The sequence below is a fragment of the Podarcis tiliguerta genome, assembly GCF_965153285.1.
Source record: "Podarcis tiliguerta genome assembly, chromosome: 12".
Classification (NCBI taxonomy): Eukaryota; Metazoa; Chordata; class Lepidosauria; order Squamata; family Lacertidae; genus Podarcis; species Podarcis tiliguerta.
The window spans coordinates 35,982,916-36,095,979 of NC_139545.1; the positions used below are offsets into that span (position 1 = coordinate 35,982,916).

At 41.8% G+C, this 113,064-nt stretch overlaps 3 protein-coding genes across 5 annotated transcripts; 2 read left to right on the forward strand and 1 right to left on the reverse strand.

Moving 5' to 3' along the window:
- Positions 1-9,277: 9,277 nt before the first annotated feature.
- On the reverse strand, positions 9,278-28,626 carry HACD1 (3-hydroxyacyl-CoA dehydratase 1). Of its 3 annotated transcripts, none has more exons than XM_083405835.1 (7): positions 28,189-28,626; positions 24,418-24,535; positions 20,384-20,402; positions 20,214-20,299; positions 15,732-15,853; positions 12,334-12,512; positions 9,278-11,540 (listed from the first exon to the last, which is right to left on the reverse strand). In XM_083405835.1, exons 1-7 carry the CDS (start codon positions 28,461-28,463, stop codon positions 11,458-11,460), a joined length of 882 nt encoding a protein of 293 aa, XP_083261961.1. In that variant the 5' UTR covers positions 28,464-28,626; the 3' UTR covers positions 9,278-11,457. The 3 variants fall into 3 exon arrangements, with proteins under 3 accessions (XP_083261961.1, XP_083261962.1, XP_083261960.1); XM_083405836.1 differs by having other exon boundaries at positions 20,214-20,296; positions 28,189-28,624; XM_083405834.1 differs by having other exon boundaries at positions 20,214-20,302; positions 28,189-28,620.
- Positions 28,627-30,715: 2,089 nt separating this feature from the next.
- On the forward strand, positions 30,716-56,085 carry STAM (signal transducing adaptor molecule). The gene is made up of 14 exons (XM_083405765.1): positions 30,716-30,992; positions 37,678-37,762; positions 40,687-40,762; positions 40,856-40,951; positions 41,958-42,104; positions 43,649-43,739; positions 44,026-44,218; positions 44,809-44,903; positions 46,932-47,020; positions 49,062-49,149; positions 49,385-49,439; positions 50,353-50,506; positions 51,041-51,216; positions 51,527-56,085. Exons 1-14 carry the CDS (start codon positions 30,953-30,955, stop codon positions 51,771-51,773), a joined length of 1,632 nt encoding a protein of 543 aa, XP_083261891.1. The 5' UTR covers positions 30,716-30,952; the 3' UTR covers positions 51,774-56,085.
- Positions 56,086-62,281: 6,196 nt separating this feature from the next.
- LOC310660732 (macrophage mannose receptor 1-like) lies at positions 62,282-110,107 on the forward strand. The gene is made up of 30 exons (XM_083405701.1): positions 62,282-62,538; positions 67,744-68,145; positions 70,375-70,548; positions 72,144-72,308; positions 74,063-74,176; positions 74,734-74,880; positions 76,403-76,585; positions 81,373-81,530; positions 81,638-81,751; positions 83,316-83,431; positions 85,131-85,279; positions 86,042-86,241; positions 87,117-87,241; positions 88,032-88,119; positions 89,713-89,857; positions 91,870-91,911; positions 92,282-92,445; positions 92,919-92,986; positions 93,911-94,011; positions 94,180-94,322; positions 96,503-96,617; positions 97,614-97,771; positions 98,436-98,538; positions 99,429-99,658; positions 101,019-101,184; positions 103,116-103,265; positions 104,407-104,523; positions 105,826-105,993; positions 107,695-107,736; positions 109,565-110,107. The coding sequence occupies exons 1-30, from the start codon at positions 62,478-62,480 to the stop codon at positions 109,813-109,815; spliced, it is 4,359 nt and encodes a 1,452-aa protein (XP_083261827.1). The 5' UTR covers positions 62,282-62,477; the 3' UTR covers positions 109,816-110,107.
- The last annotated feature ends 2,957 nt before the right edge of the window (positions 110,108-113,064 follow it).

The following is a 113,064-nucleotide window of genomic DNA, read 5'->3' on the forward strand; positions in this document are numbered from 1 at the left end:
GGGCAAACTATGCATTGCACAAAGCACAGTCTGCCTGCAAATCCAAAACTAGGTCTTTGGATTCATATTTGAATGTTTGCCCAGTTTGGCTGTAATGAAAAACTATGGTTGGCTATGAAAGGGGATGTCGAGGAGAACACGGGCCAATATGGGAAAGGCAAGGGGAAGGAACATGAGCCTGAAATGTGAGCCTGACTTTATATTACAGTCTGCACCAGCTTGATAAGGGTTATTGGATAACTTGACGTGTGTGTGTGTGTGTGTGTGTGTGTGTTTTCACCCATTTATAATGCAGCTCCATCCCTCCCCCCCACTGCCCAGTGTGCCCTTGGACTTCAGCAACACATTTCTAGCTGTGGGCTTGCATTTTGCATAACTGTATAATTTACACCTAAATCTCTCGCTTAAACCAAGACTGTCATTATCACAACTGTCTAGGATGATTTCTAAAAGTCTTTGAACCCATTAACATCCCTGGCACAGTTCCCTATTAGGTCGTGTTTAGAGGATGTTAGATTGCAAAATAAATATTATTTACCCCCCCCCCCTTGTTTATGTGATCAGACTTTGGGCATTTCATCCTACATTTTTGACTTCTTGCTACATACTTGCTCTTTGTAAACTGCTCGGGGGGGGGGGACTACGGTTCCCAGGATTCTCTGTGTGAAGCTACATGCTTGAAATGTGCTTCCCTGGCATATTTTCAGCACCAGGCAAGTACTTACCACCCAGCTTTTGTTGGACGGTATAGTATGGATGTGGGACGCGAGTGGAGCTGTGGGTTAAACCACAGAGCCTAGGGCTTGCCGATCAGAAGGTCGGCAGTTCGAATCCCCGCAACGGGGTGAGCTCCCATTGCTCGGTCCCTGCTCCTGCCCACCTAGCAGTTCGAAAGCACGTCAAAGTGCAAGTAGATAAATAGGTACCGCTCTGGAGGGAAGGTAAACGGTGTTTCCGTGCGCTGCTCTGGTTTGCCAGAAGCGGCTTAGTCATGCTAGCCACATGACCCGGAAGCTGTACGCCGGCTCCCTCGGCCAATAAAGCGAGATGAGCGCCGCAACTCCAGAGTTGGTCACGACTGGACCTAATGGTCAGGGGTACCTTTACCTTTACCTATGTTATGGATGTGGTCTCAGTAACATCATGAAGGAAGGCAATCTGCAGACATCTGCTTGAAACTTGCAGAAGACTTCCCATCCTCATTCACATGAGCAGAAAGGAATAGGCACCATTTGGACTATGGGTGCTGCCAGATGGATATTTATTATGGGATTGGTGCTCCTCATGAATGCACATTTTTGCTGTAACCACATGGCGTTGCTGGCATCAAAATGCCTCATTAAATTTGAAATTTTCCTATTCTGGGAAAAGCCCAAATGACCAATATATTAATATGTAAATTTGCCAAATGAAGTCCCTGTCTGGAAGCACCTTGCATTTAGCAAATATGCTTCTGGAACAACCCTCCTTTTCAGTGACTGTCATGTGACTCTCCACTGCTGGCCCAAGACCTTTTGCTGCCTAAAATGGAGCCCAAAATGTTCCCACCCACCACTACCAGGGTGACCACTTGGAAATGTTTTGCTGCACCATTCGGACACAAATGTTTGCCTCCAACTATTCTGCAGCGTTGTCTGAAGCAGGTTGCTCAATCCTGCTGTGACGCAGGACCAACCCATTTCATCTTCAGTCTAAGGAAGACATTTCCACCCAGTTTTAATCAAGGGCGATGGAGTGTTGGCCTGGGTATCAAATGTTTCAGAAACTCTGGTATAGTGCCTTTTAGCTGTGCTTGTTAGAAACCCCTCCGTTCACTGCTTCTGTTCAGGAGACAGTATTAAGTTTCTGTAGTACACCGTGTAACATTCTGCATGTCCTCGAAGGCATTTACAAATATCAGATGAGGAGAGAAAGAAATAAGGACAGTAAGTGTGAACTTACTACAGTTTTATCTTCCCTCACACAGGTACTGATATAATAAATCTATAAATATCTTCCCTGATTCAAAAGACAAATTTGTGTGTTTAATAGATTCATGTTCCACTTCTTCAAGAGGCTTTTTGAGGTGTGTATAAAGCATGAATCAAATGTTTAGAATAAAAGTTAAAGTAAAAGAAAAAAGCAGGAGGTAAAAATAGCTAGCAGCAGAACATTAAAACAAGTAACTCTAAAATGCAGAGATGAAAACTCTTAAAAGTAGCAAATAGAACTAAAAGGCAGTGCTTTTTTTCTGGGAGGGCGCAGGGGTACGCATACCCCTAAACATTTTGTGAATCTTTGTACTTTTGTCCATTTACTGTATTTATTTTTCCCAATTTGAAATATAAAATGGGGATTTTCTTGAGTCAAAATGAAAGTATTGCAAACATTTTTTAAGGAAAAAAGCACTGCATGTAGGGAACTGTTAGGTATATATGGGCCCAGGGAGGGCATTCCAGAGCTGAGGTGCCACCACTGAGTAGGTACGATCCCTCATCCCCACTAAGCTTACCTCGGCTGGTGGGGCAGCTCTAAAAGGGTCTCCCCAGATTCACTCAAAATTTTGGGCCAATTAAGTCAGGGGTATGCAGTCCTTCAGACAGCCTGGTTGTAAACCACGCACAGGTATTGAGCATTAGGTGAAGACAAACACCTTCTCAGGTGCATACAGCAATGTAAAAATGAGATTTGAAATGCAGAGGAGAGAAACAACCTCACTGCATTTTAAGCCAATAATGTGTGCTGTACACGGCTCTAGTCAGGTTACAGTTTATACAGAATCCATTTTCACCTGATGAAGAAACATGCTGGGATCATGTTTGTGAAATATGGTTGGCAGGATAAAACAAACCAAAATGTACTTTGGCCTTTCCCCCTTGTTTCAGATTCTAGTTTAAACCAAATGAGAAAAGGGCCTTGAAAGAAGAAGGAAAACGGAATGGAAATAGGATAATATTCCCTTTGCAACTAAATGGGTTTTATTGTTAATTATGTTGCTCTTGTGAGCAATTGTATCCATGTTTTTTTAGTAAAATTTGCACAGAAAAGCAGGCTCGTTTCCTATGGTTATGATGTTTCTCCTGTAAAAGAGCCTTTGGGGGAATTATTATAAAAGCCTGTTCAATGTTCTGAGGGCATATATCATATAGTGCCAATGGAACATTTTCAGTGGCTTCCAAAATCAAATATATTGAAGCAATATTGAGCTTGCATTTTCTTTCTCCCAATTTGACTTTCTATTCCTGTACCGTGTGGCCATTTCTAGTTCCTCACCCTTGTCTACAAAACGCTTCCCAGAACACCCCTCTTGTGCATTTGTGTTGGTAAAAACTAAAACAAATTGGGAAACATCATTTGCTGCTTTAATGTGTAACAATTTGCTTTCATTAAAAACAACTTGTTTGTAGCCTCTCTTTATGCAGAGCAAATGCATTAGAATATGTATAACTACATCATACGTTAAGAGCTCGCAATGACAAGACATTAGCAAGATCTCTCAAATTCCGCAAGAGCTCCTCTAATAGGAAGTGCCAGGCTTTCCATTATCATATCTCCAATCCGCTCTGCCAATCTACTTTATTTTTGCCCTCAGCCTTAATGTGCAGAATGAATGAATGCTAGGACAAGACAGTCGCTGAAAATATTCCAAAAGAAGACTCTGAATTGTTATTCAAGGTCATGATGAGAGCTATTGTGCAATTTATTTCTGACTTGCCTAGTCCGAGATTAGGGATGGATGATTCTGTCAATGCAGGTTTCTCTGTTTTCCAGTCTTAAGTGCAATTTGTCACATTTCTGCATCAGTCTGCAATTTTTATTTTATTTTTTTTAAAAGGTCCTAACAGAAATTGGTCAGCATTTTAGTGCACACTGCTCCCGATGTCCTCATTTTTGTATGCAAGTTTGCCTAATATGCACATTTTTGCATATAATGCATTTAAATGCTATTTTCAACAATATGTGCATTTTTATGCCCACTGTCCCCTATGATGCATGCTTTTGTACATCATTTTTGGATTGGAGAAATGCTTTGCAAAATTCAGGAAAGGGTGGGATTTCTTTCGGTTCACATATTGCTTTGGGAGGCATGCATTGGGTAGGTTTGTATTGAAGTGAGAACCAAACCTATTTCCTTATCCTTCCCGGCCTTCCATTTCCGTCTCATTAAGAGTTCCATCTCATGCAGAGTTGACCCGTACAGTGCAGGAAGTGGGCCTTTAGTGTGGTGGCCCCCGACCCTTGAAACTACCTCCTGTTACACATCAGATAAGTTGCTTTTTGGTACCTACTGATGTTCTTCCTCTTTCAACAAACCTTTTAAGTGGATGTATTTTTCTTCGTTTTATCCCAATCTGTATCAGGATTAGGTTTGAAATTGTTTTTACTGATGAAATTGATTCAGTTGGTTTTACATCTGAAATGGTTTTACATGTGTTTTATATTGTTGTGGTTTCTGTAGTTAAAGGGCTTTGAGATATTCTATAGGAAGCATATACTGAAACGAACTAACTTTGCCCCCAGCAGTCCACTTTCTCACGCACAACCTGGTACCTGGCTCATCACTGAAGCTTCTGCTCTGAGAGAGTCTAGAGAGGAAAGGAAGAAAGGTCAAGCAGCTCAGCTTACTGATGAACTGATGCAGAGATGTGGGGTGGGGGTGGACTCCCTGTGCAGCACTGTACCTCATAGCCCTGCGCTAGTCTTTCTAATGTCGTCCTGCAGAGATGCCGGCAATTAGTGGGATGGGGGAGATGAGCTTGCTCACCTCATGACACTGGGGCCTATCTTGGCAAGATAACAATGTCAACATGAAGTGCTCTTTAACCGCAGAAGCTCAGTTATGTATAAGGCCCTTGTCAGTTCTTCTGGGAAGTGCTGGCATTTTATATTAATCCCTGAAGAATTACATTAGCTGCTTTTTTGCTTCTGAGACTAATTCAATCCAGTTAGGCTCAGGTAAAAATTAGCAAATTAAAAAATTGAGAGTGTTTCTCCATTTGTATAATCTACCAGAGTCTGCCACCTCTCTGTTCTACGACTTGAGACAGGGATGGTGAACTTGTAACCATTCAGATGTTGGACTCCAGATCCCATCTTCCTCAGCCAGCATGGTCAGGGAGAATGGAAGCTGTATTCCAACAACACCTGAAACAAAACTGACGGCAACAATTAGAACGCAATCTATCCAAAATCTCAAACAGTGGAAGTGTGTAGACGAATACATGGTTAAAAGATGCTCCAACAAAAAATTATTGATATGTATAGATTGATCTCACAAAGTTAATATAAACAGAAATACAAGAATGTATGTTTAAATTATTAAGATATAAGAGTACAATCACAATGATAAAGTTATAATATAAAAATTAAGAAGTCATGCACGGGTGGAGGGAAGACACAGGGTTACAACATAGGGAAAAGATAAAATGCAAGTAAGAAATGACTAAATGTTGCTACGTAATGAAATGAAAAATGTGAATTTGCAAGTATAATATATATGTAATACTATGTAAAAATTGTGTGTGTGTGTGTATATATATATATATATATATATATATATATATATATATATAATTGATAACACCTGAAAGAACAATTACATGACCATCCATCCAGCCTTACTTCCTGCCACACTCTCCATGCCTGCGCTCTGCCACTCCAGCTTGAAAACAATAGCCAACACCTGCCAAGATCTTGGCCAATCTCCTGGAGAGACCTTGGAAAAACTTGGGCCCTCAGGAAGAACCTCTCTCGCTCTGAAGACAGAGTCCAAAGCCACCTTGAAGAGCCCCAGTTCAGAGATGCCTCCCCTGTCCTGAGACCCACCTTGATCCCTGATTCTCTACCACTGTCCCCTCAGGCCTTGGGAGCAAAAGCATGGGTAGTCTTAATACTACTTAGTTTTGTTTGCTCATGACTTGGGGAGCATTTGATGATAATGTTGTGTATTTGGTGGGCAGAAGTTTAAAGGTGAAGAACCACTGGTCAGCAGATTCTGTCTGCATTCTCCTCTGTAATCTGCCATCTGCTACATCCTGTAGCCGGGAGCACTGCCTTCAGGACAGGCAAAATGCCATTATGTTGGAATGGCATTAGGAGAGATCAGTGAGAGAAAATTAAGGAGGTTAACTAGGTACAGCATTCCAAGCTGGGAACGTCACAGCAGCTGTGGCTTGGACGGCACTGCCTATTTTTAATAGGATGTGTCCTTAGACTTGGACTCCTCATAGAGGATTGCATTTTGAGATGATTTCTGTAGGTGTGTGGGCCCAAGTGTTTCCTCCTTTGCTGAACTAATAAGCAGAAGCATATATTTGATTTCAAAGTCAAATATATATATACTGCTCACTCTGCCAGACCCACTTCCTACAAAAGATCCATGGGATGGCTGCCACTTAGCTGGATCACAGTAATGTTAGCACAGTGTCACCTAGCCGGCCATTTAACTGAAGTGGCTCCCAACTTCATTATAGAACTATCAAACAAACCATCAATCTTATAACTGAAGCAGCAATCCCCTGCTCTATAGATCAGAACCTATATGGGAAAAGAACACCCATCATGGCATCAGCACCCCTTCCAAGCTCTGCTGTGAGTTTCAGTAGAATATGGATTCCAGCCATCCTGCTTTCCTGCTGGTGTAAACACCATGTGACCTCATCTATGTTCTCAGAAATGTAGTCCCTAGGTCCCTTCTCTAAACCCATCTGGGCTTCTTGAGTGGCCTCCCAAATGCCACATTAAAGTTCACAGATGCTGGTGCTGCTGAAGGTAGGTGCTTGTGGTGGTTGCCCACCTTGCCTGTACTTTGAATCAGAAGGATCTCGAGATGCAAAGTCTTTCCTCCTCCTAGGTACAGTCTTCCACCTCTGAGGTTCAGCCACATCCTTTTGTTACCCCAAGTAGCAGTAGCCCCTAACCTGAGGACTGTATCCTAGGAGTTGCTATAAACCTATCCTTTGGGGTGGGAAAGGATTTAGCATCCTCTGTGGTATAGAACAGGTTCCTACAGCTAATTTATTAGATTTCAACTTATTCTTTGGGATTCCAACAAGCAAAGGCATCATTCCTAGATGAAACATTGGAAGAATAACTTGAAAAGTGAGTGGGATAGAAATCTTACATATGACTGTAGAGGGATGCAACCTATGTAGAATATATTATCAAGTATTACTGGATGCATTCTAAGAAATGGGGGAATAGTCACTATATAAGTGTAGACTTGCTGATCAGAAGGTCGGTGGTTCAAATCCCCGCGACGGGGTGAGCTCCCGTTGCTCGGTCCCTGCTCCTGCCAACCTAGCAGTTCGAAAGCACGTCAAAGTGCAAGTAGATATATAGGTACCGCTCCGGCGGGAAGGTAAATGGCATTTTCGTGCGCTGCTCTGGTTCGCCAGAAGCGGCTCAGTCATGCTAGCCACATGACCCAGAAGCTGTACGCTGACTCCCTTGTCCAATAAAACGAGATGAGCACTGCAACCGCAGAGTTGATCACGACTGGACCTAATGGTCAGAGGTCCCTTTACCTTTAAGTGTAGAGAAACTGAGGCTCCAATGCTCTACTCAGTTCCTGAGAGCAAGCCCACTGAACCAAGACATGTATAGGATTATGCTGAGAAAGACTATGTTTAGTTACAAAACAGGAATGGGAGAGAGACAGACATACACAGCAAAATGACTGGTTGAAGACTAATTTACAGATCAAAACACATGAGAGAGCTTTATTTGAGGAAAGGAAGATTCATGGCCATTAAGTGAAGGTTGTATCAAACATGTAAAAGTTACTATTGGAGGAAGGGATCGTTCTCAAGAGCTCCTGAAATCTGTAGCACTGGAATGTGCTTGGTATTTAACACACGCAGCAGCACATTGCAGGATCGGACTCATGTGTAAGTCCCTAGGTAGTTAGTAAACAAATAAATGGTTATCAACAAGGTTTAGCAGCAAACCAGTCTTTCCAAGTTTGTGTGTGTGTGTTTAAAGGCTACACAAATATAAGATCTATTTGCTAAATAAGGTAATATCTGAATTTAAAGAGGAAGGATATTGGAGGAAGGATATAAGATGGATACGTGCCAAAAAGTGTGCTGTAATTTATTGCAGTTAGGATCTCAAGGTGAACTTGAGTGTGCAGTAATCCTGGTTATGGAAACATAATATTTGTATCCATGCAATGACTGCTATAACCTTCTGAAAAATTTCAGCTGCATAAACCGACCGGTGCCCTTTGGTCAATGTAAAAGCAGACATATCCAAATTAACAGGAAGCACAAATTTTAACTGAATTGTTAAGTTAATTAGCCACAGTACCAGAAACAATATGTTTTTAGATTGAAGGCTAGTATGAAGTCAAATCCCAAAAATGGTGCTATGTAAACATTGTGAAATTGGCTTGCTTAAAAGTTTTTCTGCTTTTCTCAAAAAAACCACCCCATTTTGAGAACTGACAATGTACAACTGTATTTGGGGAAATACACCTTGGTGAACTTCAAGTTTATAGACTGAGTTATGTTTACAGCATGAAATACCTTTACATGAAATGATTGGATTACATCTAAGCAGAAGACCTCTGAAAACAAAAAGGGGGAAATCATTTGTTATCAAGCCACAAAATATACTCAGTACAGGAAACTTAGCATAGGAGCCAACTCCTACGGGCTGAGGTCTCTTTGCCCCCCACCCAATAAAATATCGGGGGGGGGGGCAAAGTTGATGGGCATTGCCATTCAAACAGTGTCTTGGTATGCAGGTCGGAGCTTATATGGCCCCCCCCCCATATTTTATTCAAGTTCACACCCCTGCCACTTAACTTGGGGACCTGATTCTCACAGATGGTGAACAACCACAGCCTAAAGGGATTCTATAACTAGAGTAACCCCACATACATTCAGTGCTCAGAACTGAGACAATGAGACAGTTATGAGAATAATAGTGTGTGAATGCAACCAAACACTGTTTACATTTATCATCTTTTCTTGGTGGGATCTGTTGCCAAAATTAAGCAATACATTCTATGTAAATGGAACTATTTACAGAGGTCTCCAGATTATCTAGGATGCATTGAATTCATAATTTCCTAGTCAATCTGGAGACACAAAGTGTTGTTGTTTTTCCTGTATTTTTGTTGGAAGCCGCCCAGAATGGCTGGGGCAACCCAGTCAGGTGGGTGGGGTGTTAGAAATATTATTATTATATTTGAAGCTAATAACATATTAGTGACAGTATCACATCAGTCCTGCACTGAAAAACCTTTATGTTCTATACATCTGGAAACTGCAGAACTATAAAAACATTTGGGTGTGGATTTAATAGTTTATTTGAAGTGCAATTTTGCAGAGTATTAGCAGATTAAAATCACCTTAAAATGTTTTCTTCCTTAAAATATAACCCAGGGATACTACATGGCTCCTCTGTGGAAAATCAGAAATCATGATTGCAAGAAATTGTATTATTTTAATATTGGATGTACAAAATGGTAAAAAAATACCTACAATATTTCCTTGTTTACTGTATGACAACATCCTCAGGTTTAACGACAGCATACATGAGAACCAAATATTTCTACTTAAAGAACAGCTGCGGAAATTCCAATTTAGTTCAGCAAGAATTACAGGATGAGGCACATAATATACTTAGGCATTAAGAAGTTAAAATGCTAGAAAAGGTAACCGTATTAACCATTGAAAAAATAGTAGATCTTCTCACATAGTTCTTCTCCGTACTAATTCAGAAACATGTACCAAAGAGCTGCCTGGATATTTTGTAAGAAATAGTTTGACGTTCTTAAAAGGAAAAAAAAAAATCAGGCTTAAACAGTAACTGCAAAAATATAATCGATGCAACTTGAAACCCTTTAATCTAAACACAGCTGAATGATTTTGTCTGATACTATATTTTAAAAGCTTTACATAACATGAAAAATGGTTAGAGCACCTTTGTGTGTGTTTTTTTTAAAATTGCAGAGGCCCCACCCCCAAAATAAAATTGTTATATTGCCGGAAAAGCACTTACAGTAAAAAGTGTACAGTAAAGAGCTGCACCCCCCCTCCCCTCAGCTAAAACCTTGCTAATACACAATTTGAAAGGACTAGACACATAAACTCAAGTATATTTGAAGAAAGAGTTCACCACAAGCTATAATCGCATCACGGCTTGGATCCAAAGATCCTACAGCACAGGCAGAAAGCAGAAAGGGATCACACACCCCTATATTGGCAGCTTCCCAAGGTCAGGTGCTCTGTAGTCCTTGAGTCCCTTGAGTCAGATTTCAGGATGTGTGAGACTAGACTGCAGGTGCTGGGTGGAGATATCCAGTGTTTTTCTTTCCCTGAATTTCCTTTACTTGTAATTTATTCATCATGATTTTACATTCTTTTACAATAAGGCACAAAGGCTGGGACCTAAAGATCTGCATAACGCACATGCAATCATTTGACTCCACCCCACCAGTTTTTGAGCAGAAAACCTTCAGCTTCAAAACTGGTTTTCTATATTACGTAGAGGACTGCCTTTTGAAAAATAAAAGCCTGCAGGTCCCATGGGTATATTAGTTGTGCAGTTCTTTGGATCCTGTCTACTGAGCAAACTGCTAAACAGTCATGTAAACCAAAGTAAACCAAAATTTCATTTATCACAGATTGCCAATGTGCAGAGGGCAAACAAATTTCCATACACTTTTCTCTTTTTGATTGTATTTTGGCACATAAACATTTCTCAAAATGAACAAAAATACCCCTTGTCCTTAAATTATCTGGACAGCTGAATTTTTAATCTGATCTTTTTTGTGTAGAACATATTGCAGGTATCTAGTGGTGAATTCCTTTAAATAAGACAACTGCCTTCCAGGAGCTTTAAAAAAAAAAAAAAAGAATTGCAGCATTTAAGACTGAGCTCATTCCCATCTCCATTTACAGTGAACAACCCACTTGGCATCAGTTTCAAGGAGATGCTTCTGAAAACCATTCAGGTTTTTGTGTTTGCAGGCACTGAAATGGTCTTAAGTTTCTAATTTATTATAGGTACATTTTATTAATTCTCCCTATAAGATATTAACATGCTGGAAATCTGATAGGCCTATGATGATATTTAAAGGAAGACCCAGGCCAGGATCCCAAGGGATGTGTGTGGTTTTCTACAGCTCCCCTCCCAACAGCATCCCTGCATTCCCCTGAAAAGCTCTTCTAATGGCTAGGAGGACCCTTCCACAAAAGAAAGGAGCCCCCTCCAAGTGCATGCAGTGTTTTGAACATATGAAAAGGCCCCTAAATTTGACGAGTGGGGGTGGAGACAGTACCAAAAATTAATGCAGACTTGAAATAGCGAAGTCCGAAAAATATTAGCGTTACTAAATAATATGATCTATGTTGGTTTTGTGCACTGGTTATTTTTGTTCCATGATTTCACACTTGGACTCGTGCAACACGTTCTGGATTTTGGTTTGTTACTCTGAAAAAGCACCGTGGTTAAAAGGGCTTGTTTTTAATCGTCCTTTTCTACAATCACTTCGCCATGAAGCACTTTTCTTCTTTGACGAAGCATGTGGAAGTACAGTTGTGGAAACACTGTTAGGGAAGAAAAGAAAGAGCAGAGATGTGTAACTGTAGCAAACGGAATTGGGTATTTTATGTCATCCAAACCCCCCACCATGGCTGCAGTAGGGTCACCATTGCCTTACTGTTCACATTGGTCAGGAAGCAAGGCAGGGAGAGGCCAGGCAAATCAGAGGTGGTGTGGTGATCAGTCCCAAACTGAGCCTGATAGTAGTGGGGCTGGCTCAGTCTGTCCCCACACCTGGAATGCCCAGTTTCAGGGATCCAACAGCAGCATTTCTTATAGGGACAGAACAGGGAATCACAGAGGGATTGTGGCATCGCTCCATGGGGTGGAGTTGGGCTGGGTGCAGGAACGGCTCCACCCCAGTCAAAGTTTGAATTTCAGCCATATGCCCCAGCTTCTTCTTTTTTAAGGATTCAAGACAGCTTACAAATAATCATACAATAATTTTTATATGCATACATCAGCCAAGTCCTAAAGCAGCAGTCTTAAAACCTCCACCAGAGAATGATGGAAGCAATTTCTTAAAAAAGCAATCGTAAAGAGAACAGTTGAAAATAAGCCGAAATAACATGTAGCCCAAAGGCGTGTTTCATCCTGAGCAATTCATTTAAGGCAGAAAGCACAGGGTGGTTAGCGTGATCGAATTTGGAAGAATGGGGATGGCTTGGGTTTATTACATATTACTTCGTTATGGAAAGATGCAAGGTATGGTAACTGAGTAATAAAAGAAGACAGGATAAGCTTTTGAATGGCACTTTTAAAAGACAAATGTTTCCACATGCATCTATTGATACCTACGTGGTACGTAGGATGCCATGACGATGAGGAGGAAATAGTAGTAGTCAAAAGAGACATTATACTTGTTGGGAAGTCTCACTGAAAACATCCCCGATCTCTTCACGTAAGGTAAGGCAGCATAAATGGTTAAAAGCTCACCGATGACTCCCACGGGATATAAGATGATGAAAAAATTGTACCTGGAAGAAACAATATAACTAAACAAATCACTCCAACCATTATCTTTCTGATTTTCTGCTTTGGATTACAACACTTACCTGGGAGTAAGCTCCCCTAGATGCAAGGGAACTTACCATACTTGCTGCCCATGTGTTCTGGTTGAGCAAAATGCTGTAAATTCCTCAAAAGCTGTAAACTCGGGTGAATGAGCCAGCCAACTGAATACACACCTCAGTCAACTGTGGGCAGCCATGGGTCACCCTACTGTCTTCCTCAATTGTGTTGGCTGTCAGCCACCAGGCACCAATGGAACAACTCCATTTTGGGATGAAGTTTTTAATCCCCATGAAGGATTAACCCCCCTTGGTGGGGGGTTATTAATATATTGTTATTTCTCCCTTTGCAATCAGGTTTACCTAAGCCTGTAATTGGGAAAGATGGTCTGGTTTGCCTAGTATTTCATTTCATTGGCATGAATAAACTTTTATTTATTGAATAAACTTTCATTGGCATGAAATAAACTTTTATTTATTGAACATGGAAATGTTCGATCAAGATCTGAAGTTAAACTTTGGCCCCGAAGATCAGACTTTAAACATTTACCCTGAACATACTAAAAGCACACACATCCTAAGTAGAGAAATTATCAGCCAATGCACTTGTGTATACAACTGCTGCTGCTGTGTGGACAAAGGAGCACCATTAAAGTAGCAGCAAACAGTGGTGGGATTCAACTGGTGTGCTTGTGCTCAAGAAAGAACTTTTGATCAAGTAGATGCCTCCAAAATGGAAAAGGGGGCAACGTGATTTTTGCCTATTCCCCCTGCAGTCTTTCAAGCCCCCAGCCACCTTCCACCCTGTTCTGGAGGGTCTCCTAAGTCTCTGAGACAGGTTTTTGGAGGTCATTGAGGGATGCAAGGGGAAGGGTGAATTGGCAAAAAATCCTCTTGAGAAGGCATCCATAGCTAACTAGATTCTGCCCTAGTGTACTCATCTGGCTTGCTTTATAGTTAATAGTACAACTGTGTTCAAAAATAACTGAAAAATAATGAAGTTGGGGACTCTCCTTTTGAAATATGTGAGTGTGGACATTTGGCAGAGCCCATGGTCAATTCCGAAATATAAAAAAACACTGGTCTTGAAAGGCGCAACTGCTTTATTCAGAGCATTTTGGGGGGGAAAGTATTCACTGGTAGAACCTCTTTTTTCCTGCTAGCCATGGAAGCAATTTTGAGCACTTTTACCTTTGGCACTTTTATCAATATACAGGTATCTGCACCTCATTTTTTACACACACCCAAAAAACTACTGGCTTTAATAAACATGGCATTATCTTTTTTTATATTTGTCACCTTACACGCCGGACACTTAAAGCTATAAATACTTTGACAGAGGGGTTTTTTTTGCACAAGGTAAAAGCATACAAATGCAGCCATTCATAAAGAACCAGCCTCTTGAACTCAGGCTGCAAAAGGCAAAGATGGTTTGCTCCCAGGGTCGGAAGGAAATGCACCATGTGCACTCCAGGACCAAAACTGGTGCAGCCAGGGAACCCAAAACCCTCAAAAGAACTCAACTCGAGTAGACTGTATGGGGTGCACAAGAGAACCAAACACATTAGCGGCATGCAAAAAGAAAGAAAGAGAACTCAATAATACTGCCTAGGCACATCAGAAGCCAATTAATGAAAGGAGAGTTTTCATATAGCTAAGCTGCACATATTCTCCTATGCACAAAGCGGCAAAGCTCCTCTGGCAGCAAACACAAGAGGATTAGAAAATCCCAAACTATTACAAAGAAGTACGGAATAATAGTTTGTCACATTTTTTTTAATGCGCTGAAAGGCAGGGTGCTAAATGAGTTCCTTTGAATTCTGAAATCTCATTTAAGAGATAATACACAATGGAGGGGGGCGGTGGAATCAGAATATGGTTGTCTGCTTTGCTTTGTAGCGTTTTCGCAGCAGGTGTGTGGGGGAGGGGAGATACCAAAACTCAGTGATGGAGCTCATGCTTTATATGCAGAAAATCCTGGATCAAGCCCTAGCATCTCCACTTTAAAAGTAGCAAGTGATGGGAAGGAGCTCCAGCAAGACACTGGATAGTGACTGCTAGTCAAGAGTATATGATGCTAAAAGGAGAAATATACAGTCCTAACATTAGTTTGTTATGATTTGGCATACACATTGCGTAACATTAAACATGCCATGTATAAAACTGAATGCTCAGTTTAGAAAAGACCTCTAGATCAGTGAAATCTGATCACTTATCCAGCTGTATTTTTTTTATTTAAAAAGGAATATCCTGAGAGAAAAGAGCTGCAGGGGTTGCAATTGCAGAAGCTTTTGCCATGTATGTGAGTATGACTGGGTCTCTAAACTACCACATGCTCATCACCAGAGTGCAGTTGAAAGTGTCTGCTTCAGTTGACGCAAGCTGTTAAACAAAATGGCGACAGCACCAGCCACTGAAACGGCCAATAATATGCATTTACCAGGGAGAAGCCCACTGAACACACACGAGCCTCACTTCCAAGTAAATATGTCTATGACTGACCCAAAATACTTGGCTCAATGTTTACAATACAAGCACACTGGCCAACAGCAGCAACATGGCAAAAGGCTAGTACCGCAGTTGCCAACAGATTCCAACTCTCCAGCTCGCATGACCAATGTATCAGGGAGGGAGTTGGTCCAACAATACTTGGAAGGTCACTGGTTCCTCACCCCTGGGGTAGGAAGATTTTCAGTTAAGGTTGCAGCTGCCTTCCCCCAAACTGCATCCCTTGTATTTCTTTTACCTAGTCTACTTTTGCATTGAATTCCAGCAGAATTATATCCCCAAATTGACATAACAGAAAGACTCGCACAGGTGTTGCATTTTGCAAGCTTTTGCACTTTCACTTATAAAAGGCCTTGTTTATCTATAGGCAATCCCAAAATAGCATATTATCCAAGCAAAAGCAAAGCACCTGTGAACAAACATTTTTTTCTATCTTATTCAATATGCAATTTTCAAATGACACACAAGAACCCTCTAGAAATATTAATGGCATGAACACAGGACAGGTTAATTTTTTAAAACCAGCAAACTCTGCATTAAAAGCAGACCCAAAAGTACAAACACAACTTCTCAGCTTTAAAAACAAACCACACACTGTTTATTTCCTTGCCTATTCAGCATGCATGAAAATTAGCATGCACAGAACAATGAGAGACTAAACTGCAAGGCATTCTCCACCTGGCCCATTTTATGAAGTATGGCAAGTGGTTGAGCATATTGAATGTGTAGAAGGAATATCGAGTAATCTCTGTCACAGTCCATACGACCAGAAAAAGAATAACGCTGTCCTCATTCTGGATCTGTAGAAGTATAAAGAACCAACATTTTCTGCATCCTTAAATTGTAAAGAAAGCTGGCAACAGAATGGCAAGGCAGTACACCCAAATCAATGTTTTTAAGAAGAATGCATGTTATGCTAAACATCCCGCACCAAACTGAGAGATTGCCTATGGAACAGAGCAATAACTAAATATAGCAAATTCACATATGCACATGGTTCTCTTCCCCCTTCCCCCACAACCTTTTTAGTTACCTTCCCAAATAATTCTTCTTTGCCCTGTTATTCTTCAAATGTTGCTCAACTACATTTCTGATAACTCCGAACCATGCTGGCTGGGGCAAGAGGATCACTTAGGCAGTAAGATCTCCAAATGTACAACATGGCGCAAGGAACTAGGCACTGTAGCTGACTATATGCTCATCTGCAGCTTGGTCAACAACCAAGTCATTCTACTGTCTTCGCAGGTGCTGGACATCTACCAACCACTTCAAGATATCAGAGGCTGACCAGAGCTGTTGAAACTAGCAACAACAGATTAATTTCTAACTCTGCAAAGGAGGGGCAGGGATCTCTTTTACTGCATTCTGAGAAGAGGAATTACAGATAAATAATTTTCTTTTTCGTTAAAGTGCCTGAAAACTAATAAAAGCTCAGTGGGTGTCTGTGAAATAAGATAAAGCAACACAGATTATGTTACAAGACCAGAAGGGGATCCCATGCTCAACTACTTGACAAAATTCAAAGACCGTGAAGTTTTCAGATAGGTGAGCATCTCAAGTACCACATGAGGTCAAGGCGTAGCACCAAGTGTTTACTATTGCTCTTCAAATGTTTTGTATTCATGTTCATCCAACATACTGGTGGGAATGTCAACTTGCCAATGGGTTTTGGAAACATATTATGCAACAGATTACATTGACAATAGGAGCAGATTTTAGTCTTTCTCCAATGTTGGTAAGATTGGGGCTGATGTGTCTGCAGAACAGATTCTTTAGTGAAAATCTTGTTAATCACAGCCAGAGTAGTGCAGGCCAGAAAATGGAAATATCCTTATGTTCTATCTACATGGGAATGGTTTCTGAAATGCTTAGAATTAGCAGAAATTGGCAAATTAATTTGGTTTATAAGAGAAATGGCAATGCCTCTAATGCGAACTTGATTAAGAGGTGGCTGTACTTTGTAAATCCCTAAAACAAAATAAAAGAAAAATGTATTATGCATGCTTACTCAGCAACAACTCCTACTCTGCTCAGTAAAGGGTTTACTCCCAGGTAAGTATGAACAAAATTGCAGTCTAGTGTTGTTGTTTTTTAACAGTTTATACACAGCTTTCTATTTTTAATGTGTTGCTGTCCACCTGAAATTCTGAAGAAAGAGAAGCCTTAACAAGCTAATATATACAAAAATTGAATTAAAACCTTGACTGATCAAACTTCGAGCTTGTTCAAAGAATTTCTATTCTCAGCAAATTGATGAGCATGGGTTTTCAGGAGGATTCTTTGCAATGTCTTATCCACAGCAGGTAATAAGGCTCATTTATGTGTGGGGATCTAATCTTTTGGATTTTATCTATTCTGTTACTAAAAGAGAGCAAGCTGACAGTTTATATGGATGATGAGCTTGATAATAGTTCTGTTCGCAATCCAGTTACAGTTAAGCATTTGAGCTTAAGCTCCTATGTAGCCATATCCCACAACTCTGTGCACCAGAAAATTAATGGCTTAGCATAAAGCATGTAGACCAATATCCTAGCAAAATACAAAACATGGCAAAGATGCAGAAATGCAGATACAGTACACTTCTTTCTACAATGCCAATGTTATCAGCTTATTTTGGACAGACTGGCTGGTTTCCCTCCTGCAAGAGGAAAAATGCAGTTCCCTGTGAGCAAAAAAGCAGCTTCTGTGCTGTGCCCTGCCCTACAAGAGATCCCTGTGTTTCGATTAGTGCAAGATGCAGAACGGAATTGCTGTCTTTTATGTTTCATGTCTTTTATGTTGCTCTTGGTAGAATCAAAAATCCATTTTTACACCTTGCCCAATCTAAGTTAATTGTGTTTGAATAACACCTTCCCTCCTTCATTTTAATTATCAGTTGCAGACTGGGACTTATTCATCATACCTAGCGACATTATTATTATTTATCTGACCTTGTTTTCTTTCTTTATTTTATGTTAGACCTTAATCGTGGTTTATTTTTGCTTTAAAATCCAGCCTCTTAAGAGCTTAGATCAGGAGTGCAGAAGTAGATTCTGATGCTGGCCATACCTCGAACTTGGCCACCCTCCACAGACCACTCTGACGGGTGGGCTGAGTTGCCCACCTGTCAGTCACCTGATGTCATATGACACCAGGTGATTCAAAATTCAAGATGGCTGCAAAGGGCTGAAAAGGGAGATTCTTTGTTTGCATCCGCTGCTAGAGTACAAGTCACATCTGCAAAGGAGAATCCTTTGCATCCCTGGCTTGAGTTCAAATAGGATGTGAGACCGAGGAAGGGTTGGCGTGGTTGGCCACAAATGGCCTGATGGACCAAGCCTCCGAGTCCCGGCAGATCCTATTTGGTTTGTGGCCTAGAATTTCTCCACCACAGGTTTAAATTATCTCAAAAGGCTGCTAGTAAATGTATTATATGACTGTTTCTTAGGGGGGTGGGATGCAGGTGGCGCTGTGGGTTAAACCACAGAGCCTAGGACTTGCCGATCAGAAGGTCGGCGGTTCGAATCCCCGTGATGGGGTGAGCTCCCGTTGCTCAGACCCAGCTCCTGCCAACCTAGCAGTTTGAAAGCACGTCAAGTGCAAGTAGATAAATAGGTACCACTCCAGCGGGAAGGTAAACGGTGTTTCCGTGTGCTGCTCTGGTTCTCCCAAAGCAGCTTAGTCATGCTGGCCACATGACCCGGAAGCTGTAGGCCGGCTCCCTCAGCCAATAAAGCCACATGAGCGCCGCAACCCCAGAGTCGGTCATGACTGAACCTAATGGTCAGGGGTCCCTTTACCTTTACCTTTACTTAGGGGGAACTTCCTACTAGGCAGGGCCTCTTCCCAAACTCACTGATATATGCCAATGACTGCATGAATCTAGTTCCTCCTTCTCCTCAAATGCGGACATGGCATCTTAGGAAATAATACAAAACATTTGTACCAAGGCATAAAAATAAAGAAAAATGAATTTGAATGTTAAACCTGTTCTATCATTTAAAAACAAGCTGTTGTGGTTCTGAGCAAACTGCACACAGTTTGGGATACCAATTTTTAAAAATAATAATCAGCCCAAGAGTTCTGCAAGCCTGTTTAATAATCAGCCCAAGAGTTCTGCAAACCTGTTTAAAACAAACATAAAAAGGAATGAAGAAATTATGCCATTCATGACTATAAGCAGATAGTCAAAACTGCCACCTGCTGGTGATACAGTTTAATGGCTGGGCCCTTTTCGGCAAATGAATATAGAAATGAAATGGGGAAAAAGCTAGGGTTAATTTTGGTTGTAACCGTTAAGATATTCAAAACAAAATTGAATTGTGGAGCAACTATCACAGCCTGAAATTATGAACTATTGTAAAGCACATTCTACACTCCGTGAAAGATTGGGCATCGTCCAGCCAAAATGCCACACTTTCCAGGGCAATCCTAAGCAAAGTCTGAGTTTGGTTGAGTGTGATTTGCCTTCCTAGTAGGAATGCTTAGGATTCCTACACAAATTTCCAATGGAAGCACATCCTTAACATTTACCCCAATGGAAATCAGTATGATGTTAGTTAGTGGTAATTAACATCAAGCACTAGGCTTTCACTCTGGTCCAATTTAACTTTGTAATATACACCTCACCAGCCTCAGCTAATTTCCCCTGGGAGCTTATAAAGGAATGGTAGGAGTCTTTCCTTATACCTATTATAAGCACTTACTGCACATACCTAAGAACAATTACATTAATGCTAACTAGGAAAACACCTGCACGAAAGATTAATTCACATGCATTTAGCTTAAGGCTTACTTTCACTTAGTCCATTCAACATGTGCTAATTTTAAGTCTTCTCTGAAACAGGGACAGCCCGACAGCTTGGTGAATCGGTTGCCAAAGAGATGTGTCAGCCTTTGATCTTGTTTCATAGAGAGAGCAAACCAGGCAGGAGGCCAACCTAGCTCAGATATCCATCTCCAATGGCCTTTAAGTCCTCATCTCCCATGCATAAGGCAGACACAAATGAGGAACTTTTAAGTTCTGCCTGCAGAGCTGTGTGCTGTTACAAGTCAGCCTCAGCCCTCTGAAGGTTCCTTCAGCCTTGCTGAAGACACATCTCTGCTGACTTTTAGAAGACTGCGAATTGCCACACAAAAAACACGCAGAGTTGAAGAGACAAACAGTTTCATGACACTTACCTGCTTTACACTATGTGTAATAAACCACACCATGAAGATTCTGGAACTCACTTGGACCCCGGTCACAAGCATAGAAGTGTGCACTACTCCTTAAAAAGAGAAACAGGTCACCTTTGTCTCACAGGGCAGGATTTTGTTTAGTTAACTGAGAAACTGAAACCATGACTCACCAAATGCACAGTGGATTATCTGTAAATTTAAAGAGAGAGAGATGGGGAGGATGAACAACTGAGTATTTCAAAAGCAAAACCATAACTGGTCTATTCTCATCATAGTCATGTGAGAAATAAAACACAGAAATGGAACTTCTAGGCTGGGATAGAATTTAACATGGAAAATGCAAACTATAGAAGACTCACAGCAATCATGGAGAAATGAGCATCAGGAGATGACTCTACTGGCAGGTGGGCACATGACAGCATGGAGAATACCACCACCCTGTTGCAAAACTAGGCACTTCATAAACAGCAAAACAATAAAAATATTTTTTTTTAAAAGTTGCACATGTAGGGGCAGGAAAGGTAAAACATCTGGCAAAAGTTTCAACCACTCCACTGGAAAGCATAAGGCTTGGAATACAATGAGCATAAAAATAAAATAAAAATTACTAGAATTGTTAGCTGCACTATTTGGGTTGTACAATGTTCTGCTATTTATCTCAATATATTTCTATGACCGCGAACTGGCTGCTGTTACGTGTACAGCCATGCATCCCATGACCAGCCATGGCACTAGAACCCAGAAGCTAAACAGCTCACTACATTTGCAATGTTAAAGGGGCTCGTAACTCAATTTCAAATGTTGATCGCTGCCTTAGGTTGTTTAAATTTCGTTGTATATGCAACACAAGTCATATTCTCTATAGAGCCACTGAAATCAATGGTCTGGAAGTTAGGCCTGGAAACAAACTTGCAACCAGTGAGGCTGTTTTAAAGCAGGGGTTATGTGAGATCTAAATGGATCCCCAGCCAGTAATCTGGCTGCTGCATTTTGGACCAGTAGAAGTTTCTTCTTCAAGGGCAGCCCCACACAGAGGATATTACAATATTAGGTAAAGGGACCCCTGACTGTTAGGTCCAGTTGATTCTGGGGTTGCGGCGCTCATCTCACTTTACTGGCCGAGGGAGCCGGCACACAGCTTCCGGGTCATGTGGCCAGCATGACTAAGCCGCTTCTGGTGAACCAGAGCAGTGCACGGAAACGCCATTTACCTTCCAGCCGGAGCAGTACCTATTTATCTACTTGTACTTTGACATGCTTTTGAACTGCTAGGTTGGCAGGAGCAGGGACCGAGCAACAGGAGTTCACCCCATCACGAGGATTCGAACCGCCGCCACATCTGGCGAACCAGCCAGAGCTGGAAAAAAGCACCCCAAGCCACTAAGGCCACCTGAGCCTCTAGTGACAGTACTGAATCCAGGAGCACCTCCAAACTGCAGACCTGCTCTTTCCAATGAAGTTCAACCCTATCCAGGGCAGACCATCTTCCTACCTCCTGCCTATGAAGACTTTAGACCAGGCTTCCTCAACCTCGGCCCTCCAGATGTTTTGAGACTACAATTCCCATCATCCCTGACCATGGTCCTGCTAGCTAGAGATCATGGGAGTTGTACGCCAAAAACATCTGGAAGGCCGAGATTGAGGAAGCCTGCTTTAGACATACAACACCTCTGTCTTTTCGGGATTCAGCTTCTGTTTGTTGGCCCACATCTAACCCATCACTGCCTCTACGCCCCTGTCTAACACCTCAACTCTCACCTCTCCTGCTTCAGATGGAAAAGAGATAGAGCTGGATGTCATCTGCATATGGATGACACTTCACCTGAAATCTCCTGGTGACAGCTCGCAGGGGGTTCCTATAGATGTTAAATAGCATGGGGGACAAAATGGAACCCTGGGGGACTATTTCAGAATTTTATTTTGGTGTCCTATTTTGGAAATAGGATTTCCAAATGAGGAAGTGAGATTTAAAAAAATAAAATAAAAATTCTATGGTTTCAAAAACACAAGAGTGTCTCTGAAAATAATGGTACAACTAAATAAACATTGTACAGTGGTGCCTCGCAAGACGAAAGGAATCCGTTCCGCGAGTCTCTTCGTCTTGCGGTTTTTTTCGTCTTGCGAAGCAAGCCCATTAGCAGATTAGCGCTATTAGCGGTTATTAGCGGCTATTAAAGGCTAAGGGATTAGCGGATTAGCTGCTAAAAGGCTATTAGCGGCTTAGATCAGCTGATAAGCGGCTTAGCGAACAGCTGTTAAGCGGCTTAGGGGCTTGGGAAAAAGGGGGGGAGGGGAAAAAAACCCCAGGAATCGCAAGACATTTTCGTCTTGCGAAGCAAGCCCATAGCAAATTCGTTTTGCGAAGCACCTTCAAAACGGAAAACCCTTTCGTCTAGCGGGTTTTCCGTCTTGCGAGGCATTCGTCTTGCGGGGCACCACTGTACATGGGACTAATAGTGAATGGCTGGTGGGCCACATCTGGGTCTATGAGGTTTCCTAAAAAATTGCCATCCTCCAAACTCCAGGGAGGTTAGGAGGGCTGGAGGAAGTCTGAGATCAAATGCATGCAAGCTGTACAACATACATTGCCTGTACTGTACAATCTTGCACACTTGAGGAAGAAAACTGGTTCTGGCCAGTGGGGCAGATTCTTATGTCCACACACACACACACACACTGAGCCATGTTTGACAGGTGGGTGGTGTCACTCACCTGCCAATCATTCATCACAATACAGTGGACGCTCAGGTTGCGAACATGATCTGTGTGGGAGGCATGTTCACAACTCGCAACATTCACAACCCGCAGCACTGTGTCTGTGCACGCACGGGTCGCAATTCAGTGCTTCTGCGCATGCGCCGAAACCCAGAAACAGTACTTCCACGTTCAGCACGGTGTGCAACCCAAAAACGCGCAACCTGAAGCGTCTGTAACCCGAGGTATGACTTTAATATAAGGTGGCTCCTTCTATCCTGCACAGTTTGATATCAATCCATGCAGGCAAAAAACTGTGTGCAGAGCTTTCCAACCACCAACGATCAGCACTTTGGAAGTGCTGTGCATGGGGCTTTGCAGGCAGTGCCAATCAGCGGTGCCTGCAAAGCCCCACTTTAACTGCCCCACACCTGATGTCATATATAATGTCAGGAGAAGTGTAGGTGGGTGTAGCTACCCACCCCTATTGGGGACAAATGCCATTGTGTGGTGCACTTTAATTCCCTCCCTCTCAGCTAGCTGATGAACACAGCATTGGGCCTGTAAAGCATATTCACGCCCAGGATCATACTATGGGAAAGAATCACAGCATGGGGAGGCAACTCCAACACCACCTTGGGAACTCATGGAGCTGAAGTCACACACAAAGTGTAGGCAACAGATATAGAAAAACAGCAGGGGTTCCATGAATAATTGGCAGCAAACTATGTGAAAAAGAGGGTGAGAAACTTAAAATTCAATTTCAAATCAGTGGGAAACTCCGAAAGACTGGTGATTTACAAAAAGCCCAAGTTAAAGTGCCTTTATTCCAAATTCTGCAGAGTTTGCAAGCTCTTTCACAAAGCACTCATAATCACTCTAAATTATTTAGACATTCATTATGTTTAAATAATGTTTAGCAAATCTGTATGCTAGCTTTGTGTCAAGAATAAATCTGTGTGACCTGGTTCATACTAGCTGGCAGCCAACCAACCACATTGAGCATGCTATCAGAGCATGCTTTAATATCTTAAAACTGTAAGCCATCTTGGATGTCGTGGCAGAAAAGTGGTGTCGGTGTGTGTGTGTGTATGAAATAAATGAATAATAAAGTTGCATAATGATGACAGCTCAGATAAAGGATCGCCGCAACCATACAAATCATACTCCATGAGCTACAAATACAGCCTCCATGAGGAGGCACCCATTGATACAAATGGCACCTCCATACAGGCCTAGAGTCAGCATGTCACACGGACTGGTAGCTGCCAGGATAGGGGCTGGTCCCGTCTCCATGTATGGAGCTTCTGACCTCAAACTCAGCAGTCCAGAGACAGTTAATTTAGGCTGCCTAATTTATGAGAACCATTCCCTCTGGCTGAAGGTATGGGAACTTCTGTTAGCTTGACAACAGACTAAACTTCTTTGGGTCCGTTAATGTTTCGTTGAAAGTATTTTCCCAGACCACCACTGTCCCATTTTTAAAAAATGTATTGCTTAAAAAACTTACCTCAAGCAAAGCAAAAGTCTGGAAAAATTTAAGTGTCTTTTGAATGTTTTTGTATAAGCCTTTGTGTGTTCCTTTTTCCATGTAAAACCGCACCATGGCAATAGCCAAAACCAGCCACCTAGAAAGAGAAGAAACAGTATTATTAAGGAATAATGAATTCGTGCAGTTAACTTATTTCTCACCAGACCTTCTACCAAGCAGCACTACTTTCCAGTCAGGCCTTTGAGGCAGAGTCCAGCACCCCATTCCAAAGCATGAGCAGAATGGCCTTCCAAACTTTTCGGCTTACCACATTTTGAAGTAAATGACATAAAATATGTTGCCATCTAAACAGCAGCTCCCCTATAGTTCAGAGTGTAAATTACCTCACAGCACCCTTGACACAAAATCTCATCTACCTCAGCTGACATTTACCACATTTAATAGAACTGCTACAATTACAAAAGTTTCCTCACACATACTTAGGCTCACCCACATAGTTTGTGGTAGGATTAGAACCCCAATGTGCTTCAGAAGAATGGGAGGGGTGGATTCAAGAACTCTGTTCAGCAAAATTATTTCTTTCTATACTGTATTTGCACTGGTCTGTCATCACACTGTTTTTATTTGCTGTTTCCCAAGGATTGAAAGTAGAGGCAAGGGAAGAAGGAGCAGGCAGGAAGAAAAAGGAGTGGACTCGTGTCTATAGTAAATGGTTTGATGCAGGGGTGAAGAGAATGCCTTGTGGAGAAAAGACTGTCTCTGTGTGTGGCAGTTTTAGACCTCTGGTCACTGAGAGAACAGAAAAGAGGAATTGGAGCAGGGGCAGGTAGAACAGAGTGGAGGTAAACGCGGCATTTGGAGGAATGTGGGATAATATGAGAGGTAGGGGAGGGAGGTGTGAGAGAAGAGTGTTTTAAGGCTTTGGTGATGGGGAGAAGAAAACTGGAGAACCAAAATTGGAGAGGGGGCAGATGGAAGTGAATTGAATTAAAAGGGACATGTGCAGTGCTGTGGAGGAGTGAAAGGGGGCACTGGAAAAAAATTAAGGGGACTATTTCAATGTCAAACTTCCATTCCTTAGTTGCCTCACATGAGGGAGATAAAAGATTAAGAACCCTCAAATATTCCATAGTACTTTCATACCCAATACCATGTGTTGTCCAACATGAAGTTCCAGATTCATTATAGGAATTATTACCAAGCAAGCACCTGTATATGCACAGCATCCATCAACTGAACTGAACCTTCTCTATCTCTAACTCTTGCTCTTAAGATGGTATTCATCTTAAAGATACTCTAGTTCTGGAATATAAGATGTTGAGGCCAGGGTTTGCTCAAATTCCCATGGCCAATCCAACACAAAGAGCCACTCTTCCATTTCAATTTTCCTATGATAAGCGTGCAATAGGATTTCAAGTTCCATCCTGCTAAGGCAGCTGTTCTTTACCAGGAGTGTGGTGTGCATTCAGAAGGTCCATGATCAAAACAAAAAGCAAATACAAGACACCTTGTTCCACAATGATGAATGTCTATGGCACTTCTATACCCACTACCCTGGATTATGTAGCTTCTGTAGTTCCTCTTCAGGCTGAAATTTCACATACACAGCCCTCTTGGTCTTGTGATCTGCATGTGGGAGGCGCTTCTGAGAATGCTGTTGCTTACTAGCTGACATAGCACAGATGGACCAGCACCTACAGACACTGAAGATGTGCCAGGTGAAAGGCACCAGCAAGTTCCCCTAGTCCTCCTGGTTACAAAAGAACGAAATAAGAGCCCCAACCAGAGAGACTCATCCAGCATTGTGGTCTCACAGTGGACAATCAGATGCCTACAGGAAGCCAAGAAGCAGGACATGAGCGCAAAAGCCCTCTCCCACTTGTGACCCTTAGCAACTGGTTTTCAGAGGCTTACTACCTTGGATACCGACGTTGGTCCTTAGCCATCATGACTAGTTGTCAGTGATAGCCTTATCACTCATGAATTTGTCTAATCCCTTTTAAAGCCACCTAAGTTGGTGGCTATCACTACACCCTCAGTCAGTGAATTCCATAGTTTAACTAGGCGTTTTACTTCCTTTTGTCTATCCTGAATATTCCAATATTCGGATTCATTGGATGACCCAGTGGGAAAGTGAGAGAAAAACTATTTCTGTTTTACCCCATACCATTCATAATTTTAAACACCTCTATCAAGCCTTTCTTTCACTCACTGTTTTCCCCTTAAACTTAAAAAGCCCCAAAGGTCGTAACCTTTCATCATTGGTCATTTTGGTTACCCTTTTCCATACCTTCCCCAGTTCAACTCTATTGTTTCTGAGGTGCAGGGATTAGAACTCATAAAGTATTTCATGTGTAGTTGCACCACAGATTTGTATAACAGTATTATGTTACTGGTAGTTTCCTACTGCCCCTATCAATTGCTTTCCTAATGATCTGCAACACAGAATTCACCTTATTCACAGCTGCAAAGGGCTGACGTTTTCATCACACTATTTGCTAAGAACCCTTCACCCCAAGTTCTCTTTTCTGGTGGTCAGTCACTACCAGTTCAGAATCCATTATGATGCAAAGTAATGATTTGTTTATTTTTGTCCCTATGTGCATCACTTTACATTTGCTTACATTAAGCCACATTTGCAATTTTAATGCCTATTCACTCAGATCCTTTGAAACTCAATACACACATACTGAAAAACTACACTTTCATTAATTTCATGCCACATTGCCTACAGTATATGAAGAGCACTTTCAAGTAGGAAAAAAATGCACACTGTGAACCCCTGTGTTGGTAAGTCTCATGCAAGACACGTTTAGCATATGCACGGCTTGTGGAAGTGCCAGACTAGCCGTGCATTTATTATTCCACTTATTTACATCCCACTTTTTCTTCCAAAGAGATCACCCTTCCCATTTTATGGCGGCAACAACCTTGTGAGGCAGGTTAGGTTAGACTGAGGGACAGGGACTCAGGGTCGCCCAGTGCGCTGGCTGCTTCCTGGTTGAACCTGGCTCTCCAAGGTCCCAATCCTTAACCACTATACCACAACAGTGTTAATGTATATCTTTACATTTAACAGGGCCAGGGTGGTGGGTGCAACAGAATCCTTAGTGCAGCAGCCCCGTCTAGTTGGCTTGGGAAGAAGAAGCCCATAGAACAAGAGAGCTTTGCCACCGCTCTGCTCTTTGATTTGAGTCCACGTCGAAAGCTGGGTGGCACACTTCAAGGTGGCACACGGCTCTTCTGTTTTGGAGGGTGGCTGAGGGTTGGCTTGTGGCGTGACCCGCAGTCTGTCCCCGCTCAGCTTCTGGCACGGCGGGCAGGTGTTCTTCGCAGGGCCCAGCAGCCTGCGCTCCTGCGAGAGTGGGAGGGGAGCGCGGCTCGCCAGGGGAAGCAAGCGGCCGCCAGTGGCCGAGCGGGGATGCGCCCTGCGCGGCAGCGGCAGTAAATTATGCCGAGGGAAGCAGTCTGCCCCATGCAGCCGCCGCCGCCCCAGTGCACCCCCGCCCGGCATTCCGGGCTGGGGCTATACTTAACCTCTGCGGCGGGTTAGAGGCATGACGTGCTCGCCTCGCTGGGAGGCTGCACCGTATTAGGAAATGCAGGCAAGCCAGAGCTTCGCCCCCCGCGGCCGCCGCCCTTCTGTGCCGCCCGACGCCCCCCTGGTCCGAGGGCGCGCCGGCTGCCCCTCTCTCCTCCCCGGGCGAGTGGGCGAGAGAGCGGCCGGCGACAGAGCCCCGGCCCCGCCGCTCGGCCAGCCCCGCCGGGCGCGCGCTCTCCCTCACTCACCCCGCCGTCATGGTGATGTTGTAGAAGATGAGCCAGGCGGTGGTGACGGAGCCGCGGCGCCGAGGGGCGGCCGCCTTGCCGCTCTCCTTCTCCTCCAGCGAGCCGTTGCCGGCTCCGCCGTCCTCTTCGCTGGACGCCATGCTTTCCCTCCCCGGAGGCCAGGCGGAGACAGACGGACACACGTGGGGGGCGGCCGGAGGAGGCGGAGGCGAGGCGGAGGCGGAGTCGGGCGCGCAGGCAGGCAGGCAGGCAGCTGGCTCTGGCGCTCGCCCCATCCGTCTCGCTGAGCCCGGCGGCAGCTGCTGCTTGGACAGCTGCTCGGAGGCTTCGCCCGGCCCCCTCCCTGCCGCGCAGGGGCTCCAGAGGATACCAGAGACCCGGCCGCCTCTGTGCGCCAGGATGACGAGACTCGCCTCTCAAGCTGGGATTCGTCCGCACCTTCCCCGCGCCGCGTTGCTCTTTCGCTCTAGCAGGAACGTCCTCTTGGACCATCCTCCTTGACAAGTGTGGTGGAAATATACATTTATTTTACTTTAAATTATTATTTTTAAAATAAAACATATTGTTGCACGCCCAGCGTTTGGTTTCCTTGCAATGAGGGACAGTAGAGACTGTGTTGTCTTTAGGATATATGGTTTATTTACACATGTATACAACTTGCGATGGTTCACAGCATTCACATCCCAGAAGGTCTTGCTTCTCCCATAATCACAGCTTTGGATTCAAGCAGAAATCAGGCATGGCTCTCACTCCCCGGTTTCTGCCTGTCTGTAGCCCAGCTTTCTCACTGAACTCAACTCTGGATTTTGTCCTTCTCACTACCAGCCACCCATTGGCCATCCAGTAGAAAGCAACTTCCTTTCTTATACTAAGGACCATTACTTAGGGTGATTAACTCACCAAGAAACTTGCCTGGCTCCTTCAACAATGGAATCTCCCAAACAAACAATATTTATAAATTACCGTACTAACTCATATGAAATATCAAGGTTTCTCACATGCATATGGTTGGCCACTGTGAGAATGCAACATATAAGACGGGCCTTTGGTTGGACCAGCAGGACCCTTTTTTTGTTCCTAATGCAATGGTTGCCAAACCATTTCCCCCCATGGACCTCTTGAAAATCACTTGATGGTCTTGGCAGACCACTCACTGGTTCTTCTGCAATCGTAATGTGCTGGAATAGGTGCTTTATGATTTTTAACTGTTTTTTTATTGCTTCTTCTATTTCTTAAATTTTATTGTCTTAGGTTTAGATTCCATAGAATTCAAATTTTACTACAATAAAATGCAATATGAGAAATAAAAAAGGAATACAGATCCATTTATAAATTAATATAATATCAGCATGCCGCAGTTCACCTGAATTAAGATAAGGGACCACAGCTGGGGAATACATGTGCACCCAGAGAGACTGAACATGTGTCAAATACTCTTTTTGCAAAGTAATCCTAATATAAAACAGATTCATGATTGTTTGTTTCTGGCTCATCCTAAAGTTCCTTTCCTATAGTATTTCCAGGAGTGACCATTCAGACATCCTTGCTGAAAAATGAAATTGGCACTCTTCTGTCTCATTGAACATGTGTTTCTTCCCTTAAGCTTATGCCCAATAAGAAGGGCAGGTAGCAAATCATTCAGCACACACCTTAATTATGAAAGTATAGGATCCCTAACTACCCTAAAGCCTGAAGAGTGAGTGTGACAATTTGCCAGAGTACCCACTGCTAAAGTAAAGAGAAAGAGGGAGGAGAAGGATATACCTGTCCTGTCCTGAGTAAGCTGAACCCACGTCAGCTGTGACCTCCATGCGAGAGTTATGCCCTCCCTCTCAGTATCCTATAACAGCAAGGCTACAGTGTCTCTCACCCGTTCCTTGGTCCATGATCCAGCAGCACTGTGGGCAACAATGTAAGCTGCTGTCTGGCCGTATCCCTGAGGCTCAGGCATGCTGGACAGCTCCCAGAAATGTCAGGTGCTGCAGCTTTCGAAATGCTGGCCACTAGCTTGTGCCAGGGACGGGGGTGGAGTTTCCATGCTTCCTTCTTGCCTAGCCCAGCCAGAGTTTGCTTTGCCCAATAGTGGAATATCATATAATATATTCATTTAGCCCATTTTCTTTGCGGGTGGTGGCTGTCCCTTATGTCTTAGTTTCTCCTGATTGTTGAGAGAGAGCGTGTGCATACAGGTTTGCTATGCATTGACTCGGCTCCCGCTTGCCTCGTCCAGCCTCCGCATCCTCACCTGGCAGACCAGGCATCCTTACACACCTAGAACCCAGGAGATCTCATTGGAGGGGGACGCAAGCGGCTTTCCTAGGCGCGCCTGAAGGGCCTTTTACTCCATTGACCCATCCACACAACCCTGTCTGGCAATCAGAAGCAGGGTTGGGAAACTTGGGACGGGGGAGAGTGAAAAACGACTGCTCTTTCCCAGGCGCTTCCCGTGGGGAAGCCGCGCTGCGCCCGCCTCGCCGTCAGGCAAGTGCGGTGGACACCTCTTTTTCCCCGCCGCTCCCCGTCATGCACCGCGCGCCCGGAAGCGTCGGCGACTGAGGAGAACCAAGCGGACAGAGGGAGCGCGAGGAAGAGGAGGAGGGGGAGTGGGGGGCGGAGCCTAAGCCGCCGCGGGGCCTCGCTCCGTCAGTCGCTGCGCTGAGGCGTCTGTGGCTGTTTGTTGTTTTCCGCCCAGGAGGGGCGGCAGGGAAGCTCGCCTCGCTCAGCCGCCGCCGCCGCTCCCCCCCCCCCCCGCCGCCCTGGGAAGATGCCGCTCTTCACCAGCAACCCCTTCGACCAGGATGTGGGTGAGTCAGGAAGGAGGCCCGGGCAGTCAGCCGCCTCAGTCTGGGCCCGACCCACAGATTCCCCCCTCGCCCTCCTGCCCAGTCGCCAGCCCTTCCTTCCCTCCTCCGTCCTGGGTGCGACCCCCTCCTCATCTCCCCTGGGGGGTCGGCCCGCCTCCCACCTGCCTTTCTTCTCCCTGCACGAGGGTCCCGCCTCGCCTTTGTCAAGTTCCCTTTCCCATATGTCAGGCGGGGTGGGGCTTAGCTCTTGAAAGGCGCGTCATGTGTCTTTCCATCGCCTTTATTTCCATCTTTTAAAGCTGTTAGGAGCTAAGGGAGGGCAAGGGGTCTCTTCCCCACCCCACCACGCCACACTTCTTTATTTTCCAGATTTTTGGGTTTTTTAAATTAAGGTTAAAATCCGCCCCAGAGCTCAGGAAACGTGTAGGTTGGTTCTCCTTTTATCACTGCAGCAAATCTTAGGAGGTAGCTTAAGTTGACAGAGTGTGACTTGCCCAAAGATAAGTACAGTGGCACCTCGGGTTGCAGACGCTTAAGGTTACAGACGCTTCAGGTTACAGACTCCGCTAACCCAGAAATAGTACCTCGGGTTAAGAACTTTGCTTCAGGATGAGAACAGAAATTGTGCAGCGGCAGTGCAGCGACAGCAGGAGGCCCCATTAGCTAAAGTGGTGCTTCAGGTTAAGAACAGTTTCACGTTAAGAACGGACCTCCAGAACGAATTAAGTTTTTAACCCGAGGTACCACAGTACATTCACAAGTTATGTGTTCTTTCTTTAAATAAGTTGGTTACACTTGGTAGTTCTCAGCCCTTTCTATCTCCTCTTCTCCCCCTAAAGTAATATCTCATTGAGTGCCTATCCAGTAACTTTTTGTTGTTGTTGGGGCTGCTTCAGAATTCCTGTAATAAGACGGATGGGGTTTTTAGATAGGCTACATACACATCATACATTTAAAGCCCTGACACCCCTCCTGGGAGAGGGGAGAATCCTGGGAACTGCAGTTTGCTTCATGCACAGGTGCAGTTCTCAGCATCCTCAACAAACTATGGTTCCCAAGGTCCGCCAAAGGGGAAGCAATGAGCTTTAACTGTGTGCGGCTTCCAGTTCTAGTGGTTTGCCAGGCGGTATTTGCTGTTGTAAACTGTTTTGTAGAAGGTCTTGTGGGTTATAAAATCCTTACCACCTGATTAAAATTACTTGTCATGGATAGGGTTGGCTATGCACTTGGAAGTTACAGCCATCTGTGACCTACCAGTGTGTATACTGTATATATATGGCCAGCTCCCTTTCCCACATACACAGGATCATTGTACGTTATGGTCTGTATGGTACATTCATAATCTTTCCTACAGTGTCTTCATTGTAAAGGTAAAGAGACCCCTGACCATTAGGTCCAGTCGTGCCCGACTCTGGGGTTGCGGCGCTCATCTCGCTTTATTGGCCAAGGGAGCCGGCGTTTGTCCACAGACAGCTTCCGGGTCATGTGGCCAGCATGACTAAGCCGCTTCTGGCGAACCAGAGCAGCACACGGAAACGCCGTTTACCTTCCCGCAGGAAGGTATTTATCTACTTGCACTTTGACATGCTTTCGAACTGCTAGGTTGGCAGGAGCAGGGACCGAACAACAGGAGCTCACCCCGTCACAGGGATTCAAACTGCCGACCTTCTGATCGGCAAGTCCTAGGCTCTGTGGTTTAACCCACAGCGCCACCTGTGTCCCATGTCTTCATTGTAGGAATTGTTTAAAATGAGCTACACACTCTGAATTGTCACCCATTCATATTTGGCTTATCTCTAAAACATCTTTTCTTTTTGGTAAGAGAAAGGGGAACTAAAGGCCAAAAGGCTTGGGGTAGATAGGGTCAATACTACACAGAACTTAACACTAAAGACATTAATATGTTGGAGGCAGCTATATAATATGTAGAGAGGTAGCAGCTTTTGCAGTCGTAGTTTGATGACAACAGAGCTTTAGCAAGATTGTTGTCAGTTGTAAGTTGGAATTCATTCAGCTCATGACTGGCTGACTTCAGTATTTATGTAGAGTCATCACTGATTCATAAAAACATGTGGATATTTGTCACAAGGCCACACCTGTTAATGTGGGATAGTCTGAGGGTAGCTGAAACAAAGTATGAATGCAAAATGCAGCTTTTGTATTATGTCTTTAGATGCAGAAATCCAAGGAAAACGGTTGTTTCTGAAGAGACTGAGCATAGAATGTCCAGCAAATAAGAACTTCCTTGTTCTGTCACACCAAAGAGGGGCTGCTGGATAGCTGAGCACACAGTCTTATTCAGATGTTATTTTTGTATCAAGATTTCCCTGGGGAAAGATTGGGAACAGACAAGTTCATATAGTAACTTTTCTGCCTGTCCTGCACTTTCCTCCCACAGGGGAAGATTAATGTGCCAGCATCAGGGGAGCTCCTGTGTTAAAAGAACTGGAATTTTAAGGTTCAAATGTTTGTTTCTCCCACAGTACAAGGAGCAGGGAGAGGGAGTGAATATGTTTACACAGGCCTTGAGACCTTCCAGTTTCACAATATGTGTCAAAGGGATGTCCAGATAGGCCCAGGAAGTGGTCAACCAGGTGCTTCTGTGAACCTCAGAAATGAGGTGTGATGGATGTAATGGCTGATTCATCATAGATTGCAATAAAGGATTGTGCACTACCATAAAATGCATTGGATTTGTTTAGTATATCTGGTGTGGCTCACTAATGAAGTTGTCCAGCACTCTAGTAATGTTTGAATTGAAGGTAGAAGAAACTGATGACATGTAAAAACATAGTTTGTTTTTATCAGAGCTTACACGGTGCTTCATTGAATTCCTTCTCTCCCTCTGTCCCACACTGTGTAGTGCTGTATGGATGAACTTCAGTGAGTCCAAGCAAAGCAATGGGCCTACAAGGTTTCATCCATCTCACTTTTCAGAGATTTGTTTCCCTTTCAGATAATTTTTGCTTGTTCTGTTACACATGCTAAAAAACACAGTTTATGATAAACTCTAGTAACTTTCTAAAACAAGCCTGCTTCAAACCATTGGTTGCAAAGGTGACTTATGTAATTAACCTGTCAGCATTCCTTGTTCAAACAACGTGAGAAGCCAACATTCTTTGAAAAGGATACTTCATTTCCACCATAGTTTTTAACATTACTTTGCGAGCACAGTCACTGAACTCAAAAAGCTAACTACAGCACTGTCAAAACTTGGGTTGCAACTGAATACACACAAATTTGTGTGTGTTCTAGTAAACACGGTGGGCCTTACTTTTGAGTAAACAGTCATAGTAAAAGGCTGCATCTTGCATTAATAGTAAGTATTTAATTTTGTTTGGGAAGCAACACTGCAGATTGTATTCCTGAGAATGAATTCCATGGAGGAGCTAGAAGAGAAGTCATGTAGCTTCAATATGACTATCTTTTTCTTCAACTGAAATAGCATTGTGGTGGTGGCCGTGCGGTAGCCATTGCTTTCTTACCAGAGAAAGTTGCTGTTTGCGAACTGGGCTAAACCAGGAAATCTGATCAGTGGAAAAAAATACAGTTGTTTAGGTTAGAAGAGGGCAGAAAGTAGATCAGGATTTGCAATAGATTGGCAAGGATTCCTTACTTGGTTGTTAATTGCAAGAACAAAATGTCTTTTCCACCTATATTAGGCTGCTTTAATAAAGAAAGTTGACTGGGATTGGGGTTTCATATGAAAGGACTGGGAGTTCAGTTCTGGTAGTGAAAATAAAGTTCAAAGCCCAAAAGGTATTCAGAAATGCACCTTGTTATTTAATTATCACTGTATGTATTTTGCATGTGGCACTGGTAGATCCTTGTGTGGAAGTAAAACAAACAAAGTAGGTCCAACAGGCCTGAAGTCTTCCCACCTCTAGTTTAGATCACAAGCCTGTGGGCAGAGTTTGATCCTTTTTAATGTAATTATTTTAATTAAATAAAATAAAACCACAAATTAATTTAGTGCTGCTTTGAATAATATGTTGGTGTTACCATAGTATACAGCATTTATTATTATTTTAAATTACTAATACCAGTGATTATAGAAATGATGCAGTATTACATATTTTTAGTTATACCACCATTGGGCTTCTGGCCTTTTTTGGTGTTCAAGCACTTCAGGCCTGTGATGGCAGTCAAATGCTATTAAACCCACAAGCCTCACATGCCTTATTCCTGGGTCCTTGAATGCTATCTTACATTTTTTTAAAAATGTATAGGTTTTAACTTGCAGTTAGAATACTTAAGGTGGCTTTTTATTGCAAGGATTTATTTTGTTACAGGTTTGTTTATTGTGGACAGCTGGTGCTTGACCTAATTACTGTTGGATATGTATTAGTGTTGGTAGACAGGACAGTGCTTTGTTCTTCCTCTCCTACTAGAGGAGTGAGCCAGTCTGGTCTGATAGCAGTATTAGCATCTTGCAGGTTTACTATAGTCTGGAAACTTTCAAAGGCAGAAATGCTGTTTTCTGTCATTAGTCCTGGTTGAGGGAGGTAAGCATTTTTGTTTAGTGAGTATTTACTTTAACTTAAATGGCGATAATGTCTGTCTTTGGGCAAGCCATGATGATATTAAAGTTATCAAAGACCCTAGCACATAGTACAAAATGGTTTAGTTTAATAAATCATGTACTAATATTTATTTAAAATATTTTTAACTTTGTTGTGTGTGAAATATTATATTGAAAGATTAAGCAAAAGAATGATAAGCTTGTGAAAGATACATGAGAATGAAAGCATGTGCCCAACTGCCATAGTGCTGAATTGCTGGTTTCCTGGCAGAGCAGGATGTGCAGAACGGTCTCAGCTGCCTCAGCAGACTTTCAAGGGAAGGTACAGTAATGATAAGAAAGCAGTCTAATTCAACCCAGCCCCTGCCAAGACCCCACATGTCTCTTGTGCCTATAATACTGTTCAGTCTGCTCTATATCATGGAAATAAGGCAGGCTACAAACTGAAATGCATTCTTCAGATTATCAGTCTTGGAAGTTCTAACAAGTCATAAGACAGCTTTCTGACTTGTCTTCTTCCCATATTTTTTGGGTGGGGTGGATGGGGGTGTAGTTTAATTTTTAGTAGAGATGTAGCTTCATCTGGCTGTGTGCTAGTAGGAGGGAATTGGTTTGGGAAGGAAAATATTATGTGTGTTCATAGCTGTCAACCAGAGGTTTCTTGAAGAACCAGAGCCATATAAGACTGTGTCCAAGATTGTTTGGAAAGCATTCTAGCCAGCTGACATTACAAAAAAATAAATCTGTCAATGAATTCTTAAAATAGTCTTGCTCATTGCAGAAGCAGCACTAACATTATACTGATGCCAGATCTTTGATTTCTTTGTAGAAAGACATGAAAATTTGAGTTTATTATGCAAATCAAACCTTTACATTAGCTATTATCACCTTAATTCTGTTTTTAATGCATATTTAGGATTGTATATTGGGTATATAACGAACTTAGGTTTTACAACTTTAACGCTACTCCAGGACATACAGCAAATGGTTTATTTTTGGTAGTTTCATTCCACTTGTAGCTATGTGGGATGCCATAGCATATGTATTGCAGAACACCTGAGGAATCTTTAAGGGCTTAAGTTCATTATGTACAGCCAAGTGTTGTGACTTGGAGGAAAACTGTTTTTTTCCCCCCCCTAGAACTGTATGTATTTAGAGGTTGAATTAGCAAACTGGCCAGCTAACAATAGCACAGGGTTATCCAATCAGTTATAAAATGTTGAAACAGTTGGGAGTAGTGATACTACTGAATTTCAGAAACAGGAATGAAACCGTGAACTGAAGGTTTTGCTCATTGCTACTGCCTCTGGGACCAATTCCATTCCTCCATTGCAGGACTGATATGAAAGATGATAGATTTGTCATTCTCCTTCCCCTTTCTCCAAACATATCCTTAGGAAGGAGAACAACAGTATGGAGGACTCCTGGAAGTAGAGAGTTTCAAGCCTTGCCCGAGGCCTCCAATGCTGAGAGCTGCTTCCCATTACTGTCCCTGCTTGTAAGGCAGCGATGGAGACCCTGTGGTCCACCAGATGTTGAGTAACTCTTAATTCTCATAAGCCGGAGCCAGAAATGGTGGGAGTCCCAACATCTGGGGTGCCACAGGTTCTTCAACTCTGTTGTAAAGGTTAGATCTGGAAAGAAGGAAGGGCTGGTAGCAGCAGAGGTATTACACAGTGGGTGGTGAGGTGGTAAAGCCCAATCTGAATTGGCTTGTTCTAACTTGTTTCAGATCTTCCTAGCCCCACCTTTGGGTCTGACTATAAGTCAGAGGAATGGTGTTTTTGAGCTACATTTCAAGGCAAAGTTCAAGCAAGTACATGATAGTGTAGATGATTATTATTGGCTTGCAGGATCTACTGGCGCAGCTGCAGCAGAAATGTGTTGACTTGACAAACCAATGTGCTAATGTCTTGAGTAATGAGATGCCGCTATTGAACATGTTCACACCCTCAGAACTACAAGTGTGCTATGTTTTCCTCAGAGTTCATATATTGTTTTCTTTCAACTGAATTTTATACAATGCTGCATTAGGGCTGCATCTAGGAATACATAATTCAGAGTAGGATGACCATATCAGTTTTGATGCATTTATATTTCGAGTTGATACTGAAGTTTCACTTACTTGGTAAAGTTCACTCCAAGCATTTTTGTTTCATTTAGAAAAAGCAACTAGTGAAATGAATACTGCTGAAGACTGGGGGCTCATCTTAGATATTTGTGATAAAGTTGGACAGTCACGAACTGGGTAAGTATACACTTCTTGTTTGAAACACTTCGTCATTTTATTTGGAATAAGCATAAATAAAACTAGATAAGATCAAACTGCATGACACCTGCTGGGAAAACTAGAAAACCAAATGTGTTAATGCCAAGTTATGTACACTGCATTCATAGCCCTAGAATTTTTGAAAGGCACTGGAAATTTGGAGAGTGCTTTCAGCTTTCAGAGTGTTTACGTGACTAATGCATAGTGTTTTCTAAAAAATTTCATTAGAGACTTGATGTTGTGTTTTGCTGTATTTGTGTAATGCACTGTTGTAATCAGTTTGATATTGAAATCTTGTTTCATCACCTTTTTTTGGCAGAAATTAAGTTCCCTCTTCTTGAATCTTCTTTCTGAAATGATCAAGCAGTCTACCATCTAATTTTTCCTCTGAGTTATCTAAATACTGTCACCTGTTGAATAAAGTGTTTCTTTTAAAAATAATTTCTCATACCATTTAAAAGCACTTTAGAAAGAGAGCTTAGAGCACACACCTCATCTTAGCAGAACCATTCGGTTGATTGATGTAATTTATCAACTCATTTTCCTCTCCCCTGTACCAATGTGTCATAGTATCGGCATGTGTAAGAGTGTAGTGCGCTTTACAACTTGGTTCTGAAACCTTTTTGCAGTTCTATATTGTAGGAGTTTTTAAACAAAATGTTTGGGATGTAACTCAAACCCATCATTACTGACATGATTAAATTGCCCTAAATTAATTAATTCTAAGTCTAGTGTCTGCATTATTCAAAGAAACAAATGCTGAAAATGAAGATTGATTTGCCTAATTCCATCCTTAAAATGCTGTGCTACTGTCTCCCTATATGGAGTTTTAGTGAGAATATTACTTATGATCTGTCTAATTTCCCTTCAGCCAATAATTACCAACTTTTTCTTATCTGCAAGTGTTCTGTGGACTTAGTTCTACTTAGTGCACTTAAACCTGAGCAATTTGAATCAATCTGGGAATTGGGGGAGAAGGATGGGTGTTGATATGAGAATTATCCTTTAGTTTACAGATTGGACAGATGGCAAACAGATCCCTTCAAATCTTGTCACTCCATGAATCAACATTGCCTTACAGCATGAGAGTTTATTTCATTTAATATATTGTTAGTTTGCCTTTTAGGGTCAAACCTAAGGCAGCTTCAAACATATAAATACAGCCATCTAAGACTCCGGTTGATAATTTGATAAACTCTTAAAATATAAGGCCTTGAATGTCATATTATTTTTATAACTGAAGACTCAACAGGTTTGCTGACTGCAAGAAAATGAAACATGTGCTGCTTATGGAATAGAGCATATATTTTAATTAAAGTATCACCATAAATGCTAGTTTTTAGTGCTACTTTAACAGATTGTGATTATAATCTGCTGGTCTAAGGCCCTAATAAACTGATTGATTGTGGTTATATTGATATTTTAAGTTTTGTTGAAGTTTTCCCTTTTTATTTGCATATGAGTTCATAAATGCAATTTATTCATTTTCCTCCTAATTATTTTGATAGAAAACTTGACAGCAGCTGCTTCTTGGAATAAGACAAGTTCACAGTTTTGTACAGAGTGAAGTGACCATGCTATGTCACAGCATTTTCTATAATTAGTAGTGTTAAGTATGAAGCAGTGGTTTGTAAAACAGACACCACCAAATATAGATTACTCAAAGCTGCAGTGTAACTTAAACTACAGCTTCCTTTATGTGGCTGGGTATCAATGCTTTATGTTAAAATGAAATCATGAGTACACCCCCCAAAAAAGTTAAACATTTTTTTAAAAAGTAATCTCTTAAATATTAGCTGCTATTTGTCACATTAGTCAATATTGGAGACTTTTGAAAAAGTAGATTCTATTATGTAGTGAAGATGGGCCACATTTACTTTCCTGTTTCTCGCTAAAACATGGCATGTATAATTGCAACTCCATACTTCAAGAAATACAGTATCTATTTCCTTCATATACAAAATATCTCTTGGTAGCCGTTAGTTGCACTCTGACTGACAGTAATGCAGTCTGTTAGCTTCTGGTCTTCTACAGTGACCTGTGTCTTCTCATACTTTATCAGATGCTGAAACCTCTGTAAATAGGCTGCTGTCTGGGATGGCTAGAACATTGGCATTTGTACCTAACCTCTGAATCTTAAGTTTATCCATCCTTCTGTTTGAGTTGTTTGTCATTCAAGCCCTTTGTTGTAGAAGTTGGGCCAGTAAACGACTGATCTCTTGCTACTTTTCAGCTAGGTGGTACGCTATGTGTGCTGAGAAACTCCAGATTCTAGCAAATCTTCCCAAGTTCTACAGGGAGCAAACTTTGATACAGAATTGAACTGTTTATCTTGCCTAGAGAAAATTGAAGTATTTGTTATGGAAGGTCACGCTACAAACATTCCTTGGACTGAGATGCCATAGGAGGATACACATAGGATAGAAGTACACCAATTTTGGCTTTGTGCATTAAACCAGTCATTATTTGTGGTCTCCAGCAACCAAGACTTGCTACTTGCCATTGCCTTTTTCACTGGATTATTCTTGCCTCAGGAAGTGGAAAAATTTCACGAAGGGAAATGAGTAATGTATTTTCTTTGCACAGGTTTTTTTTTTTTTTTTTTGAGAAAGCAACATCAGAACCTTGCAAAAGCCCTTGAGAAAGGGGATCATTGCATTGAAGGTGTGCCACAGGGACTCTTGCCACTGGAAAACAGGCAAATTATGTTATGGAGTGCTTCAGTCATTTTCAAATACATTTACCTTAGCTGCTAGCTTGTAAGAGAGGGTTTTGCTACCTCCCAAGTAGCTGAATCAAAAGCTTGCTCTTACTCTCTTGTTGTGTGTGTCCATCCCTTTCGTTGTAATGCATATCGTTGTTTATGCCAGTATATTTAAAAAACTGCTTATCTTATTTATCAGGCCTAAGGACTGTCTTCGGTCTATTATGAAGAGAGTGAACCACAAGGATCCCCATGTTGCTATGCAAGCGCTGACCGTACGTGGCCTTTGAAAAAAAAACTTTGCTTAATTTTCACGTTCTACTATAAAATACTTTAGTTCTAATCTCTCTCTCTCTCTCTCTCTCTAGCTTTTAGGAGCATGTGTCTCAAACTGCGGTAAAATATTTCATTTAGAAGTATGTTCAAGAGATTTTGCTAGTGAAGTAAGCAACGTGCTAAATAAGGTATTCTATTTCTAGTCTTTTAAATTTGGTTATGTCAAGTTAAATGATTCCTGAAGTGGGGTAAAATACATTTGGGCAATGGAGTCATATACATGTGGTTGAAATGAGGGATAGCCTTGTTAGTCTGTTGTTACAAAAACAAGAAGCATTTTGTGGCCCTTCAGTCCACAAAAGCTTGTGCCATAAATTTGTTAAGCCTTTAAGTTACCACAGGGCTCTTGCTTGTGGTTTCCGAGATAAAGTTGTTAATCTATAACACTTCCTCTGCCTCAAGATAATCAGAAGATCCTTCTTTCTTCTGATTTAACTTCTTGTTGTCAAATGCTGGCCCAAACTAGTGTTAGGTGGGTTTGGGTGATCTCCCAGAGACAGAATCTCATACTTGTCAGGACATCTCTCTTTCCTCTTGTCATCTGAATACAGTGCTTAGATGGCTGAGGATTAAGACTAAGAGGACTCTCAGATTTTAGGGAAGCAGGCCACACCTATGGCTTGGGAAATATGAGCCACTTTAGAGCTAGTTTGATCTGTAAATAAATGGGAAGCCTTTTGAACATCCCGAAAGCTGCTAACTTAAATATATATCCCAGTATTGATTTCACATGGTGGCTCTATTTATATTTTAAAGGCGCACTTAATGATTTGAGGTGGGGGGTAGATTTTAAACTGGTTTGGGGTTGATATGAACAAACATAGCAAAACAATTTGCTTCTTTTTGAGGGTTATAGTAAACAGCACTGAAATCAGTGTGAAAAGTTAGTAATTATAAGTTGCATCAAACTGATTTAAGTGGGACCCAAGTGCAGTTAACATGGACTAGACCCAGTTTTGTTGCTATGACTCTGGAAATGGTTTTTTGCTAGTTGATTTTTTGGGGGAGGGTTCAAATTTTATTACATTATTTTTATACTTGTATTTCATTTGCCTCATTCAGTGGACATAGTCCAGAGTGGCTGCTTACAAATAAATGTATTTGTAAACTATATTAGCATTATCCTTTTTACAGGGTCATCCAAAAGTCTGTGAAAAATTGAAAGCACTCATGGTGGAATGGACAGACGAATTCAAGAATGACCCTCAGCTTAGTCTGATATCTGCAATGATAAAGAACCTTAAGGAACAGGGTGTTATGTTTCCAGTTATTGGTTCACAGGTAAAGTGCTAATTTGCAAAAACTGTGGTTAATGTGAGATGTAATACTAAGAAGGCCTACGAATTATCAGTCTGCTGTTCTGCTTCCTGAATATAGCTGTTGTTGATTCTTTCCCATGTCACTGTTCATAGAAATGCACACCAAGTCATTGTTTTCAATGAAACATCTCTTTCTCATTTTAAAACTTTCATCTTCTGATGCAGACCCTTACAATGCCAGATCAACTTGGTGGCCATGCAAAAGTTAGAGAAGAAGGTCCAAACACTTTTGTGTGCCAAAATGGTATTGCTAGATTACAGCCTTAATTTACATGAGCGAAGATGAGAGCTTTGATATGTCAAAGGCTTTCACTGAAATAAATTTGAGCTCATTAATTTAATATATGGGTGGGCAACATGATTCTGAAAGTGCATATAGTCTCAATTTTTGAGTGGTGGAAATGTCAGCCCTACCCATCATTATGAAGAACATCCACATGGCTTCCAAGTTCATATCCTTTGTAATGGTTTAAATTGTTATCTGAAAATGGCTCAAGCCTACATCTTGGAAGGCAATAAGTGCAAATGATGCATGCTAGCAGTCCATGTTTTCTTGCTTATTTTCATGGCAAGGGGACGTGTGTGTAAAGCAGTGGTAGGCAACTTGTAGTCACAATGTTGTCGGCCTGCAATTCTCATCAACCCCATTCAGAATAGTCAGTGGTAGGGGAGTTGTAGTCTGGCAGTATCTGGGGGACTACAGCTTCTTAAAATAAGTAAGTAAATAAGTTTGCGTGCTTGCTTGCCAAATAATTAAATTCAGCCAAGGGCAGTTCACAATATAAAAACAAAGAAATAGATAACAGACAAAACAGGACCCCCCGCCCTAAGTTTAAAAGGCCATAGATTGTTTAATTAGCCACAGGCCTGGGAGAAGAGGAATATGGAAGAAGAAGAAGAAGAAGAAGAAGAAGAATACCCTGTCCACTCTGGGCGGCTTCCAGCAGAATATAAAAACATAATAAAATATCAAACATTGAAAACTTCCTGATGGAGGGCTGCCTTTAGATGTCTAAAACTTGTGTAGTAAGTAATGATTGCCCCCCTCCACTTCTTCACTGATCAGAGAGTACAGCAACTGGGAGCAATGTGTCCAAGGAGAGAGGAGAAAGGGTCACAGAAACCAGATGGGGAACCCACAAGCCAGAGGTTCCCCATTCCCTGTCCTAATACCACCTTGCTAATTTAACAGACCATTCACAAAATGTTCTATGACTTGTCAAGAAAATACTGTATTTTACCCATGGTTTCTAGTTGCCAATTCAGATGTAACATGAGATGAGTTACACGGCTCATTTTGAGGAAGGTTTTTCATTTGCGTGCGCTGAGGTGACCACTAACCATTACTGCGAGATGAACTCTTAAAAGATCAGCTTCCCCCCACCCCTTCCTCAAAAGAAGCTGATTTTTTTTTTTACTAATATATTTCTGATATGGCCACAAATGCTGGATTTAATATATTGCGTTGAATTTTCAAATAACATCTACACTCTTTGCTCCTGTAAGGCTGCAGAACAAGCAAAAGCAAGCCCAGCTCTAGTAGCCAAAGATCCTGGGATAGTAGCCAACAAGAAGGAGGAAGAGGATCTAGCTAAAGGTTGGTTATTGCTTGATCAGAATCTTCAGATGATCACAGCTCATGATTGGGGCTCCAGAGCTCAAACCCTCTCCCCATGGGCTGGATCCACATACTGTGAATAGAACAGTACCATTCTGATAGAGACGGAAGAGGGAGGTGATTGTGGCATATTCCCCCTGCCCTTTGCAGCTTCCATCATCCCCTCAGTGCTGTTCCATAGGTTTCCCTCGTGTGAATAAATTCAGAGAGAAATCCTTATTTGGTTTTGCTTACATTTAAGTTGGATTTATTACTTTTTTTCCAGCTATTGAATTGTCACTTAAGGAACAAAGACAACCACAAACGCCGCTTTCCACTCTTTATCCAAGCACCTCAAGCCTCTTAACTAATCACAAGCACGAGGGCCGAAAGGTTCGGGCTATTTATGACTTTGAAGCTGCTGAAGATAATGAACTAACATTTAAAGCTGGAGAACTTATCACTGTACTTGATGACAGGTAAATCTGCTGGAGTCCACAAATCACATTTGCACAGTAGATATTTGGGGCAGGCAGACTCGTGAAGCTGCAATTCACAGTTGACACACTTGCAAGCTCCATTTACTAGCGCTTCTATTTTGTCAACCGTACAGGATTGTGATATAAATCTTGAAGCCCTTTTTGCATGCTTACTTCCAAAGAGACCCAGGAGTTTTATATCTTAACTTCATTGGATTGGATTGAGAGTATGTTGTCATTCCCATAAAAGTGGATCCTGTATTGTCTTTCTTTCCATCTTCTAATGAACCAGAAGAAAAATCAAAGGCCCAAATGGTTGCTAGAATGATGAAAGGACCTCTTGAAATTTGTCCTTCACGGTGGCTAGAGATGGAATTGGCCTAATGTCTTTGACTATTGAACTCTTCCTCTCACATGCATAGACGCATAGACTTGTAGAGTTGGAAGAGACCATGAAGATCATCTAGTTCAACCTCCTGCAATGCAGGAATCCTTTTGGCCAATGTGGGGCTCGAACCCACAACCCTGAGATTATGAGGCTCATGTTTTCCAATCTTTCATGTCGTAATTCTTTTATTTCTAATCTATAGTGATCCAAACTGGTGGAAAGGTGAAACGCATCAAGGGACAGGATTATTTCCTTCTAATTTTGTAACTGCTGATCTTACTGCTGAACCAGAAATGAGTGAGTAATGTAATGTTTACATAGAAAAGTGCATTGCTTTTAGCACATTAAAGCTTACTACATCAAATGTAAGTCCCTGTTTTACACCCCTCTCTACATAGATTATATCATTTTACAAACAGTCTTAATAGTTTTTTCTTGAATTGTGAGCTTTATTATTTGATAGGAACTTTTCATAATTTTGTCCTCTTAGAATAATTTATAATTTCATAATTTAGCTCTCTCAGAAGGACTAGTTATGTGAGAGTTCTGAAGCTAACTCATGTAATAGAAAGCTTGATTCCCGCCTCTGCGTATTTTCAAATGCAGTTAGGCAAAGAGGATGTCTTTTGTCTCCAGGAGAATACCCTGGGTTATGCAAGATACGGCCTATTCCCTTCACTGATCCCTTGATGCAGGGGGAAATGAAGTATCAAAGAAAAGTATTCTGTAATTTTTTTAATGTGGGAATCTCTGATGGTGTGTGCCATCTTGCAAAGTCAGACAGGTTTTGTAAAAGGCTCCTCCTTCCACCATTCATGTAATCTTATTACGTTAGCATGCTATCCCCAAGAGCCAGTCCAAAGGCAAGTTAGGGTTGTATTCTGCGTAAGTTTTACTCTGGGTAGACCCACGGAAATTATTACTCGCGACAAACTTAAGGCCAGTAATTTCATTGGGTCTACTGTGAGTAGGACTTAGTTGTCTACAACCCTTGGTTTAGAATGCCTAGATATCCAAGACATGAGTCCTTCCTAGTCTGAGTATAATATGAATAAAACATGAATGTCTAAACTTATGTGTCGATGACCCATTTTATCTTCAATCTTATTTTCCCCCATTGGCTTAACTGGTGTGTGTGTTAGGTGGGTACTTCTACTTTCCTTTGTTTAATTCTAAATGTGCGTTGAGGCAGTACTGCATGTAATTTCAGTATTGTACATCTATACATGAAATACGTTTTTGAAAACGATCCCCTCATTCTCTCCCCCTCCCCTTTTTCCATTTGGAAGATTCCAGTTATTGAAAACTTCAATATTAGCATAACGGTGAAGAGACTTGAGTTACAACTCACTGGCCTGAATCTTAAATCTGCCATGCCCTAGTTGGTTAACCCAGCACACTCCCTCTGAGCCTGTCTCCCCATCTGCAATGCAAGAGATAGCGATATCGATTTAAACTTACAAGACTGTTATAACAATTATAAGAATGCATGTGAAGTGCTACGAATACTTGAAAGTACCTTGCAAATGTTAAGATGGTGATGATAATTTGTTAAAAAACCCAGAAACATATAAACAAATATCTATAGACTAAAATCCGGATCCTGAGTGACTGCTGCACTCATGCACAGAGGTCCCACTTATTATACTCCCAAAGTCACACCCACCCAAGGTTTGAGGTCCTTTCAGAGTGGCACCATAAGAGGTGACTCAGAAATAAATGTTGTTCTTGCCACCATGTGTGAACAGTGTTTTACACTTGCTGGTGATGATGCAGGATCTTGTCCACAGAATCATATTGGGACCAAATACCTTTATGTCATGAGCTATAAACAAAATAGTTTATAAACTTTAAACAAAATATAAACTGTAAGCAAAATAGGGACGCGGGTGGTGCTGTGGGTTAAACCACAGAGCCTAGGACTTGCCGATCAGAAGGTTGGCGGTACGAATCCCCAAGACGGGGTGAGTTCCCATTGCTCTGTCCCACCTCCTGCCCACCTAGCAGTTCGAAAGCACGTCAAAGTGCAAGTAGATAAATAGGTACCGGTCCGGCGGGAAGGTAAACAGCATTTCCGTGCGCTGCTCTGGTTCGCCAGAAGCGGCTTAGTCATGCTGGCCACATGACCCGGAAGCTGTATGCCGGCTCCCTTGGCCAATAAAGCGAGATGAGCACCACAGCCCCAGAGTTGGCCACAACTGGACCTAATGGTCAGGGGTCCCTTTACCCTTTACCTTATAAACAAAATGCCTCGATTACATTTTTTTTCCTCGGTCTAAAACTTTGTGTTTCTGTTCAGTATTCTGTCAACTTATATTTTCGCAGTGAAAACCGAGAAGAAAACCGTGCAATTTAGTGATGAAGTTCAAGTTGAAACAATTGAACCGGAGCCTGAACCAGTTTATATTGATGAAGTAAGTACAAAAATGTAGACCAACAAGGGGTATATGATAATATTTATAAAACTTTTCAGTTTGAGACTTGGAAGCACTTTTTTCAACTTACACAAATACTAATGCTTTCCTTCATTTTTAAAATGTGATTAGATTTTTATAATAACTTCAAATATTTTTATTTTGAAGCAGAATATAATGGCTTTCTTGTGTCTCCCCATCTTTGTGCTTCACTTTCTGTCTTAATTTAAAGAAGTAGTCCACACTACTGTCTGGACTTCCTTAAACTGTCTTGTTCTGACTTCTCCTGTATTCAGTAACCAGTTCTCCTGAATTGTGTTCAGCATTAGTCATACTTGCAGTGGACCCATTGAAATGGATGTCATGGCTAACATTTCCATGGATGCATTCTGAGTAGAACTTAGTTGGACACAGACACACCCTTTATTAGAAATACTAAACACACTTACTTCTGAACAATTCCCATTGAATGGCAAGACTTACTTCAGGTAAACCTTTGTAGTGTTGCACAGGTAAAATACAAAAAAGGGAAGATTATAAATCTTAAAAGTCCAGTGTGTTACTTTTCTGCATAAAGATTTTTGAAAAAAGAAAGGAAAACACCTATATCTTGAACTCTGTTGAAACATTTCTTAGCAGAGACCACCAAATATTACATGCTGAATACCTGTTTCGGTTTTTATCACGGTGTTCCGTTGTGCCAGAAGCAGTTTAGTCATGCTGGCCACAGGACACAGAAAGCTGTCTATGGACAAACGCCGGTGCCTTCGGCCTGAAAGCAAGATGAGCGCCACAACCCCATAGTCGCCTTTGACTGGACTTAACCATCCAGGGGTCCTTTACCTTTTTTTTTTTTACAGTGTTTCTGTATTTGTTTTATTAAATGAGGCCCAGCTTACTCTCACAGTGTATTCATAGCAAATTCTTGTCTTTTGTGAAGTGTTTGCCTTCTGGATTATGAGCTTGAATGGCTGTGTTCTGTGTTGTGTAGTTTCTATTTTTATTTTCTTATTTTTATATCCTGCCTCTCTTTTGTCATGGAAGCCAAGTTGGTTCCCAGATTTGGTCACCCATCTAGGCATTGGCCAGACCCAGATCTGCTTAGTTTCAGCAAGGTAGTGGCCTCATGTGTCTTCAGATCATATCCTGGGATATTTCTGCCAGAAAAAAAATCCTTGTCACATTCATAAATATTTGCAGATGCACCACTAGGTGGCAGTGATGCTAGTATAAGTAATATTAACTACTGGCATTCCACTTCAGAAATTCTTACAGAGTGACAGTTGAAAACAGCTTATGTGTTTGAAGGATATAGACACTGTGAACTAATTCCACAGTGTGTTGTGGATGTGGGTGTATTATTATTTACTTGTATATCAAAAGACTTGCATATAAAAAGTTGCTAAGAACCATGTTGGTAGATGTGCAGTTTCCAGAGACTGTTATTTCTATTGTATTCCAGTTAACTAATCAATTTAAAATATTTAGAAAAGTCTCCAATTAATTGACTCATTTATTTATTATTGTACAAACTTACAAAAACCGTGGATGAGAGGCAGCATCTTCGAATGCTGCTTGCAGCACTTTTAAAATAAAGTGTTTTAATAACCTGCTTGTAGAATGTATTGTCAGTGCTGGCACTGTTTCTATCTTAGAACGACAGAACATTAACAGCTAATAAACGGTTCAGGTAATGTTTTTATTAGAACTATTGTAACACTTCAGCTGTGCCCGTAGAAAAAATGCAAATAGTTTCTCATGCTGAAGTAGACCCTGGACTTAATATTTCCGATTCAGCAGCCACCCACATGCTACATGCCAGAAAACTTTTAGAATTAAAAGTTTCTGATCTTTTGAAAGCACTTTCTGATATGTCATGGAGGTCTGCTGTTGGAAAAAAATTTTTTAATGCTGTTGGCTGTGCTGAAGTCATTGCGTGTGCTCAAGTTGCTGGGAGTGCCTACAGTAATTCTTTGAAACATAAATTATGGACTGCTCATAGATCTGAACCCAAATAAATAATGTGTGTGTCCTATTCTAGGATAAAATGGACCAACTGTTGCAGATGCTGCAAAGTGCAGATCCAGGTGATGATCAGCCAGACCTCCCAGAGCTGATCCACCTTGAAAGTAAGCTTTCTTTCCCCCTGTTCTGTCCTCATAGTCACAAACAAGTTCCCACCTAAGGACTACACGATGCTAACTTTATCATTTCTCTAAAATCTTTACTTGATTATCTCAAGTCATCTTGTTTGTTTTGTGGAAAGTTTTCTCTTTTAGTATAACTTTTTCTTAGCTAGCTTGATGTTCATTATTAAAAAAATTATTGAGATTTATAGTTTTTCTATTTACATTGTGTTTCTAGCAATGTGCCATCAAATGGGACCTCTCATTGATGAAAAGCTAGAGGACATTGACAGGTAAGAACAGATATCAAGAGAGAAACACCTGATATTGCAAAGCAGCAATTGTTTTGTTTTAACCACTTATGTGTCTTACTTCTGAACTTCGTAAGCTACTCTTGAATCCTTTTTGGATTAACAATGGGATAAAAAACCCTTTAAATTAAATAAATAACTTTAAAATGAAATGGGTTTATCTTTAGAGATAGGGTAGCTATTTCAAAACAGAAGGTCTTGTGCATTTTCAGTAATGACAGCTAATGCAGCTTTTTAAAGTTATGGACCAGACATTTGACTAGTATTTGTACATAGACAACTTTCTTTATATCCTGTACTAATTCTTCATGGTAAGGATCACAATTCCCTGTCTCCACCCCCCCCCCCCAAAAAAAAATTGTGGTCATTTTCTCATAGTAGGAGGTATGGATGGCTTCCTTGGCAGCTATCTGTTAGTTATCTTTGAGTGTCTGTGTACTACTTTAGGGCAGGCATTCAATTCTCAGTCTTACTTCCTTTCATGAAGTCTCCATACCTGGTTCCCTTGCATAAATTGAAACATCTGCTGTCTCTGTGTAGCACTTCGGTTCTTTAGGAGGTTGGAGGAGGAGGATGGAAGTTGCCTTAGTTGCTGCTGTCAAAAAAGCATGAGAGCTCTCTTTCTCTTTTAAAGACTCTGACTGCAGCTTTACCCTTCCTCCATTTGCAGTAAAATGATGCCTCCTTCAGTGGATAAGTCAGGGTTGGGGAGCCTGTGGCCATCCCAATGTTGGGCAGCTACAGTTCCCATCATCCCTGATCATTGGCTAGACTGGGGCTGATGGGAGTTGTATTCCAAAAGGATCTGGAGGTCCAGCCACCCTATGATAAACTATAAAGCTAGTATCTGTTTTGTGTAAAATAATGTTCATTGATATTGAAATGTTTCATTCAGGAAACATTCTGAGCTGTCAGAGCTCAATGTGAAAGTCATGGAGGCACTCTCATTATATACCAAGTTGATGAATGAGGATCCAATGTATTCAATGTACTCAAAACTACAAAACCAACAATATTATATGGCTCAGTCCGGTGTTTCTGGCTCTCAGGTATGTATTTGGAGGCTGTAAAGATCTGAGGTAGATAATTGTGTTGTGGCTTTGATCCAAGAAACTGGTGGATAATGCATAATTCAGGTGATAAAGCCAGTTACGTATAGTTGAACCCTTCAACATTAACATTTATAAATTAATAACTTGTGAGGCCTATAACTTGTGAGGGCTCCTGTACCCAAATATATATTATTTAACAGATTTCACAAAACATCATTTAATATGCCTCCCAATTCATTGTATATGATCAAGAGAAACAAGAAACTGCAACTTCCATGCATTCTGGGAGGAATTGATCCAGACTTCTGGAGTTTGTAGGGGTGGGGTTAGGCCCAGTGGTGTGGGGGTGCTCACAATTGGGGGGGGGATAGAGTCATTAGTTAGCACTGTTTACATAAACTAGCTTTTAAAGCGGTGACTATTAAGATGGTTTCGAATCCTGTTTTTATGGCTTTAAGTGGAACAAAATAATAAGCGTCAGTTGGCATTAGCTTATTCCTGTGTTTATCTCTTCCCAATGTGTGTGTGTAGGTTTATCCAGGACAACCTCAAAGCAATGCATATTTGGTGGCAGGAAATGCACAGATGGGTCATGTTCAAGCCTACAGTCTTCCATCAGAGCAGCTACCACCTCTGAATCAAGGCACAATTACTCCAGCAGCAAGCTCTGGATTACCTAGTCAGCCAGTTCAGACATCTTACACAAAGTAATTGTGAAACTTCAAATATCCAAAACTTGCATGTAATGTTAGCTAGAAATGCTTAAGGGAAATAATAATTGACAACTTGATCACTAAAGCTATCTTTGTGACACCTGCAGTATGTTTGGATTCGACATTCTGTATCAGGTTACAGAAACCTCTGCTTTCCTTAGGTTTGCAAAACAGGCTCAAGGCATGCAGTGGGGTGGAGAGACCTGTTTGTTTTTTAAGATGAAGGATCCAATTTTCATTTTTTCGTTTCGTACCTCTTTTCAGTCTACTTACTCTTTTTTCCCCCTCTCACCCTTACCTCTAGCACAATGGTTGGTTCTGTTCCAGGAAGCACATATTCTAGCCAAGCTTCAGTCTACAGCCCACCCCCAACTGCTGCTACTGCTGATGTTGCTGCTTACCAGAATTCTGGAACTATATCTCAGGTGCCAAACTATAACTTAGTCGCCTCATCCCTGCCGCAGCCACCAGGCAGCCAACCACCACCACCACCACAGCAACAACCTACATCATCACAACAAAATACTTATTCCCAGAAGGCACTACTATAGGATAGAGGACTTCTGATTCCTAATCTACTCTAACCTCTGCTGACGGCAGTTTACAATGTTATGAGTTTATTCCTTTAATATCTTAAACGTGGGTTATCCTCGGCTTAATAGGAATCTTTCTTGGTGAACAAGTATAATGATTCTATTTGCACTGACTTTTTAGGATTATTATTTTTTTAATTTGCAAAGGAATTAAAATACTTAGAGGACATTTAATTCCTTTAAAAATGCCTAAAATTGGTACAAGGTTATTTATGTCTGCTGAAACTGGCTAGTTTGTGACGAGTCAACTTGGCAAACTGTTGTGGCATATATGTTTATGTACATATAGTGTGTTTGTGTTAGTGGCCGTTTTGAATTACTATGGTGATCATGTGAATATATAACACAGTGTTAAAATAATTTACTGTTTTATTAATCATGAACAGATGGAACATGTTCATGGATTTTACAAGGATGTTTGTTCAGAGTGTAGGAGAAGGCTCTAACCTGCATATCACAAATACTTACTGGCTATGGATATGCTCTTGAAACTGAATTGCCTAGTTTTTTCATTAATTGTACATTGAATGTGAGTGTGTCCTTCCTTCCCGTAGCCTTTGGGTGCTACTAGATGACACTATCTACCAAAGTAAGGGGTCTAGAACTTCAGACACTCTGCATTCAGAAAAGATTCTGCTTTTATGAATAATGGTTTCAAAATAATAACTTGCAAGCTGCTAAACATATGGGACCATGAAACACATCTGAACCATTTTATCTTTTATTGTTTAAATTATGTAACTTACATTTTCATGCTAGTTTTGTGTCACCTGAATGCTGAATAGTTATATTCTGTGTACGTTGGTGGAGATCACACCAAAGACAGAGAGGGGGCACTTTGGATGTGAGTGAGTGGCATTTTTAAACTGGAACAAGAAGAAACACTACATTTATTAAAGTCTTGTTAAGGACTGCCATAATTGTCAGATTGCTTCGTTATGTGTATGGTGTAAAATACTGTAGCCTTTTTATCCTTCATAGTCTCTGTGTAGTTCCAGAGTATGTCTACTACACCTAATGCAGATCATCTCCCAACTACATCCAGAAGTTCTAGCCATGGAAATGGTGTTTATGCCCTCTGTTTTCATGGGGAGACTTCTGATTAACTGTTCGTGCCTTGAGCGGTGGAGCAAGCTTAGTTCTCTCTTCGCAGCAGCTTGGGGAACATTTTCTGTAGAATTCATCAGCGAACTTTAGCATTTATCTGAACATAGAATAGTGGGTACCTCTTTCTCTCTCTGTTTTGTTTTGTTTTTAATTCCACTTATTTCTTTCTACCTGCAGGTATTGCTATTTCCCTGCAGGTATTTATCTGTCTTTCGCTGCACACTTAGGGCATAGCTTTTTAGAAGTAGTGCCTGGTATGCATTTAAGAATTTCCCACCTTGCAGGACACAATATTGGGCATTATGAGATCAGATCAAACAATGGATCTTCGATCTGTGAGTACAGAGGAGATAATCTGCCCACTATTGGCTCATTTGGTGCCTGTTGTGGTACCCACCACATCTGTTTCTGCTATCCCTTTTGCTGTTTTATCTGCTTCTGACGCCAGCATGATAGCTGCTTTGGGTTTGGGTTTCTAAGTTTGCCTCAATAAAGCAATATCTAATAGGCGATAAATAAGGATTGTTAATGACCTTCAGACTAACCAGGAACCTACACACAGGATGGAGGACAGTAACTTATATACCTCTTTGAATTCCTCCCCAGGACCACAGGATGACTTTGGATAAGTCCATGTGCTCATCTTGGTCTTCAAGGAGAATGCTGAGAATGCGTCTGCCTTCTCTCAGCCAGAGGCACCTATGACTCTGTTTTGCCTGATATTGTTTAAGTCAGTGGTTCCCAAACTCTTCCACCTACTCTGACCATTTGAACATTGCTGAGAGTCCTTGCGGATTTTCTGTCTGTTCTAGCAATTAGAATGTGCTGTGCTAAGTGCTGTGTGATTTTTAATTGTATTTTTATAGACATGCCACGGACCACCTGAATGAAGCTTATGGACCACAGTTTGGGAACCTCTGAGCTTTGCCACTCCTCTTAGCTCTTGGGACCACAAATCCAAATTTCAGACACAATTGGAATGCTGAATCAGCATTCAGATCATTCTATCACATCTGCAATAGCATTAGTGGCTTGGGAAGAGTAAGATCCCAAAAATGTTGACTAGGATTGGTCCTCTAAAGCATCACCATTTTCCTGCTTACCTTGCAGAGATGCAGCATTGAGAATAACCAACACTGAACTTGAGTGACTTGCCTTTATATAATAGATTTGCACAGCATTTCTTCCAATTCTGGCTGATCCAACAGCTGGCTCTTTCTTGGTATCTACAGTGGGGGTTCCAAGGTCACTGTTGACTGCTATGATACCCACTTCTTTTGTTCCAAAGCTCTTTATTCCTGCTCTTGATGTGTACACTCCACTGTGTTGTATGGTCCTAGCGTTGAATAAAGTAGACTGTTACCTTATCCCTCCAAGTGCGATTCTCATATAAGTGCAGGCCAGGGCTGGCTAACCTATGGCCCTCCAGATGTTGTCAGACTCCAGTTCACAATAGCCTCAGTCAGCATGGCCAGAGGTCAGGAATGACGGGAGCTGTGGTTTAGCAGCATCTGGAGGACTGCAAGTTTCCCATTACTAGGTAGACCTTAAGAGCCTTGCTGAATGAACCAAAGGTCCATCTAGTCAAATAACCTGTTTCTTATAGTCACAAATCGGATGCCTCTAGGGAAGCGGAAAGTAGGGTGGGAAGGCAAAACCTTTCCCCATTGCTATCCTCAAGCAACTGATATTCAGTGGCATATTCTCTTCCCCCTGGAGTTTGGATGTAGCTAGCATGGCTCATACTCATTGATAAAATGATCCTCCATTAGTTTGTCTTCCCTCCTTCATGCTATTTTAAGCCTAGTGGTCATAACATCTAGGACAATCTGTTCCTTAATTATGTGATGTGCTTTATTTTGTCCATCCTGAATCCTGCCAATTACTTCCAACACCTGGTATTATGAGCGAGGAACAAAAAAAAAATCATGTTCTTCTCATGCAAATAATAATCTCAACCTCTCATGTCTTCCCCACCACCACCCCAGTGTATTTTTCAAAACTGAAAAGCCCCAAACACCAGTTTGGCTTCATCTGGAATCTGCTTCAATCGCATGATCATTCTGGTTGCCTTTTTTTGGTCGCATTTTCCAAATGCAGTTGTACCATGGGTCATTACAATATGGTCTGTTTTATTTTAATAACCTTACAGTTGCTGCCCACTTATTTCCATTGAGCTATTCATCATGACCCGAAGATCTTTCAGACCCTATTAGCCTGTACATACAGCCACATGCAGCTTGTTTGCTGCAGTATGCACAACTTCATTTATATTTAACTTCACTTGCCTTATTATTGCCCATTTCCCCGTTTTGGAGATGCCCTTTTGGAGCTCTGTGCAGTCAACTTTTGTTTTTCACCATTCTAAACTGCTGTCATGTGCTAGCTTGTCCATTCCCCCCCCCCCCTAATTCCAGTTGACTTAGGAACAAGTTAATTAGCACTGACTCCAGTACAGATCTTTAGAAAGTCCATATGTGTCGGTCTTGCATTTCAAAAAGTGTTCACTTACAGTTCCTTGCTTCCTGTTTTTCAATGGATTACTAATGATAAACTTCTAGGTCCATCATATCACTTCAGATAGAGCGTTGGAGCTTCTGCCAAACTCTTGTCTAACTCATCTTTCCTCAGTGATGGTCTATGTTTATATGTGGAACAAGTAAACCCCATGGATTGTCTCTTATCCTCAGAAAAACAGCAGTCGTGATCAATGACATAGTCTTCCTGTGTGTTCAGTCTAACCACAACTTAGCAGTACCCCTACCATCTGCTCTGCCTAGGTTGGGCAAGGACTCTTGGAGGAGAATAGTGACGAGGACACCTGCCTGATGACTCTTGGGAGAATATCTACTGAATACAGCAAGATGGAAGACCCATAAATCACTTGTAAACATTTTTGGCTACGGAACTCAAGTAGAAGAGCTAGGAAAGACTTGCACCAGAGACCTCTGAGCCACTGCCATCTGGAGCAGGAAATACTGGTCTTGCATGGTACAAATTGTCAGGAGTGACAATTTATTGCAATATATAATAAAAACATTTTTACTTGGGTTTACTATCGCAGTTTACTAAACAACAACCAATGTCTAAAATGCAAAATGTTAAACACATTTGCAAAATGCTATTGTTATTCTGAAACGGCATAATAAAATTATGGTCAGTATTGCTCTTGAGTAGTGATTCAGTGATCTTCAGATGAAGATCAGGCTAGTGGTCTTCAGCAGCATATAAATGGCAATTAGTGGATTAAGTGCTTTAAAGCAGAATTGGATTCAGGATTGCATAATCCAGGAGTCCTGTTCTTGAAATAAAACTCATTTCTTTATGTACAAATCTTGCTTGCAGTGCCCCCACCCAATGTAAAAATACTATGAGCTAGAACCAGATCAAGTTAGTGAACTTGGGTTCCACTGAAATCAATCTCGGAACCATAGAATTGTAGATTTGGAAGGGACTCTAAGGGTCATCTAGTCCTACCCTCTGCGATGCAGGAATACGTAGCTGTCCCATGTGGGGATTGAACCTGCAACCTTGGCATTACCAGCACCACTCTCTAACTGAGCTATCCATAGGTCATGCTATTCACTATTTAAGTTACATTGATTTCTAAGGGTTCAAGTTAAGCACATAGAAAACCAGCCCAGTATTGTCTACTGAATTAGTTCAACTCTAAATCTGGACAAAAAGCTGATCTAATTGCAATTCCTGATGTTCAGATGCAAGTCTGTGAATATGAATGCACATTTTTCAATTAAATAAACCTTTTAAAGATGTAATTGCAACACAATATTAGTCAGTCTCTCGCTTGCAAAGATGGAGCTATTGCACCATTACTTAAAAAAATTGAGAACCAGCTGTTATGAAATATCTTCACAGAACTTACCCCTTGAAGGACAAAAAAAAATCTTTAATAGCAGGATTTCTTGCTTTCGGGGTATTGTAAACCGCAGTGACTTTTCATTTTTTATTAAGTCTCTTAAAATTAAACTGACTCCCTCCTTCCTTGCTATCTTTCCACCAGCAGTTGAAGACTTTCTTGTTCCAACAGGCTTTTAAGAATTGACCTATTAAAGAAAGGGCTGGTGCTGTGATATTTTTATTGCAATGCTTTGTATGTTGAGACAGACAGACAGACAGATTGTTTTTAATGATTGCTCCCCCCACCCAGCTGTTTCTATTTTAGCTGCAAGCCATGTTGAATCCCTGTCAGGGAAAAAGGTGGAATCTAAGTAAACATAGTAATAATAAAAATAAGTTCTGCACTCAGTGGGACTTAATTTCTGAGCAAAAATGCTTAGGGTTGTTGTGTAAGGCTGCAATTTTTTTACCCAGTTACATGGGAATAAGCTCCATTAAACTCAGAGAGACTTGCAGTGTAAGGATCAATTTACAATAAAGGAATAAACACTCCACATGCTCCATAAAAAAATGCAGGATATTGCAAATTAAAGAATTTGAAGTGGATTGGTTACATTTTCCTTTGAAATAACGGGATAAATACAAAGTGTTTTGTATTCATCATTGCCTTCACTGGGTGCAGACAAAAAGCTGTTTTTGTAGCTGATTTTATGCAGCAGTGTCCTCTTTATGTATTCACATGACGTAAACATGTATGTTGTCCTCTAGATCCGAGCCTTAGGCACATGCATTCTTGCAAACATAGAAACATGTTATAAGCAAGCTATACTTCAACGTGCTTATCTTGTGAACTTGCCATTTAAATTGTGCAGTCATAGCAAAGACTCCCATTTCAAAAAAAAAAGACAGGACAGTGTGTGTGTGTGTGTGTGTGTGTGTTTGTGTGCCTGACCTCTCCACCAATTTTAATTGATTTATGTCAGAGATATGGAGGGGAGGGAATAGAAATAATAAGAAGATAAAGCATATTCCCATGTCTTTCCCAACCACCCCAACACATGGAAGAATACGTGTTATAATGTGAACAAGATGCTGCAGCTCCTTCACCACTTGATGGGCTGCTGCAATAACAGGAAACAGGGCAGCAGGCACACAGCAGAGGAGGAGGCTGGTGGTTTTGAGTGCCCTTTCCATTAGCTACCTCTCTTCCCTGAGAAAGGGAAATGCAGCAACCAGAGCGGAGGTTGATGGGCAGGGTGGGGTGCGAGGCAGGAGTGGAAGAGCTATGTAGTGGACAGAGGTGGATTTAGGGCAGTATGACTGTTTCTGCCACACTAGTTGCAGGGCATTGCAACTATGATGTAGTGAATGGAGCGAAATGAAAGGCAAGAGGCAGGGGGCACTGAATTTTGGCCTCACACAGGGCGCCGGTGAAATTTGAAATACACTGGTACCTTGGGATGTGAACGGGATATGTTCCGTAGCCACATTCGCATCCTGAACAGAACAGAAGACATGATGGTGCGTCTTTGCCTGCGCAGGTTGCGTTTTGCCGTTTCTGTACATGCGTGTGACGTCATTTTGAGCGTCTGTGCATGCGCGAGCGGCAAAACCTGGAAGTAACGTGCTCCGTTACTTCCGGGTTGCCACGGAGCGCAACTCGAATGCGCTCAACCCGAAGCACATTCACCTTGAGGTATGACTGTACCAAACTCCACCCATGGAGGAAGGAAGTGAGTGGAAGCAACTTGCTTCATTCTGCTTCATGATTTCTGCTTGCGCAATGGAACTTCCCTGCCTCCCTCTGCCTGCCTCCTCTTCAAATCTGCTCTGGAGGGTCAGAGGAACCCTTAGAACAGATTTAGGAAGCACACAGGAAAGCCTGTGCACATGGAACATTGGGGACGGGGCTTTTGTGTGAACTCCCTGTCCATCTACACACCATGGGTTGGCAAACTAAGGCCTGCGGGCCAGATCAGGCCCAATTGTCTTATGGATCTGGCCTGTGGACAGTCCGGGAATCGCCGCATGGATCGCCAGCGCATGCTCTTTCTCTCTCTCCCTCACACGGCGGCGGTACTGCCGCCTCCTCCCTCCCTCCTCCTGGCTTCTCCCTGCCCTGCCTAGAGGAGGAAGGGGGCTAGGCTTTGTTGGTGCCAGCAGCAGCAGCACTCAAGCGGCCGCCATTTTAAGCAGCCCCTCTCCAGAGCTCTTTTGCCGTCACCAGCCCCTGCCGCTCACAAGACACAGGTAATCAGCCACTGGGGTTCGTGGTGCTCTTGCATCATTTTTTTCCATAGTCCACCCCCCACAAGGTCTGAGGGACAGTGTACCCCCTGCTGAAAAAGTTTGCTGACCCCTGGCCTACACAGTTTTACCCTGAAGAGGCCTCCCATCACACGTGGTCTTCTAAATGTTCCACAAATCACCAACAGAAAACACACTTGTTTAAAGATCTAAGAGAATGGATACACAGCCAGAATATGTACACAGTCACACCAGTCAAGATCTCAAGGACAATGATAGTTGGGAATGAATTTAAAGAAGCTCTCCTATGTAGCAATGAGTATCATGTTTTGAATGAAAATTAAAAGAGCCTAGATGTCAATATCAACAACTGCACAACACCGACTGGAACACATTGTTTTCAAAACGGAGAAATTTGTTGCTGGAAATGGCACCTGTTTTGTACAGTTGTCTGACCTTTCGGGTGTGTAGGCTTCCTTCCAGAGTACAGACATGTGGTGTGGCTGGAAAGCTTCATGTTGGCTTTTGCAGGTTTTGATTGGAGGCATGTGAAAACATTCACTTCTCCATAACTCTGATTCCTGTGAACCCAATAAATCTGCTTTGAAAACTTCCTGAAGAAGAAGAAGAAGAGTTTGGATTTGATATCCCGCCTTTCACTCCCTTTAAGGAGTCTCAAAGCGGCTAACATTCTCCTTTCCCTTCCTCCCCCACAACAAACACTCTGTGAGGTGAGTGGGGCTGAGAGAAGTGTAACTGGCCCAAGGTCACCCAGCAGCTGCATGTGGAGGAGCAGAGACGCGAACCCGGTTACCCAGATTACGTGACTACCGCTCTTAACCACTACACCACACTGGCTCCCTGAGACTCGGGGATTGCTAGATTCCCAAAATACCAACCCATAACATAATTACATTTATAAGTAATGTTACAGGTGATACAGTTTCTTATTTAAAAGCTTTCTTTTTATAAGGAGAAGCAAATGAAATTAATAAATCTGCGCACTCAGCTAAGGTGTATGGACGTTGCCTTAAGCCAGAGTTTAAATTAGCCTTACTTCAGTTGCCAAACTGGAAGCTGCACCTTGGTTCCCGAACATTTTGGAAGTCAAACGGACTTCCGGAACGGATTCCATTCTATTTCCAATGTACATCTGTACAGCTATTGAAGTTCTGGCTCCAGTTGTTGGGAGAAGCCTGTTGCAAGGCTTCTCCACACAGCAAGAACCCCCAGGATATGGTGCACCAGGCCATTTATCAACAAGGTGCCACTTCTCAAAGGCCTACTAGAGCAGAAATCATAAAGCCCCCCCCCCAAAAAAAACCCCTCTGAAATTAAAGTGGGTGGGATCTCTGTAGAAGGAGATGCATATTTGGAATTCAAGAATGGGATCTGCTCAGATGACTCTTGTGTGTGGCATAAGGAGGGCTTTCATACAGGAGGAGACATTGTCTTAAGGCAGGGGTGAACAGAACAGTGCAAATAATTTTTGATCTTGAAATAGCTCTCTCTTGCAACTATTCAAAGCTGTAAACCTCAAAATCCAGATGCACCCCATAACACATGCAACTGCAAAATGCCTGGATGCCTTCTGGCATGTTTGCAACTGTGATGGCCTGCAACTCGGGCTCAGGCTCGGAACCAGAGGAGTCTCAGTCCGCACCAGATCCTTTACCTCAGGTGGCATCTGAACCTACTCTGGGGCCTGATTCTGAAGCGCCCCAGTCTGCACAGGTTCCCCTGCAACAAGCAGCAGCTGGGCCGAGTCAGGGGCCTGAGCCTGCCCTGGCTCCAGATTACCTCGTTGCCTCCAGCTGGGCAATCACTTACAGCTGCTCCACTACCAGTTGGGTCAGGAGAGGCTGAGGCGGCCTCTGAGTCTAGTAACCTGCGGACATCTCCCGAGCTGCAGCGACTAAGGTCTGAGAGAAGGAGAGACCTGAGTACTCTCAGAAGGAGTGCTCACCTTTGGGCGAGACAGGGAGGTGAGTCACTGGGGGATCAGGACCGGCCGTTACCCCGACAAAGATAAAAGGCTGTCGGACCCCACCCCAGGTAGCGGGAGCAACATTGCTGTTTGCCAGAACTTGCCTCAGACCCTGTGCCTAACCTTGCCTGGTTTCCTGTCTGGTTTCCTGCCTCGGCCCTGTCAGACTGACTCCTTGCGGAACCCTTGGATTCGGGACCGGACCTGGACCGCGTTGCTCAGGTTACCCCCGGGCCCGGCACAGCAATGAATCTATTAAGGCGTTTCTCCCTCCACTTTGGAGCAAATCTTCTTGCAGAGGAAAGAGATGAAAAGGCATTCTTTGTGCAACATCAAAGCCAACTTCCCTCTCATCTGCTTTCCATTGAAGAGCTGATGGGTGGAGACACAGAGGGCCAGCTGAAATCCTGGAGTGAGTGGCCCTTGGACCAGAAGCTTACTCTCTTAAGATGAGCTGGGCCAAGGTTACATAAGTACTTTAAAGGTTTAAACCTGCACTTTTAAAATAGAGCATAGACATACTTTGGCTGTTAGCTGACTGCAACAGGTTTCTGTTATAAATCCAGGAAGTAAAATGCACTCGAGGAGTGCAGGCTGGCTTTGGGGGCAAAGGACAGGCTGTGTGGCACACATAGCTCTGCCTAGTTTCTGCCCCATAGTGTTTGCCACCTGAGGCAACTACCTCTCTCTGCCTGATGATATGGGGAGGCACTTGTCTTGATTTGTATTCATTTGCTGTTCTTGATAGCTCTGGTGTTTTGCTGAGTTGCTGTTATTTGTTTTTTAAGACTAATTATTCCAATCTTTCCCCTTGAAGACATGAACCACTGTGGGATGTTCAATATTGCTTTAAGCTGTTTTATAATGCTACATGAAGTGCTGCATCTAGGAATGAGTCAACATAATAAAGTCCATTTTGAGGCATTTTTATTTAAATATGTTTTTGTTTTAAATTACATTGTTTTTACATGTTGAAGTTTGGCTTCACATGTTGAAACGCAAGATAGAAATAAGAAATAAAAATTAACAAGTACAGGCAAAACAATCACAACAAGTAGAAAAGCTATCATAAGACAAACACACACACAAAATTCTTGGAGACATTTGATGAGCCAATCTGTTTCCCACACACAACTGAGGCATTCCCAGAAAAAAAAATAATGCTGAGCATTCATCACTTTATCACCTGCCATTCTGTGGAAGCTCTTCCTTCCTTTTTCCTTCAGCGGTGAAATTAGCTTAGGGAAGCAAAGTCTGAACGATGAATTCCTGTTATTTCACAATGCCCTGTGTGGCAGGGCATTTCCTTATCATTAGGCAACCAGAATGTACTCCCTCAACTAGAAGTTCTCAGAAATGAACACGGCTTTCCTCCTTGCTGCCTTCAACAAGATCTGCTACAAAAGGGAAACCCTGCATGGCGCATTCTGGCGGAAGGGAAGACAGTAGTAAACTTGCGTAAAATGCCTGTTTCTTTGATTCTGGTTTTCCTTTCCTTACACCATTGCGTTTTTTCACTAGTAGGTAAGTTCCAACCAGTTCTTTGCCAAGAATGGGGCTTTCAATATTTAATTGCAAATCTGATTTCTATTTCGGATCATTAAAACTTTCAAATACTGTGTATATTTAGTATAGTGACTAGGACTGCATGCTGAGTGGTACGAGAGAGTTGTAATCTGGTTCGGCATGTGCAAACAGCCCAACTGGGTTTTTCCTGCTGCTTGGTGTTTTGACCATCCAAATTAGGTTTATTGAGACTAACTGCAGCTGTCAGTTTTGATATGCAAGTTTTCATACCTGAATTAACAATTGCAAGGTTGAAATAGCCAGAGTTGTTGTTGCTGTGAGTGCAGAATATATTGAATGCTTCTCCATGTTGCATAATATTCAGATGCAGATTCGAAAATAAAATTAGCTCATGGTTTTACCTAATTGTTGTAAATCAATACACATAAAAATGCAATAAATAAATTAGGGCTGAGGATGTAATTTTGGGCACCTGGCAAAATTACATTTTACGTACAAGTCTGTCTCTTTGCGGGGGGGGGGGTTAGCTTTGAAGGCAAGAATAGTTCATTTTTCATGTGACTAGCTGCTTAGTACATCAGATGCCCTGGCCTATTCACACATTTAGTTGCATGCAGCACTCTAATGTGCAGCAGGAGCTGTGGGTTATACTTCTGACCCTTATACTAAATTTTTGCATTGATCATGAATTCCTGAAAAGAGAATCTCTGCATTGATTGAGTGATTATTTAATTTCTGTACAGCTTAATATATTAAAAATATCTATGAGCAGTGTACAGAAAACTGAAGCAACAACAGACAACTTTAAAAAAAACAAACTACAAAAATACACAGGTACATATTAAAATGTTACATTAATAGCATGTTACTAATATATAAAAAATCAGTATCAGTTCATTTTCCTTCTGGCACACCCTCCGGGTTCTCACCCAGGATCCAAACAAACTCTCAGCTCATCCACAAAAGCCTTACAAAGAGTAGGGTTCCTGGAAAGAGCAAGCATCATCCTAGCCTTTCACCCTAGGCTTGCTTTTTATGGGCAGGCCCAAAGTGGATGGTACTTCCTCAGGCTGTCCATTCAGCTGTAGTCTCCACACCCAGTTCCAGGTACAGCAGGTTTGTTGAGTTTCCCCAGGGGGTCCAAATGAGGGGAAAAGTCACCCTCCACTCACAGCTCTCAGACCCTCCAAGTGTCCCTGTTTTCCAGGGGCATCCTTGATTTAGTGAAGCCACCCCAGTTTCTGATTTGATTGAATGTCCCACTTTTCCTTAGGATGTCCCTATTTTCATTAGAGAAATGTTGGAAGGTATGGAGTTATCCGACCCCTGAGCCGTCTGAAGGCAATCCTGTATAGCAGTGATGGCCAAACTTGGCCCTCCAGCCATTTTTGGGACTACAATTCCCATCAACCCTGGCCACTGGTCCTGTTAGCTAGGGATGGTGGGAGTTGTAGTCCAAAAACAGCTGGAGGGCCAAGTTTGGCCATCACTGCTGTATAGGGAAGTTTTTAAAATGTTTATTTTTTTAAATGTTTTTATATATGTTGGAAGCTGCCCAGAGTGGCTGGGGCAACCCAGTAAGATGTGTGGGGTTTAAATAGTAAAACTATCATTATGAAATGGGATGTCCCTATTTTCATCGAAGAAATGTTGGAAGGTATGAGCTCTTTCTTCACCCTCCAGCCAGTATGGTGTAGTGGTTAAGAGCGGTAGACTCGTAATCTGGTGAACTGGGTTCGCGTCCCCGCTCCTCCACATGCAGCTGCTGGGTGACCTTGGGCTAGTCACACTTCTCTGAATTCTCTCAGCCCCAGAGTGTTTGTTGTGGGGGAGGAAAGGAAGGAGAATGTTAGCCGCTTTGAGACTCCTTAGGGTAGTGATAAAGCAGGATATCAAATCCAAACTCTCCTCCTCCTCCTCCTCCTCCTCCTCCTCCAGCTGCTCCAGATAGAACCCAAAGGATGAGAAAAGTTGCATGGGCAGCCACTCTATGCAAGCAGGACACCTGGCCAACCCGGTGTTTTACTTGTATGGAGCCCCTAGGCATGAGCAGATCCTTACAAGAAGGATCCCTTCCTTGGAGCTCCATGCTCAACACAGGAAGCCCCATGCTCAACAGGGGTGCCATATCAGGGATGGAGCTTGAGCTTGTGACTCTATTCTGGCTGCTATACTACCCTACCTGCCTTAAATTTGTAGGGTTTTAAAACTATGGCTCAGTCCTGCTGCTTTATTTTAGTAGCTGCTTCTGCAGCAAGATACTGTGTTGGGATTGGTAGTTTGCTGTTTCGTATCCTTTAGAATGGGCTCTCCAGATGTTGTTGGACTCCAGCGCCCATCATCCCCAGCCAGCATGGCTAAGGAACAGGAATTATGGGAGCTGTAGTTCAGCAACATTGGTAGGCCTGCTGGTTCCCCATCCCTGCTTTATATGCTGCTGCTCATTCCTGTCCAGAGTTGTTTCCTTTCTCTGGGTTTCTCATTATTTCTCTTTTCCAGCTTGTGATTCTTTTTTACAAGAAGTATTCATGAAAGTTCAACATTTTAGTGCTTATTTCCTCTAATAACTTGTCTGTGCAGTTTTGCCTAATGTACATATTATAGCAAAGCATATTTCCCTAACATTTGTATTTTCCCCAGTATAACACATTTTTAATGTTGCTTCCACTAATACTTGGGTTTCATGCAGTTTACATACATTTTCGTAAATATTAAATGGCCAAAGAACTGCATTGCAACATTCAGATAAATTTGTGAATTTCAAAGTATGGCTGTGTTTCAACTCGCATATTATTTATTTCAAAAAATGTATACTCCATTTGACTGTAAAATATATCTGAAAGAGCATCTCCACCCCCGTCGTCCAACGCTGAGGTCTAGCTCTGAGGGCCTTCTGGTGGTTCCCTTACTGTGAGAAGTGAAGCTACAGGAAACCAGGCAGAGGGCCTTCTTGGTAATGGCGCCCACCCTGTGGAACAGCCCCCCATTAGATGTTGAGGAGATAAACAGCTAAGTGATTTTTTTAAAAAACAAGCATCTGAAGGCAGCCTTGTTCAGCATTTAGTGTTTAGTGTTTGAAGTTGTATTGTGTTTTTTACTATTTTTTGTTGGGAGCTGCCCAGAGTGGCAACCCAGTCAGATAATACAAATAATAAATTATTATCATAATCATTTTTACAAAATAATAAAAAGCGATTTACAAATATTATTTCAAAAAGTGAGAATTAGGTAGATGGTAGATTCACCTTTAAATGTGAACTGAATTGAATTCCCCACCCCTACGCATTTTGCTTCTTATTTTTCCTCACGTCTCTAGTTCCGGTTCCTTCAACAGATGAAGTACAGAGTTAAGCAAAATAAAGGGACAGAACAGAGATGGGGAAGTTATGACTCTCCCGAAGGTGTTGAATTCCAACTCCCGTCAGCCCTAGTTAGCACGGCCAGTGGACAGGAATTATGGGACCTGTCATTCAACAACAGCAGGAGGGCCACAGGTCCTTCCACCCCGGAATATGGCATGCAGCAGGCAGAGCAGGGAAAAGGAACCTGTGGCCCTCCTGTTGTTGGATTATAGCTCCCATCAGCGGGGTGGGGGGGGGGGGGAGAGAAGCCTATGCTCACTGGGACAATCTTAAACATAAACTTGTTTTGTTGAGGAATACAAATGATCCTTCTTTGGAAGCTATAAACAATGGACAACATAAACACATTAAAAAATAGCATTAGTTACATTCATACTTCAATGCACATGCATGATAAGTCCAAAATCTCAAAACCACATTTGAATCATATGCTTAAAAATTTCTTCACATATTTGTGTTGTGACCATAGGAAATGTCAAATATCTGTTTCAACAAAATAAAAAAAAATACAACTGCAGGTATGCAGCCTTGATACAAATGTATAAATATGTTTTTAAGCACGTGGTTCAAATATTCTGTCTTATTTCCAGCAACTGTGGAAAAGTTTTACCCCTTTTTTTAAAAAAAGTGTTTCAATTAGTAGTAGCCTTTTCTTTTTTTCCACTTTGTGCTCGACTTCCCTTAAAAGTATTTAGGAAGAATTTGCAAGCATTGCACATACTAGTTTACAAAAACGCGGAGCAATTGTTAGTACAACAATATAGTAAAAGGCTTTATCACCGTTGGTGATAATTGTACATTTCCTTGTATTGTCTGTAAGGAAAACTGACTGATAAACTGCAAGGGTTTGTGTCTCCAGTACTCATCAACTTTATGCTGCTTCCTAATGGGTTGAAAGCCAAGGAGGACAAGAGGAAGAAACCAGCTTCTAGATAAGTGTAGGTCAGCTTTTTCACTGAAACAAAAAAACATTCATTTCCAGTTTGCAGAAGAGCTAGCCATTGCATCTTAAAACAGTTGTGGAGCCATCTATTTGGCGTGTGTGTGTGTATATATATAACAGATTTATTTATTTGATTTATGATTTATTTGATTTATAAATATTAAAATTTACAATCATACCACAACACCTTCCATAAATACAAGATTCCCATGAATCTCTGGACTTCCCTCCTTCCCTCTGTGGGTCCCGTTATTAAACATTTTTCTGCTGCATCTTTTATAGTAATCCAGATCTTTTTATATCTCCATTGTATCAACAGTTCTCATTACATTACAAGTGTTATTGCAATCCCGCTAACGATTTTAACTGTTTACAGTGGTCTCCAAGGTAAATTATAAATTTACCCCATTCCTTATTAAAATTTTGGCCTTCCTGATTTCTCTGGTCATTTTTGCCATTTTGGCATAGTCCAGCAACTTGATCTGTCATTCTTCTCTGGTGGGGACCTTGTCTTCTTTCCATCTCTGGGCTAGCAGCATCTGCACAGCTGTTGTTGCGTACATAAACAATCTCTTCCGTTCCCTTGAGATTTTGGCACCTAGAATTCCTAATAGAAAAGCTTCTGGGTTTTTAGTAAAAGTTATTTTAAACTTTTTTTTCCAGTTCATTATATATCATTTCCCAGAATGCTCTCTCTCTCCTTTAAACACTTTCATAGATCTTCGACAGATCTGTTGGAGAGATCACACTGAGCCCTAATAGCTGTGTTTTGTATTCACTCCATATTAATGTGCAAATTTGGTTCAAGGGCTTCTTGAACCAGATTTCTGCTTGTGATACACATGATTAGTTGGTCTTCTGCGCCATAGAACTTACATTTTTTGTTTTTGGTTACAGATACCAGCAAATTTTTAATATATAACGAAAACCACAACCTTTGTGTTCATGTACAGTCTGCAAGCTATGTCACTACCAGTACTTGCAACCATGAAAGCGTTGAACAAAAATTTAGATGGATTTCCAGCCACCAGCTGATGAGCGTGTCTTTGAAGTTATGTTTTGGAGTATCTTCAAAGGTTGACTGGACACCAGTTACTCTGTACCCATGTGACTCAACAAGCGATCTCCAGCGATGGGAATGCAAAAATGACACACTTTTCGCCATCCAAGGAGCAGATCTGCATTTCAACTATGGCAACAAAAATGAAAAAAGAATTATGCTGTACCGGGGATCTGGCGAATGGAGTCGGTGGAGGGTCTATGGAACCACAGACGATTTGTGCTCCCGGGGCTATGAAGGTAAATCTTCCTGGTTGTTGTTTCATTTTCCTTCTGAGTTGTCTACTTGAATCTTTAGTCATGTTGTTATATAAGCCAACAACCCGGCCAGATGGCTGGGGTATAAATAATAAATTATTATTATAATGCACAGAACTAAGAGCCCATACAAATAAAGTAACTTGCCCCTTTAGAGGTTTGTCATCCTAGGACAGGGCTGCTATACATCAAGTCAATCAAAAATTGGCTTCCTTAAAAAGCTCAACAACTAGGATAGCATAATTATCTGAATTGTCCCAATAGGCAAGGTGAATTTAGCCACACATCGAATGCCTAAGTATAATGAAATGCCAAGCTGTAAGATCATTTCTGTCAGAATAAGCAACAAGTGGTCACAGCAGGGGTAGCCAACATGGTGACCTCCAGATATTGCTAGACTACAACTCCCATCTGCCGCAGTCAACCCAATTGGTTGATGGCCAGTGGCCAGCTAGGATGAGAGTTGGGGTCGAGCAACACCTGAAGTGTGAGTATCCCTGTGTTAGAGCATGACTCAATTGCCATGTCCAATTATATGAACAATAGATAACATCTAGGGTAAGGCAGAACCAACGTGCAAATATCCAGTTGTGGAGATGTTCAAAATGTTATTAATTCCCTTTTTAAAAAGCAAAGCAAAGCACAGATAGATAGCTGTCTGTCATGGATGCTTTAGCTGAGATTCCTGCATTGGACTAGATGACCCTTGGGATCCCTTCGCCTCCACAATTCTATGAAACCTCTACTCAATTTAATATGTGCAAGTGATGCCAGGTTTGCACTTGGATGTGTCATTGAGGGGAAGTGCTCAGACAGTTCCTCTCCTTTGTGACAACTCGGTGTCAAGTTTATGAACCAGGGCATACCAGCCAGTAACCATGACAACACAGAGACAGGAAGAGCATCCAAGCCATATTCAGTCATCCTCTCTCTCCTCCGCCTCGCCGCACCATCTTCATGTTATTATGAACTGTAGCCTAGCTCCCTCCCACACATGCCTGTCAATAATAATAATAATAATAATAATAATAATAATAATAATTTTAAAAAATTATTATTTATACCCTGCCCATCTGGCTGGGTTTCCCCAGCCAGTTTGGGCTGCTTCCAACAAAATATTAAAATACAGTAATCCATCAAACATTAAAAGCTTCCCTAAAGAGGGCTGCCTTCAGATGTCTTCTAAAAGTCCAGCCCTAGGGGAGAAGATTATTTCCCTCCCAGCTTATTCACTTCTATACCTTTTTCCAGAATGTGGAATAAAGTGAAGGGATATACGCATAAATAAAGAGCAAGCAAGCAAGCAAGCAAGCAAATAAACAAATAAATGAAATGAAATGTCTCCCTCCAGTCTGCCTGTCTCTGGTTTTGAACTAGGGCAAGGAGGCATGTTTGAAATCTTAAAAAAACTCTAAAAATAAAAGAAATAAGAATATTGAACACAGGATATTCAGGCCTATAATGGTATGTTTGCTGGTTGGGTTGCATAGGCATATGTGAACTGCCATCCTACATATGAACTTTGCACAGTTTGTTCTAAACCATTTCTGGCACTATCCCATTTTTGTGGAATAGCTTTTTACATTTGCCAAAGTGTTTTAGTCTTTTTATCCTCATGACATGCTGTAAAGTAGACCACGATACAATTTGAGCAAAACAACAAAGAGAACAGTGCTTGTATCAAAGACTAAGGTAGTAAGGTATTCAAGAGGAACAAATTTATTATGGCATAAGTGGGGTTTTTTTGGCTAAAGTCTTCTTCATCAGGTGCATCATTTTGATAATCCACAAAAGCTTATGGAATACAGTGGTACCTCTGGTTACGTACTTAATACGTTCTGGAGGTCTGTTCTTAACCTGAAACTGTTCTTAACCTGAAGAAACCACTTTAGCTAATGGGGCCTCCTGCTGCTGCCGCAGTAGCACAATTTCTGTTCTCATCCTGAAGCAAAGTTCTTAACCCGAGGTACTATTTCTGGGTTAGCGGAGTCTGTAACCTGAAGCGTATGTAACCTGAAGCATATGTAACCCAAGGTACCAGTGTAATGCATCTGCTAGCTTCTAAAGTATTACACGATTATTGTTCCATGTCTGCTGTAAGCCATGGCTAGTTGGCTAACACTTTGTCTTACCAGAGTAATGGTATACTTGATTACTTTATTACTGGTTCTTTTGTTGCTTTTACGCTTTTCTCTTCCTCTTTCTTTCCAGACATGTTCACTCTGAGCGGCAATGCCAATGGAGCACCCTGTGTATTCCCTTTCCAGTATGATGGTAACTGGTACGCAGAGTGTACAAATACTGGCAGGTCCGATGGCTGGCTGTGGTGTTCAACTACTAGACACTATGATACAGACAGGAAATATGGCTTTTGCCCACTGAAATGTAAGTTCTGTAGTTGTTTCTCAAGCCTGGATCATGAAATGTCACTATCTAAGGCTATGTACACACCATATATTTAAAGTACAGTCACACCTTGGTTGTCAAATGGAATCTGTTCCAGAAGTCGGCTTCCAAAAACGTTCGACAACCAAGGCGTGGCTTCCAATTGGCTGCAGGAGCTTTCTGCACTCAAGAGGAAGCCGCAGAAGCCGTGTTGGATGTTTAGCTTCCAAAGAATGTTTGCAAACCAGAACACTTACTTCTGGGTTTGCTGCGTTCGGGAGCCAAAACGTTCGAGTCGCAAGGCGTTTGGGATCCAAGGTGCGACTGTACAGTGGTACCTCAGGTTACAGATGCTTCAGGTTACAGACTCTGCTAACCCAGAAATAGTACCTCAGGTTAAGAACTTTGCTTCAGGATGAGAACAGAAATCGCACAGCAGCGGCGCAGCAGCACCATTAGCTAAAGTGGTGCTTCAGGTTAAGAACAGTTTCAGGTTAAGAACGGACCTCCGGAACGAATTAAGTTCTTAACCCGAGGTACCACTGTACATTGTTTCTCCCAAAGAATCCTGAGAACTGTTGTTTACATCATGGAGCTGCGATTCTCAGAACCATTAACAAACTCTACTTCCATGATTCCTTGGTGGAAGTTTTGTGCCTTAAATATATGGCTAAATGTGGATGGCTAAAACCACTGACTATTTTAATTGATCATTTAGTCAATAAAACATACATAAATGTGCATATTATCGAACTGTGAAGATAGGCAACTTTTCTGAAAAGGGCAGGGATGTAATGATTTAACAAACATTAGCTGCTTGTTCTGGCCGGGGTCCTGAGTGGAGCTAGGGTGTCCTTGTGCCTGTTATCTGCAATTGGAGAAAAGCTTCCATTGTGGATAGCAAGGGTGGGGGGAATGTGGCAGTTTCTATCAGGACCATGGTGTGGGCAAAGGCTTAAAAGTCACCACATTTAACCAAAAGAAAAGAAACACATGAAGGCAAAATCAAAGAAGATCACATGTCTGACTGTCCCAATGTCAAAACTTTGTATTTTTCTACACAGCCCAAGAACAACTTGGGAGGAATTTTCCTATGAATTTTAGCACTATATTATTACAGTCCCACTGCTTGGGGTCGCATTGTAGCTTGTCATTCCATTTTAAATAAATCTTTATTGATGTTTAAAGCAGAAAGATAGCAGCTAAAACTAACAGGAATGGCCAAACCTATAGATCCAGCCAGCTCAGAAAGCAGTCTGTGTCACTGAGTAGAAGTAATTCACACACTGCCTGGCTCAATAGAGACCACAGGAGGTGAAGATTTGACAGAAACATCCAGACAGAAACAGGAAAATATTATTATACGCTTTAGATATCCATTGTTTGAGAGGGCATGTCCAAGCTACCTTAGAAAAAACAAAGCAGAAGTCACCTACCACAAATGGTGTGTTTCTGAGGTCCCTTAGTTCAGTTCAGAAAACAGTTATAAGTCTATGTTAATTTCAGGACTATGGATTCAGACTCTAAAACTAAATAATGCTTCTTTCGTTTTGTCGTAATGAACATTGGAAGCCTGTCTTTATTTCCCCCTATAGCTGACGGAATGGACAAGCTGTGGAATACAGACCATTTGACCAATATTCAGTACCAGATAAACTCAAACGCTGCTCTAACTTGGTACCAAGCGAGTAAAAGTTGTCAGCAACAAGGTGCACACTTGTTGGGAATTACTGAGTTACATGAGCAAATGTACCTAACAGGTAAGTTATCCATGTGCGTGGATATTTTGTAGCATGTCATATATTATATCCCAAATAAATTAAAGTGAAAGACTTGAAAGTTGCACAACAGAACTTGCATTATCCCCATTCCTGATCTCTCTGCATTAACAGGTTCATAGATCTTATGTTTCTACGATGCCTGTCTGTTTGTCTTTATTACTGAGAACTCTGAAAAAGCAGGATTCCCAATCGCACAGAAAGAAGTGTAGCCATATAGTTTGGTTGGTTAGAGTGTGGTGCTGATAATGCCAAGGTTGCAGGTTCGATCCCCATATGGGACAGCTGCCTATTCCTGCAGGGGGTTGGACTAGATGATCCTCAGGGTCCCTTCCAACTCTACAATTCTATGATTCTATATAATATCTAGACATGAACACGATAAGCTGAATGTGTGAAGGCTGAGAGTGGGAATGGCATTCCTAAGTTTTCTGCCTCCCCTGTGTGCAAGGTAACATTTGAAAAGTGATCTTGTAGCTTTGCTTCATAAATGTCAAAAGCAAGCTCTCCTGCTTAAGAATCCTTAAGACTTTTGCACTGCCTTATCACGCATGTGGCGCTGTGGGCTAAACCACAGAGCCTAGGACTTGCCAATCAGAAGGTCAGTGGTTTGAATCCCCGCGACGGGGTGAGCTCCTGTTGCTCGGTCCCTGCTCCTGCCAACCTAGCAGTTCAAAAGCACGTCAAAGTGCAAGTAGATAAATAGGTAACGCTCCGGTGGGAAGGTAAACGGCGTTTCCGTGCATTGCTCTGGTTCGCCAGAAGCGGCTTAGTCATGCTGGCCACATGACCCGGAAGCTGTACACTGGCTCCCTCGGCCAATAAAGCGAGATGAGCGCCGCAACCCCAGAGTCGGCCACGACTGAACCTAATGGTCAGGGGTCCCTTTACCTTTTTCACAGCAATGAAGAAATTTAAACTCATGCACTCAAACTATAGAGTCTTGTTTGTTGCCCCCCCCCCAAAAAAATTGTATTCATTTTATAACACAAATAAACAACACAGAAAAACAAACAATACAAACAAATTCTTGTCTTATTCTTTTTTTTTCTAAACCTTGTTAGGTGGGCTTGTTTGTTGCTTGACTGACTTGCACATACTGAGCAACCGATTTGCATTCACCAGGAACTATTTGCTCAATCCTCTTTTCACATTTTCAATTTCAATGTGAAACGATCAGATTTATTGCTTAATCTGTGAAAACAGGTGCAGTCCAACCTGCCAGTCCAACCTGCCAATGCTTCATACTCCCTGCTGTGGAAGTCACACTTCCTGACACCAGATATGTAGGAACAGGTTGTGGAGATTTAGTGGTGAGCCAAAAGTACTCTGCACATTTTAAATTTTACTTCATGTATTTGATCACCACGATCCAGGAGAGTGGGTGCATGAGACTGATTGCAAATGCTTATTTTCTGCAAGTCTTAAACTTCAGCCTGGTAGAACTTGGCTCCATCTTGTCTGGTTCTTCTTGTCGTAAGCATGAAAGGCAGATCTAGAGGTAGACTTACCAAATTCAGTAAGGTGGTGTTGTGCCCACAAAGGAAACTTTTGGCAGATGGTGCTTCTCCCTTCTTAACGCTGCAGTGGTAAAATAAGTTTTCAATTGTTGAAATTCTCCTTCGCTCTGCAACTTTGATGCTCATCCTTACCCACTTACCTGTAATTACTACTGCCTGTTGTGGAGTCCGCATTCCTGAGACTGATTCTTTGCTGTGTTTTGCATGCTCATTTAGGGTTAACTTCCACTTTGACTACTGAACTCTGGTTTGGTCTTAACAGTTTGGACTCCAACCGTGGATGGCAATGGAGTGGTGGCCATCCTTTCAGATACCTAAATTGGGCACCAGGTAACCACTTTTGTTTGGGTGTTTATATATTCTAAATGCGTTTGTATTTTCAATTTTCCTCATATCTGTTTGGTTTTCTACTTTTTTTGCAGTAGAGAACAACAACACCCCAAAAATCCCACACACAATTTCAAATGTCCCTTCACCCACTGATAATGCAATTCATGATGCCCCATTTAATCTTCTCATCCTGAAATTTTTGTTTAGATTTCCAAAACATGTGTTCTTGGGTCCAATATGCTATGGCCTTCCAGATATGTTTAGCTATACATACCGTCATCCCTATCATTGGCCATGATGACTTGTGAGGAATCATTCATATGTTCATTACAAATATAGGTTGAAGGCCTGAAATCTTGAGGTGAAACAATGAACCGAGCACTTTTGCCATGAGCAAAATTGCAGCCTGGATCACTTCAATGTGCTGATCTGATTACTGAGTTGACTTTATGTAGTAAACGCCTCTTACATGCCCGTTGGCTACAATGGAATTTTGTAACGAAGACCTTGAACTCTGTAAAGTGAATATCCTTCTTATTTGTGCCCGTTTCTTAAAGGGAGTCCTTCTCCAGAGCCTGGAAAAACCTGTGGAACATTTAATCCCAGTAAAAACGGCAAATGGGAAACTCTAGAATGCAGTCAGAAACTTGGTTACATTTGTAAAAAAGGGAATTCCAGTCTGAACTCCATCACTATTTCTTCAGGTAGGTTGATGAATATGCAACAGTATGCACTTAAGACGTTGGCAGTAAGCTGATGCAAAAAGGGAAAGTTTCACATGTACTTTGGAGCTCTTTCAAAAAGCTCTGTGAAGAGGAGTCTTCAAAACACCCAGTTCTTGAAGAGGATAGTATTGTTTTCTGTTGTTTCAAAAGGGTCTATTGGCTGCATAACACAGGCGTCTACATAGTCAGCACCCCTAGTATGTGCAAGCATCTCAACTAGACAGCTCAACTTGACAGCTCCTGCAGCCATACATGAAGAACCTTCTTCTGCCCTTTCAGCAGTAGCAGCTGCTTCCACTTTCAATAATACATTCTCCTTCTTCAGTGGTGCCTCCTTCTCTCTGCTGGCAGCCAAAGCCTTCTGCATGCTCAAAGTCTTCCTTATAAACTGGCCCATGGCTTCAGGTTTATTTATTGCTGTATTATCTAAAGAGAACATGAGAGGAAACAGAATGCAAAGTATTTTATTTTGAAGAAGTCTGCTGTTGATGAGACAATTCTGGGCCCCCTTATGGTAGAGCCCACCTGAAATGTAAGAACGTGTATGTCCTCGGCATCAGAAGTTTGAATTTAAAGCATTGTATTTACATTTCAGTGTGAGAAGGAAGCATCCAGATTCTAGACAGCTATGGCAGCAAATTCCATTATCTGTAACAGAGACGCTGACACTGAGAGACAGGAAGACACCACTTTGCTCTTAAAAGCACATTCTGATAAATATCCCTGTGTGCTACGCCAAAGGGTTGTCACAGTTTCCTTCCACTCCCTTTCAGCATTCTACGCAAACATGCCCAGGTGTTTCCTAAATGCATTTCTACGTTATTTAAAAGATTTCCCCGCTCCCTTTAGCGACACAATCATTATATTTATTAATTAAAGTGGGGAGCTTGTTTAGCAGAGTTTCCCTGCTGATGCACCTGTTTATCAATAGGGCCTGTGCAAGAAACAGACTTAATTTACGATGGTTTGCAAACTTGTAAAGGAGGCTTAGATCACCAATATTGTGTGTGTGCTGGATTGGGGACTAAAAGGAAATCTTTGGAGGAAGATGGAGCTTAAGTGATGAGGAAAAGGTGTGTGTATGTAAGGTAAAAGAAGGTAAATGACTCCTGGATGGTTAAGTTCAATCAAAGGCAACTATGGGGTGCGGTGCTTGTCTCACTTTAGGCCAAGGAAGGCAGCATTTGTCCACAGACAGCTTTCTGGGTCATATGGCCAGCATGACTAAACTACCTCTTATGCAACGGAACACTGTGATGGAACACACAGAGACGCCATTTGTCTTCCCGCCACAGTGGTACCTATTTATCTACTTGCACTGGCTTGCTTTCAAACTGCTAGGTTGGCAGAAGCTGGGACAGAGCAATGGGAGCTCACCCCGTCATGGGGATTTGAACTGCCAACCTTCTGATGTGCATGCCCCTAACATTATGTGGAATCTATACAGCATTGTGTGCATAGGTGCCTACTTGATCATTGTTTGTGGCTGTTGTTTTCCCAGAAACAAATGTGAATATTAAGTGTCCTGAGGGATGGATATCATATGCAGGCCACTGTTACAAGATTCACAGAACAACGGCCTCGTGGAATGATGCCTTAGCATCATGCAGAAAAGAAGGTGGAGATCTGGCGAGTATACACAATGTTGAAGAGTACAGCTTTACAATTTCCCAGCTTGGGTACAGTGAGTATTTGCACATGGTATCTTAACAATTAGCATGTTTGTGTAGCAGCAGTAGTTTACATAACTGGCACCTGCTTCATCCCATCTAGTATTAATAAATATTACAACGGTATCAAGAATTTTAGTGGCTATTTTGCAGCATTTTTCAACTCAGTAAAGCTTTCTTCTCTAGTGTGCCTCCTTTTGTCTTTGATTGCATATGTGTCAGCCTAGCAATTTCTCAGGCTTGTGGGAATTAAGATGCATCTGCGGAGAGGCTGTTCTGCTTGAGGTACAACAATAGATGTAAAGCACTAAATAGCCTCGGCCCAGTATATCTGAAGGAACGTCTCCACCCCCATCGTTCAGCCTGGACAATGAGGACCAGCACCGAGGGCCTTCTGGCAGTTCCCTCACTGTGAGAAGTGAGGTTACAGGGAACCAGGCAGAGGACTTCTTGGTGGTGGCACCCGCCATGTGAAATGCACTCTCTTCAGATGTCAAGGAAATAAACAACTACCTGACTTTTAGAAAACATCTAAAGGGAGCCCTGTTTAGGGAAGTTTTTTATGTTTGATGTTTTATTGTGTTTTTAATATTCTGTTGGGAGCTGCCCAGATGGGCAGGGTATAAATTATTATCATTATCATTATCATTATCATTATTATCTGTAGTGACCTAATGAAATGTCAATGCTAAGCCAGTGGGAAAAAGAGAAGACATTGGCTCAGAAGGCTCCAAGGACTAATGCAGGGGTAGTCAACCTTTTTATACCTACCACCCACTAATGCATCTTTCATGATGGTAAAATTTCCTTACTGCCCACCAGTGCTCGATGGAAGGAGGATTCAGCTTGTGCCATAGAACCCCCTACCGCACACCTAGAATCCTGAAATGCCCACTAGTGGGCGGTAGGGACCAGGTTGACAACCCCTGGACTAATGGCTTTGACTGGACTGTGCCAGTGCTCTGATTTGGTTCAAGGGCAGAAAATGCACAGCAGGCAGTACAGCTGGGAGAGAAGGCTTGGCTGTGAAGGGCCATCACTCTGTGGCAGAGTCCATGCTTTGCATGCGAATCATTCCAGGCTTAATCCCAGCATCTCCAAGTATGGAGATGTCCAATGACTTCTGTCTGAAACCATGCAGAGCTGCTATAACCCTCCAGATGTTGTTGGACTCCAACTCCCATCAGCCCCAGCCAGCATGACTGATGGGAGATGTAGTCCAGCAACATCTGGAGAACCACAGGTTCCTCACCCCTGATGAGGTGAGCCAGATAGACCAGTGGTGTGACTCAATATGAGGAAGCTTTTCTATCTAGCTCAGCTGTAGAGAAAACACTTTGCTTGAAAAAGGTGCCAGATTCAAAGTTTGGTATTGTCATCAACAAAAATAAGGTAGCAGGTGCTGAGGAAGACAACTTCATTTGATCCAGGAGAGCTGCTACAAGTCAGTGAGGATAATACTGGGCTAGATAGGCCAGCAGTCTGACCGGGTATAAGATAGCTTGCTAGAAGGGATTGCTGAATAAGGTATCATGCTCAGTGGTGGGACATTAGAAACCCTGAACAACTTGTTAGCATTCTTCGTGTGTATAATAACAGAATGAAACAGAACACAAAATTTAAAATTTGTGTAGTTTGCACAGATCACAAAATACATCTTTTCTTGCTGCAGAATTGGGATTATTTCGATACAGACCTTTGGGGTTTTTAAAAAGTACATAGATAATAGTCAATGCTGTATGTACAGTGGTACCTTGGTTTTCGAACTTAATCTATTCCAGGAGTCCGTTCGACTTCTGAAACCATTCAGAAACCAAGACGCAGTCAAGCGGAAGTCACGTCAGACTTTCGGCTTCAAAAAAACATTTGCAAACCGGAACACACACTTCTGGGTTTGTGGCGTTCAGGAGCTGATTTGTTCGGCAACTAAGCCGTTTGAGAACCAGTCTAGAAAGTTGTTTCAGTGAGAGGTGATGTTTTTAGGATTCTGCCATAACTTTCTGCGCTAGCTGCCTGGATCCTGTGTCTTGCAGCGTAATGCAGATGTGCTGTAGTGGAAAAATGAGGGAGAAGACCTTGTTGCGGGAACAAACAGGGGGGAAAAACATTATGTAAGTGTCAGGAATGCAGGACCAGGAGCAATGGAAAATCTCATTTAAAAGCAATATCTCTGTCATGAAGGTGTCACAGTAGGTGCCAGAAAAACCAAACAGTGTACTACATTCTGCTTGAATGTTGAATTAGTCAGAGGAAGTCCTGTGTACACATCTTGGCAGCACCATCTTGTTCTTAGTGATTCAGGTCAGTGGAAAGGAAACACCTGTTATGTTTGGGCTCGGGTTCAGGATTCAGCCTCAGTGGTGACATCTCTTACAGTTAAGGACAAGAAACTCCACGAACACACTTTTAGCTATTAACTTGCCACTGATTCTTTAAAAAAATATGGTGACAATTGAATATTGCTGGATACAGCCTTTTAAAAAAAAAATATTGGGAAACCATCATTGAAGAGCAATCCATCCAGCCTACGACTGATGTGCTAGTGCCCGTGAGTGGAAGATTCCTATCAGTTCCATCGTTTCCCGCTTCATCTCTGCTCCTCTGTCTATGGGTACACACAGAGAAGGTGAGAGATCATTGCAGGAAATCAGCGGTCTCTGCATGTCTCTCATCCAGCCCATTCAGTGTTCCTCCATCCCTCTGTGCAAATTCTCATGTCCCAGAGCATTGTCTCCCCTTCCTTATAATTTCCCTTTCCTTGTTGCTACTGCTCAGTGGCGTGCGGTGAAATTTTTCATAGGGGAACAGTTAGGGCCAGAGACACCAGCTTGCAAGGGTGATTGGGGTGCGTGTGCTGATGTCACGCCCATGAGCATCGTGCCTCCTTCCTTAAGTTGGGCAGAAGCTTCCTGGGCTTTGGGAAGGTGGCAGGAGGGCTCTTGGACCCATTGAAGGCTCACACCCTCTACCTAAGCTGGGCTTTTAGGGGACTAGCCTAGTTCCCCTAGTCCAATGGCTGTACGCCACTGCTTGTTGTTGTTGTTGTTTAGTCATTTAGTCGTGTCCGACTCTTCGTGACCCCCTGGACCAGAGCACGGCAGGCACTCCTGTCTTCCACTGCCTCCCGCAGTTTAGTCAAACTCATGCTGGTAGCTTCGAGAATACTTTCCAACCATCTCGTCCTCTGTCGTCCCCTTCTCCTTGTGCCCTCCATCTTTCCTCCATCAGGGTCTTTCCCAGGGAGTCTTCTCTTCTCATGAGGCGGCCAAAGTATTGGAGCCTCAGCTTCACGATCAGTGAGCACTCAGGGCTGATTTCCTTCAGAATGGATAGGTTTGATCTCCTTGCAGTCCATGGGACTCTCAAGAGTCTCCTCCAGCACCATAATTCAAAAGCATCAATTCTTCGGCGATCAGCCTTCTTTATGGTCCAGCTTTCACTGCCATACATCACTACTGGGAAAACCATAGCTTTTACTGTATGGACCTTTGTTGGCAAGGTGATGTCTCTACTTTTTACTCTACTTTTTACTTTTTTTACTTTTTACTTTTTACTCAGTCTCTATGCCACTGCTACTGCTTTTGAAATCTATATTCTGATTTATGCATTAACCCAAGGCAGATTTTAGAGTTAAAGAACGATGCCACCACACTAAAGTACTATCAATAATAGGTCTGAGATACAGCAGACACTTTATGTCTAGTGTCCCCAAAGTTAGCTCAGTTGGTTACAGTGTGGTGCTAATAAGGCCAAGGTTGTGGGTTCGATTCCCCATACGGGTCACCTGCATGTAACCCTTAGGTCCCTTTCAACTCTACAATTTTATGTGCAGCTGTTCTTCAAAATTTATTTGAGAGCTGCACTGGCTCAGAACGCGTATTCTGCTTTTGTTGCTGGCACTTCTGGCTGTACAAAGCAATTCTTGCCCACTTCCATTGGATTCCAATCCAAGCACAAACCCTTGAAGATCTAAATGATCTTGGTCAGGCATATGTCTCTGAGTACAAGAAGTAGTGCGCTACTGAGTACCAATTGCTGGAAATGATACTGGATAGTTAAGCTACTACAGGGCCATTGTGGCAAATGGGATGTATTGCTGTTATGCCTTCTTTGTGGGCTTCCCAGAGGTATCTGATTTGGCCACTGTGGGGAACAGGATACTGAACTGAACTGATATGTTCTTCCATGCTTATGTACTTAACATGCCCAGATGTTAAAGTCTGTAAGAGAGGCTCTGCTTCGCATCCCATGGGATGTTCATAGGAAGCTTAGTCCAAAGAGAACAAATAATTCAAAGATAAGAACAGTAATACGGTAATTACCAAATCCAAACTGCATTTCTTCTCGGTTTGCTTGCTTTCCCAATGCCCATCAGCCCCAGCCAGCACATCAAGTTAGTGAAAGCTGGCATAAAGGACATTTCATTTTTTCATTCCCCCGCTTTGGTTAATTAAAAAAGAGACTTAATGTCCCTTTTCACTATTAAAGAAACCTTTTCCTTTTTGGGGAGAGTTGGGGTAGTTTATAGGAAATAGTTCAGAACAGCAATCTAAAAATAACGGGCAGATTTTAATTCATGTGTGGGTAGAGGAAACTGAGATCCCATTATTGAATTCCAGAGTAATATTTATTGCCAACAGGTTGGCCTTGGAGAAAAATAGTTCTTAGGCATGCAATGGCTGACATGGTCTGCTTCAATAGCAAAATGCCTGGACCTTAGACATTCTGTACAGAAATTACATTTCCCCTTGCTCATCTGCATCCAACGGAGTGTCATTTTTGCCTATGCTCATCCTGTTAGGCTCATCTGATGAATTGTGGATTGGGCTGAATGACCGCAAGGTTCAAATGTACTTTGAATGGACAGATGAGACTCCTGTAACATACACGAACTGGCTGCGTGGAGAGCCAACACATGCCAACAACAGACAAGAAGACTGTGTGGTTATGAAAGGAAAGGTAAAGTAAAGCAGATGGCTCATTTGATGGGCTTCTACTATCCCAAGTATATTCCTGTCTAAATATGTCACAAATCTTATCCAAGCAACTCCTTTTGTCCAATGCAGCAAGGGTTCTGGGCAGATCAACCTTGCGATGTGAAACATGGATACATTTGCAAAAGCAAACCACTAAAAGAAACTCCGGGAGATGCAGACGTAGTCGAAGAAGGCTGCCAGAAAGTAAGTAGATCAATACAGAATTCCCAGTGGCTCTTTGGCCCACTCCCCCCAAGTGGTGGTTGTGCTCACATTCAATGAGCAGCACCTACAATGCAACAAGGGATAAAACCTTGTCCCTGTGTCCTCTGCAGGTTGCTTACCTAACACTTGGGTGGTCATCTGCTGTTGCCACCCGTCAGTGCTCATAATAACTAGTAATTCAGGAAACCTTGTAGCTACTGTACATTGTGGCTATTCATTTGAAAAAATCCCCCAGGCTCCCCTTTTTCTCCAGGTTCTCTTCCAACCACCTCCGAAATGCTCTGCAGAACCATAGCAAGTGACCAACCTATCTTTAAAAAAGCATATCACAACAAATATGCAACAAACATGCACATCATCCTCCTGTCTGAGGCTTGCTCAGGTCCATATTCCTGGCCTCTAGCCTTACGGATATTTGTCAAGGGTAAAAATGGTTTTATTCTTCCAAGCTTTTAATGTCTGGTCTACGGTGGTGGTTGTTTGGCTGCAGGAATCGGAGACCTTTAACTGTCTTGATGTTATCTGCCTGCTGTTCTCCCCCCCCCCCCCGCTTCTTTTTTTTTAGTTATGTGTTTTTATGTGCAATTTTATCTTACTTGCTTTGTAACTGTAAGCCTTCTTTTTTTAAAAAAAACAACCCATATATATTGATGTGGTGGAATTAAACCAATCATCTCACTATAAGTTTTGTATTTTGGCCATTGAAGCATTAATTTAGGAAAATGCAGATTGAATTAGTGGTATTTTGTAAACTTGTTTTATATGCCAGGCATTTGTCAGGATTCTAACCTCCCCCGTCCCTTTTTTTTTTTTTTTTTTTTGGTCTTTTTCACTCTTGTACAGAGTTTTTTTCTCTCAACTATTTTATTGGAAGGGAAATAGTAAAACACAGGAATAAACAGTTGTTATTCGCTTGGCATAATTAAATAAAATCAACCCAGTTGTTATTTGCTCTGATTCAGGGGTAAAACATGGGCTTTCCCAGGGAAAGTGGTGGGGCAAAAAACCAAAACCCTCTCAGGCACAGACCGGGAAATCCCAGATGTGTGCCTAGAAATGCTGCACAGAAGGCAGTCTGGATGAACCTTTAATCTGGGAAAATAAAGTCTTGATTAGCTGGAACTGACCATCTTCCAACATCAACAGTAGACAATTGTCAGATCCACCAAAAAATCATTTCAACAGAATTCATGCTTAGAAAGTGAAAAAAACCCCAAACATAATTGCACAAGGGAGCAGAGCAAATACGATAATAAGTTAAATTGGTTTAATATCCCTATAAAACAATAGACTCTTAATGAAACGGATATCCCTACAGGAAAGGGCCTTTTTACTGATTAAACATTCCTAATATCCTATTTTATTTAAGGAAGTATTTTAGCTGTAGTACTTTCTGCACTCACCCAGTTTTTGTTCCTTTCATTCTGTTTTTTGTCTCTTGCTCAACCTTCATCAGTCTTTAACAGAGTTTTTAAAAGGTTATAATATGCACACTTGACCTCACAGGCTGTCTGTAAAGTACATTATTCTTCCTTCCAAACAGGGCTGGAAAAGACACGGTTTATACTGCTACATGATTGGAAATGTATATTCAACATTCGCAGAAGCAAATCAAACATGTATAAAGGACAATGCTCATTTAGCTTCTGTTGCAGACAGGTTATTATTATTATTATTATTTATTATTAATTATAAAAATAATTGTCTGAAGTGAAAATATGACATTTTTGTTAAGCTAAGGCCTGGTGCCATCATGCAGAAATCTCAGGATTCTTTCTTCCCTAAAACGTCTTCTATTTAAGGCAGGATGAAAAACCTCTTTCAGGTGGACGACCACATAATTCTGTTGGAAAGCTGCCAGTGGCTACATGCCGATAGTGGGCGGGACTAGACATAAAAATGGGAGGAGCCAGATTCATACACCATACCTCAATATTATGCAACAAAGCTATTTCTCATGGAAACAGAGGCATTGATTTATTAGTAATTTCACTCAAGTTGCACATTCCATCTTTTACATCATTTTTTTTTATAGGTTATAAAATGCAAAAGCACTGCATTTCCCCTTTTCTGTCCTGAATATGCAAAAGTCAAAAATAATTCAGTAATCCCAGCAAAAATATGTACATAGCATAAATGCAAGATCAACTGCAAGTCTTAGGGCTTTTGAAAAGAAAAAAGAAAACTTCAAAACACAATTGCATTGTAAAAATCGTGTGCATGCACGCAACTGCAAAATTCATGAATGACTTTTTGGCGTCTCTGCTGAAATATTTTCTCTGTGCTCTGGTCTTCTTTAAGCAAGACCTTCTTGCAGAGGAAGGGGCTGCAATTGTACCCTTTGCACAACACCACAGCTCTTTTCCCTCTCAGCTACTCTCCTCTGAAAAACTGATGGATGGGAGGGGACCAGGAGGGCTGTATGGGCAGGATGGGGTCCAGAGAGCTGTATCTAGCCCACATGCCAGAGGTTGCTCACCCTGCTATATCACAGATAAAAAATGGTAGTTGTGGTGTCTATTAACCACAGTTTAGAGCAGTAGCAGCATAAACCTTGGCTATTGTTAAGGCCAGGACGAGAAGGGTAGGTGGGAACATGCCAGGGAAGGGTTAGGAAGGTGGGAGCATGGAATTTAGGAGTGTTTAACTGCATCCACTCAAAGTGATATTGTTACGTTGTTTTACTTAGGAAGTTGATGATATACAACTTGCACATTTGATTTCAAACTTAGAGAATCCATACCTTGGATTGGGGAAACCCAGCCAGATGCGCGGGGTACAAATAATAAATGATGATGATGATGATTTAAAATTGCTCCTCCATTCTTGTAATTTCTGCCAATTCCCTCTTCCACAGGACCCCTGCCCCCACAACACATTCAGTTCTGTTCCCTAACCCCCAGGAGAATATTTTTAAGGGGTATGTGGTGGGGGGCTTCAAAGGGAAAGGATATGTGGGAAAGGCCCATTCCATAAATCTGAAATCTTCAATTCACAAATGGAAATTTAGGATCCAAGCCCTGTAGGCTTAGATGGTTAGCATACAGAGGCTTAAGGCAGAGCATGCCCCCAGGATCCAGACTTATTTATGAACATTAATTCTGCAATGTCTGAACATTGAACATCCTCCTCTGGTCCCTTGAACCTTCTTGGGTGCTGTAATATTTCCTTCCTGAAAAACACATTATTTTATTCCCATAGGGATTAATGTGCCATCTCAGTGGAGCCAACACTTTTATTTGTACAGTAGATGGATATACAAGCCCATGCTACTTCATGGCTACATTTGCAGGGGTTTCGTCACAAAACATTTCATAGAAATGAAATGCTACTTTTGCCTTTTATTCCTTTTCTGCAGATACGAACAAGCGTATTTTACTAGTCTGATTGGGCTCAGGCCAGAACAATATTTCTGGATTGGTCTTTCTGACATACAAGAAAGAGGAACATTCACATGGACCAGTGGGGAAACTGTTGAATATACCCACTGGAATGTTGAAATGCCTGGTATGTAGACCAATTCTATAGAGATACTGTGAAATCCTGGATTTTCCGCAGAAAGGCAAAATTCTGACTACTCTCCTTATTACACAGAATGTTCTGTCGACAGAACTGCTCACAGACATAAGAACAAATAAATATATGATGAAATATTTCTTCTTTGGCACTTACCTTGCCCCATTTAAACTTTCCTTCTGCTTGCTCAAGGTATACGTAAGTTGCTTTGTTAAGTTTTTGCAGACCTGGTTAGATCTGAAAATGTATTACTTTTGAAAGCCCCTTGCTTCAACCTCAGCTTTGTTGCAGTATAGAAAAAAAGGAATTTATTTTTTTCGTAAATTTATTCCCTGTTCTTTGAGAATTTTTTCTCTAGGAAGTAGCTTACAACTATATTCAAAATTACAGCATTACATTACATTCTGAATTTTAAATATTTGTAGCCCACCCTGGGATCGGCTCATGAAGGGTGGCTAATGATAATAATATTAATAATGAATAACAGCAATAGCAATAATAAGATTGCAAGGAATGAGGCCTGCCAAATCTCTTAAACTGGAGCCACCAAACCAGCATCTCCACAGCTCGGCACCTCTGAGCAACCCTCCAGCACAGATCTCAAGAAACAAGCTGTGCTGATTGTACAATTTGTTTTTGTTTTTTTTTCAACCCTTGAGATTAAGTTGCTAATTGGCAGTGGATGTGTTTTTCCCTTTCCCTCTTTTGTGTCAATTACATGGCCCTGTGTGTCTCTCTTCATGTCCCACGAAGGGAGAAAAGCAGGCTGTGTTGCCATGAGGACTGGAATCACAGGTGGCTTATGGGATCTTCTGAAATGTGAGACAAAAGCAAAATTCCTCTGCAAGCGCCTTGCTGATGGAGTGACTCCTCCGCCGATACCAACGACAACTGCTGCCCCCAGATGCGCTGACGGCTGGAGTCCAAGTGACAGTAGGAACTTGTGCTTCAAAGTATGACATTCAATTGCAAGTTTTTTTTTTAATGAATCTTACCAAATATGTACTGCCGTTTGTTTACATCTATTTGTCTTTGTAGTTAGCACAGGAAATGTTTGTTAAAAACATGTTGTGTTCCCTCATCCTTATGTTCTTCCCACTTTGCCAAGCAGTGGGAGAGTCCAGAGATACAGCACTTAGGAAAGAGGTCACTGAAGGCTTATTGCCATTTTGTAACAATTGTGTTCATTTACGGATATACACAGCACCTGTCGTTTCCCTAACGAAAGGTTGTGCCTGGCAACTTTGCCATGGGGCTATTAAAGAACGTATAGAGCAAAAGCTTGGATACAATTTGGAGGGAAAATACCTGAGAAATTGCAAGTGAAGTTTGGACTAGCCCAGTAACACAGGTGGTCCTCCTTTCTCACTCCAGATATAGCTGAAGTACCATAGATAACTTGATGATAGAGCATCTGTTCTGCATGCACAAGGTTCTAGCTTCCATCCCCAGCCTCTCTGTTGAAAAAGGGTTAGAGGGAAAGAGACTTGTCTGAGGTCTTGGAAAGCAGCAGCCAGCTGGAATAGATAATAATAGGCTAGGTGAACCAATCATCTGACTTGGTTTAAGAGAGATGATGATAACAATATGTTAGCTGAACTCAGTGGTTCTTTTTCTGAGGGTACTCAAGGGTACGCAGTTCCATCACCATTTTTTTTCTAGAAGAAAAGCACTGGCTGAACTGAACTGAAAATATCTAAATTATATTACATTTATTTTGTTATAATGAACATAATTTATAACTTCCCTTATTACGAAGCAATGTTTCTTACTTTTGTCATGTGCAGATCTTATTGTGCCTAACTGTAAAATAATATATCATCATTAGGCTTTCATGAGGAATGATGATAAAAAATCGTGGGCGGATTCTCAGAGTTTTTGTAGAGCCATGGGAGGTGAGCTGGCCTCCATTAGTAGCTCACAAGAGGAACGTTCACTGCAGCGCTATTTGTCGTGAGTAAATTGATTTATCCATGTTATCATAGCTATTTCACACCCACATTTAAAGCACTCTTGTACCACTTTAACAGTCGTGGCTCCCCCCCCCCCCCCCAAGAATCCTCGGAAATGCAGTTTGCTAAGGATGCTGATGGTTGTAGTCCTGTGGGGAGTAAACTACTGTTCCCAGGATTCTTTGCAGTGAAGCCATGACTATTAAAGAGGCAGAAGAGTGCATCCATGGTGTGGATGTTACATGTAAGAAGATGGAAATGGCCATTTAGTCCCTTGTGCAGTACCGTTTTGTGTGAATCCACAAATGAGGGAAGTCCTTCCAGTCAGCTGATTTTGGGTGCCATTGGGTGAATTGTTAGTTATTCAATGTAACTATAACTGTAGATTTTAGTCAAGGAGGGGAGATTTGTGTTTGTGGGATTTTCTGCATCAAGGTGCCTAAACAACGTGACTCATCTTGGGCATTATGCACCTTGATTTGGGCAGAGAGCAGGCAAGGGGAAATATTTGTGATTCTGCCTCAGATGGGAAATGTATTGATCTGACAGAAATAAGACCAGTAGACGACTTGACTATTGGACTATTGGACTATGTCGTAATAAGCAGATGGTCTTTGAGGCGGAATACTGAGCTGCATAAAGTGAATCTTATTTCAAAGACAAGCCAAGAAGCTTAGTTGGAAACTAAGCATTACAATTACAAGCTAACATAGTTGGGTTAGTTTAAAAGTGATTTCATAAAGCAACATGTCTATTTACCCAAGTCTCCTTATGTTTGTGTGATATCTTAGGGACCAAGGATTCAGCTCTTCACATTTCTGGCTAGGCTTAAATTTACAAAGTCCAACTGAAGGATTTTCGTGGAGCGATGGCTCTCCAGTGAGTGACTTGCACTGTTTTTAAAATATTGTGGTTCCAATTTTACTACTTACGTGCCAAAAACCAAGAGAAGCAAATGAACATACAGAGCCTGAAAATTATGCTAAAAATAAAGTTTTGAAACCAAATACTGCAAAATGCTAAATGCCCAAAGGAGTGTCTCCATCCCCCACCAGCGCGGACACTGAGATACATCTCCAAGGGCCTTCTGGCAGTTCCATTAGGAGAAGTTTGCAAGGAGTTACAGGGAACTAGGCAGAGGGCCTTATTGGTAGTGGCACCTGCCCTGTAGAACGCCCTGCCATTAGATGTCAAGGGACTCGTCTATACTTGTGGTTTTTAAGGATAATTATGATAATCATATAGCCATACGATGTTATTTTAAGACATCAACAATGCATTATTAAGTTGATACACCAGAGGACACTGAGAGTTCTCCCCGTGTGAAATAAGTGGGTAGACCTTGTAGAAAAGGAAGAATAGGATGTATTTACCGGTATGTTTTAGAATGATATCAAAAACATCATTCTAGAATGATCCAGTATAAATCCAGCCAAGGAGATAAACAACTATAGAACTTTTAGAAGACATCTGAAGGCAGCCCTTTATCGGAAAGTTTTTATTGTTTGATGTTTTATTGTGTTTTTATGTGTTGGAAGATGCCCAGAGAGCTGGGGCAACTCAGCCAGATGGGTGGGGTAATAATAATAATAATAATAATAATAATAATAATAATAATAGGCATTTTTACATGGCACTTTATTGCAGAATTAGTGCTGCTTATGTTGTGCAGGTTCTGCACAGCGTTTACATTGCATCATCTGTACAAAATGCCATCCCATATTAATTTCCTACTTCATCTGGATTTAACATTTCCATGTGTTGTGTAACCCCCTGCACTGTAAATACATATTAAAATGGGGGGAGATAACAATAATAACAACAACAACAAACAAACAAACAAACAAATTTATACGCCACCCTCCCCAGCCAAAACCAAGCTCAGAGCAGCTAACATCAATTATGTAACACATCAAGATAAAATCAAGCAATCAATTAAAATACATCCTAGAATCATCCTAGACTTTCAGTGCTCACCAGGCCCTGCTGCTTGTGCTGAACTTATATGAGCTTGTGCGAAAAGTTGGGAGGCCACTTTCATGCAAGTTCTTATGGGGGAAAGGGGAGTCAAACTGAACCCTGACCAAAGGCCCTGCGGAAAGATGTCAGATCCCGCAGGGCCCTGGTCTCTTGTGACAGAGTGTTCCACCAGGCTGGGGCCACGGCTGAAAAGTCCTTGGCCCTGGTCGAGGCCAGCCTAATCTCCTTGAGGCCCCGGACCTTCAAGATGTTATTATTTGCAGACTGTAAGGTCCTCTGTGGGGCATACCAGGAGAGGCGGTCCCATAGGTACGAGAGTCCTAGGCTGTAGATGGCATTTTGATGAGGACAATGCAGTGTGGACACTGCGAAAGAATTTGCATGCCTGATCAGTGCTGAGTATGCAATAACCTGCTGTGTGAAGGCACCCTTCTTTAAAATGAAACCACCTTATTTCCAGACAAGCAATGTAACGAACTTATTTCTCCTCAGCTTGGATATACAAACTGGGAGTATGGAGAGCCCAATAACTACAATGAAATTGAGCACTGTGGAGAGTTGAATGCAAATTATCGGATGCGCTGGAATGATATACACTGTGAGGACTTGTATAACTGGATTTGTCAGATTAAAAAAGGTAAGATTTCTTGCCTTATTGAGCTGTAACGTCACCAGAAGATTGCTTGTGATACTACGGCATTTAAAAATAAATAAATACTAAAAATGTTTTTAAAACAAATCATCATTCTGATTAATTCAACACACACACACATATCTCAAAGATGTGGACAATAATAAATCTGTGGCTGTTTATGGTGTGAAAGCTGCCATAAATACTTCATAAGAGGCGTCAGCAGAGTTGAAATACAGTCGGCAGCAAAGTGAGTGGAATCAGCCCTGAGTCTTGATTGATAAGAGAGAAAAGAAATATTGGTTACATTGCTAGTGAATAACCTTTGTATAATTTTTCTCCAAGGAATGCCCTAATTGTACTGAAATCCTTTAAAAAAAGGGGGGGGGGTATTGGTCATGTTCCATATCTGGTGGTAATCCTGCTCAGCTGAGCTAGTCAAAAGTTTCTTTCCCCCTTTTGTTAGAATCCTCTTGAATTTCGGAGTTAGAAGCCAAACTCTAAATTCAAAAATTTGATTGAAATTCTATCAACTTTCGCAGACTTCCATTTTAGCTCTAGCAAGACGACTTGCTTTTTGCTTCCGTTGGTTAAGGTTGCTTTGATGCAACCTTAATCAACAAATAAATGCCCATGAAATAGCCAATGTCATCCAACCTACCTTTGAAACAAATCCCAATAAACAGACCACCTGGAAGCATCCTTAGACCACTGCTCCAAACTAGAGGAAGGTGAATGCATTAGGGAGGAATTAAGTGTAAGCGGATGTGCTAGAAAAAGTTGCAAAAGAATCAAACCCAATAGTTTGACCACTACCTTAGAATATGATCACCAGTTTTCACATTTTCAGTTATTGCATGCAATCTATCGAACCTATCAAATTTCCCACTCTGCCTGAACATATTATGGAGCCACCTTCACAGGGATCGCTGTGAACTTCAATTTTTTATACAAAAAAGTTATGCCATTTTTTTCTTTGGCACCATTTGTCAAATTCAAAATCCATTGCGAAGAGTCATTCTATTATTATTTTTGTTACAAAATGAGGTCCTTTTGAAATATGAGTGACACAGAAATCCAAATTCAACTTACTAATATTAAAATACCACTTGGAAATAATGTGGGAATTGGGCAGAGCAATCCTAACCCCCAGTTCAACATGCTGGATGATATTGTTGAACTTCCCAATTGGCCAAAATATACAAAACAAATTCAAATGTATGCTAGGGGTATAAACAAGTGGAAGGAACAATGTACCATATGTGGTGGGGTTGTGATAAAATTTTAAAAGGGGGGGTATTGTCTACGATGAATTAAAAAAAAATGTTCAGACAAACATTTGTGGGAAAACCGTAAGCCTTTCTTCTGAGCATTCTGAAAATTGATATCTCAATTGATAAGAGGAGGGTGTTATTATATGCTACAACAGCAGCGAGAATGCTGGTTGCTAAAAATTGGAAGGGGGATAGGACACCAACGAAGGAAGAACGGCAAATTAAATTGTGCGAATATTTGGAATTAGCAAAAAATGACAGAGGTGATCAACCAAACCAAAGGTTTAAAAAGGAGTGGGACTGCTTCAAAGAGTACTTGGAAAAACATTGTTCTCAAACAAAATCTTTGATGTGTTTTGACTAAATTTTGCAAAGTAAATAATAGATAGATAATGTATACTTTATGTAAGAGAAGTGAACTAAGGGGGGGAAAACACAGTTAAAAGATAAGGAAGAAGTAAGGAGTCGCAAGGAGGTGGAGGGAACTCACATGTGAAGAAATACTGATTTATTTTGGTTTGCATTTGTGAATAAGATAACATGTTTTGAAGAACAAATGGAATATGTGTACAAATAGTTAAATTAAAAACTAAGAATATATTTTTTTAAAAAGATATTGTTGAACTTCCTCTTCACCAAACTCCACCAGCACAGGGGCTCCGGCTGCCTTGATCACCCCGAGGCATTGCTTAATTATTGGTTTTAATAGGATAATGCATGTGTGGATCACATTTTCCCCCCCAGGAGAAGAACCAAAGCCTGAACCAACAGAAGCACCTCTACCAAGTAAGTTTGCATTGCTTCCTTTGAAGAAATCATGTCATGTCAATAACTAGGGATTGAAGCTAAGTGAGTGTTGCCATTTCCACCCAGGCAGATGGAGGTTTCCAATTTCTTTGAGAGCTGCACTTCAGGAATAAGGTTATGAAGCTGTGCTCCCACATCAGTTGCTCAGAGTCCAAAACTAGACGCGATGGGGAAGGCATCTATGGATCTGACCTACTCAGATAATATTTAAACACCCCTTCGTTGCTCTACCCTACTGTGCCCTATTGCTTTAAGAAGTTTATTCAAAGCCCAGATCTGATGCAGGAAGTGACCCAGGTAGGGGGAGTTAGCGATGCACGCCCCCTAATCCGTACCACCTCTCTCGCAGAATTTCAATATAGCAGTGATGGATGGCTCATCAATGGAGACAAGCAGTATTATTTCAGCACTTACACTGCTCCTATGGAAACAGGACGTGAGTTTTGCAAGAAGAACTTTGGAGATCTTGCAGTCATTGAAAGCTACACTGAAAGAAGATTCTTAACAAAATATGTAAGGCGCTAGTTTATTATTTCCTCAAATAAATACTTCAGAGTAGCAAGCATTCTTTGTTATAAAAGACTTTTCAGAAATTTCATTTCGTGAAACACTTGCTCTAGAAATTTGGCTCTAGAAATTTGGCATACCTTTTGTTCCCTTTCATGTTGTTATCACCAAGTAACAGCAATTTGCCATTTAATTACACACCTATTTTATTTTATTTTATTTTATTTTATTTTATTTTATTTTATTTTGACTGCCTAGAGGCCTCCACAGGGTTCAGTCCAATAGAAGGAGACCTGGAATAACAAATTTCCTTTCTTTTCAGTGTTTTAAATAAGTTTCAGAAGGCCCAGTTAGCTGGGTAGCTAGGGACTTTAGTTATTCTCGATGTGTTTTTGAAGGGATTACATTTACAATGGCCATTTGTTGTATAAAAACTTAATCTTTGCCTGACACATAGCATTTTCATCTTCATGCTTTAGATCTCAAAAAACGACTGGACCAACGCTTACTACATTGGCTTAAAACTGAGCCTTGATAAAGACGTCAGGTAAGTAAACAGAAAACATTGGCGCTTATTATGTGACTCAATTTATTAACACTAGATAAATATGCTTACAGTGGTACCTCAGGTTACAGACGCTTCAGGTTACAGACTCCGCTAACCCAGAAATAGTACCTCGGGTTAAGAACTTTGCTTCAGGATGAGAACAGAAATCGTGCTCTGGCAGTGCAGCGGCAGCAGGAGGCCCCATTAGCTAAAGTGGTGCTTCAGGTTAAGAACAGCTTCAGGTTAAGAACGGACCTCCGGAACGAATTAAGTACTTAACCCAAGGTACCATTGTAGTACTATATAGAGAATCATATAGTATGATTCTCCCTCTCTTTTTAGAATACTAGAATTAAGGTTCTAGTTCCAGCCAGAGGCAGATTTAGGGGAGCATGATCCATTCACTTGTACTGGGTGCAAAGCCGAGAGGGTGCTGCAGGGGGTGCAGCAAAAATGATGAACAATGGAGGGGGGGGTGAATTTTGGCGTTACACAAGGCACCGCTGAAATATTAAAGCCCAAAGTCCACCACTGATCCAGTGAAGCTGACTTATGGGCTGATGACACCCAGCCCTCAAACTCCAATCCAGGTCATATTTGGGCTGCTTAGTGGAACTGAAATACAAATTATGATGGAAGCAGATAGGGAAGAGGTTGCAGGCAGAGGAGGGATTCACACCCACACCAACCCCTGAGCATCCTTCACAGGACTCCACAATCCTGTTTTATATTTCTTCGACAAGCAATCTTCATCAAAAACTGGGTTTTCCCTTCGTATCTAGTTCAGCTCTCAGGGCCGCAGGTTGGATTTTTAAGATGCAGTCATTATTGCGAAGCTGCTATTGGTTCCCCGCTCCCTAAAGATTACCCTTGAATTTCCCTTGTTGAAAACAAATCAAGATAACCGAATAATTTGTCTTTAAGCTGGATGGACGGAACCCCCGTGCAGTATTTAGCCTGGGCACCGCATGAACCCAACTTTGCAAACAACGACGAAAACTGTGTGGTCATTTACAGAAGGACAGGTGGGTAGTCTGCCGATTGCCGACATTTTATTTTTGTGGCAACACATCGTGCACATGAAATTTCCAGGAAAAATAATAAGGCATCTTATTTGTACAGGGTGAACGGTATTCCGAAATGCAATGCGTGGTTTAACTTTTATGGCAGATCACTTATTCTTTCTTGTTTAGGACTTTGGAATGATATAAACTGTGGCTACCCCAATCCTTTCATATGTGAAAGACACAACAGTTCAATCAATGCAACAGTTGCTCCTACAGCCCCTTCTGTTCCAGGAGGATGTCCAGAATCATGGCTTTCGTTTGAAAACAAGGTACCATTATAATGTTCTTGTTTCAAAGGAACACTGGGAAACAGCTATAAATATGTACATTGCTGTCCCACATGGCTTTGTCTGTTTTTATTTTTTGTATATTCAAAATGTGTATTGGCAGACCCCCATCATAATGCATCTCTGCTCATGCAGCTGGTCACTATCAAAATGAGTACGGATCTCATTTAGCTGGTACTTTCCATTCTGCGCTGTGTATCATTTGTTTGGGGCACCTCCAGGTTGCTGTTGTGGGCATGTGGTCCAACATGTTATGGACACTATAATTGTTCACGAGTGGTGGCTTCATTCTGCTTCAGTTGTTTCTGTGGTGCTTCCCCAGCGCTACCACATTATTGTTGCCGGGAGTTGCACTAGAACAAGAGAAGTGGGACAGAAATGAAGCAGGACATTTGTGGTAAAAAGAGAAAAAGGATATGGTATTTCAATAGGATGTGTGCTAATGCGAAATGAAGCCGTGTGAGCACTGCAAAAGTTTGAAAGCAGCATCATGTGTCACAGTTCCTACAGCATTATGAGCACAAATCATCTGGAATGCACAATAAAAAGAGGCCTTGTGTCTGTAATATTAATAATTCCCTCCCCCTCTTATCTCTCTAATTGCAAAGTTTTTGTTTATATAAATTTACAGGGGAAGGGCTTTAGCTCAGTGGTATGCTTTGTGTGGAAGAGGTGCCAAGTTAAATTCCTAGTGTCCCCAAGGCTGGACTGAGAAAGAATCTTCCCGGAAACCTTGGAGAGTCACTGGTAGTCAGCAGCCACGATACTGAACTAGGCAGACCAGTGGTTTGACTTGTTATAAGGCAACTTCCTATGGGATGTGGGTGGCGCTGTGGTCTAAACCACTGAGCCTCTTGGGCTTGCTAATCAGAAGGTTGGTGGTTCGAATCCCCACGAAGGGGTGAGCTCCCGTTGCTCGGTCCCAGCTCCTGCCAACCTAGCAGTTCGAAAGCACGTAAAAGTGCAAGTAGATAAATAGGTACCACTCCGGCGGGAAGGTAAACGGCACTTCCGTGTGCTGCTCTGGTTTCGGTGTTCCGTTGCGCCAGAAGCGGCTTAGTCATGCTGACCACATGACCCAGAAAAATTGTCTGCAGACAAACGCCGGCTCCCTTGGCCTGTAAAGCGAGATGAGCACCACAACCCAAGAGTCGTCTGCGACTGGACTTAACTGTCTGGGGTCCTTTACCTTTACCTTTTAAGGCAACTTCCTACGTTCTGTGTTAATAGAGAAGCATGTGAGAAGGTTGTGCCTTTCACAGCACAAGGTTGGCAACAGATTGGCTCTGCATGAAATTTTGCTTTTGACAATCCTGCACTGAAAGTGATGTCACCTGTGAATCGTCGTTTCCGTCTTCACCCCAATTTGACAATGTCTAAAGTTTGAGTTGTAATAGCTACAGTGTACAAAAGAAATCAGAGGTTAATTTGCTGACTTATTGTGTCCAGGAAAACAGCCTAGCAGAGAAAAAGCTGGGATTCTTAAATATCTGAAGCTGACATAGTATTTGCATGCTTGAGCTAAGATAAGTCTATATATATGAGGTTCAATAACTTATCACAAATAGTTTAAGGTAACCACAATTGTGGTACAATTAACTTAATTTCACCAATTATTTTGAAAAAGAAAATGCTTAATAAAGAGTTTAATTAAAAAGACAAATTCCATATTGAGTTTTGGGAAGGTTCTTCTTACAAATATTTCTGGATGTTTTCAGATCTTACTTCTCCAGCAGTAATGTAAACATACCCTTAATTCAGATGTAACATAAAGCCATAGTTTGATTCTAATGCTGGTTTGTTGGGGCCAGTTTACTGATTTGGAAGTAATGGCAAACTATGGTTGACTGAGACCAGAAAGTTACAAATGGAAGGATGGAGCATGTGAACAGAGGTCCTATTTATGTGCCAGGCAGTGGCTTAGCATGACATCTGAACCAACACTTATGGTTGGTTCACTAGCTTGAGGGGTAGGGGAGGAAAGCAACTGCAAGCATTTCAAAATGTTCATATTTCAAGCGCAAAAAAGAACACAGCTTTAAAGTAAAGGGAGAATTAAATGCCAATGTCTGTTTTCTGAGTTCGAATATGACAATTCTACCTATACCTAGATTATACTCAGATTTCTTTATTTTTAATCATTCTCCCTTCAATTTATTTAGTGCTACAAAGTATTTGGGTTGGCAGATGAAGACCGAAATAATTGGGATTCTGCACGAACAGTTTGCAAAGGCTTACGAGGAAACCTGGCTACCATATCTAGTGAAAGGGTTCAAGGTACTCCACATTTGCATCTATAGATGCAACCACAAGTAATACTTGCAAAATATTGCTTCAGTTTTATATTTTCTGGAACTAATGTGCCATCAGTCTGCACACCCATCTCTTTCAGTATGCAATGAAAGGCTGTAATAGTATTATCGTATACTGGTACTCATCTTCTATTGATTACAAAACAAAATGTGAATTGTATAATGCAACAATGATACAATAAAGTCTACAAAAACGTTTTTGGCAGCATGGGCACCTGCCCATTACTTCATTTAGACATAATGGCAAACCATACTTTGCCTGTGAGCTTGGATCCCAAATCCCCGCTTGATCCTGCTTTAAGATCCTGAGGCAAATATTGTTTGCACAAACATTGCAAACACTGTTGTTTGCAGGGACCTGGGAATTGAAGGCAACAATTTCAAGAAGCCAAAAACGGAAACTCCAAAGCTCTTTTCTTCATGTAGGGATGGTGACACCTGGGAACGGGAGCAGGAAGGGGGGACCCATGAGTTTTCTCCAGGTGTGTTTGGGGGGAGGACACTTCCCCCATTTGTTTCTGAAATGTTGAAAAACAAAAAACCGGGAGGATGGAGTTTCCCACAATTTTTCCAGTTTGTGAGGAGCGGAAGGACCTTCACATCTTTAGATGTACAAATATGTAGGCTTGAGTCTGCCTGTGTTCAAAATACCATCTGAATACAATTGATGCCTGAGTGTGTAATAATGCTCAATATTTGAAGTTATGAAACACTGAAATTCTTTCTGCACTCTCAAGCAGAATCTAAAACATACAGTTGTGGTTTTAACATTTCTCATAGTCCTCTGTGTTTTCTAATAATAATAATAATAATAGTATATATATATTTAATTTTCAAGGCATTCCCCTTTCCTTTCATTCATTCCAAAACTCAGTGTTTTTCAAGGCTGTTTGGTTTTGAATAGTGTCTCAGTTTTTGGAGATGTCAGCTTTTCCTTCCACTTTTCCTTTTCCTTCCTTAGCTTTCCTTACTTCCCAGTTGAACAATTTCCCAACGGATGCATGGATAGGATTGAATGATATCAATTCAGAAGAGATGTACCTCTGGACAGATGGAAGCAGAGTCAGTTACATCAACTGGGCAAAAGGCTTCCCATCATCTAATTACGATGCAGAGAGGGTACGTATTTGATGAATGCACAATATGGCAAATGTTAATTGGAAGACTGCTCCATATCATCCCCTCAAGCCTTCCTTTTCCACAAGCTTCTCCAGTACGTGGCCTCAAGTCAGAACCCTACCGTGAGGAAAAAAGAGGCAATGTGAAGGAGCAAAAAGTAAGTTAATCGTTAATAGGAACAGCAAAATTGCCAGCAATACTGAACTGGAAAAATATAATACTGAAAATCAGTATTTTTCAGATACTTTTTGCCATAAAACCAGGCCCTACGCACCACAGACTGCAAGTTGTATTTTGAACTTGAGGCAGGAGTTCCAAGAAGGAAAATTGTAGCAGAGGGACATCTAGTAGGTAGGGAAACAAGATCCTATGGTAGCTGCTAGGAAGGCAAGGGCAATTCTGACACCTGGCCAGGCAAAGCCCAAGCCTGACCCTGAAGCCTGATGATATTAAGGAAAATGAATAGGTTGTTGGGTTGGTAGAATCACTCTGGAACATGGGAATAAATAAGAGGTTTCATAAGGGGCAACAGCGTACAGATCTGAAATGTCCCGACTCTACTCCTGGTGGCTCTCTGCAATTAAATTTATACAGCTCGGGAAGAAATCAAAGATGCTCCCACTACTATTTCTAGCATTTGTTTCTCTTTCTTCTTCTTTCATAGGAAGATTGTGTCGCAATGAAAAACAGGCCTCTTCAAGAATCGGGAAAATGGAGACATTTTCACTGTAATGAGAAAAAAGGCTACATTTGTCAGACAGATGCAGGTGGGTACTTCTGCTAATCTGTTTCCCCTGCTTACATTAGAAGAAAATCTCATGCAAGCCCTGATTAAGCTTTCATGGTTTCCTCTATGCTTCAGTAAAGGGCATTGCAGAGGGTAATCTCCATTTCTACAATCCGATGATTTTAAAGTGGCCCATATAGCAAGGTAACCTTTGGACACATGGAACTGTTTTAGAGCACTTTTTGCCACATCGAGTTTGGATTTTGGAGGTTGCCAAAGTATAGCTCAAGGCATGGTGATGGTCATTTTATGCACCTCTGGCCCAGTGATATAGTATACTGTATAATGTGCGTACAGAAAAATATTATGGGCATCCTATTTCAAGGTCACAGGTGGTGGTCTTTCTTGCAGTGCTCAGCTACCTGAGATCTTTTAACTGGGGGTGCCAGGGACTGAATCTGGGACCTTCTGTGTTTGAGTCATCTTTACCACTGAGCTGTGGCCTTTCGTTACATACATTTCTGCATATGATATCCTAGTTCAAAGGAGTGGCCACTGCATTGCATTCCATCCCATTACCTCCATGCAGTGATTATCTAGCTTATCCAATCTACATCTCGTCACAAGCTTATGGGCAGCATCCAACTGACTTACTCTGTCAGCGCATGTATTTCCATTTGCGCAGTGGATTCTGTCTCCTCCCCTCTCTCCACATGTACCTCACATCCTCCCCAAATTTGCACTGGAGGGTTGGTGGAACCCCCAGAACAGGTTTAGAGGCCGCATGGGGGAAGAGAAGGGGGCATTCTGTGGCATGAGTAGAAAACTGCATTGATGGAGAAAGTTAGTTGGATGGTGTCCCATGTCTGTAAACTTATTTTTCTTTAAAGTAACACTGCATTGGATTTAATTTCCCTTTCCCTTTTGCAGACCCCAAAACTCCTGTTCTTCCAACACCCACAACAGCATATCGTATCCGTTACAATAACAATACCTACTTCTTCTTTGAAAGCAAAATGGCGTGGAAAGATGCTCAGAAAAGTTGTGAACAACAAAGCTTTAACCTTGCTAGCATTTTAGACCCTTTTACCCACTCATTCCTCTGGTTGCGGCTGCTGAAGTATAAAAGCCCAGTGTGGATTGGCCTCAATACTAATGTGGTAAGTACATCACATATTTATCTAGAAGGGGCCTTAATATGGATGCTTCTATTTGTTTCTAGTTATGCAATTAAAATAGGACAATAGGTTACAATACACATTCAGTTCAATCCAGCCAACATTTCAAGTCTGCTTTCTAACTTACTTAAGGACTTTTATAAACCCAGATGGTTCCAACTCTTACATAGCAAAATCATATTGGTATTGACTTGGAACTCTTGTACAATTCAAGTGAGCAATATATGTATTGTAATATTCAAATCAGACTAAGGGACATTGAAAAACAAAACGAGTCAGCTGTAAATAAAATTTGCTCCCCCAAGTTTTATGATTCAAACACAACAGATAACAGTGTCCCATATTTCAAAATTAATAATTCCAGTCCAACACAGGGCCTTTACGTTAGCCCGACTGAAACTTTTCGCCTCAGCATTTGTCAAGGACAGATATATAAACATCCCCAGAAATGATAGACATTGTGGATGTTTTTTGAATGTGCCGGACACAGTAGAACATATTCTTTTCTACTATCCATTGTACAACCAGCTACACAAACATATGCCATCCCCTTTCCTGAATAGTCTAACATCATGGCACAATGAAAATATCAGATTCTATCTGTCTGATATTAACCTGGAAGCTGACTTTTTATCAATAGTATCTGTTAGAGTGATGAATGGCACTATTTAGCAGGAAGAAACTCCAATGAAAATCATTAGTTACATATTTTTACATGGCTGTTTATTTGTATATATTTTGAAATTCTATATATGGATGTTTTATGATGGCCTATATTTGTAATGCCTAATATAGGTTTGGCAAAGTAAGTAAGTTCAATCCAAATGATGCCTAGGTGAAGGAGATTAATATTAAATTCACTTTCCAGTATACTGAGTCAGTTAGATTTTCCTGTTCTATGCTACAAGGACAAAAGCCCTGTTCAGAATATCATATACAGTGAGAATCACATGCAGAGAACAGGGTTTGTTGACACCAAACTATCTGCTATGTTCCACTGAATTGCAATACATCAAGATATTCAATGCTATCAGTTGTGGGATGAATTGACATGTGTAAAGTGGGTTACCAATGCCAGGAGTTCTATGTTATCAGTCACTGGGGATTTTTTTGGGAACGGTCATTGTTAAAAAAGTTGTTATCACTGCCTGTACCTTTGCATTTCCTGTCCTCTGACCTTGCTGTTTACAATCTCTCATCTTCTCCTTCTATATCTAGAATGTACAACCAGCACAAACCTAGAGATTGTACTTTAGATGGCAGTGATTCTTGACACCATTGTAATGGTCTGCGTCTCAGCCTGTATACTCAATGCATTTTGCTAATGTGCTAATTTTTTCAGACCGATGGACAATATACATGGATTGACAAGTTCAAAATGAAGTTCACAAAATGGGCTCCAGGGGAACCAAAACAAAATTTTGGCTGTGTTTATCTGGATTTGGATGGAACCTGGAAGACAGGATCATGCAATGAACATTATTTCCCACTCTGTAAACACTCTGACGGTAAGCAAATGAAGAGCAACACTTCTCATTCACTACTTGTCTTTCAGGTTGAAGCATCGCCACACAGGCAAGATAATTTAGCCTTTTTGCAGTGAACAGCATGGCTTTTGCATTTCACAGAGGTTTCAAAATACGTTTATATAAACAAAAACATTTTGAAAGGTCCACCCCTGTGTAACTTGGGCCATTTCCCAAAGGACTAAATTTGTAGCATTTTTCTACCTGCTAATTCCTTAAGATTATCCCACTTACCCATTTGGGACCTCCTGAGCCCTTATATCCCAGCTTGATCACTGAGATCCATCTGCAGGAGCATCACATGCCATTCCCTAAATTGGCAAGGCTTATTTGACAACAACAAGTAATGGCGCCTTAAGTGCCATCAGCCCAGTATGGTGGAACACTCCACCAACAGAGATTCAGCAGGCACCTTTCGTTTCAACTTTTAAACACTTGCTGAAAACTTTTTTATTCCACCTAAATAGGAGATTAAGAATACATCTTTCCACAATAGTTAACTGATGCATGTTTTAAAGCTTCTTATATGGTTTTAATTGCGTGGTTTTAAGTACTGTCATTGTAATCCACTTTGATAATTTGCTATGAATGGTGTTGTATAAATACTTTTATAAATTAATAATGCCCTCCCACCTCACTCAGTGGGGCAGAACCCCCCACCTCCATAAAACCTTGGTCCAATCTAGGCCTGGTATGGGAAAAATCCCTGCATGGTTCAACATCAGTCTGGTGGCCAGGAAGTTCCCACATTAAACCAAGGGTGAAGGTTGGCCGAATGTGGTTGGACAGGGTAGGGGAAGCATGTGCCCAGTCTTTCCTGCTCATGTCACATGGTGGAAAGCAGCCTGTCATATCTTGGCTCATTACCATGATCCAGATGGGGAAATATCATGAGTCATTCAAAGAGGACATGGAAAGGAACTGAATTAGTGCCTTTTCCATTCTTACTCTGAATGTTTCCATACTGGGTTGGGACTGGGGATTTTTGTTTTTAGCATTGCCCCGTCATTGGTCTCCTACTGTAAGCTGTGTAGGGACATGGGTAGCGCTGTGGTCTAAACCACTGAGCCTCTTGGACTTGCCAGTCAGGAGGTTGGTGGTTCAAATCCCTGTGAAGGGGTGAGCTCTCGTTGCTCTGTCCCTGCTCCTGCCAACCTGGCAGTTTGAAAGCATGCCAGTGCCAGTAGTTAAATAGGTACCGCTGTGGCAGGAAGGTGAATGGCACTTCCGTACACTCTGGTTTCCATCAAGGAGTTCTGTTGTGCCAGAAGCGGTTTAGTCATGCTAGCCACATGACCTGGAAAGTGGTCTGTGGACAAACACCGGCTCCCTCAGCCTGAAAGCGAGATGAGTGCCGCAACCTCATAGTCGCCTTTGACTGGACTTAACAATCCAGGGGTCCTTTACCTGTAAGCTGCATTGTTTTCTACACTTTGGTAGGTACATCCCCTATTCAATATCATGCCAATCTCTCCTCACTTTTAACAAGGCAAAGAGTGATAATTCCACATTAAAACACAGTGTGTGGAAGTACCCTTAGTTTATTTTGGGGGCGAGGGAGTTTGTCAGGTAACCAATTTCTCTTTTCAGAATCTATTTACAGCTATCTTTAAGTCTACTATCCCAAACAGAGTATAGATATTGAAATACAATGTTAGTTGCCTTTATTTTTGAATCACCGTTTTTGGATTTTCCAGTTCACTGAATTACTAGTAATTCATTGGTACCTGTGCACTATGAACGGTTTAATTTAAAAATGGCATTTTGATAACCAGTTATAGGACTGTCTCAATTGTGCCAGCAGACTTTCTATTAAGTTCCTCATGCAAGAAACCTATCTGTGATGTAGCATAAAGAATCTGATGGAAAATTAATTGAATTACAAGTTGCTGCTCCCCCCCCCCCCCAAATAGTGAAGGCACCTACTGAGCCACCTCAACTACCTGGAAAGTGCCCAGAATCACTGGAGACACCGTGGATTCCTTTCCGTGGCCACTGCTACCACTTTGAGACGTCATCTAAAAAATCTTGGCCTCAGGCTTCTTTAGCTTGTTTACAATTAGGTGAGTACCTTTCCATATAGATGCAATACGTTACATCTTGTTTAGTTACATGATACTCTCCCCCTTTCCATTAGGAGTGAGTTGGCTTTTAGCAACAAAAGGCATAAACAAAATGCAAGATTAGTAGCAAATCATACACTAAACTGTAGCATCTTAGAAAGCTTCGTTCTGTTGATCAGAAGAGAGAAGGAGAGAGAGATCTAGTACAAACAGAAACTTCAACCTAAGGTGGGACTTAGTATATCTTGACCTGAGAAATATGTACCTGAGTATCCAAAAACCTTGAATTAATAGCAATCAGTGGACTAGGGGGACTAGGCTAGTCCCCTAAATGTTCCCAGTAGAGTAGAGTATTAAAGTATTAAAGCTGGCATCTCCTTCCCAAAGCCCAGGAAGCTTCTTAGGGAGGGAGGCACAATGCTCATGTTTGTGACGTCCCCCCCAGCTCCAATTGCCCTCGCAAGCTGGCACCTCTGGCCCTAACTGTTCTCTAGCAGCTGTCTAAGGCCTATTCCTTAATTCCAAAGACCATTATAAAGGCTGAGTCCCAACAAACAGCAGTAGTGATAAGTAGAGAGAAAGACAACAGAGGAAGGTTGGGATAGCTGAAATATGATGAGTGCAGACTCTAAACCTGAAGAGCTTTGTGCAGGTGCTGGGTGAACATTTTAGTGTATATATGGCATCTTTCAAAGCTTTGTGATTAATTTGCCAACTTTCCCATCCTTACGTTTACAACAGTTTCCCCCAGAGACAAGTGATGGAGGTATTGCAAACCTCAGCTTAGTGAAATAGAGTATGCCTTGCATAAAAGAGATTAGAATATGAAAAAGCAGTTTGTGAATATACGTAACTCCATAGAAAACACAGTGAGTGGGTTAATAAAAGTACTTCAGTGGCATGTGTAGAATCTGCCATGGTCAGCCCATCTTGATGTCAGCAAGTGTTTGAAAAATAAATAGTATCAAACATAGGGAAGGAGATGATCTTTTTTCCTTAAATGTCAAAATATTATCTAGCGTTCTGAATTGCAAAAATTCATTTTGCCCGAGTAACAGTCCCACCCAGGAGTTAGTCTTCAGAGCATGAGAATTAGAAATTAGCCATTCTAATCACCTAAATTCTTACTCATGTTTTGCAGGTGGTGGTCTGGTTTCAGTAGCTGATGCAGTTGAATCACATTTTCTGGCAGAAAATGTGGAACCTCTTGAAAGTAAAGTGCGAACGTTTTGGACAGGAATGTTCAGAAATATACATGGTACGTTTTTTGTTTAATCTTTAGTGTATGCTTATGTAATCAGTGAATGTTTTTATCATATACACTTAAATAATCTAAATGTTAATCATATCTGGCCAAATTCAAAAGACAGAAATTTAACTCTACCGTCTTAAAAACTCCACTTTTTCACCAGCACATCATCCTTTGTAAGTGAAAGTTGAGGAAACCAGGGTAGATGACCTGGTATTTGCAATCATCCTGGTCACAGCCCAAAATGTAAGCTTTTCTTTAAAAAATCAGATTCTACAAATTGCACTGCTTTAATGTTGAACCAGTTACAAAATTCAAGTCTGAAGTATATCCTGCTTAGCTAACTGACAATTTAAACAGATAGAAAGTTATTAAGGAAGATGAACATGTAGACATTTGGGTTTACAATTTAAATAAGTCTTTTATTGACTGTATCACCAATTATGCTAGGCTCTCTGAAGGCCTGTACCAGGTGGGAGAACCTCCAGGCTGTAGGCCTAATGAGCCTCTATATGCCTCCCCATTTGGCCCATGAGGCCATTTTAGAAACGGCGCGCCCATCTGCCCTATACCTGATGCCATATATGTCACCAGATACGGAGCAGGTAAAAACCTGGCTCAGCTGAAAGGATGTGTACAGACATCCTGGAAAGGGCTATACCATCAGCTGATCTTCTGGAGCCGCTTTCAAAGCGCTGCACAAAATAATGCTTTGAAAAGATCACCTAACGTGATTGTGACATCAGGTGATTGGCAGGTGGATGGCTTACTGTGCAAGATATGGAAAAGATAATCTCACCCGCTGAGCCAAAAATGTTCCCCACTCCTACCCTATACCAATGAGATCATGACATCTTTACTGGCAAGTAACTCAGCTGAGAGAAGAAGCAAATCAATATTGTGCACAATTTCATTTTATATTTGCTTAGTTGTCTGCTGAGGAATTCTGTAGGAAGAGGCTCCAAAGTGATCGGGGGTGGGGGGAGCAGCTGAATTTGCCACAGTGATATAAAAATCTGGTGGCCAGCCCAAGCACTGCATCATGCATGATGTCCTCCAGGCACAGATATGTACAAGGCCAGGAAATCACCTGCTCCCGTGTTTTAGTCTCATAATTGAAAATCACACACCCATTTATTTTAGTGTATTGACATCATTAAGAATCAAGTTCTCAATGAGCATGCCCAGCAGTTCCGATATATTATACACAGTGAAAATTCCACATCCTTGTTCAGAAAATTCTGTTCAACATATACTAGAAGCAGACCTGCTAGAGCTCTTTCTCTCATTTATTTTCTAACTTAACCCTAGGCAATTGGTTATGGCTCGACAACAGCGTAGTGGATTTTGTTAACTGGAACGAAGGAGAGCCCTCTCCTCAAACTAATGAAGACTGTGTGGAAATGTATTCTTCATCTGGGACTTGGAATAATTTTTACTGCAGTTCCTACAGGGCGTATATTTGCAAAAGACCTAAAAGTATGTAATACAGTTATTATACTTTACTTTGTTTAGTAGTTCCTGGGGAATATTCATTACATTGTAAAAAGCGATGCCAGTGAACCTTAGCCTTGGCCCAAATTCTTTTTGATCTTGAATGAAATCCAATTGGAGAAAGATTCACAGCTTGCCCCCCACCCACAACCCAGTTGCCATCTCTTAAAAACCAAGTGGAGGTGGCAAGCACCCACAGGGAAAAGTGAGGGGAGTTCACTGCATGCCTGAAACTATAATGAAGCTGAAGTGTCCGGCTTCCTCAGAGACCTTGTACATCAAGAGGTTGCTTGGTTGGGCTTGAGATTTGCCTTTTGTTGTTGTTGTTGTTGTTTAGTCATTTAGTCGTGTCCGACTCTTTGTGACCCCATGGACCAGAGCAAGCCAGGCACACCTGTCTTCCACTGCCTCCTGCAGTTTGGTCAAACTCATGCTGGTAGCTTTGAGAAACCTGTCCAACCTTCTTGCAGTCCATAAGACTTTCAAGAGTCTCCCCCAGCACCATAATTCAAAAGCATCAATTCTTGCCTTTTATTGGAGGTCTTTTCCTGACCACAGTGCAATCTAAAGGAGTGCCATCTCCATTGCAGTAGGCCTTGAGGAAATTCCATTTCCCAAGGACTGCTGGGACCTTTCTCCTTGGGGAACAGGGGTTGGGCTTTCCTCCTTCCCTATCTTTACAGAGGGGCTAGTGCTGCTGCCCCCACTGCCCCCATAGCTTGCTCAGCCAGTTTGTAGAGCCGATATGTAAGCGTTTTAAGGAAGGAGGAGGAAGCTCCAGACCACAGACCAATCTTGGTCTACCAGCATTCTCAGTTTGGCCCACAAGGCGTTTTCCCCAAACATGTCCACTCACCCCACACCTATTCTCATATATTACATCAGTGGTGGGGTATGTACTGGTGTGGCATTAAAGGAACAACCAGGAGCCTGCAGCGAGCGTCCTGTCATTTCTTTGCTGGAACAAGTCATGCTCCCCTACCCATCATGATGGTTGTACCTTGCTCCAGGAGAGGAAAATGGTTTCCATTGAAACTGCTGCTGAAATGGGAGAATGTTTCCTCCCATTTTAACTCTGGTTTCAGTGGAAAGCACTTACCTGCTCCTGGAACAAGGTTCAAAGAATAGTGTGGAACTGGTTGACAGCCTTGTAGTCCTCTTTTAACCTCTGGCTTTCAACGTTTAAAGAGCAACATGGGGCACTTTGCAAAAGCACCTTCAAACAGCCCCACACTGTTCCCTTAATCCCGGAAAACCAAAGGCTCAAACAGTAGTGCCAGGATATTGACAGGTGGGAAACTCTACCATCTCTCCGATTTGGCTCACCAGGTTCATGGAGATAAGGATCTGGCCCAATGGCCAGAAGAGGTTCCCCATCACTAGTTTAAAGGGAAGGGAAAGGAGGTTGTGGAAATGTTGGGGGCTTTCTGAGATGAGAGAGAGTGGTGGGAGTTAACAGGCAATTTCTGAAGTTAAGAGTGATTCCAGAAATAAACTATACCAAACTTGGATGATATTTTTTAATGCTTTGAACCAATGCTTTAAATCCAGAGGGAGTCTCCCATACCCTTACAAAACATTGCCCAAGATCATTTCAAACCCTGCTGAATAATTCAGTTGAATCAGAATATGCAATAAAAAGGCTTTTGACACATGGTCATTTGGTTTTTCTCTTCCAATTTTTAGTTATTGAAATTGTGTCTACTGAGAAGGTTCCAGAAAATAAAGGTAAGGTTTTGAAATAAAATCAAAATAAAGAAAAAATAAAATGAGAAATTAAGGATATACCGTGGTGGAATTTATCTTTTGAGTATCTTATATAAAAAGCCAATATATTTCCTGCAGAATAGAACATTTTCATTTCAGCCTCCCTTCATCCACTTCTACTTGTTGTCTAAAATTTAAATATCTTTCAGTCGATAATTAGATTGGCATTTGATATTAGTTGTTGTTGTTGTTTTGGGGGTTTTTTTGTCTCAAAAATAAAAATAAAAATGAAATGCCAAAAATGTATGGTGATCCTTTATACCACCTTATATTCTGGAGATAGAAAATGACCTAAGTAAATAATATTTGGTCCCCTACTGTTTCCTACACCGAATTGACTCCCTTATTGATCCCCTACTGCAGAGGTGGGGGAGCTGTGCTTTATAAATGTTGAGCTAACTTACCAGAAGAATAAGAAAACAAGATAACAAACTTTTTTTTAATAAAAGAATGGAAATGGTTGGTTGAATATCTACAAACAAATTGTAAACAGATAAAGACATTGGCAGGATTGCTGTAATAAATGGCAGTTTCAAAAGAATATATAATCAAAATAGATGAATAAAAGAATAAGTTAATTTAGAATATGCAGGGAATGATAAATTTTTCATCATCCCTGAGTATTAGCCATTCTGACAGGGGTTGATGGTAGTTCAACATTTTGAGGGCCACAGATTAGCCAGCCCTGCCCTAATGATTCCTATGCCTGAGTGACTCTTAGTCTCTTAGTGTCGCATAGTGGTTAAAGTGGACTTTCCCAACCTAGTGCTGCCCAGAGGTTTTTGACTACAGCTCCCATCATCCCCAGCCAACATGGTCAAGGTCAGGGATGATAAGAGCTGAAGACCAAAACACTGAGCAAATGCCAGGCTGGGGGAGGTTGTGTTAGTACCATACAAGAACTGAGGAGAACCAATGTTAAGATGCTTCCTCAGCCATGATGTGTTGCAGAGGAATGATATTTATGAGACCCATTCCCTTTTAGGAAACGCATTATCGTCCAGACATTCCTTAAATATTCAAAAGCTTTACTTGCAGAACAGATGGTAAAGAATAATATATATGCATTCGCAAGACATATGCTTATCCAGGTTTCACTCACAGTTTTTAAAATCAGAAGCTTTATTTTTCTGTCTCCCTCTTCCAGCCTTGCACTCCATAAAGGCCATGCAACTGTGTGACTAAATCCATTTTCTTTCAGTCTTTCTCAGTGTTTAATTTCAGAGACCTCCTTAACTGTGGCACTGCTCTCTCTCTCTCGCTATTCCTTTAGAGAGACCTTTCTGTCTTCTTCATTCAGAAAAAGAACATTAATGCTGTTTCTCTCAGCATTGTTCAGAGAATCTTCTTTACACAGCCCTCTCTCACAGCAGTATTTATAACATCTTACTGACTCACAGCCAACTTCCTATGCTCCCTGTGTTCATCGCAGGAAACTCAAGCACACAAATGGAGTTTGTGACCAAAGTTAACCAACCACATGAGAGCTTACTAGAGAACATACTGGGATCAGCTATTTAACCAATCAATACTCAAAGGGCTGTCTGTAAACATCCACGGCAATATACTTTAAACATTCCCATTTCAGCAAATTTAAACTAACACAATGCTAACAGGTGACCTTTGGTCTCAGTGTAACCTACATGAGAGGGTTGTTGTAAAGGTTACATGGGGAGGGGAGGACCTTGAATGCCACACACAGCTCCTGGGAAGATGGCGGAGTTCAAAATACAATAGTAATAATAATTTCCACCATTCTGTTGTTGTAACTGCTGTGCATTAATTACAGAACCGAGAAAGACAGACGACACTCCTGCGCCTTCCAGTAGGAAAGTTACTGCTGCGATTGTCGTGACTCTCCTGGTTGTGATGGTAGCGGCCATTGCATGTTACTATTTCTACAAGAAAAGGAACCGGCTCGTCCTCACAGATGACAACTTTGAGAACTCTCTCTATTTCAATCACAGCTCCACCCCTGAAACGAGCGACACAAAGGACCTGGTGATGAACATGGAATGCAATGAGCACCCTGCCATTTAGTCCAGGATAATACAAACTGTCCCTCATTCGGGAAAACAACACCAACGCCGCATATGGAAATCCACAAGCATTCTATCCAAACCTGGTTTTTCCTTTACAAAATAGTTGCCCAAATGCCACCTGATTCAGAACTTTTTTTGCATGCTATAGGCAGCAATAGTTTTGCTGGGGTTTTTTGGCAATTCAGCAGCTTTGTATTCAAAATAGGCAAAGCTAGTATTTTGCCCAATGGCCGCCCTGAGTTGACGACTGAGCTGATGGATAGAGCAAATAAATGCTGAATTAATAATAATGGAGAAATGGCTATGCTTATTTGTGTATCTGCATATTCACAAATGGGGGGAAGTCATGACTGCTTAAAATGGTATAGCACTGCTTTACATGTATAGTGCAGATGGACCCTAAGTGCCTGTGTTCTCATGGCACGGGGATATTCTTTCAGTGCATGGAGGTTTGAAAAGTTTCAACTAGCTGGAGAAATTTCTTTCACTGGTGTGTGGTTGATTTCGCAGCATTCAGGAGGTATGTTACCATTAGCAGTGTTCTTGGTGGTGCCGTGGGTTAAACCACAGAGCCTCGGACTTGCCGATCAGAAGATCGGTGCTTCGAATCCCCGCAACAGGGTGAGCTCCCATTGCTCGGTCCCTGCTCCTGCCAACCTAGCAGTTTGAAAGTTGCATGTCAAAGTGCAAGTAGATAAATAGGTACCGCTCCAGTGGGAAGGTAAACGGTGTTTCCGTGCGCTACTCTGGTTCGCCAGAAGCGGCTTAGTCATGCTGGCCACATGACCTGGAAGCTGTACGCCGGCTCCCTCAGCCAATAAAGCAAGATGAGCGCCGCAACCCCAGAGTCGGCCATGACTGGACCTAATGGTCACGGGTCCCTTTACCTTTACCGTTACCTTTTCTCCTCTGTTCTCAGGATACTTAGCGAGTATCTCTAGCCCAACACTCAGGTTCCAGTCCAGGTACTTAGCAATAAAAAGTTCTTGGGTCTTGGGTCTGTACAGTACTGCATTTTCTTTGTTGTTTAGGTGTACAGCATCCTATTTTAGCTCTCTTTCTCTAGCTCTTTCCACATTTTCACCACTGCCTCTTCTGGTCCAAGTGTTGAGGGAAATGAAGGAGAAGACTCAGGGGAATCTACACACATGTTAAAAATGTTGTGAAAATGCTTGTTCTTTTAAATTGTTTTGAAATTTGCATTGAATTTGCTATAGCTCACATTCACCTTCTGGTATCACACTTGTATACTGTATTGCACTTTAGAACACATTCAAAATGTTATATAGCTGAGTCTCAGGTCTTCCTGCCTTCAGCCACTAGAGGGAAACCAAACCCCGTTTGATGATCTTCATATACCCAAAGAGAAATACAGTACAGTACTCCTCAGATAAGAACAATTGTTCTAAAGTGGTACCTCGGGTTATGTACTTAATTTGTTCCGGAGGTCCGTTTTTAATCTGAAACTGTTCGTAACCTGAAGCACCACTTTAGCTAATGGGGCCTCCTGCTGCTGCCATGCCACCGGAGCACAATTTCTATTCTCACCCTGAAGCAAAGTTCTTAACCTGAAGCACTATTTCTGGGTTAGCGATGTCTGTAACCTGAAGCGTATGTAACCTGAAGCGTATATAACCCGAGGTACCACTGTATTTCATTACTGGCCTGAGGACTTGCAGCTGACAGTGGGATGTGTGTGTTTGTGTGGTTTGAGCAAGTGTTATAGGGATAGCCTCAGACTCAACTGATAAGTATCGTAAAAGTCGTGTGCTGCAGGTGGCAGGTTCATCTTAGCAGGATCAATTGCAAAGTGACAATCTAAAGCTGATGCACTCACTTTGAGGGAGCAGGTATGCAATCTGGAGGTGTTCCTGGATCCACCTTTGCCACTGGAGATCCCAGGCAGCTTTGCTGTCTAGAAGCACTTATTGCCAGCCTTGGTTGGGATGGCTTGGCCACAGTACTTCAAGCAATTAGATTACTGTGATGCACTATTTGTGGGTCTTCCCTTGAAAGCAGTCTGGAAGTTATCCTTAGTACAGAATGTTGCAGCACAATTGCTAACATGGGTAAGATTCTGGCAAAATATTACCCTGCAAAGATCTGCTCTGGCCACTGATTTGTTACTGTGCCTTATTCAGCATTTTACTATTGGTATATAAAGCCCCTTAACAGCTTTGGACCAGTTTTCTTTCCACATCTACAAGCAGTCCATCTTTTAATGTGGCAGCAAATATGTCTTGGAACTCCCTGACTATTGACATTAGGCGGGTACTCTTGATGTATATTTTTAGACACTTTCTAAAAACTTTATTTTAGCAAGCCTACTGTGGGACCCAAGTTGCTGCTTCAAGTTGCTGCTTGCCCCATTGGATTTGTTTTATTTATTTTTTAAATAGTTTTATTATTACGATAAGTAAGGAATGGTGCTGGAGGAGACTCTTGAGAGTCTCATGGACTGCAAGAAGATCAAACCTCTCCATTCTTAAGGAAATCAGCCCTGAGTGCTCACTGGAAGGACAGATCCTGAAGCTGAGACTCCAATACTTTGGCCACCTTATGAGAAGAGAAGACTCCCTGGAAAAGACCCTGATGTTGGGGAAGATGGAGGGCACAAGGAGAAGGGGATGACAGAGGACGAGATGGTTGGACAGTGTTCTCAAAGCTACCAGCATGAGTTTGACCAAACTGCGGGTGGCAGTGGAAGACAGGAGTGCCTGGGGTGATCTGGTCCATGGGGTCACGAAGAGTCGGACATGACTAAATGACTAAACAACAACAACAACAACAACGAGACAGATAATTTAGTTATGCGATTGCGTACTGACTTTTAAAATTTGCTGATTTTATCTTTGTCTTATTGTTTTATTACTGCTGGGGAACATATTTACCCTGAGGGCCATGTTGGTTGTGCTCTCGAGGTCTGCCTGGCAGTGGTTGGTGGGGTCAACGCCCAAAGTGGGCGGGGGCAAGGCATCCATACACAATTTACACACAGAGACCCCACTTATGTACACATGCAATGTATTGAGAGGGGCTTACTCCAACGTAAGTGTGTTTAGAATTGTAGTTTTATTATATATTTTTGTAACCCACTTGATGACAGTTCTAAAAAACTGCTAGTGGGTGGTTTATATAACATTTATGTCTTTTTCTGAATTATCTGGCAATAGTCTGACAAGACAGTTGACACTAGGGATTGGAATAAAAAAGTCCACTTGAATAATGGTTCCAAAATCTTCAGGAA

Excerpts from the sequence above, each read along its gene's own strand:
- HACD1 (XM_083405834.1), bottom strand. The coding sequence starts at position 28,463 with ATGGGGCGAGCGCCAGAGCCAGCTGCCTGCCTGCCTGCCTGCGCGCCC. Across the intron at positions 12,513-15,731 it reads TACTTCATAAAATGGGCCAG|GTACAATTTTTTCATCATCT; the intron begins GTGGAGAATGCC and ends TGTTTCTTCCAG. Across the intron at positions 11,541-12,333 it reads CATGGCATCCTACGTACCAC|TGTTTCCACAACTGTACTTC; the intron begins GTAGGTATCAAT and ends CTTCCCTAACAG.
- STAM (XM_083405765.1), top strand. The coding sequence starts at position 30,953 with ATGCCGCTCTTCACCAGCAACCCCTTCGACCAGGATGTGG. Across the intron at positions 50,507-51,040 it reads CCGGTGTTTCTGGCTCTCAG|GTTTATCCAGGACAACCTCA; the intron begins GTATGTATTTGG and ends GTGTGTGTGTAG. Across the intron at positions 51,217-51,526 it reads GTTCAGACATCTTACACAAA|CACAATGGTTGGTTCTGTTC; the intron begins GTAATTGTGAAA and ends CCTTACCTCTAG.
- LOC310660732 (XM_083405701.1), top strand. The coding sequence starts at position 62,478 with ATGCCTGTTTCTTTGATTCTGGTTTTCCTTTCCTTACACCATTGCGTT. Across the intron at positions 85,280-86,041 it reads CTGGAATGTTGAAATGCCTG|GGAGAAAAGCAGGCTGTGTT; the intron begins GTATGTAGACCA and ends TGTCCCACGAAG. Across the intron at positions 97,772-98,435 it reads CTAATTACGATGCAGAGAGG|GAAGATTGTGTCGCAATGAA; the intron begins GTACGTATTTGA and ends CTTCTTTCATAG.